At 40.7% G+C, this 120831-nt stretch overlaps 5 protein-coding genes across 7 annotated transcripts; all 5 read right to left on the bottom strand.

The window, feature by feature from the left end:
* Positions 1 to 52822: 52822 nt before the first annotated feature.
* LOC110701685 lies at positions 52823 to 63767 on the bottom strand. 3 transcript variants are annotated; one of them, XM_021879314.1, is made up of 6 exons: positions 63452 to 63767; positions 57135 to 57383; positions 56923 to 57046; positions 54400 to 54696; positions 54108 to 54224; positions 52823 to 53489 (listed from the first exon to the last, which is right to left on the bottom strand). In XM_021879314.1, the coding sequence occupies exons 2-6, from the start codon at positions 57371 to 57373 to the stop codon at positions 53466 to 53468; spliced, it is 801 nt and encodes a 266-aa protein (XP_021735006.1). In that variant the 5' UTR covers positions 57374 to 57383; positions 63452 to 63767; the 3' UTR covers positions 52823 to 53465. The 3 variants fall into 3 exon arrangements, with proteins under 3 accessions (XP_021735006.1, XP_021735008.1, XP_021735007.1); XM_021879315.1 differs by lacking the exon at positions 63452 to 63767 and having other exon boundaries at positions 53168 to 53489; positions 57135 to 57670; XM_021879316.1 differs by lacking the exons at positions 56923 to 57046; positions 57135 to 57383; positions 63452 to 63767 and adding an exon at positions 56411 to 56629.
* On the bottom strand, positions 57491 to 60366 carry LOC110701663. The gene is made up of 6 exons (XM_021879276.1): positions 59850 to 60366; positions 58991 to 59753; positions 58820 to 58892; positions 58412 to 58417; positions 57663 to 58319; positions 57491 to 57523 (listed from the first exon to the last, which is right to left on the bottom strand). Exons 1-6 carry the CDS (start codon positions 60364 to 60366, stop codon positions 57491 to 57493), a joined length of 2049 nt encoding a protein of 682 aa, XP_021734968.1.
* Positions 63768 to 72562: 8795 nt separating the features above from the next.
* LOC110701664 lies at positions 72563 to 73627 on the bottom strand. The gene has a single exon (XM_021879278.1). It carries the CDS (start codon positions 73625 to 73627, stop codon positions 72563 to 72565), a length of 1065 nt encoding a protein of 354 aa, XP_021734970.1.
* Positions 73628 to 85391: 11764 nt separating this feature from the next.
* Positions 85392 to 86201, bottom strand: LOC110701665. The gene has a single exon (XM_021879279.1). It carries the CDS (start codon positions 86199 to 86201, stop codon positions 85392 to 85394), a length of 810 nt encoding a protein of 269 aa, XP_021734971.1.
* Positions 86202 to 91451: 5250 nt separating this feature from the next.
* Positions 91452 to 92660, bottom strand: LOC110701666. Its single transcript, XM_021879280.1, has one exon. The coding sequence runs from the start codon at positions 92658 to 92660 to the stop codon at positions 91452 to 91454; it is 1209 nt and encodes a 402-aa protein (XP_021734972.1).
* Positions 92661 to 120831: the final 28171 nt, after the last annotated feature.

The following is a 120831-nucleotide window of genomic DNA, read 5'->3' on the forward strand; positions in this document are numbered from 1 at the left end:
AAGTGCTTTTAGGACTCGTTATGGTCATTATGAATTAACTGTAATGCCATTTGGGTTATCCAATGCACTTGCTGTTTTTATGGATTTAATGCACCGAATTTTGTTGAGGTTTGGTGAGTCCGACTCACCGCGGAAACAACCCCGACCCGAGGAACCACTCGCAATAATTAAAATCATAAAGCATAAATAAATAATCACAAAGAAAAGATAACGAATCTTACCCTTGAAGCGAGCTTCGCCCAAAAACCGGGGCTCTTACTTGAAAGCTACGAGCACGTCAAGCGCCGCGCCTCCGACGGTATCCACCCAAAAAAGGCGAACACAACTTTAATGTCTACTACCTTGGGGTTAGCAAGGTCTGACCAAAACCCGAGTGTTATATGAGTTTAAGAGTTTTTCCAAAAATTATGGAATGCTCTTTTTAACTCCCACTCAAGCACTTCACTCCAAATGCCAAGGTTGGTATTTGAGGAAAGTATGAGTGGGAATTTCTATCCCATTAATGTGGGATCATGAAATTCCACAAATTAATTTAAAGCTAAATTAAATTAAAATTGCAAACTAATAATAAATCTACAAGTGGCATTACCATGTGAGATGGGTTGGTGAGGACCACATGGAGAGTAGGGGACCATACTTGCTCCCCACTCAATACTCTCCTTGTGCCACATGTCCTCTCCCACTTGCTCCCATATTCCATGCTTCCCCTTAATCCACGGCCCTATGGCCCGAGCCAAGCCACGAGCCAAGCCCGAGCCCAGCCCGCACCTAGCTGCTGCTGTGGCGCGGTGCGGCTGCTGCAATGGCGCGGCGCGGCTGCTGTGCTAGCTGCTGCACACACCACGTGCTTTGGCTGCTAGCTGCTGCAGGCCGTGGCTGCTAGCACGCACCAGCCAGCCATGCTAGGCTCGGCTTGGTGCTTGATAGCCACCTTTGCTAGGACATTTTTGCCCCTAGCATTCGGATGCTTGGGGCACTCCGATGCTAGGGGTATTTTTGGAATATGGTCGATTTATTATTATTTTTTGCGCGTCTCGTCTTTTATTTTTTTGACTCGACTTCCGACAATCGATTTCGACGCTCTAAGCTCGAATTACCGACGTCTAAATATTTAACACTCGGGCGACGAATTAATTTCTTCCGAATTAATTCGTCGAGTTGGTTCGTATATTTTGCTTGGGTGTGACCCGAAGGGTTCAGTTAAGATTAAGCTGTAATATTAATTATATTGATATTACTGATCGGAAGCGGCCTCCACCCAGGCATTCCGATCACTTGACCTTACTGAATATATTAGCTTTCTAATAATTCTGAACCCGCTATCAGAATAATACACTTGTTCGAAGGACACCATTCCTTTCAATCTCCCACTTGTACATGCTTGATTCTCATTGCCTCAATGTGTTTGTTGTGCTTCACTTGAGACAAAGGTTTAGTAGGTGGATCGGCTACATTTTCATCCGTTCCAACTTTGCAAATTCTGATTTCACCTTCTGACTTCCATTCTCGAATCATATGAAATCGCCTCTGGACATGTTTGACCTTCTGATGTTCTCGTGGCTCTCTAGCCTGAGCAATAGCTCCATTGTTGTAACAATAGAGGTCTATTGGACCCTTGATGGAGGGTACAACACCAAGTTCATCAATGAACTTGCGAATCCAAACTGCCTCCTTGGCTGCCTAAGATGCTGCCAAGTACTCGGCTTCAGTTGAAGAATTAGCGGTTGTGCTTTGCTTTGCACTCTTCCAACTAAACGCTCCTCCATTGAGACAGAATATGTATCCGGATTGTGGCTTGGAGTCGTCTCTGTCTGTCTGGAAGCTTGCGTCGGTATATCCCTCAACAACCAATTCATCTTTACCGCCATAGACCAGGAATTTATCCTTGTTCCTTTTCAGGTACTTGAGAATATTCTTGGCCGCAGTCCAATGCGCCTCTCCTGGGTCTGATTGGTATCGGCTCGTAGCACTTAAGGCATACGATACATCTGGCCTAGTACATATCATGGCATACATGATCGATCCAATAAGCGAAGCATACATAATTCGACTAATCCTTTCTCGCTCATCAGGTGTCTTTGGACACTGCTTCTTGCTTAAGGTTATACCATGTGACATGGGTAGGTGCCCTCACTTGGCTCCTTCCATTTGGAAACGAGCCAGTACCTTATCGATGTAAGTACTCTGACTCATTCCAATCATCCTTTTTGATCTATCCCTATAGATCTTGATGCCTAATATGTATTGAGCCTCTCCCAAGTCTTTCATTGAAAAACATTTCCCGAGCCAAGCCTTTACAGACTCTAGCAATGGAATGCTATTTCCAATGAGCAAAATGTCATCGACATATAAGACTAGGAAGGCGATGTCACTCCCACTGACCTTCTTGTAGACACAAGACTCATCTGGATTCTTGATAAAACCAAACTCACTGATGGCTTCATCAAATCGCCGATTCCAACTTCTGCTTGCTTGCTTTAATCCACAAATGGACTTCTTAAGCTTGCATACCTTCTTAGGATTATTCTGGTCGACAAAACCTTCAGGCTGTGTCATATACACAGTTTCTTCCAAAATCCCATTGAGGAAGGAGGTTTTGACGTCCATCTGCCATACTTCATAATTGTAATATGCAGCAATCGCTAGAAGAATTCGAACGGACTTAAGCATAGCAACTGGAGAAAAGGTTTCATCATAATCAACGCCATGAATTTGCTTGTAACCTTTTGCTACCAGCCTTACTTTGTAAATAAATACATTTCCATCTTTATCGGTTTTCATCTTGAAAATCCATTTACATCCGATAGGTGTGTAACCTGCGGGTAAATCAACCAAGTCCCATACTTGATTTTCAAACATGGAGTCCATTTCGTATTTCATGGCCTCTTGCCATTTTGCAGAGTCGGGGCTCGTCATAGCTTGCTTGTAGGTTGCCGGCTCATCTCCATCCACTACTAGGATGTCCAGATCTTCGGTTAATACAACACCGAGATATCTGTTAGGTTGAGATCTTGGCCGAGTCGACCTACGTAGGGTAATGGACTGAGCATTTGCATTGTCGGGTTGACTTTGCATATTTTGACTTTGACCAATGACAACAGCTGCTTGGTAAGCACTTTGATTGTCAACTTTTCCTTGTTGCTCGTCCTCTCGAACTTCGTCGAGTTCGATTTTCCTCCCACTTGTCATTTTGGAGAGATGCTCCTTCTCCAAGAAGACACCATCACGAGCAACAAACACTTTGTTCTCGGATTTGTTGTAGAAGTAATACCCTTTGGTTTCTTTTGGATAACCCACAAAGTAAACCTTGTCAGATTTCGGATGAATTTTGTCAGAAATGAGTTTCTTGACATATGCTTCGCATCCCCAAATCTTGAGAAAAGACAACCTTGGCGGTTTGCTTGTCCATAATTCATATGGAGTCTTTTCCACTGCTTTTGACGGAGCACGATTTAGTGTGAGTGCCGCAGTTAAAAGTGCATGTCCCCAGAAAGAGATTGGAAGTTCACTATGACCCATAGTACATCGGACCATGTCTAACAGGGTTCGATTCCTCCTTTCAGATACTCCATTCCATTGAGGAGTTCCCGGAGGTGTCAACTCTGAAAGTATTCCATGTTCTTTCAGATGGTCATCGAACTCTTGGCTTAAATATTCGCCACCTCGATCCGATCAAAGCGCTTTGATTTTCTTGCCGAGTTGGTTTTCAACTTCTTTCTGAAATTCTTTGAATTTATCAAATGATTCAGATTTGTGCGACATTAGATAGACATAACCATATCTACTAAAGTCGTCCGTGAAGGTTATGAAATACCGATAACCACTCCTTGCGGGTGTACTCATTGGTCCACATACATCGGTGTGTATTAGTCCCAACAAGTCACCGGCCCTTTCTCCTAACTTGGAGAATGGTTGCTTTATCATCTTGCCTAATAAACATTCTTCGCAATTCCCAAAGGATTCTAAATCAAACGAGTCAAGAATACCTTCTTGTAGAAGTTTCTTGATGCGTTTGATGTTAATGTGGCCAAGGCGACAATGCCACAAGTAAGTTTGACTAGACTGTGTAGTCTTAGCTTTCTTTGCAGGATTATTAACGTTATAAATTTCCTTGTCTAGTGATAACACATAAAGACCATTTTCTGAATGTGCCGTACCATATAAAACATTATCGAGATAAAATGAACATGTTTGGTCTTTAACTCGAAATTCAAAACCTTTGGCGTCCAATGTCGAAATTGAAATGATGTTTTTGGTAATATTGGGAACACAACAAACATTGTCAAGTTCCAAAACTAGCCCCGTGGGCAAAGACAAACTAAGAGATCCTATGGAAATAGCACTAATCCTTGATCCATTTCCTACCCGGAGCTCGATCTCTCCCTTCGCTAGCCTCCTAGTGTTCCTTAGTGCCTGTGAATTGGAACAAAGGTGTGAGCCACATCCGGTATCTAATACCCATGAAGCTGAGCTAGTGAAGTTAAAGTCTATAACGTAAATACCTGATGTACAAGCAACGGTTCCGTTCTTCTTATCTTCCTTGAATTTGAGGCAGTCTCTCTTCCAATGTCCCTTCTTCTTGAAATAGAAGCATTCAGAATCAGACTTAGAAGATGCTACCTTTTTCTCCTTGTTGTCTTTGGTAGCTTTCGGCTTAGGCGGAAAGTTCTTCTTCCCTTTCCCCTTGAAGCCCTTCTTCCTTTTGCCTACCCTTTTGAACGGCTTACCCTTCTTAATCATGAGCATATCATGCTTTCCCTCATCCTTGAGCGTCTGCTCAGCTTGCTTCAACATCCCATGAAGCTCGGTGAGGGTTTTCTCCATGCTATGCATGTTGTAGTTCATCTTGAACTGGTCATAGCCTTTGTGAAGGGAATGGAGAATGATGTCAATAGCCATTTCAGTTGAATACCCCGTATCAAGCCTTCCCATGTTCTCAAATAATCCGATCATTTTGAGCACATGTGGGCTGACTGGCTCTCCTTTCTTAAGCTTAGTCTCAAGGATCTGCCTGTGGGTTACAAACCTTTCAGTTCGAGCCTGCTCTTGAAACATATTCTGTAACTCAGAAATGATCTCATAGGCCGATTCCTTCTCAAAGAAGGTTTTCTGAAGTTTAGGAGACATAGTGGTTAGCATTACGCACTTGACATCCTGATCGGCTACTTGCCATCGGTTAAGGGCCGCTTGAGTTACCTCCTCATTGGGAGCGTCGGGCATTTCCTCATCAAGGACATACTCTTTTTGTTCTTGCATAAGAAAGATGCGGAAATTCCTTTGACAATCAAGGAAATTGGTACCACTCAACTTCTCCTTGTCGAGAATTGAGCGTAATGAAAACTGATTGTTTGAGGTTGAAGACATGATTCTACAATTGAAAGAATTTTAATGAAAAACCATTCAAAATTATTTAAATAAGATTGAATTTTATTCATGCAAATTTTTAATACTTATTTAACGTCTTATTCACACGTAAAATTTGTCCCTATTTTGTGAAAATAAGGCGATTTCAAGATCCGAAGAAACAAAGAGTGGTTAAGCATGCTTTGGATTGTCTTAAACACTCAATCTTCTAGGGTAAGCATTGCCTTGCTAATGGCTCTAAGCCACTCTTGGTTAGACAATCGTCGCATCTAATGCATCTTTGACGATGTATCTCTTTTGCCACGGTATGTGAGGACTCCTCACTCATACCGATGAGTTAAACCAAAACCAACGTGCACACCCGGTGTGCCTTATGCCCCTTGGAGAAGTGATGGCACATCGCTTTGGCGTAGCCTACCATCACCATCGTCCGGTTAGTAAGTGTTGTTTTGGAAAGGCAAGTTTGACTTAATATTATTAGGGACCTAGGATTTCTATGTTGGTTGATTTAAGTGAACTTAACTAATCATCGCAACATCAAGAAAACCTAAAACATGCATCTAACGAATAATTCACACACATATATATATAAGCATAAAATATAGAGCGAAATTATAGATGCATATTGGTAACTAGCATGACCCTTTGAAATCTTCATATCTTCAAAAGGTCTTCATTTGCAATTCAAGGCTTTGTCTTCCAAGATACGCCGTCTTCAAGACTTAACCAAACTATGCAAAAACTAGTGTCTACAACTAGGAATAATCTAAATATTAAAGTACAAAAATACTTAACGGTGCGTAGACCGTATTTAGATTTACAAAAATACATAACGGCACGTAGTCCGTATTTCTAGTCGGGTCCCATTAGTTGCCATTTCATAAAACCTGTGAGAGAGAATATATATATTCCATTCATCCATTCACTATTTGTGAATGGCCCATGCAATTTACAAATTTAAAACAAAGTAAAATGCATTTAAACAACACGCGCACTAGTAACTAATCTAGGTGGTTAATCCGATTAACACGCCTAATTAAAACTAGTCAAAGTTGTTTAACCGATTATATAATTTACGTCATTCATAATTGAAGCTCCCACTAAATTCTGCATTTCCTTAATTAATCTAATTAATTAAGCCGGTAGCACCCAAACTTGTCAAAATGAAATTTTGCCAATGCCGCTCAAAACCGAGGCCTAGCCTCCCAAAATTTTAATTAAAATAAACAAAATTAATTAAAATAAGTAAAACGGCAAAATAATTAACATAAAGCCTTACTACGGCTAGTCACCTCACCGCACCAAGCATACGCACATGCCAAAAATCAAACACACGACCCACGACCCACGACACACGGCCACGAGCTGCTGCCACGGCACAGCCGCGCGTGGCTGCTGCAGCCCGCGTGATGCTGCCGCGCGTGTGGCTGCAAGCAAGGTGGTGCTGCCACCTTGGCAGCCAGGTATGGGCTGCTATGCAGCCCGGCTCTCCAAGGTGATGCATTGCCTCGTTTTGCGTTCCACGGCCTCGGGATTTGATCCCTTTTCGCGAGACAACAATAATTAATTCTAAATTAATTTTAGAACTAATTTAGAGAGCAAAATAAAATTTTAAACAAGTCTAACTTAATAAAATTTTCAAAGTGCAAATAACCAAAATAATTCCAAGAACCATTCTTAATTAAATTGGTTTAGCTTGGTGCAACATAAAATTGAGGCAATTTCTCACTTTCAATTTAATCAATTTAAATTAAACTTGAGAATTTGACAAAGTAAAGGGAAGTTGGAAAAATATGAACTTTAATGTTCAAATGAAAATTCCAACATCTAAATTTTGTGAATCCTTGAAAATTATATCTTCCAACATGAAGATAACCAAATTTCTATCACAAAAATCGAAACTTTATGTTTCCAATCAACTCAAACTGATTAAAACAACAAAGTTTAACACAAAATAACATAGAATTTAGTGGTTTTTAAAGTTTCAATCACTTATCACAAATAAAGATTGAATCTTTAACACTTAGGAAGCCCCAAAAATAAAACTTTCACACTAAAAAGCAATTAGTTTGCAATTATGTGAAAATAAATCAACCTTTAAGCATCAAATACTACCAAGTAAGTGTGCTTTAAGGGGACATAAAAATGCAGAAAATAATGCAAATAATCAACCATATAAACAACAATTTATGCCATTAATTTCAAGGTTAGAAAAGACTTAAAATTTTTCGTCAAAAACAAAAAACCCCTCAAAAAAGGCATTTCTGGTCAGAATTTGGCTAAAATCACAATCCCCTTCGGAACAAAAACCTTTTCAGAACACGTTTTCCACCAAAAATTCACTAGTCTTGGGCGAAAATCTAGGTTCTGGGCCAAACTCGACATTAAAAACAGGATTAAAATAAATAAAACCAAGCTACTAATCTAATTAGCAACTTAAACCAGAAAATTAACCCAAAATAAACCTTGAAAAACATGATTATAAAAATAAACGAGCGAGGCTCCGATACCGCTGTTGGGGTTTGGTGAGTACGACTCTCCGCGGAAACAACCCTGACCCGAGGAACCACTCGCAATAATTAAAATCATAAAGCATAAATAAATAATCACAAAGAAAAGATAACGAATCTTACCCTTGAAGTGAGCTTCGCCCAAAAACCGGGGCTCTTACTTGAAAGCTACAAGCACGTCAAGCGCCGCGCCTCCGACGGTATCCACCCACAAAAGGCGAACACAACTTTAAGGTCCGCTACCTTGGGGTTAGCAAGGTCCGACCAAAACCCGAGTGTTATATGAGTTTAAGAGTTTTCCCAAAAATTATGGAATGCTCTTTTTAACTCCCACACAAGCACTTCACTCCAAATGCCAAGGTTGGTATTTATAGAGGAAAGTATGAGTGGGAATTTCTATCCCATCAATGTGGGATCATGAAATTCCACAAATTAATTTAAAGCTAAATTAAATTAAAATTGCAAACTAATATTAAATCTACAAGTGGCATTACCATGTGAGATGGGTCGGTGAGGACCACATGGAGAGTAGGGGACCATACTTGCTCCCCACTCAATACTCTCCTTGTGCCACATGTCCTCTCCCACTTGCTCCCATATTCCATGCTTCCCCTTAATCCACGGCCCTATGGCCCGAGCCAAGCCACGAGCCAAGCCCGAGCTCGGCCCGAGCCCAGCCCGCACCCAGCTGCTGTTGTGGCGCGGCGCGGCTGCTGTGCTAGCGTGCCTAGCCGCGGCAGCTAGCTGCTGCACGCACCACGTGTTGCGGCTGCTAGCTGCTGCTGGCCGTGGCTGCTAGCACGGTGCGCTAGCACGCACCAGCCAGCCATGCTAGGCTCGGCTTGGTGCTTGCTAGCCACCTTTTATAGGACATTTTTGCCCCTAGCATTCTGATGCTCGGGGCACTCCGATGCTAGGGGTATTTAGGGAATATGGTCGATTAATTATTATTTTTTGCGTGTCTCGTCTTTTATTATTTTGACTCGACTTCTGACGATCGATTTTGACGCTCTAAGCTCGAATTACCGACGTCTAAATATTTAACACTCGGGCGACGAATTAATTTCTTCCGAATTAATTCGTCGAGTTGGTTCGTATATTTTGCTTGGGTGTGACCCGAAGGGTTCAGTCAAGATTAAGCTGTAATATTAATTATATTGATATTACTGATCGGAAGCGGCCTCCACCCAGGCATTCCGATCACTTGACCTTACTGAATATATTAGCTTTCTAATAATTCTGAACCTGCTATCAGAATAATACACTTGTTCGAAGGACACCATTCCTTTCAAATTTTTAGGCCATACTTTGACAAGTTTGTAGTGGTGTTTATCGATGATATTTTGGTGTACTCGAAGGATCGAGATGAGCATGAGGACCATTTGAGGGAGGTATTGGCAACCCTAAGAGAGCATCAATTATATGCCAAACTCTCAAAGTGTGAGTTTTGGTTGGAAGAGGTAGCTTTCCTAGGTCATGTGATTTCTAAGGAAGGAGTATCGGTGGACCCAGCAAAGGTAAAGGCTGTAAGTGAATGGCCGACCCCAAGGAGTGTGTCAGATGTTCGGAGTTTTCTTGGGTTAGCAGGTTACTATAGAAGATTTGTTAAGTATTTCTCGAGAATTGCAAGGCCTATGACGAGCTTAATGAGGAAAGAATGTAAGTATGAGTGGACTCCGGAGTGTGAGAAGGCTTTTCAGACATTAAAAGATAAGTTGACTACGACACCTGTGTTAGCCCTGCCTTATGGAAGTGAGCAATATGATGTGTATAGTGATGCATCAAAGTTCGGGTTAGGTTGCGTGCTGATGCAAAATCGAAAGTTGATTGCTTATGCCTCGAGACAGTTGAAGCCTTATGAGGTGAATTACCCGACCCATGACTTAAATTTAGCCGCAATTGATTTGTATTGAAGATTTGGTGACACTACTTGTACGGAGTGACATGTAGGATTTTTACCGATCACAAGAGTTTGAAGTACATATTCACTCAAAAGGAGTTGAACATGAGACAACGAAGATGGTTGGAGTTGATTAAGGATTACGACTTGGAGATTCAGTATCATGAAGGGAAAGCGAATGTTGTAGCTGATGCATTAAGTAGGAAGTCAAGTCATGCAGTTAACGCGATGATCCTACTAGATCAATTATGTGTGGAGTTCCAAAAGATGAATTTGGAGGTATTGGAACAAGGAGAGGTAAAGGAAATTTTGGGTGCCTTGTTGACCAAACCGTCGATTTATGATGAGATTCGAGAAAGACAGCCTGGGGACGAGAAGTTGAACAAGATTAAAGAAAAGGAAGGGCATGTGTTGGACTTTTTAATAGCCGATGATGGAAGCATGGGGTTTAATGGGAGATGGTGTGTTCCACATAATCGAGGTGATTTGAAGCAAAGGTTGATGGAGGAAGCTCACAGTTCTCCTTGTTCAACGCATCCCAGAGGGGATAAGTTGTATAAGGACATGAAAAAGACATTCTGGTGGCCGAATATGAAAAAGGAAGTGGCAGAATTTGTGGCTAAATGTTTGACTTGTCAAAAGGTCAAAATCGAGCATAAAAGACCCCAAGGAACAGTTCAATCCTTGGAGGTTCCTAGTTGGAAGTGGGATTCGATCTCTATGGATTTCGTAGGAGCTTTGCCAAAAACTCGAGCAGGAAATGATACGATTTGGGTCATAGTGGATCGACTAACGAAGTGTGCAACATTCATACCCATGAGGAGTACATGGTGGATGGATCAATTGGGAAGAGCGTATGTGAAATTTGTGGTGAAATACCATGGTTTGCCGAAGGACATCATCTCGAATAGAGACTCAAGGTTCTTATCCAACTTCCGGCAGAGTTTACAAAAGGCTATGAGGACTACGTTTTTGATGAGCACTGCATTTCACCCCACAACCGATGGTCAAACAGAGAGAACAATACAGACATTAGAGGACATGTTGAGATCATGTGTTATGGAGTACCCGGGTTCATGGGAAGATCATTTGGACTTAATAGAGTTTTCCTACAACAACAGTTATCATGCAAGCATTGGGATGGCGCCATTCGAGGCTTTGTATGGGCGGAAGTGTAGAAGCCCGATATGTTGGAACGACATAAGCGAGACTGTTACACTTGGGCCAGAAATGATCGAAGAAAAGGTGAAACAAGTAAAGATGATTCAGGAGAAAATAAAAGCCGCACAAGATCGTCAAAAGAGCTATGCAGATTTAAAGAGGAGGGATGAGGAATATGAAGTAGGTGAGAAAGTTTTATTGAAAATATCTCCGATGAAGGGAGTTATGAGGTTCGGGAAAAGAGGAAAATTAAGCCCGAAGTACATTGGACCATATGAGATCATCCAAAAGGTGGGAAAAGTAGCATACAAGTTGGATTTGCCTAACGAGCTAGAGAGAGTTCACAATGTGTTCCATGTGAGCCAAATTAGGAAGTACATACCAGATGTTTCCCATGTTTTACAGCCTGAGACCATCGAGATGGATGAAAACTTGACTTATGAGGAAAGACATGTGAAGATTTTGGATAGTAAAGTGAGAAGCACTAGAAACAAGGATGTTAAGATAGTTAAGGTTTTATGGTCAAACCATAAAACCGAGGAAGCTACTTGGGAAGCCAAAGCAGATATGAGAAAAAGATATCCAGAGTTGTTTTCTGAGGTCAGTAGTCGAGTTACGGGGCGTAACTCCTTTTAAGGGGGGTAGAATGCGATAGAGTTTTGCACTTTTGCCTTGGTTAGTTTTGAGTCATTTTGAGTTGTTATGTGTTGTACCTGAGTCATAGTTGAGTTATTCTGAGTCATTATAAGTTGTGCATGAGTCAATTTGTACTAACTTGGATTATTTAACCAACTCTTTACTCAAGTTTTGAGGTCGAAACTTCTTTTAAGGGGGGTAGACTGTAATACCCTGTATTTTAAAAGCCGTTTACTAATTATTAAATATGGATTTTTCCGAAATATTTTATTATACAAAATACCTATTTAAGTCCATATATGATTTTACAAAGATATAATTTTATTACGCTTTATAATTATATGAGTCAACTCAAAGTTGTCGAAATTTCAACCTCCAATATTTTGCTTCCGAGTCAAACTAGCAAGTACTAAATTATTCCTCCTTCGGTAGCATTTATTGGGTCAGCAGCATTTATTGGGCCAGCTGCATTTATTAGGCCAACAACATTTATCAGGTTGGCTGCATTAATTGGGTTGGCAGTATTTATGAAATCGGTTGGAATAGTGCCTGAGTTGGAGCTATATATACCCATGGATGGAGGCCATTGTAACCATACCATCTCCTCCTCCCTTCCATTTCCTCCTCCCTTCTGTTTTGGGTGTTTTTTCCCTAGGGAGAGCTACGACTCAAAGACTGGTCGGTGAGCTCCTGTACCTGAAAAATAACGGAGACTCCCGGTGGTTGGAGTTCCGCCTCCGACGATCAAGTTAGAACGTGTAGGAGTGAGTAAAAAGTGCGGAAATAAAGGTGAGATCTTTCTCGGATTCTAAGAAAGGATATTTCTCTGATGTCAGAGAATATCAGTAAATGTGCAATCAATTTTCTCTGTCCCACAAATGGGGAAATCTCCCTATTTATAGGGTCATTCTGGGTAAAGGTGCCCTAATCTAGGTCATTTGCCCTAGATTTGGTGGGATGCCCGTCCTTCTAACGGCTCTTTAGGAATTGGCCCTTAAAATCCGTCATTCCTCTTGGTGACAGTGGATTCCATGTGTCACTTTGCAAGTGGCTCGATTTAGGCCATTAATGGGTGGGCACGTGTCCCATCCCTATTGGACCACGTGGCGAGGTAATTTTACCCAAAACATTTGCCCCTCACAATTGTGACGTGGCAAGCCAAGTGGCATCTGTGACATGTGTCACTCATGCAGCGGTAGAACAAAAATTATTGTTACTCTCTTAGAGGATTTACCAGGATGCCCCTGAAGTTACCCCTCTATAAATAGAAACTATGCCCTCTCCTTTTCGCTCATTTACGAAAAAGGTCTTTGAGATAATTTGAGAGAATTTTTGACTTTTCTCCGAGAACAAACTTTCCGTCTGCCGCTTGCTGCCTTCCGCCTGACCCAGTCGGCTTTTTCAACTTCAACGCTACCTCTTTCAAGTAACCGCCTACTCTTTTTTTTTTTTTTTTTTTTTTTTTTTTTTTTTTTTTAATTTCCTTTCAGTTTGTATGTGTTTGTTACCTTTCGTTTTTGAAAATGGTATCACAAACACATACAGCACGACCTAGGGCAGCTGTCAGCCGGTCACCTGGGACGGCTTAATCTAGAACAAACACATCTCTTGCTAACGAATCCGTCTGTGTCTATGCAGGACACTATGGCTAGAACAAAAAGGACAACCCAGCCGCCTAGTGATGAAGAGGACGAGGGCCCTATCAGGGTGCCCGGAAGCGAGGTTACCTATTACCCATCCGGGGCCCCGATGACGCCGACTGACTCAATTCTGAGTAATTCAGAAAATGCTTCCAGCGAAGAGGCATCCGGCTCTGTAGAGGATTCGTCCCAATAAGATGTTAACTCAGGCGACCTCTAAAGTGAGGGAGAGCCGCTTGTGAATGCTGAAGAAAGCTTTGGGGAATAGGACGACTCTACAGAGCGAGGCTAGGAAGAAACCTCCTCCTCTCTTTAAGAAAAATTTACTCCTTACTTTACCCATATATCCGCGTCTACCCAGGACTCATGGGAAAAACTTGGATGACTTTCGCGACACCTATGTCATGGGTGCTGGTTATAAGTTTAACGTTCCGGCTCTTGACGATTCAGTCGTCTGGCCTCTTGACCAAAGCTATGGGGATAGATGCTTTGGGTGCTGTGCGGCCACCATACAGGCGGGCCTTAGGTTTCTGCTGGATCCGGTTATTGAACAGATCCTTGATGGGTACTGCCTGGGAATATGGCAGTTAGCACCCAATTCTTAGGTTAACATCTTAAGATTCGTAGCCGCCTGTAGGATACAAAATGTTGAGCCTAGCTTTGAGGCCTTCACCCATATGCATTACCCTAGCAAAGCTCCTGCATCAGCCGGCTCCGGATGGTTCACTTTGTCATGTAACAAGGGTTACATGATGACTTTGGGGAAAGAAAAAAAATGGAAGGATTGGAGAAATAAGTTTTACATCATCTCCTCCCCTGATACCATCCGAAATCGGAAGTATAATTCATGGAACCAAAATCCCTATCTCCTTGGTCAAAAAGCTATTCTCGTGCCTGTGTCTGATGAAGGCTGGGACCAAATTTTGACGCCTGGTCTTTTTAAAGTTGATGTCCAAACAATTAAGGAGGGAACCGAGAAAGAGATTGTCCCTAAAAGCTATAGTCCAGAGTTCAATTGGCTAGCTGATCCCTTCTCTTTGGCCGCATGTGGCCTTAGCACTGAGAAAGGAAGAGGTGGGCAGCCGCCTGAATCTTTGCATGATAGACATTTATTTTCATCATTTCTCTTTTTTTTTTTAAAAAATATTTCATTCGGCCTTTTTGCAGAAGAAGCCATGTCTCAGCTTGATCCAAGCAAGAAACTAGGAGGCGGCACCTCTGCTTACCGCCAAATAATGAAACACAAGAACCAAGTCTTTAAGAGAGAACAAATTGAGCATGTAAGTTTTTCTTCATCCGTCCTCTAGTCATTGGTTTTTTTTTAAACTTCTTATTTCGAAGTAATATTATATTTTTTTTCAAGAAGGATCGGTGAAGCCGCCTGTGCTTTCAACACTTGGGACCAGGCCACCAAAACAGACGGCGGATGAGGGCCCGACTCCTACTAAAAGGAGAAAAACGATTGCTCACAAACCGTCGGCCAGCCAATCTGATCCCACCCCTCCATAGGCGGAAAGTTTCCTGTTATGATGGCTGCCCTAAAAGAGGCGGAGGAGTCCAAGGCAAGGGCCGAAACCCCAACTAGGGCCACTAACTCTCTAGGCGGCCATGTTAGCAGGCGGAGGGACAAGAATTCTCAGGATCTGGTCGTTATCCCAGGTACCTCCGACTTTAATCCCGTACCCTACCCTTGTAGGGTTAAGTCTTGCAGTCATTCATCAACTCAGTTTGAGACCAGTCGGTCCTTTGGCCGGATCTATGCCAACCTTTTACCAAGTATTGATTGTGCAGATGCTCCCAAGGCGCTAGATGTGAAACAGATTGCCAAGGACATGCTTGCCGCCGTCTCTTCTAAACAGCGCGACTCTATTAAAGGAGTCGGCTCCCTCAACTTTGATGTTATCCTTGCCAATTTGGCTGAGGTAGCTTTTTAAGTAATTTATGACTTTTTCCTTTTCCGACTGCATGCTAACCATTCTCTTTCTGTCGGATGCAGGCCATGCTACGAGTTAATGGTCTTAAAAAGCCATTCGTCGACAAGCAGAAAGAGGTAAGAGCCGCCAACTTAAGGGCTGCTTCCAATCTGGACAAAGCCATGTTTGATGTAAATAATACTGAGTTGTTGACTCAAGATATCCTATACTCATAGGCGACTGCTAATTTGTAAGTGAAGAAAGATTTGGAGGCGGCCTAGAAGAGGGTGACTGAGCTTAAGGCAGAGATGAAAAAGGCTAAAGAGAAGGTTGAAGAGCTTCAAGATGTTGGCAAAGCTACGGATAGTCTCAAACGCCACAATGAAAAACTTCGCAACAAGCTTGCCAACCAAGAAAAGCAGCTCGTCTCCAAATGGTCCGCCAGGGTAGAAGAAGAGAAAAAGCTGCTCATTGAGGAGAATGAGGCCGACTGCGTCACTCAAATGAAGATGGCGTGGAAGGCTCTGTCTCCCAATGATGACTACTCCATTTGGGAGTATCGTTATGAGCAAGCTACAGATGAGCTGGATGCTGAGGCGGAGCCGGGAGCTGATGGCGGCGAGGGGGTCCAGCATGAGGACTAGGTTAAGGAGGCTGAAGGAGATCATCCGACCAATGAAAAAGTGGCGGATGAAAATGAAGTCGAGTCCTCTCCTAAAGGTGTTTAATTTAAGCGTTGTTTCTGCGGCCGGATGGCCCTTTCAAATACATTTCCGGCATGCATGCCGTGTATCTCTTGTTTCTTTAGCGACTGAGGGGTCGGGTTAACCAACAATTTCTCTCTTTTCACCGGTTGTATAGCTGGATAACAATGAAAAATTTTAATTTTGCTGGCCAAGGGGTCAGCTTTTATGATGAATCATCTGGCCAATAGGTCGGTTTTTAATGTTTTTGTTTGGTTTCTAACACTTGTGTTTTAGTTTTTGTATGTTTTAATTTGAATAGGATCCAAATGGTATACGGATTTAAATTGGTATACCGGATGGTTTTTTGCCCCTGGACGGATGTGCGCTTGGGTCTTTAAGTTTGGTTGATTGGCTTGAAAATGTGTGATGCCGGATGGGGGTATGACTGATTTTCAAGTCAATCAATCACTAAGGTGATTGCCCCAAGCCAAGCGTGCAGTCGGCCACTCGAGCATCCGGACTTCATTACAGGTGGTCACTAGACTTTTCTGCATGAGTTACATGTTGAGGTGGAAGCGGTTGTCCGCCTGGTATTCTTTTATCACATAAGCAGGCGGTTCCATGAGCCTTGTGTAATCACCTCACCTCGAGTGAGTTTCAGCCTACTTAGGCTAATTTTCAAATTAGCTGACTATGTAGGTGGCCATAATATAATTATACTTAATGTCCGTACGTCCCTGATGGGAGGACTTGTATAATCTCGCGAGGTAATCTAAGCTATAACTCCAGTTGGCAGCCGACTGATGTGTCTATCATCCGGCCACCGCATTCTTGTTCATTCTTTAGATTACCATGGTTAGGTAGCTATGAGTTGACAAAATAGGTCGTTCGATTGTCGCCGTCGCCTGTATGTTGTAGAGAAAACGATAGATAGCCCTCTGCAGCGATAACACCCGGAGGGGCATCGCCGGACGCCATATTTCACATTGGAGCAGGCGAATTTATAAAATGGGTAACCATCCGACCATTGGCCTTGTGTCTAATTTTTCGGAAGACGGTTGTATATCCACTAAACCTTTAAATGTTAGCTTATTATCCGGCCATTGGCCTCACATTCGATAATTCTGAAATTTTTTAGTTAAATAAAAAATGGTCCATCTATTAAAATAGGCAGCTCACAAAGTAAGCTGTATGTGTGCATAGGAACAAACAAAATAATTTGAAAACAAGAAGCAGCTTTTCATTGATAGGATTTCTATTTACAAATATTTACAACACTTAGAAGTAGTACTTTTTAAGATTGTTTACATTCCAAGTTCTAGGTAGCCGCCTGCCGTCTGGGGTCTCCAGGCGGTAAGTGTCATTTCTTAATTCTTCATAGATCCGGTAAGGGCCTTCCCAATTAGGGGTCAGCTTTCCCAGCTCATTCGCCCTACCGGATGCCTCCATTTTGCGTAACACAAAGTCCCCAACTTTTAAAGGGCGCTTGTGCACTTTCTTGTTGTAGGCACGAGTCATTCTCAGACGGTAAATCTCATGACGTAGGGTGGCATTGCCCCTGCGTTATGGGAGTGAGTCCAATGCTAGGCGCATGGCCTCCTAGTTTGCCTCTTCATCATAAAGCATGACTCGGAGAGTCGGCTCGTAATGCTCGATGGGCAAGACAGCTTCAGCACCGTATACCATGAGAAATGGGGTTTCTCCTGTTGCCCCCTTGGAAGTGGTCCGGGTGGCCCATAGGACATGAATCAATTCTTCAGCCCATAATCCTCCGGCTCTTTCAATTTTCTTTTTAATGTCGTTTGAGATGAGTTTGTTGAAGGCTTCCACCTGGTCGTTTGCTTGGGGTCGGCCGATTGAGGCAAAATAACTTGAGATCCCTTGATCTCCCAACCAAGTGTTGAGTTGAGGCGTCTCAAATTGAGGTCCATTATCAAGTACCATAGACATAGGTACCCCAAACCGGGTGATAATGTTCTTCCAGATGAAGGAGATGACATCTTTTGTTTTGATGCCTTTGACCGCCTCTACTTCCACCCACTTGGTGAAATAATCCACAGCCACCAAGATATAGCGCTTTCCGCCTGGTGCAGGTGTATACGGACCTAAAATGTCCATGCCGCACTTAGCAAACAGGACTGGGCTGTGGATTGTCGTCAGGTCAGTGGCCGGACGATGGATTAGCTTGCCAAATCTTTGACACTTGTCACATTTTTTGACCATTTCCATTGCGTCCGACTCCAAGGTAGGCCAGAAATAATGTCGCCTTGCTCTGACAGCTAGGGATTTGCCTCCTGAATGAGAAGCGCAGTATCCCGCATGCAAATCTTCGAGAACCTCCTTCCCTTTTTTTCGGGATAATACACTTCAATAAGGGCTTCAAAAATCCCGCCTTGAAGAGTTCTCCTTCTCTGATCTCGAAGTTTGCCGCACACTTTTTCAGCACGGCCGCCACCTGAGGTGAATTAGAGAGTGAGTCGTCCGTTAAGTAAACCCGGATGGGATCCATCCAAGAAGAGTTTCGGTCTAGAACACCAATGGGCTCATCATCAGTTATGCTTCGTTTTTCCATAATTTCCCAGAAGACGGACCGAGGTGCATCACAAGAGGCAGAAGATGCCAACTTTGACAGAGCATCCGCCTGGTTATTTTTGGACCGGGGCACTTGAGTTAAATGGAACTCCTCAAGTGTCCCTGCTTCAGCCTTAACAGCCTCCACATAATTGATCTTAACTGGATGGGTGGCTTCAAACTCACCGTGGTATTGGCAAACGACCAACTGAGAGTCTGTGTAGGCATCAATTTTAGTTGCCCCTACCGCCTTACACATGCGGATACCAGCGAGCAGGGCTTCATATCCTGCCTCATTGTTTGAGGCATGAAACTTGAAGCGTAGTGCATACTCATATTTTCCCCTTCCGGGGATTCACAGATTATGCCTGCACCACAGCCATTCATAGTAGAGCTTCCGTGTACATGCAGTCTCCAAACCTGATCATGGTTATCCGGAGCAACCGGCCTTGTCATTTTGACAAGGAAGTCGGCGAATGCCTGACCCTTCACTGCCCTTCTTGGTTCATAGGAGATTTCAAGGCTTTTTATTTCAATAGCCCTTTTAAGCATTCTACCGGATGAGTCCAGGGTTGTCATTGGCCTCTTAAGAGGTAAGTCACTATAGACCACCACCGGATGAGCCAAGAAGTATGGTTTCAACTTCTTGACAGCCATGTAAAGGGCAAGGCCAAAACTTTCAACCATGGGGTACCGGAGCTCAGCATTTCGCAACACATGGCTTATGAAATAGACCGGGAGCTAGATGTTATCCCTTTCAGCAAGGAGGACGACACTGAGGGCATGATCTGAGACAGCTAAATACGTGAAGAGCGTCTCCTTAGGCAAAGGACTAACAAGCCTTGGCAAGGAGTGTAAATGTTCTTTCAATTTCTGAAAGGCCGCCTCAACATCACTTCCCCATTCAAACCGAGTCTTTTTCTTGATTGTTTGGAAGAAGTATAAACATTTATCACCTGACCGACCGAGAAATCTTCCCAATGCCGCCAGGCAACTAGTGAGCTTCTGAACTTCCTTGACAGTGCAGGGTGACTTCATGTCAATGACCGCCTGTATTTTTTCGGGGTTAGCCTCTATCCCCCTTTGATCAATCAGGAATCCGAGAAACTTCCCAGACTCAACACCAAAAACACATTTTTTGGGATTTAACATCACTTTGTACCGCTTTAGTGTGGTGAACATTTCTCGGAGATCAGCAAGGTGATCCGCCTAGAGTTTGGATTTGACTATCATATCATCTATGTACGCCTCTACATTCCTTCCAATCTGATTAATAAAAACTATATTGATCATTCGTTGGAAAGTAGCAGGCGCATTTTTCAACCCAAACAACATCACAATATAGCAGAATAACCCCTGATCAGTGACGAAGGCCGTCTTCTCTTGATCTTTTTTCTAGAGGGGTATCTGATGGAAGCTAGAAAAGGCATCCATAAAGCTCATCATGGCATGATCGGCTGTAGAGTCGACAAGGCTGTCGATCTTTGGAAGCGGATAACTGTCTTTCGGGCATGCCTTATTAAGATCTGTGTAATCAACACACATACGCCAGGTTCCATTCGGCTTCTTTACAAGCACGACGTTCGCCACCCATTCAAGGAAGTTACATGGACGAATGAACCTAGCGTCCAACAACTTTTTAACTTCGGCAGCTGCCGCCTGACTTCTTTCCTCACCGTGATTTCTCTTCTTTTGCCGGACCGGCTTCTTTTTTGGATCCACAGCGAGTTTGTGGACAACGAGATCCGGGCTGATGCCTGGCATCTCTTCCACTTCAACGACAAAAATGTCTTTGAATTCTTTCAGCAGGTGGTGCAAGCTTGCACCTAACCTTTCAAGAGCAACCGTCCCCACCTTAACAGTTCGCTCTGGACAACTGTTATCAAGAGGAATATCAATGTGCTTTCCAGCCGGCTGGGGACGTAGATCATCCAACCGTTCCCCGGTCAGTGATTGCTATTTATTCTCCGTCTTCACCCCAACGAGCTTTTCTATTTTTCTTTTCTTTGCAGCTGCCGGAGGGGGTTAATCTGGATCCTTGACGTCGTCAAGGTCTATTGACTCCTTCAAATGACCGGCTCCTGAAGCAGTTGGCTTGACATCCGAGAGATACCACTCCCTGCCTGTCTTTTGGTCCCCAATTAGGGAGCCAACAATGCCATCATCCTTCTCATACACTAGTAGAAAAATGCTCATTTGCGTCACCTTATTTGCGTCACTCGTAGAAACAAATGACGCAAATAATATATTTTAGCTTCACTATAAGTAATTTGCGTCGCACATTAACTACAAAACGAAGCAAAAGTCTGATATATTTCAGCTTACTCATATTTACGTCGCTTTCATAAATAAAAACGACGCAAAAGATAATGTTATTTGCGTCGCTCATTTATTAACAGGTGACGCAAACAGCTTTGTGAGTAAATTGCGTCACTTCTTTCTTTATTGAGTGACGCAAATGACTATTACAATTACAATCCACTCAACTCTTCCTCACATTCAATATAAAACACTCTTGCTGCCTAGCCTAGCAGCTTCAACTTCAAAACCCTAGCAGCTTCAACTGAAAATTCCCCTAAAATTCAACATCAAAACCTCAAGAAATTCGTCTAAATAGCCGAATCTCCAGCGCTGCCTTGTTGTCGTTCGTACTGCAAAACCCTAGCGAATTCAACAGCAAAACCCTGATAAATTCGACCCCAAACCAACAAATTTGACCCCAAAATCAATAAATTTAACCAGTAATTGAAAACCCCAAAATTTCCAAGCCAAAACCCCCCATTTTCAAGCAAATCCGAGGCAAAACACCCTATTTTTGAGCAAAAATCGACCAAAACCCCCACGAAATTCGAACTATTAAAACCGCTGATAGTCGAGATGAAATACTCTATATCGAGGCTAGCAAGGGATTGCTGTTTGTTGGTGTTGCTGTTGATGGTTAGCAGGGGAAGCAGTGGAGATGGTTGACAGTAATAAGAGGTGAGAAATTATCGTTTTAGGTAATAAGAAGTGCGAAATGATTTCATTTTGATTGATTTAAACTATTTTATTAAATTATCGTTTTATGCTATTGATTTATATGATGTTTTTAATTTTACTGTAATTAGAGTTGCGAAATGATTTTAATTTTATAAGGAATTTAACTTAGTAGATGATGTGGGGTCAAAATTTAATTTCATGAGTGTGTATTGATTTTGGCGTGAAATAAAAAAAATTAATTTGGTGTTATAGTTGAATTTTTGTTTAGTTTGTTATATGTTGATTGCAATTTTGTCAAATTATTGATTTAGTGTAATAATAGATTCTTAATACAAAATTAGTAGATTTTCCATTATAAAAATAAAGTATTTGTTTCTATATCAGATTACTTCTAGAGTATTGCTTAATTATATTGACTTTTTCTTGTTTGATCGAGTGTTTGTATCTAGATATAAAGTTAGATTAGTGAATTACTTGGTGCAGGTATGCAGCAGGTGCTTGTGGTTGATGGTGAGTGCGGTGGTCTGGCCTAGTGTAGTGGGCAATTTTTTGCAGATAGCTATTTTGTTGTTTAGTTGTTTGTGAATTGCAGGGGATAATGTCAAGGTTTCTCTCTCTTATATTTAGATTAACTCTAATCTTATTGTTATTCAGTGAATTTTCTGGTTTAGTTGTTCTATAATTTGAGGTAATAATTAATTTCTTACTTGATTTTTCTCATATTAAAGGTAATTTAACATAACAATTGAAGTTTTTAAAAAAAAATTACAATTAAAGCGGCATAATCTAGTTCTTCATTACCGAATAAGAATTTTAAGAGAAGTAGTCAAAATAATGACACAATGTTATTCCTTTGTTTTGTGTATGATATTGTTTACCTCAAATTGAAATGATGATGTTAATTACTACTTACTGATAAAGTGATTATGAGTTGATGGAATTCTGTTTTTGCATTTCGTATTTTAAGAGAATAATAGCACTGCAATTTTCATTTTGTTTTGTGTACGAGAAGACAAGTACAATGAACATGTTTAAGCTAGACATATAAACTTTGGTAAAACAGGACTAAACTTATTAGGGCCGTGATTAATAGCAATTGTAGCTTAAATTGGTCCATAGTTTTTGTGTATGTTATTAATCAAATAATGAAATAATCACCCAACCTTCCAGCAGTATATTAACTCTGTAGAGTTCTAGCTGAAATCTAATCTTTAGTAGTCCTCATCACCAAGTGTTTGAATCGAAGGTATCATGATCTTACTCTGGAGTCAATGAATGATGCTAACATTGTAAAGAATGCAAAATTCGAATAATACGTTACTAAAAATCTCGGATTAGTTACTGTAATAGTTGCAATTGCAGAATTTACAGGAAGAATTATTGAAGAAGATTGATTTTGATTTAATATATGTATGATCCTTAAATCATGGATATAAATTTATCAAAACTGAATATAATGGCCTGTTTTTCTCTTTAAAGTTGTGAATTAAGTTCTAATCCGAGATGTTTTTCTCTTTAAAATGTGGTGAGAATGATATGATTAGTATTCTTATTTTTCATGCTTAGGTTTTATCTTGTTTGAAATGAGTTGAATGAGTCTATTGACTTTGTGGCTATGATGCGAGCGTGTAGTGTCATCAAAAATTGGGAAGAAGTGAGATGTGGCTACTATGTCGTGTACTATATGTTTGAAACAGTTCAACATCACCGTAGTAATGAGGATCTTGTTAGTATGTGTTCTCAGATCTTTCACTACTAATTCATCAATTTATTTTAAATTGGCTACACTCTTGAATTGATTAGTTTTTGTTTTTGTGTTGTGTAAACAAGATTTTTGAAGAACAATACCTTATAATGGGGAGGAGATAAATGAGGTTTGAGATATTTAGTCAAACTATTTCATGATCAACGTTGAAATTTAGATTTAAACTTAGCTAAATCCATTTGTTTGTTAGAATTTTTTTTGTTTTAGTTCTTAGGCTTGAAATGAATGTATTTGGGGTACCAACATTTAGGGTTGGTCTTTGTTCTTGTGTTGGTTGATGATATCAATAATTTTGAGTTGTAAAATTTTGAGACTCTGCTGAAATTTACATTTGCATTCAATAATATTGCATTTTAATTTCAATTATTAGCGTTAGCATATTACTTTATACCACTAGCAAGGAAAACAAGTACTACAAACATATACAAGGCAATTATTATAATTTAAAAAAAAAAATTCACCTCATTTGCGTCACTCATTAAACAAACAAGTCACGCAAATACAACAATTTTGTATTGTCTACTCAGTCATTTGCGTCACTCCTATATAAACAAGTGACACAAATAACAAATAAGAAGTTTATCAGAAGAGTCATCTGCGTCGCTCTTAATAAAGGAGTGACGCAAATAATAAAAAAGAATATCAGAAGAGTTATTTGCGTCGCTCCTTTATAAAGAAGTGACGCAAATAAGAGTCATTTGCGTCGCTCTTTTATAAAGGAGTGACGCAAATAACAAAAAACAAGTTTATTAGAAGAGTTATTTGCGTCGCTCCTTTATAAAGGAGCGACGCAAATGACTCTTATTTGCGTCGCGCCTAGGAGCGACGCAAATGACTCTTATTTGCGTCGCGCCTAGGAGCGACGCAAATGACTTTTAAGTCATTTGCGTCGCGAGCAGTTGCGTCGCTCATAGAAGCGACGCAAATACACTATAAATGAGCGACGCAAATAAGCCTTTTTCTACTAGTGATACTTCAGAAGCATGAGGGCTGGGATGATGACGGCCTTGCACTCTTTAAGAGTGGGTCGACCAAGAATGATGTTGTAGGCGGTTAACTCTTTAACCACCAAAAAACGGACGACCATATGTCGCCCTTGTCCCTTTTCTCCCAGCCGGATGGGTATATCAATTTGTCCGACTGGCTGCATAACTCCCCCTCCAAAGCCAATTAACGGATGGGAGACGTTGCGCAAACCATCCCGCTTGTAATTAAGCCGAGATAGACACTTGTAGCTTATAAGATCAGAGGAGCTACTCGTGTCAATGAGGATCCGGCCAATCAGCTGGTTGGCGACCTTGCATTCGATGAAAACTAGGTCATCATGAGGTTGGCGAACTTTGCCCCGATCCTTTTCAGTGATGAGGACATCTAGGAATGTTCCAGTGGAGGAAGCCTGTCCATCATCAACCGAATGGATCATCCTTTTCAGGTGATCCTTGGCGCCACGAATGGTTGGGCCACCACTTGCGAATCCACCTTCTATGGTGTAGACCGGATCCTTGTCGGTATCCGAGCTACTAGTGGGTTGGACAGTTTTGGACGACTGTCCGGGATTCGTTTTAGAAGTCACTTTGGACTTCAGGACATAGGACTTCAACAAGCCCTTATCCTCCAGACGGTCCAACGTCCGCTTAAGACTATATCAGTCGTTGGTGTCATGGCCCACCTCCTGATGGAATGACAAAATTTATTTTTATTCCGCGACTAGACGGAACTTTTCATAGGATTCGGCTTCTCGATGGTTAGCCAATCCTTCACCTCTGAATAGATGGTGTAACAGTCTTTATTGAATTTATACCGCAAAATATACGGTTTGAACTCTTTGTCTTTTTGGACGGCTGATCAGCTTCCTCAACTGCCCTAACTTTTTTGTTTTTGCTCACTTCAGCTTTTTGAGCCGGCTGAGTAAACCGACTCTCTTTTTGTTTGTCGAACTTCTTAGAGTCCGACTGATGGTTGGACGAGCAGAGGTCAGTAGCCTGAATGAAGCTTTCCGCCTCTATCAACGCCTCTTGAAGGGTAAAAACCCTCTTTCGGACAAGGTCGAACTTAAAGGTCGACCCATCCTTCAGACCCTTAAAGAAGTCTGTATATGCTACCTATCAAACAACCCCTGGATTTGAATTCTTATTATTATTATTATTATTATTATTATTATTATTATTATTATTATTATTATTATTATTATTATTATTATTATTATTATTATTATTATTATTATTATTATTATTATTATTATTATTATTATTATTATTATTATTATTATTATTATTATTATTATTATTATTATTATTATTATTATTATTATTATTATTATTATTATTATTATTATTATTATTATTATTATTATTATTATTATTATTATTATTGTATAGGATAGCTCCCGCTGAACTATCGCCCAGCCCCAGGGTGCACATTCACCGCCGAATAAGCAACTAAAGGAGGGCTCATCAGCCCGGCAGAGTCAGCCCGCAGAGCTGACCAGGCTAAACTCTCCACGAAGGAGATAATACGCCTATAAATAGAGGGTAAAGTACAATAGAAAAGAGGTTAGACACTCAAGTTATTACACTTTCTACATCTCTCTAAGTACACTTTCTCTCTCTAAACACTCTCTAACTTAAGCTTCGGAGGGGGGGTTCCTCGAGCCACCCCCGATTGCAGTTTACGTGTGCTGCCTTGTGTAGGTTGTTGACGGGACCCAGCTCACCTGGAACAATTGGCGCTAGAAGGTGGGGATAGGATCATCTAACCTGAGGTTCACCAACTGGGCTAGGGACTAGTTAACTAAGCACCATGGCCGGAGAAGAAACTGTACAAACACCCACGTCCAAAACTAATGAGACCAGCCAAACACCACAAAAAACACCCCCAGTAACCAGCGATCCAAAAGGATCCACTAGAAACCCTAAATCGACCATCTCATAGAAATCAAACCCCATCGGATCGACATCAGCCACTGCTAAAGCAGCGGCGAAACCAGTAGATCCAGTAGGATCCAGCTCTATATTCAAGCACGGAATGTCGTTAACAGGCGTGAATAATGAGCTTATTGTTTCAGCACCTATAACCCAGAAACCGCAACCCGTAAATATGCAAGCCATTCTGTAGAACCTCTCTAAGTGCAGCAAGGAGCAGCTGGCTGCAATGACAGCGGTCCTTACCAATATGGGTAAGGGTGCAAGCCCATCACCGACAACGGCTGCTGCGGAGCCCGCAGCGAAAAAGCTTGAAGTTTCAACTCTCACCCCCGAGCAGAAAGAGCTCATTCAGCTGAGGAAAAAGGTATTGGAGCTGGAAGCTCACAACCTGAATCGAGAATGGAGCGTGGAGGAAATAACCCCCGCTCAAATCATCCCAGAGAAGCGGGTCCCTCGCAGTAGGTCACCGGCCGCAGAGCGAGGACCCAGCCCGGAGAGAGACAAACGAGCATGAATCCAGGTTGTTCCAGATGATTCCCCATTTTGCCGGGAGATTCTAGAAGAACCCATGGAGAAGGTGAAGATGTCGAGCTGCAAGTACAATGGAACCACAACACCGAATAGCTACATATCAGCTTTCGAGAATCATATGGTACTCTACACCATGACAGACTCTGTCTGGTTTAAGGTTTTCCCACCAACTCTGGAGGGGCTAGCAGCGGAATGGTACGACGCCATCCCCAAATGTTCTATATACTCGTACAACCAGCTGAAGAGAATGTTTATGGAGCATTTCATAACCTTGGTGGACAAAACCAAGATGACAATTGAGCTGATGTCCCTAGTTCAGGGAAAGGATGAGCCCTTGAGGGAGTTCATCACCAGATTCAACAAGGAGGCAACAACCATTCCAAATATGAGCCAGGAGGTAGCGCTGTAAGAAATGCAGAGTGGCCTACTGCCAGGGTCACCATTCAGAGCATATATGGGGCGTAAGAGCCTCAAAACGCTCGCTGAAGGGCTGGGTAAAGCGCATGAGTTCATCAAAGTAGACGAGTCTGAAAGAGCAATGCTGGGAAGGAAAGCAACAGGTGACTCATTTAAGCGGGCAGAGGTCACCCGGGCAGAGAACACACCCAGGGTGGAATAGCCAAGCAGGGCTGAGCAAAACCGCAGAGAAGCGGACATGGCAGTGGGACTGAGAAGGTCCGATCCAAGGAGAGGGCCAAGGCTGGGAAGTTTGATCAGTATACCCCACTAACCCATTCCAGATCTCACATATTCAGCGTAAATAAGGGTAATGATAAGTGGCAGAGGCCTCCAAGGATGGTAAACAGGAGTCGCGATACTAGTAAGTAGTGTGACTTTCACATGGACTATGGCCACACCACTGAAGAATGCACGCACTTGAAGGACAACATAGAGGACTTAGTCAGGAGAGGATACTTGAATCAATTTAAGCAACGCGATGACCTTCCCAGAAGAAGGGAGAAGGATAGAGCGGGCCGAGCTGACCGCAGAGGAGGTCATAGAGGCCCAGCTGGAGACAAGGATAGAGATGGCAAGCCAGAGGGCAGGGTGTACGTGATCAGCGGGGGTCCAGTACATGGGGTGACAGTTAATAGAGCGCGGGCTGACCTGCGGGCAATGATACATCAAATAAACGACAATGATAAGCGTAGATGGCCACCTCTTCCCCCACAGCCACGAGCCACGTTTGACGAGTATGACCAGAAGGGCATAATTTACCCTCATGATGACCCGCTGGTGGTGACAATGAGAATTTCAAACTGGGAGGTGGATAGAATACTGATACACGGAGGCAGCTCAGCCAGCATAATATACATCAGTGCGTTCAATGAGCTGAAGTTGGACAGAAAAGACCTGAAGAGAGTAAACTATGAGGTCACCGGGTTTAGTGGCTCGGGGCTTACCCCAGAAGGCATAATCGAACTCTCAGTCCAGGTAGGAGAGAGGTCAAGAAGGCGTGATGTCCGAGCAGAATTTCTCGTGATAAACTCCCCTTCACCCTACAATGTAATCATGGGAAGGCCGCTCATCCACAAGATAGGCGGGGTGGTATCCACTTACCACCTGGCCATGGCTTACACAACTAATGAGGGTCGATCAGCAAAGCTCAGGGGAAGCCAGAAGACAGCCCAACAATGTTACATAACTGCCTTAAAGCAGCCTGCCAAAACCAGACAGCAGTTTGGTTCCGAGAGAAGGCTCCCTGAGCAGCCTGAGAGGAAGTCAAGGAAAAGGAAGCGTGAAGAGTATCACAGGGAAAAAGATAAACAGAAGTTAGCAATGGAAAACTTCGAGCCTGCAAAAGAAGAAATGGCCAGACCACTTCCCAGCGAGGAGCATGTCACAGTCGAGCTCACAGAAGGTGACCCCTCGAGGACGGTGAAAATTGGGAAAGACATTGATCCAGGAGTAGGGGTGCACCTCATAAAGCTGCTGAGAAAGAATAAAGACATTTTTGCATTTTTCGCAGATGAGATGCCCGAAATTGACCCGACAGCCATGGTGCATAGGCTGAATGTGAAGGAGGATATTAGGCCAGTCAGGCAGAAAAGCGAAGCTTCTCCACGGAGAAAAACCAGGCAATCTAGGAAGAAGTGGAAAAACTCTTGGAAGCAGGATTTATTGAACCCTGTGACTATCCAGAATGGTTAGCCAACGTGGTCACGGTGAAGAAGGCAAATGGCCAATGGAGAATGTGTGTTGATTTCACGGATCTTAATAAGGCCTGCCCGAAGGACTGTTACCCACTGCCACGGATAGATCAACTGGTAGACTCAACTAGCGGGTGATCGCGGGTTGAAGTAGGTCGTTGGGACTACTAACCCTAACCAAATTAGAAATTTATAATACTTAAACTTACACTAAACTAGTTAGTGGCAAGTAAAGGGTCGAACCCAAAAGGACTAAGTGTATCAATTTGTGCTAACTAAACTAGTAGGAAAGCTTGTGAGATAGAGAGAGGTTCAACTAAACACAACTAAGAACAAAAAACTAAAACTAGGGAAAGTGGAATCTAATTACATCAATACATTCAATAACATCATACAATTAGATGAAAATGACCTTGATTAGGAACAATCAACACATTTAACTCACTCTCGCACAATTAAGCATGTTAATTATCCTACTAAACTAATTCACTCTCGTGCAACTAGCCTAGCAAAGGTATGGAAGAAATTAAAGCTCTCAACCAACTCACTCTCGCACAATCGATTGAAAGCACAATTAAGAACATAAAATCGATTAGCTAGAAAGATTCTAATCCATTAAAGCATCACCCATACACAATAATCAAGAAACAATTTCATACTAATCACAATCAATTATTCAATTCATTAATATAACCTTCATCCAATTCCCTAGAACAAGACCTAAGCTAACATAATGAAGAAAGACATAGAAAACAAGGTAAAATAAGAATAAAAACAAGATTAAATAAACAAACTAATTAATCTACTCAAATCAAAAAACAAAAAGCAAAAAAACTAAGAATTAAGCAAAGAAATAAAGATGAGAGAAAGTTAGAAAATGCTCATTGAATAGATGAGAAGAAGTTCCACAAAGTTGCTTCTTCAACCTCTCAAAAACTCCTTGGAAATCCAAGCTTTCTCTCTCTACACTACTCCTAAACTAACCCTAAGAGAGAGAAAAATAAAGGCTAAACTAATATGATCTATCTAAAATAAAATGTTGATTGATAAGTTAAGTGAGAAAATAACCCTGTGATACTCTTATAATACAAGTTAAACTTAAAATAAAATAAAAAAAAGGAACTAAAAAGAAATAAAACTAAATAAAACAAATAAAAAAAACTAAACTAAAAAACCAATAAAAACAAAACTTACAATAAAAGAAAATGAAAAGGAAAAAAGAAATCCCAAAACCCCACTAAAATTCCCACCCAAACCACGAAACATCAGACTACCCATTTCCCCTTCACTTTCGAATTCGGCTGCTCCAATTTAAACACCATCAGCCATCATCCCAAACAACCATCGTCGCCGTTCATCATCATCATCATCATCTAGCATCCAAAATCGTGGTCGTCTGATCTTCATTAAAATCACGTGAAAAGCTCGTGATTGACCAACAATTGCGCGCCCGCACTGAATCGCACAACAAGTCGCGCAAACCTACTACCTCAACTCGATTTTGGACTCCAATTGTGTGCGCCTTCTGACAGGGCTGTGTGATATGTCTATTTTATATAGTGTTTTACCCCCGTCCCTTGGTCATAATTAGTAGTGTTTTTGTCCCTTTAGGGCCACTTTTATTACTAATATGTGTTTTCTAGTGTTTTCGTAGTTTTGGTTAAGTTTTGCAGGGAATTGCACCTTTGGAGCATTTTCCCAGGATTTTTATGAAGCGACTACGAGCATTCGAGGAACACGACCACTTTTGGAGCCCAAGGCTGGCTAGAGCCATCGAGCTGGTGATTAAGGGCTCGGTTATTTTGATCACGAGTCATTTGGACCATGTATTTGAGACCCGAGAGGAAATATGGATTGGACCGAGAAATCTAGCCCAATCGAAGTCCAAGCCTTGAAGACGAAGACCGGGCCCGATCGGGCAAGCATACGCTTGATCGGGCGGTTGCGCGCATGAAGGCTATCAAGGAACGGCGCGCCCGATCGGGTGAGCGTAGGCTCGATCGGGCGCGGCACTTTAGACCGGCATAGAAAAAAAGGCGGGCCCGATCGGGCGCCCCTTCGCCCGATCGGGCGCGTGTTTTTCCTAGTGTCTGATTTAGTTTAGTTAATTCTTGTTTTAGGAGAAGTATATATACGTTTTGTACGGATTATTTACTTACCTTCTTTCTCTTAGACTTTCTCTCTCTACTTAGTATTTTTCTCTCTCTTAAATTCTCTCTAACTCTTGTTCTTAATTCCTTCATTAATTCCAGATTTAGTTTGGTACAATTTCTTCCCTTTTTAATTTCAGCTATTTTAATTATTTTCTTGTTTATGTTTTTAATTATTTATTTGATTGGATTAATTATGATGATTAGTGAGTAGTTTAATTCTAGGGTTTATGGGGATCCATAATTAAATGAAGGGATAGTTTGTTAATATTGATTATTGATATTGCATGATAATTTCTTATTGAATTGTTTTAATTCTTTGCAATTAGATTATGAATCGAGTAGATGTAATTTGATTGTGAATGTTTAGCAATATTGAATTGATGAATCGAGCAGATGTTGATTTAATATTAAAGGCTATTTTTAATAGGAACTTAGGTCAAATAAATTGCGAGAGCCTGTTAGATCTATGTTGGTTAATATATTGCGAGAGCCTGTTAATCATATTATCTATGCATTGTTAATTATTAATTACTTCGTTCTATCCTGGAATATTAATTATTGGTGAACCTGTGACCCTAGGTTTCCTTATTATTGATTCTTTTCTCCCTAAACTCACTCTTCGTAGTATAGAGTTCACATTTAAAATATTGGTTACTTAGATAATTTAGATTATATTAATTAATTAGAATTAAAAAGACATGTTTCCCTGTGGAGTTCGACCCTACTTCCCTATCTATCTCAGTTAGTAATTTATGTAATTACTTTTTATTAGGGGATACGACTTTACCCTGTCAAAATTTGGCGCCGTTGCCGGGGAAACAATTTTATTTTTATTTTCTGATTATATTTTTGTAGTCTAGATTATCCCCCTTTTGCCTCAGAGAACATTAGTTCTTTGAGGCAAATCTCATATTTGTCTCTAGTTCTTTGTTTATGCCCAAGTGTTCTAGATCAGGTGACATCCCTTTTGATCCTGCCTTCAGATTCAGAATCAGAGATGACGGCCCAGAAGAAACTCAGTGATTATTCATAACCGAAGCTCACAGACTTCCCGCACCTTACTCCTACTCCGGCTCTAGATGGAGTTCAATTTGAGATCAAGCCCCAATTTATCACTATGATAGAGAGGAAGCAGTTCAACGGAGCTAAGGGTGAAGATCCTAATCTTCACATCGCAGATTTCTGCCAATATTGTAACACCATTAGAAAAGCCGGTGTTACGCAGGACCAAATCAGGGAGATTCTTTTCCCTTTTTCTTTATGTGGTAAAGCAAAATTATGGTTTAATGGTTTGAATAGAATTGCACTTGGTATTACTGACTGGGAAACTCTTGCTTTGAATTTCTATAATAAATATTATCCTGCAGAGAGAACAACAGTGCTAAGAAGTGCTATTCAGAACTTCGCTCAAGAGGCCGACGAAACATTATATGAGGCTTGGGAGAGGTTCAAGGATCTGCAGAGAGAGTGCCCCCACCACAATCTAGCACAATGGCAATTGATCCAAGCATTCTATAATGGACTTGGAAATTCTTCTAGATCAGTACTAGATTCGGCAGCTAGTGGGAGGTTTATGAATTTAAATGTGGATGACGTAAGATAGGTTATCGAAGACATGGCAATACACAATTCCCAATATGGGAATCCGAGGGGGTTTGCAAATAAGGGAAAACATAATGTCGATTCCGTATCCTTTTTGCAAGCTCAATTAACATCTATTTGCCAAAACTTAGATAATCTTACTACTGCTCCTAACTCTGTGGCTAATGTTTCTGCTGTTGCTAACCATGAAGCTTTTTGTGAAAATTGTGGAATTGTAGGTCATTGGGAGCAAGATTGTAGGAGCTCTATAGAACAAGTTAATGCCTTCCAAACCTATAGGAAAAATAACCCCTATTCTAATTCCTACAATGCCGGTTATAAAAACCATCCTTATCTTTCATACCGGAGTACCAATGTACAAAACCCTCCACCTCCACAACAACCACAACAGCAACCCCCACCACAGCAAAAATATTATCATCCTAATGCCGGCCAGAAAAGCCAAGCATCGCCCTCTTCATCTTCCGACCCTGCCATGACAGAAATTAGAGCGATGCTAGCTAATATGAAAAAGCACATGGGGAGTAGGGATGCGCAAATTGATTCTATCCTAGCCCATAATAAAATCATGGACAATCAAATTGCACAACTTTCGTCTACCCTACAATCCCGTCAGCAGGGAGCTCTACCATCACAACCTATCCATCCTACAGATCATGCTAATGCAATCACTCTAAGGAGTGGTTCACATTATGATGGACCTCTTATGCCAAAGGAAGATGGACCAGTTCCTGATCTAGATTCTTCTATACCAAATGGTAATCCTGCTAGCCCTGTAGGGCTACAAAAAGATACTAACCCTACTAATGTTCCTGTGCAGGGTAAATTGCAGGATAAGGGAGGAGTTGTGCAGAGCCCAGTTATCAAGCTTCCATTCCCTAATAGACAACTGAAGAGTAAGCTTGATAAACAATTCGGTAAGCTTTTAGAGGTTGTGAAAAAACCTGCAGGTAACAGTTCCTTTCACTGATTTAATCACTCAAGTACCTGCTTATGCAAAATTCATGAAAGACATTCTGACTAGGAAAAGGGCCTTTAATGAAGTAGAAACTGTAGTTTTCACAGAGGAGTGTAGCGCTTATTTGCAAAATAAATCACCTCCTAAATTAAAGGATCCCGGTAGTTTTTCTATCCCTTGTCACATTGGGAACATTTTTATTGATAAAGCTTTATGTGATCTGGGTGCTAGTGTCAGTGTCATGCCATCATCTATATGTGCTAAATTAAATATGGGGGAATTAAAAATTACTAATATAACTTTGCAAATGGCAGATCGTTCGGTAAAATATCCCTTAGGTATTTTAGAGGACGTACCTGTCAGAGTTGGTAAAGTTTTTATTCCTGTTGATTTTGTTGTTTTAGATATGGCAAAGGACACACAAATACCCATTATATTAGGTAGGCCTTTCCTCCACACTGCAGGAGCTATTATTGATGTGAAAAATGGTAAACTGACCCTTTCTGTAGGTGACGATAATGTTACCTTCAATTTAGGGAAGGTTTTGAAAGGGCCTATGTTAGAGGAAAATTGTTGTTATATTAATACAATTGATATAATGGACGATATTTGTGTTGATAGCTTGCCACATGTTCTTGCGAAGGATCCCTTGGAGGAAGTTCTCTGCGGGAATTTATCTAGCGAAAATACAAGCATTTGGGGTAATGAGGTACAAAGTATTGAAAAAGCTCTTTCCTTAGAAGAGTTAAGCCCCAAGGAGACAATGAAGGCAGTAAATTTAGTTCAGTAATCAAAACCTGCAGAGGTCAAGAAACCTGAGCTAAAACCTCTCCCTTCTCATTTAAAATATGTTTTTCTAGATGAGCAGGAACTACACCCCGTGATCATCAGTACTGCACTCACTGACCTACAATCTTCCCAACTTCTAAGGGTCCTCAAAACCCATAAGAAGGCTATAGGGTACAGTATTGATGATCTCAAGGGTACTAGCCTTGATTTTTGCATGCACAGGATTCATCTAGAGGAAAATTACAAGGGCTGCATTCAACCCCAACAAAGATTAAATCCAAACATGCAGGAAGTAGTTAAGAAAGAGGTGATGAAATTACTTGATGCAGGTATCATCTATCCTATTTCTGACTCACGGTAGGTAAGTCCTGTGCAGGTAGTACCGAAGAAGGGTGGGATGACTGTGATAACTAATGATAAAAATGAATTAATTCCCACTAGAATTGTAACAGGGTGGCGTATGTGCATAGACTATCGTAGATTAAATATCGCCACTAAAAAGGATCACTTCCCTCTCCCCTTTATTGATCAAATTATTGAGAGGTTAGCCAATCACAAATTCTTTTGCTATCTGGACGGGTATTCGGGATTTTTCCAAATCTCGATCCACCCTGAAGATCAGGAAAAGACCACCTTTACATGCCTTTATGGCACTTTTGCATATCGTAGAATGCCCTTTGGTTTATGTAATGCACCTGCTACCTTTCAACGTTGCATGATGAGCATTTTTTCTGATTTCATAGAGTCTATTATGGAGGTCTTTATGGATGATTTTAGCTTATATGGTTCTTCCTTTGGTTCATGCTTACTTAATCTCGCTAAAATTTTGAAAAGATGTGAAGAGTGCAACTTAGTACTTAATTGGGAGAAATGTCACTTCATGGTGACAGAGGGAGTAGTCCTTGGTCATATTATATCTGATAAGGGCATACAAGTAGACAAAGCTAAGATATCAGTGATTGAGCAATTACCTCCCCCAGTCAATGTTAAGGGAGTTAGAAGCTTCTTGGGTCATGCAGGGTTTTATCGCCGCTTTATCAAAGATTTTTCTAAAATTGCTAAACCACCGACACAACTTTTGCTCAAGGATGCCCCATTTATTTTTACTGACGAGTGTCTTGAGGCTTTTCACAGGATTAAGCAGGCTTTGATATTGACACCCATCATATGTGCTCCCGATTGGAACCTCCCTTTCGAGATCTTGTGTGACGCAAGTGACTTTGCACTAGGATCCGTGCTCGGACAGAGGAAGGATAAGGTTTTGAATGCTATTTATTATGCTAGCAAAACCTTAGATGAAGCCCAAGTCAACTATGCCACCACAGAAAAGGAGTTTCTTGCTGTTATTTCTGCTTTAGAAAAATTTAGATATCTAGTTGGTTCTAAAGTTATTGTTTTTACTGATCATGCAGCATTGAAATACTTGATAGCCAAAGCGGAATCAAAGCCAAGGCTACTCCGTTGGGTTCTCTTGCTCCAAGATTTTAACATTGAAATAAAAGATAAAAAGGGAGCAAAGAACGTAGTGGCATACCACTTGTCACGTATCAGGTATGATGAGGGTAAGGATTCTTTACCTATAGATGATTCTTTCCCTGATGACAACCTGTATGCAGTTGTAGAGCATCACCCTTGGTACGCCGATTTTGCTAATTATTTAGTGGGTGGTACTCTACCTCCTGACTTGTCCTACCAACAGAAAAATAAATTCCTTTATGATGTTAAACATTATTTTTGGGATGACCCTTTTTTGTTTCGTGAGTGTGCAGATGGATTACTTCGCATATGTGTTCCCGAATGGGAGGTTCACGACATCCTTACCAGTTGTCATACTTCACCCTATGGTGGACATCATGGCCCCAATAAAACGGTGGCTAAGATTAATGAGTCAGGCTTCTTTTGGCCTACTATGTTTAAAGATGCTAACACTTTTGTGCAGGCTTGTGACTCTTGACAGAGGACTGGCAACATTTCGCGGAGGCATTAGATGCCCCAAACTAGGATTCTCGAAGTTGAAATATTCGATGTTTGGGGTATCGATTATATGGGGTCGTTCCCATCTTCCAATGGGAATTGTTACATACTTGTAGCTGTCGATTATGTGTCCAAGTGGGTTGAAGCCATAGCTTCACCAACAAATGACTCCAAGGTAGTCATTAAGCTCTTCAAGAAGATCATATTTCCCAAGTTTGGTGTTCCACGAGCTATTATTAGTGATGGGGGTACCCACTTCCATGAAAGACAATTGGATAACCTCCTCAAGAAGTATGGCGTATATCACAGAACAGGGCTTAGTTACCACCCTCAAACTAGTGGTCAAGTTGAGGTCTCTAATAGGGAAATCAAGGCGATCCTAGAAAAAGTAATAGCCAAGTAAAGATTGGAGCATGAAGCTTGATGACATACTTTGGGCATCTCGAACAACATTTAAGACACCGATCGGTACTTCACCTTATAGATTGGTCTATGGCAAGGCATGTCATCTTCCCGTAGAATTGGAGTACAAAGCTTTTTGGGCGATCAAAGAGCTTAATATGGATTCTAAGGCCGCGGGTAAGAAGAGACTCCTCCAACTCAATGAGTTGGATGAGTTTAGATTGTCGGCATATGATAGTGCGCAGATCTACAAGGAGAAGACCAAGAAGTGGCACGACAAGAGGATCTTACCAAGAGAGTTTGCTCCGGGCGATAAGGTTCTTCTCTTTAATTCTAGATTGAAGATTTTCCCAGGAAAGTTGAAGTCTAGATGGTCCGGTCCCTTCACTGTCACAAAGGTGAACAAATTTGGTTCGGTAGAGCTGGTGAATGACAAAGGTGAAGAATTCAAGGTGAATGGCCAAAGGTTGAAACTGTATCATGAAGGTGCTACCATGAGAGATGTGCAGGAGACTCTCCTAACTCCACTTCCAACATGAGTTTCAAGGTGGTGAGAAGGTCGTGCGGGACCTAGATAAACCAGCGCTTTGCGGGAGGCAACCCGTATTTCATGCTTTCTAGGCTAGTTTTCCTTTTCCTTAATTTTTCTTATTTTATTTTTATTTTTTATTTTTACTTTTATTTTTTTTGAGTGGCGAGGAGAGTGATATTTCACCAGTTTTAAGTGTTGTTGTACAGGTATGCATTTGACAGGTATAAAGATTAGAAAAAATTTGAAGAAGAAACGAAATCGGGGAATAAGGCTCTCTCGGGCCCGATCGGGCGAGGCTCGCCCGATTGGGCGCGCAAGCTACCTAGAATTTAGCAGAAATTTCGCCCGACCGGGCGACGTCGCCCGATCGGGCGCGCAAGCGAGCTAAAAATCGAGGCTAAATTCGCCCGACTGGGCGAAACAGCCCGATCGGGCGCGCAAGCGCAGTTGGATTCAGGGGCTATTTCCGCCCGATCGGGCAATTTTTTTGGAAAGTCGAGTAAAAGAAAAAGAAATGTCGGACGAGAAAAAGGGCAAAAATTTGTTCGCGTTCGCGCCCGATCGGGTGCGCCTTCAGGCCGACCCCCCTTTTATTTTCTTTTCTCTCTAAAACCTCCATTTTCAAACCTTAAACTTACACTTCAATCCAAGATCTCTTCCAATTCTTCCATTCAAAATCAAATTTTTTTTACATATTCCATCTCCCCTCACTTTCCTCTACACCCTATACTAATTTTCCCCAATTTTCTCTCAACTTTTCCCAAACCCTAAGAGAGAGAAACTTCCAATTTTCTACTATTTTTCAAAGATAATGGCCTCCAAGCGTTCAAGAAATCAAAGGGGTGAGAGTTCTACTGCACCACAACCAACAATCAACCCGGACCTTCAAATTCCGGGATGGGAGGAGGTTGTAATCACCTCGGAGGAGCAACGGGTTCGGATGATCAACCTCATCGATCGTCAGGTAATTTCTACCCGTTTCATTCATCATCCTACTTTAGCTAGGCTAGGTCTTGATAAATACGTAGAAAAATTGTTTAAGGGCATAGGCATAAGTGGTTTGTTTCAAATGTGCCATGATACTTATGAATATTTAACATTGGAATTTATATCAATTTTTAATGTTATCAAAATGAATGCACTTATCACTCATGTCCAATTTCGATTGTTAAACAACAATGTGAGACTAACTTTAAAAGAATTTGGTAAGTTGTTTGACTTGAAATCGGAGAAGCATATTGAACCCTCTCAAGATCACACCGCCGTGGTCTATAAGAGGTTAACAGGGGAGGATTTGGTGAACCTCCAACATGCCAAAGGGATGTGGATTCAACATCCCGTCCCCAAACTTTGGCAAAGATTTGTCGGCCTCACCATTTTTGGGAGGCATGAATCGGAAAATGTTCGGAGGGATGAATTGGAACTATTGGCTTCCTATTTAATTCCTAACGCTGAAAAATTAAACATACCCCATAGGATAGCCAATCATTTCCAAAGGGCGGCCAACGCAGCCGAGGCTAATAGGTCTAGAGCACCTATTTACTTTGGGGGGTTAGTGACCCATATAGCTAGGAAACACTTAGGTTGGAACCCCGATGGCCATAGGAAAGTTGTGGGATCGAACTTAATGGACCTACCCTATTTAGGGATCTTGAATTGGGTACAACCGGTGGGGAGTGATACTTGGTGGATTTTCCACCGACAATCGGGTAGGAGGGACCAAGCCTTTACCTTACCCAACCCCGCCTTGACCAAATTTGAGAGGTGGAAGCCCTCCTACACTTTCAAGTTAGATGGTCAAGGTGAGGTTCAACCACCTCATCCCTCACCACAACCTCACCAATTCCCCATTCACCACTCACCCCACTACCAACCACCCCCACCTTTCACCTATGGCATGCCAACTTCCTCGGTCGATTACAATGTCGACCCAAATGCCCCATATGACTTTTCGGCTTTTAGGAGCCAACTAGACCGCATTGAGACGGGGCAAGGGAGGGTAGAGGGCATGATGCAAAACCTAGACTCTAGGTTAAGCACCCTAGATGGGAGGGTTGGTCTTATTGAGAGGAACCTTGGGAGGGGCCTTTACCCAATGTATGATGATTATGCCCGTCGGGGGGCTATTCCTCCCGATTCCCTTACTCCCGATTGGTTCCTATACCCCCAAGGAGGGTATTCTCACCCCGGTGCTTATAGTACTTATGTGGACTACTCTTCGGTCCACGGATATGGGGGTATGGGTGGGAATGTAGACCCTAACTACTATGCCGGTGGTTCGGGGTATGGTGGTGGTGGCTCTAACCATGGAGGAGCCGGCTCTAGCCACGGTGGAGGGTACTCTAGGATAGATGAGGATGAAGAGTAGGCTACTCTCTCAAGTCAATGAGGGCATTGCTTGATTTGGCTTGGGGGGGTGTTCTTTCACTTGGAAATTCTCTTCCTTTTCTCTCTTTATTTGCTTTCTAGTATAGTTTTTATTTTCTTTCCTAGTGTAGTTTTTTATTGCTTTCTTATATTTGAAAAATACAAAAAAATTGATAAAAATAAAAAAATTCAAAAATACGTTCCAATGAATTGTAAATCATACTTCACTGTGCCCCATAATTGAGAAAATTGTTTTAATTCTTGGTATTTGATGATGAATATTGTGGATTTGTTGGTCATGATTTGAAGTCTAATTGTTTGGATTCCTAAACTTGCGTCAATTTTTCCCAACTACTTGTGAATATAGTGCTTGACTAGTTGATTTGGTTAGGAAATGTTTGATAGTTCCATAATTCCTGGTACGTCAATGAATTTGAGTATTGATTTGCAACTATGAGTAGTGTTTCATGATTTTTTATTATGCACATGAGGAGGACGAAGGCATTCATTCTTGTAGGTAGCCTTCAGAGTATTTAGATACATTTATTCCCTTCTTGTCACCCATGTTGTTGCTTGTGCCCTTTTATTGTTTATAGCCACATTACAAGCCTTAATTGCCCCATTGGTTACTAGTCCCAAGCTTGGCTTGGGGGAGCTATTAGTGAGTGAGGTGAGGGAGTTTGTAGTGTGCACTTTATTTGCACAATTTGGGTGGGTTTTGAGAAGTAGTTTGTTTTGATCATATTTTTGTTTTTATGAGGTTGAAAGTTGTAAATATTTGAGAAAAATAAAAGTGTGAGAAAAAAAGGAGGTACAAAAAAAAAGTGAGAAATTTGAAAAAAAGAAAGTGAACTTTTAAGAAAAAAAAAGGAAAAAAATGCTTGATGTTCAAATGTTCTAAGTGAAGGTTAATCAAAATAAAGAAAAAAAAGGTTGAGTTTCAATGTAAATATTTCAAGTTATGAGCTCAAAGTTTGTTATTCACTCTTGTTCTACATTATCATATTTTTATGAGTGAAATTGTGAGTGTTGGGATTGTTTTATTGTTTGGATTATATTTGGTGGATTGTTGATTGGAGTTAGTTATGTTGGAGATGTGTATGATCATTATTTTTTATCATGGATTTATTAAGATTTGGCTCCCTTAATGCATAGCTTTTCTCTCTCATAATCCCAAATTTATCCTACCTTTACCCTAGCCTTACATTACAAGTTTAAAAGACCTTCCGACCTTGTGCATAGAAGTTATGTAAATGTGAAAGTGTTGTTTTTCAATGCAAGTTATGACTTGACATATTTCGAGTCGACTGGTAGGATGAACGTTCAATGTTTGTATACACACGAGAGTGTGAGTTGGGAGGGCATTGTTCACATTAAAGGGGTTGGGTGGAGAGCGATCGAGTACATTCTTTACTCTCCACATAAATCAGAGTCGAGTGTGTGAGCACTAGTCTTGAATTCTATATGCTCTAGTGGTTTGCTCTACTTGACAATTGTTGGGGAGGAAGGGTGATTAGATGAATAAGATTGATTGACGTTAAAGCATGTTTGTTTAATTTTACCTTAAATCGTTGGCTTTTGATTTGTTGATTGGGGTGAAGTATGTTTTATATGTTCATTGATGAGCTCTTTGCTTAGGGACAAGCAAAATTTTGGCTTGGGGGAGTTTGATATGTCTATTTTATATAGTGTTTTACCCCCGTCCCTTGGTCATAATTAGTAGTTTTTTTGGCCCTTTAGGGCCACTTTTATTACTAATATGTGTTTTCGTAGTTTTGGTTAAGTTTTGCAGGGAATTGCACCTTTAGAGCATTTTCCCGGGATTTTTATGAAGCGACTACGAGCATTGGAGGAACACGACCACTTTTGGAGCCCAAGGCTGGCTAGAGCCATCGAGCCGGTGATTAAGGGCTCGGTTATTTGGATCACGAGGCAATTGGACCATGTATTCGAGACCCGAGAGGAAATATGGATTGGGCCAAGAAATCTAGCCCAATCGAAGTCCAAGCCTTGAAGACGAAGACCGGGCCCGATCGGGCAAGCATACGCCCGATCGGGAGGTTGCGCGCATGAAGGCTATCAAGGAAAGGCGTGCCCGATCGGGTGAGCGTAGGCTCGATCGGGCGCGGCACTTTAGACTGGGCATAGAAAAAAAGGCGGGCCCGATCGGGCGCCCCTTCGCCCGATCGGGCGCTTGTTTTTCCTAGTGTCTAATTTAGTTTAGTTAATTATTGTTTTAGGAGAAGTATATATACGTTTTGTACGGATTATTTACTTATTTTCTTTCTCTTAGACTTTCTCTCTCTACTTAGTATTTTTCTCTCTCTTAAATTCTCTCTAACTCTTGTTCTTAATTCCTTCATTAATTCCAGATTTAGTTTGGTACAATTTCTTCCCTTTTTAATTTCAGCTATTTTAATTATTTTCTTGTTTATGTTTTTAATTATTTATTTGATTGGATTAATTATGATGATTAGTGAGTAGTTTAATTCTAGGGTTTATGGGGATCCATAATTAATATGAAGGGATAGTTTGTTAATATTGATTATTGATATTGCATGATAATTTCTTATTGAATTGTTTTAATTCTTTGCAATTAGATTATGAATCGAGCAGATGTAATTTGATTGTGAATGTTTAGAAATATTGAATTGATGAATCGAGCAGATGTTGATTTAATATTAAAGGCTATTTTTAATAGGAACTTAGGTCTAATAAATTGCGAGAGCCTGTTAGATATATGTTGGTTAATAAATTGCGAGAGCCTGTTAATCATTTTATCTATGCATTGTTAATTATTAATTACTTCGTTCTATCCCGGAATATTAATTATTGGTGAACCTGTGACTCTAGGTTTCCTTATTATTGATTCTTTTCTCCCTAAACTCACTCTTCGTAGTATAGAATTCACATTTAAAATATTGGTTACTTAGATAATTTAGATTATATTAATTAATTAGAATTAAAAAGACTTGTTTCCCTGTGGAGTTCGACCCTACTTCCCTATCTACCTCAGTTAGTGATTTAGGTAATTACTTTTGATTAGGGGATACGACTTTACCCTGTCACTGTGCGCCCGCGTTTGAGGCTTGAGATGGTGAGTTTGGGTGTTGTGAGTTGCGCGGCTATTAGGTGAGTAATTTGGTGGTGATTCGGATGGTTGTTGTTGATTGGAGGTGGTAATTGTTGTTGCGGGTTGTGGTGGGCTGATAGGTGGTGTTGGTGGTTTAGTTGGTGTTGCGAGGGTCGAATTAAAGGTGGTACTTTCTGGCGGTTTTGGTGGCAAAATGGGAGGTGTGGCTTGGTTGTGCTGCTGCTGGCAGCATGATGGTGATTGCTATTGGTGTTGGTGTTGTTGGGCTGATTTGGTTGGTGGCAATTGTTGCTTTGGTGGCTGACGGTGGTTGATTGTGACGGTGGCCGTGTTGTGCTGATATTGGTGGGAGTGCGTGGCAGGTGGTTGGAGGTGCGGAGATTAGTGGCGGCTGGTAGAAACAGGGGAGTTGCGTGGTGGTTGGAGGTGTTGGGGTGTGCGTGAGGAAGCAGGGGAAGGTGATTGGAGGTGGTGTGTTTGTTGTTGTTGTAGTTGGTGAATTGGGGGAAAGCAGTGGTGGAGCTGGTGGTTTGGGTGGCTGAAGGTGGTGGTGTGCGGCTGTTGCTTGAGGGAAAAGGGGTTGCTGGGTGTTGGTGTATTGGAGGTGAGGTGCTGGTTGTTGTAGTTGTGGTGGCTGTTGATGGTGAGTGTGAATTGGAGGTGGTTTGGTGGTGATTAATGGCGGTTTTGGCGGTTGGTTGGTTAGGGGCAGCAGCTTGGGAATGATGTTTGGCTTGAATTCGAGACTCCATTTATGACTCAAAACTTGAGACACGTATATTGAACCTCGAACCTTGGACCTCCGAGCACAATCCTACACAAACCAAGAAAACCGAGAGAAAAAGGGACAAAAACTAAAATAAAATAAAACAAGATAAATAAAGTAAAATAAAATGCTAAAACTAAGGAAATAATAAAATTAAATGAAATAAAATAAAACGAACTAGAAACTAAAAGAAAATAAATAAAATGAGAGAAGCGGAAAATTATTAACTAAAACTACAAAGATAAACTAAAAACTTATAAAAACTACTAAAATACTGAAAATAAAGATAACAGACGAGAATAAGCAAATAAAAGAAATAAAGAACAAAATGGGCTAAATTATTGTAAAATAAGCCGGAAAGCGACTCAATAAACACCCTAAAAGTGACATAAAAGTCACTTATCAGCGGGCACGCCCTGCTAAGCTTCATGGACGCCTTCTCAGGGTACCATCAGATCAGCCTGCACGAGCAAGACAGGCAGAAAACTGCATTCATTACCGAAAGGGGAGTGTATAATTACATAGCTATGCCCTTCGGGCTGAAGAACGCTGGAGCAACTTTCCAGAAGGCAATGGATAGAGTGTTCCTTCACCAGAAGGGAAGAAATGTGGAAGTATACGTTGACGACTCAATTGTTATGAGTGTCACGCAAGCTGGACATATCATGGATCTGGAGGAAATATTTGCCACCCTAAACAAGTATAAAATCAAGCTCAACCCGAAGAAATGTGTCTTTGGAGTGAGCTCGGGAAAGTTCTTGGGTTTTCTGATCAGCGAGAGAGGAATAAATGCCAACCCAGAAAAAGTCGAACCAGTCCTCAGTCTACCCGAGCCTAAGAGCATCAAAGATATCATGCGGTTGACAGGCAGAATGGTCGCACTGACAAGATTCATCAGCAAGTCAACAGACAAAGCCTTGCCATTCTATCAGCTATTGAAAGGAAATAGAGAATTCAAGTGGGGGACTAAGGAGAAAGAAGCCTTTGAGGTTATTAAGGAGCATCTGACTAAGCTCCCAACAATGATCAGCCCGGAGCTGAGGGAAAAACTACAGTTGTACATCTCAGCGTCAATACAGACAATCGCAGCCGTTCTGCTGGTAGAAAGACAGAAGCAACAAAGGCCGATATATTTCGTGAGCCACGTGCTGACCGAGGCAGAGCAAAGATACCCCCTGGTAGAGAAGCTAGCCTTCGCAGTGGTCACAGCAGCGAGAAAGCTAAAACAATATTTTGATGTGCATATAATAGAGGTCCTCACAAACCACCCGCTAGAGAAAGCATTACAAAAGATGGATGCATCGGGTAGACTCTTAAAGTGGGCAATCGAGCTTTCTGAGTATGAATTCGAGGTCAAGCCTAGAGCAGCCATCAAGGCACAAGCTTTAGGATACTTTAAAGTGGAAGCCTCCTATGAGGAGAAAGAGGATGACATTGGGGTCTGGAAGGTGGAAGTGGATGGATCTTCAGCCCAAACGGGGAGTGGGGCAGGAGTCATAATGACGTCTCCAGAAGGAAACGTATTTGAGTATGCCATCAAGTTCAAGTTCAAAGCGTCTAATAATGAAGCAGAGTACGAGGCGACGCTGGCAGGCCTGCGTATGAGCTTCGCAGTCGGAGCCCGCAAAGTACACCTGCAAACTGATTCTCAGCTCGTTGCCAGCCAACTTCAGGGGGCGTATGAGATAAGGGAAGCCACTATGATGAAATATGTAACCAAAGTGAAAGAGCTGGCAGCCCAGCTAGTCCATTTCCAGATAGACTTGGTCCCCAGAGCAGGAAACTCTTAGGCTGACGCCTTATCTAAGTTAGCCAGCTCCACCTTACAAAGCCTCACAAGAACAGTGATGGTCGAAGTGTTAGAGGAAAGCAGCATTGCTGAAAAGGAGCAGGTAAACTGTGTTGGGAGTCAGAGAGCCTGGTTCTCAGACATCTTGGCGTACAAACTTCATGGCTCGCTGCCCGTTGATGAAGTACAGGCTAAAAAGGTGAAGAAAGACGCAAATTGGTATGTAGTGATGAATGGAGAGCTCAACAAGAAAGGCTTCTCAAAGCCACTACTGAGGTGTATTCCAGAATGGGAGCAGGAAGGAATTATGGAAGAAGCCCACTCCGAAATATGTGCCAACCATATTGGCGGGAAAGCATTGGGAGTAGAGGTCCTTAGAAGAGGGGCATATTAGCCAACTCTCGCGCAAGACGCACTAGCATATGTTAAAAAATGCGACAAGTGTCAAAAATATTCACCAGTCATAAATCAGCCAGCAAACGATCTGACTCCAATCCTCAGCCCGATCCCGTTTGCTCAGTGGGGAATGGAAATATTGGGACCTTTCACCACTGGGTCAGCGGGCAGGAAGTATCTCATTGTGGCAATAGATTACTTCACAAAGTGGATAGAAGCTGAGCCCAGCAAGTACATAAAGGCAACCCAGGCCAGAACATTTATATGGAAGAGCATCATCACTAGATTCGGGGTGCCACAGTGCATAGTCTTTAATCATGGGTGCCAATTTAACTGTGACACCATAAAGGACTACCTAGGGGATATGGGCACCAACTATGCAAGTGCCTCAGTCTGCCACCCGCAGAGCAATGGCCAAGCAGAAGCAGCAAACAAGCTGATCCTGATAGCCCTACAGAAGAAGGTGGAGGAGTACAAGGGCCTGTGGGTAGACTTAGTCCCAGAGGTCTTGTGGGCAAAAAGGACCACTGATAAGAAGTCAAACGGTAAAAGCCCTTTCACCCTGGCCTACGGGGTTGACGCAGTTGTCCCTGTGGAAGTGCAAATCCCCAGCCTGAGGATACAACACTATGAGCTGCAAGGAAATGAAAAGCGCATGCTGGAAGAGCTAGACTTCCTGCCAGAAGTAAGGCTAAAAGCAGCCCTTAAGCTGGCAGCCAAAAAGAGCAGGATCTCAAAAGCTTTCAACAAAAGGGTCAAGCACAGGGAGCTCCTGCGAGGAGACTTAGTCCTCAGGAGGACAGCAGCAGTTGGAAGAGGAAATCAGCATGGAAAGCTGTCAGCAAACTGGGAAGGCCCTTTCATCATCCACGAGCAGGTTGGACAAGGCGCGTTCCTCCTTGCAGATCAAGAAGGTCAGGTCTTAAGAAAAAGTTTCAATGCCGATGTGTTAAAGAAATATTTTGTTTAAATAGCCTGAAACATAGCCGTTTCGAGTCGAAAAACCTTTATTCAGTCCATGTTATGTTAACTAAGGCATTTGAGCCATTTTTATTCAATGAAATACAAGCCTTTGCGTGAGGAGTATGTCGCATAAATTTGTTTAATATAGTATGCCCAAGCATCATATACTAACATGCAGAAATCAAACAATAATAATAATAAAGTGTTAGAGGCAAGAAGCACTCTAGCGCAAAACGACAAAGTGAAAGCATCCCTCTTTAAAACCTCACTTCACCTGCAAAAAGCAAAACAGGGCACCACCTCGGGGATGCATGAGGGGAAGCCTGACACGTTCAGCTTGAGCAGGGGAAAAGAGAGGAAAAGAAGAGGATGAGCTACATGGGCAACACTAAGGTTCTCTTAGTCCCATACAGCCCATCTCTTCGAGGGGGAGAGGAAAGGAGAAGACAGTCAAGCAGTAAGCCCTTACAAAAAAAAGTAAGCAGGCAGTAAACAAGCTGAATGACATAAATAAGTTGTAGCATAAACAAGCTGAATGACATAAATAAGTCGTGGCATAAACAAGCTGAAAGACATAAATAAGTCGCAGCATAAACAAGCTGAACGACATAAACAAGTCGCAGCATAGATAAGCTGAACGACACAAATAAGTCACAGCAAAGCAAGCTGATGACACAGACGAAATAAGCAAAAAGCTAATCGACACAAACAAGTCTCAGCAAGGATAAGTCAAATAACGCTCAATCAAATATGTCAACCAGCACGCAGATGAAGCCTTTGGTCAAAGCCAAGCGAAGTACACAACGCGCAAACACTTGAAGCAGATAAAGCAGGAAGGACAAAATGTAACAAAGTCCCTGCTGAAGCACAACAGAGCGCAAAAGAAACAGAAAAGCGCTAGGCAACTAAATTAAAAAGACATGAAGGCCCAACCTACGAGGCCCCACCAAACGTAATAAAGAGCAAGCATGCAAACAATGAAGTAAACAACAAGAAAAGCAGCAAGAGGAGATCATAAGGAACATACATTATAAGGCTGAACCCCTACACACCAAGGCAAAGTAAACATTCAGCATGTCAGTCACAGAACAAATAAAGCTGAGCCCTCATCCACCAGGACAAGGAAACACTCAGCGGGTAAAGTTAAAAGATCACAAATTTAAGTTAAGCTGGACAGACCCAGCAACGAAAGTATTCTGAAAATACACAGAGAAACATAATATTTGGTAGCTATACACCCCAAAGATAGTAACAAAAACTACCTAGTTACAATAGATCTGGGTGAGGGAAACTCAAAGGAACCACTAGAGTAGGAGGGTAACAGCCGCCATGGCCTTTATTGATCATAAGTCAGAGACTCCACTCCAATAGTTGCAGCAACGTCAGGGCAGAGAGGCACCTCCAAGTTCAGCACGACCTTGTTGGGGATCTTGCAGCCAGCAGCGCAAGGGTGATCAGCGGGAAGATCGAACAAACTAGCCTCACCTACAGCTTCAACCTTAGCCCAGAAGGCATTAAAGCGAGCCTGCTGCTCTTTACCCTCACCATACAAGCTGCTAACGCATCGAGCCGCAGCTTCCCATCCTCCCTCATGGCGATCAGCCAGGAGCTTAGCAAAAACAGGAGAGAGCGCAAAAGACTTGAGAGCCTCTCTCCTAGCAGCCTCCAGCGCGACAGCATGCGCAGCCTGTAAATCAGCCACCTCCGCCTCTAACGTCTTCACCCTGGCCTAAGAAGTCCCCAACTGCTCCTCGCAGTCCTTCAGCTTGGTCTAAGTGAGCTGAAATTCTCCCAATTAGAGCTGCAAGGCCTCCGCCTTCTCCCTCAGCGGAGTCACCTCATTGGCCATAGCATCCCTCTCAGCTTGAGCCTGCTTAACCTCCAGAGTCTTCTGGGAAAGAGTTATACCGTGGTTATGATATTCCTTCTCCACTAACAGCAAGGCATTGGACAAATCCCCCACAAACATAACAAGCTGCAAGAAAAGCAGAAAAGAAGAGTCAGCCAAAGTGGGAGTTAACAAAAGAAGTTAACTATAACAAAAAATAAAAAATAAAGTATATTAATAAGTAAAACAAGACATCAACAACAAAACAAGCAGAGAAAAGCTGAAATAAGAAAAAGAAAAGCCAAAAGCAGAGACCAACCTTCTGCAAATCATGGCAAGCAGTAGTTGCTGGACGGCTGACTGAACTGCGCGTAGAATTCGCAGGGAGACGAACCCCCTGAGTCAGGCGGTATCCTAGAGTACCACCCTTCTGAGGGTTGTCTACAAATAAAGACTCATCAGCCCTCACATTCATCAAAGGCCGAAAGGGAGCGTTCTCAGCTCCAGAAGGACAGAGTATTGGGCGAAGATGAATGTCAATAGGGACCTCAGCAAACTCAATGGCCCCAGAAGGGCGAAAAGTCCCTCCAGCAGAGAGTGAGGACGCAGAAAGAGGATTCTCAAAGGCATCACCCAAGAACTGATGAACGCAGCGGTTAAGCTCACTAGAGTTCTGAGTGTCTCCCCCACCAACGTTCCCACCTGGAAGTCCAGTGTTGGCAGACGTGGTAGCAAGAGGGTCTGGGCTAGGAGAAGTGCGAGCCTTTTTCGCCTCTGGCTAATCCCTAGCAGGGGCAGAAGACATAGGATCGTCCTCCAGGTCAATCACTGGACGATCCTACTGGAGAGAGCCCGCAGCTCGGGAGAGCCCATCCCGGGTAGCGCTTCGGAGCCGCCCCCTCAGCCCGTAGGGACGTGACGGAATCCTTAGAAGCTCCATGACAGATTCATCAGGGAGCTGAAAATCAGTAGCTGCAACAGAACGAACTGCAGTGCCCTTCACAACAACAACATTATCAGTAGTAGTAGGAAAGAGCAAAACATGCTCAGCCGAGGAAACGGGTTTTTCACCCGCAGCAGTGGTCTCAATCCCCTTAGAGGAAAACTGGAGAACACTATCAGCAAAATCATCAGCAGTAGCCTTTGGTTCTTCAGAAGCTTGTTCACGTGGCCTTTTGGCAGCAGAAGTTTGAGGTGCCACCCGGCCGGAAGCCGCGACAGACTGCTTCTCAAGGGAAGCAGTAGGCACCACTAACGCTGCAGAATCTGAAGCCTCCTTTCGAGGAGCACGACGAGTATCACGCCTACTCCCAATAGTAGAAGACGAAGGCTCAGGCTCAGCGCGGCTAGACCCAGCACGCTCGCCAGTAGCCACGGTTGCAACAACAACGCCTACTTCCATACGCACCTTGCCCTTCAGGGAACCCGCAAACACCTCCAGCGTATCAAAGAGCTGAGGAGGGTTCTCAGGAGTGGCAGTCAAAGGGTCCTTCCAATTATCGGCCAGCCCGAGCATGCGTTTGTCCAACTTGTCATAGCCTAAAAATACAAAATGACAAAAAGTCAAATAAGGCAGACATACAGAAAACAAAAAAAAAGGAAGAAGGCAGAAAGAGCTTACCACACTCATGTGTACGGCACAAACGCATGGCAGAAAGTTGCTCATTACACACGATGTAAATAGAGTTGGGCCGCCAGACCTTGGGAAACTTGGAGTCACCTGTCCCCACTCCCTGTAGAGCCTCAAAAGCTTCTGTCTCACGAGCAGGTTTAGAGGGAGAAACTGTGACCCCTGCCATGTTGGTGCGAATCTCTCTGAAGTTGCGCGGAGCAGCAAAATTGGAAGGCACTCTCACCCAGAAGAACTTGCTAGTCCAGTCCCTAAAACGCCCAAGTTTTGGGTAGGACAAGACTCTTCTCTCTTTGGGAGCGACATAGTACCACCCTAATTCAGTCCCAGAGGCTAATCTTTTCAGGCTCATGAGAGACTTGAACAAATGCAAGGACTCAGGGTACCTTCAAAAACTCAAAAACCACAGTAGACAAATCAGGGTATGAAGGGAGGCAGGGTGCACCAGAGAAATGCAGATGTTAAAAGCAAGTAGCATCTTCTCTAAGGTAGGGTCCAAGGGGAACCTCAAGCCCAAGTCTAGCTGCGAGGCAAACACAACAATATGACCTGCAGGAGGGGCTGATAACTTCACACTGTTAGCATGCAGAACCAGCTCGTAGCCCTCCCCAAAACCGTAAAACTTATGCCCAACAGCAGTCAGGTCCAGTCTCTCAGCGTCCTTACGCCAACTGGAATCTAGCACACAGTTCTTAGGCCCATAACACTTGTCATCAAGGAAGAATTCAGTCTTGCCCTTCTCTACGGGCTCAACAACATAAGTGGGCTGACAGTCGAAGTATGAGCGGTCACCAGGAGACTCAGCCATTCTACTTGATTGAACTGTTGGGGAAGGAGAAGGTGATGGAGTCCTAGTATTCCCATCGCGCACTACATAATGATCAAACCGATGCATGTCAGCCATGTCATCAAGCCAAGCAAAACTGTTTAAAGGCTGAACATGGGGAATGGGGCTAACAAGAGACACATTAGGGGGATTGGCCTTAATAGCATCAACCAACATTTTATGGCGCATTGCGCGCAACCTCAGGCGATTAAGATGGGATAAGGGAACCCCATCCAGCGTAAGCACTCGCTCACAGTAAGGATCAAAGAAATCAGGATGGGGTATAGGCTGGAAAGGGCGAAATGCACTACCCTCAGCGGGACGACTACTGCCTGACCTAGACGCAGCGGCAGGAGTCGCAGCAGTACCCATCCCGCTCGCAGCGGGGGGAAGGTCAGGAGGTATAACAGTTTGTAAAGGAGTAGGAGAAATAGAAGAAGTGTGCGCAGAACGCTCACCTTAAAAAGAAGATCGGGAAAAGGAGGAGTCCGATCCTGTGGCCATTTGAGGCTCACTCATATTCTGACTATCAGAGGCGTCAGACATTATGAAATCTACAAAGGAATACAGGCCCACAAAGGAAGGAAAAAGCAATGGGGCACGAGAAAATCAAAGAATCAGTTTAGAAACAATGAAGGAATAAGTAGAAAAAAGCCAAGAATGCAAATACAACAACAAGAGAGAAGAAATGGGAATAGCGACAATTGGGAAGAATCAAAAGGCACAATCTTGCGAAGAAAAAGTAAAAAGAAGCCAAATTGGGAAAATACAAACAACAAAAGGTACAAAGTAAGTACCTTTAAGGAAAAAAGTTGCAGAAGCAACAGAGTACAACAACAATGGCGGAGATAAAAGCCCAAGCAAGACAAAAGTCCGAATCTGCAATTAAGAAGAACAAAGGAGGAAAAAAGTTAACAAAAGAGCAAGAGTTAAAGGAGAAAAAGCAAGTAAAGCGAAAGTCAAGACAAAAATAAAGACGAAGAAGCAAGAACTTACGACAACAATGGAGGATCAGAGACACTTGACAGAGGAAGAGCAAAGAGCGAAAATTTCAAAATGCCAAAGTAACGAAGAGGGAAGATGAAAAAATTAGAGGCGTAAAAGAAATAAGTGAAAGAGGGGGACAGTGAAATTAATATGGAGTAAATGGGCAGTTAGACACAAGGCAAAGCCAAACTGCCATGTCACTTCAGTAAAATCAAATTGACAGCCCGGATTGCCAACACGTGTCCCACTCATGCAAATGCGATCTCGCTCAAAAAAAATAATAAATAAAAAAATTTTGAGAAGGGAGCACTTCAGCGGGAGTGATCGAAAATCCTCTCTACAAGCTCGTCATTTCTCAGACTTCGGCGGGAGTGATCGAAAATCCTCTCTACAAGCTCGTCATTTCCACTACAAGAAAAAGGGTAATTAGCGACGGCCAATGTAGTCGCAAATCCATCGCAAAAATGGATTTGCGACGGATTTGCGACTACTTTGGTTCGTTGCCAAAGACCTCGTCGCAAATCCATTTTTGCGACTAATTTTTGGACAGTCGCAAATTTAGCGACGGATTCGCAACGCCTTTGCAACTACCATTTAGCGACTAACTTTCAAATTTTAGCAACTAAATTATTGTCCGTCGTAAAATATTTGCGACGGATTAGCAACTACTTAGACCAATGTTTTAGGACTACTTTTGCGACGGATTAGTGACTACAAGACCAAACTTTTGCGACTACGAGACTAAACTTTTGCGACTACAGAGACTAGTTTAATTGCGACGGATTTGCGACTATTGAGACTAATGTGTTTTGCGACGGATTAGCAACTACATACGAGGCCAAATTTTTGCGACTATAAAACTAATTATTTGTGAAAGATTAGCGACTACTGAGATTAATGATTTTGCAACTAACCAATTAGTCTCTAAACCAAATTTGCAGTCGCTAAATATTTGCGACTAACTATCAATATTTGAGACCATAATCAAGCGACAACCAATATTAATCACAAAGAAAAAAAGGTACCCACGCATAAATTCAAATAACCAAAATGTTAATTTTATTCAAATATCCAAAATATCAATCAATTTTGTATCAATGTATTAAAAAACAATATTTAACTTATAAGACTAATTGTTCCAAAAGTCACCTCCCATATAAAAAAAAAAGCTACTTCAAACAAGAATTAATGACAATGTAAAAGACCAGTTGTTCATAAAATTACCACCAAGAAAACAAAAATCACTTAGTTGTATCACGAGAGCGGGTGACTGCAGGCGTAGGAGGCTTATAAGGACGGTAAACTTGTTTTACAAGTGATGTCATTTCCTGCAATGTTTTTTGCATAGCTAATTTTTCCTTCTTCCATGTAGCTTTTTCAATCTCATGATTTTCGACGAATTCCTTAGCACATTTTAAGCTCTCTGCCGCTATTTTTTGGCTTTCTTCTACCTTGTTATGGTTTTCTTCCGCCATCTTCTTTAGTTCTTCAAATTGAGAACTTAATTGAGAAATCATGGAAGGAGTGGAAGATGATGCAGTAGATTGAGAAGTAGGATCACTCTTGTAATACATTTGTGAAGCACTCCCTAAACCGTAGACTTTTCCTTTCTTTTGCCCACCTACAACCTCCAAGTAGACTTTTTCGGGGTTTATCTCAATTCCTTTGTTCTTATATTCCTAAAGTTTTTCCATATATTCTCCCTGCATTAAGATATGTATTAGTAACTATGATCTCAAATGTTAAAACTTTAATAAACTAAATACATTTTAAAAAAAAAACAACTATAATAAAAATACAAGCAATGACTCGGGACATCGTCCGGGATAAAAACTTGTTTGGACTTCTAAAACACAATTTAATTTAATTGCTTTAGAGCAGCTAATAGATATTACCCATCAATGATGCAAGAACATGAATACAAGTACAGTCAGAGTTGCCTCTTAATAGAAGTTCCAGATTACAAAGGTACAACTATTGGGAACAGAGGATCATGGGTATTTTTATTATAGTTGTTTTTTTTTTAAATAAAAAAGGTAACACTTACAACAAAATAATTTATGTAAGCAGTTATTAGTAAAAAATTCGGCTGAGTCTCCTTTGTAAATTGAAGAATCCCCTCCTATAGGGTATGGCTTCAAAATAAACCTGTCTCAATTCACATTGTGCCATACCACATTAATCATATGATTAATGCCGGCAAATCATTCTCATCCTCCAACTCAATCACACAAACAAATAAACAATCTATAATATCTCCAAACATTAACTACCACATTTTTTTTTTGTAATCTTAGCAAAATATAGAAGTATACTCATACCATGACTTTTTGAGACTTGTCACCCATCAATTCAACTTCATCATTGCCCACACAAACAGAATGAGTGCTCTCATATACTTCAGCAGCAGTTGGTAAAATTCCATCCTTTTTCTTTGCCTTGTATTAGAAGAAGTTGTTAGCACTAAAAAAAATACAACAAAAAATAGGGGACATAGACTACAAAGCAATTTTAATAAAGACTAGTTATTGTCATATCTTAGTGGCTAAAAATTTTCTACTTGCTTCAATCTTATATAAAATCACAAGTTAGCTGCTAAAATCATACACTTACCATTTTTTTAACTACTTGAGGAGTAGATACGCTACCTTGGCGATGGCCAGGGTCAAACTTCTCTAATGTTTGGCCAGATAACCGATTATCTCTTGCTTGGTTAGAACGTTTCAGAAAATCAGGATGCTTACGCTTATTTATGAATTCAGCTCGAACAGTGTCAGTCATGAAACTAACTTCCTTATGGAGAGGCATTTTGTAAACTTGGTTCAATGTGCCCCTAAGTCGGTCCCTAGCTTTTTTGTCAAATTCTCTCCTAGCCTTAGCATCGAACTCAGTTCTCCAAGTATATGTACGCTGCACATAATTAACATGTAAAGCTTATAATTTTAACTCAAAATAGCATATTATACATATATAATTTTATTTCTAATTTATAAACAAGATTTTGATGGGAAAGTTTAAGCTTATGGAGAGTTTAAGATTTTGATACAAAAACAATCTATAACAAAAGAAGACACTTCTACATATATAAACAAGCAGCAAAGAGCCAGCATACAACTTCCTGTATCCAGTAAGCTACAACATCTTTATATAGACTCATGCATGCCATACATGCTCATTAGTAACAACGTAGATGTAGTTAGGCACCTGAATTATTTATGTTCCCTTGGAAAGGAAACTGGAAAAAAACTGTAAAATACTGATTAGAAAACCACTTGATGGGAAACAAATATAGTGCCCATCATACCATAACAATACAAACTAAAACGGGAAGATAAACTTTTGAAATTGATCAAACTAATTTCTAAGTTGTGAGGGCAAAGCAGCTTGCAAAAGCATTGTTCTTAGGATTTCTATCTAACTTCTAAGAGAATCTGGTTCAACAGCATAAGCAACCTCATTATACAAGAGTTTCAAATCATTACCTCAAGCTACCAGTAAACCCTTAGCTAGCAGTAACAAACATGGGGTTTTAATGTGAGCAACAAGAAAATTACAGCAAATATTAGCTCATGATGGTTGCATTGGTGTAAGAAAAGCAGGGTGCAGAAGGGGACCGTTAACTAAAGCTTATCCAATGCAACTAATTAACAAAACCTAGAAATCAACGCCGTGAAGACAGCATTGTCATCAAACCTGGTTGCAACTTAACTGTAAGTTACCCTTAAGAAACTAAATCCCAGGATTTAAAACGGTTGTATTTTTTCCTTTTCTACGGTACACTAAAATGGCTATGCTTCTCAGACTTCTAGCCTAGTTTCCAAACACACAGGTTTCAAGCTGCCTAGTCTTCTGCACAAGTTCTGGCATATTTTACAAGCATACATGCAGAAAAAACTGAACTCACCTGAAGCTACATCAAATTAATATTAGTATGAAAATGAAAATTTGAAGCGTTTGCTTGCATGACAATTAGTTTGAAACAAAAGCCAGAAGAAAGTAACTAGGAAAAGGTTTCTCTTTGGCTAAAACATATTTTGTTGAGTTACCCACTACTCGATCTATTCTTTCTCACCTGTTTTCACAATTTATCATAAACTTAGAATAGGAAGACGAATGAGCCATCCAGATCATTCACTATGACTCCAAACTGAACTACAACCAAGAAGAAAAATATTCTTCAGAATTTTATGTCAAATTCACAACACTGCACTCATAAATAGCTAGAAAAACTAGAGTACGTAATGCTGCTTATTCACTGCAAATAAATAAGTAACCTAATCAAGACATAAAATTGAAGCATTCTCCTCATATAACAGATTAAATCAGCAACAACCCATATTACATTCAGAGCAAAACAATGAACACTTCTTATACAGTCAGAAAATTCAAAACACTTCTAGTGTATAGGCAACCCCCGCTTGCCCTACATCAATTTCAGAAAATCAAGCGAACCCTAGAACACAACCACCAGAGTTTTCAAACAGTTAGCAATGATGCAGCAAATAGGAGCAAGAAAGACAGATTTTTCAGCAAGATCCTACAACGAAATTCGAAAGAGCGTGCCCTACCATAAAATTTAGAGGTTACACATTTGGATTGGTACTTAAAATTTCTTAAAACAAACCTGGCATGGCTGTTGGAATACACGAATGTTGTCTCTGGTGGGGTTAGAAGTGTTGCTGCTGTGGATTGTGGCTGTTGGAGGTGCCCTGCTGCTGGCACTGTGCGCATCAACGCTGATGCAGCGGTGTTGGAAGGGTGGGTTGTGAGCTTGGGGGCTGTGATTAGGGACTTTGATGGCAGCATTATGGCTGTGATGGTTGGTCATGTGAGTGCTCAGGTCCGTGTGGCTATGGCAGAGGCTTTCGCAGCACGAATGGGGGTGGTTTTGGCTACTGAGTTACGGTGTCATAGGGTGTAATATTCATAGCATGTGAAAGACACCTATCAAGATTGAGTCATCTCTAGCCTTAAATCAAATTTCTCTATTTTTTCTAGACCCCATAATAAATATAACTATAAACAATATATACATAACAAAGATATCATAACCACCTCTTTGCAAATTCCAACTCCAAGGGTAATATAACTAACACTATAAAAATATTTATGATGACAATTAAATTCTAAACATACCTTAAACTCAGTGAACCAAAGATCCCTAACCATAAGTGGCACCTCAGTAAAATTCATGTATGGGTGGTTGTAGTGTGCTTTCCAAGACTTTGTGACATTTCCACTAACGGTATGGTCATCAAACCTGATGCAAGAAAGATTAAGCACAAGCATAAATAATGATAATAAGCTACTAATACAACAAATATAATACATAGATAAATATAACTGACCATAGCCCATCTGGTGAGAGCTCAATCTTTCCTTGTTCCACTCCATTCAAATTTTGTGGTGCCACATCATTCTCAACAACAACATCAGCATTAGAATTTACTTGTACTTGTCCATTAGAAGGTGGTGGTGTCAGTCGTGTGACCACAAGATTTTCTTGGTCAACCGATTGATTATTGGCTCGGACACCGCCTTGATTACCTCCCCGGCCAAATTTTGAATTTTTCATGAAGGATTTCATTTCCAAAGAACTAGAAAGATCAGAAGCACAATAACTAATTTATACATAATAACCCATAATAAAAAAAAATTAAAAAAGTAAGCTTACAAATATGATCAACAAATTTTAAAACATTTATCATATATCAAACAAATAAGATAAACACATTGTCTATCAAACAAATAAGCCCATAACAAAGAAAACACATTGAAAACTACAAGCTTAGAAATTATTCTTCTTCTTCATCCACATCATCATCATCATCATCATCCTCGTCATCGCTGTCAGTATATCCTAACTCTCCATCAACCTCTTTTTCAGATTCAGATATAGTATCATCCCATTCATCTTCTTCATGTTGTTCTTCCTCTTCACCACCTGAGTCGTCCTCCTCCATTTCATCCATATCCTCGTACATAACACCATCATCATCATCCGACGAACAAAGGGTTGGGGTCTCAACAATGTCTACTTGGAAAATTGACTCATCGAATGGGGCATCCACACTTGACCTAGCTTTAGTCTTAAAAACAGCCCACCATTGACTCTTATCTTTCTTTAAGCTTGGATAAGAGGTAAAATACACTTGATAAACCTGATGTGCTAGAAAAAAAGGATCATATGCAGGGTATTTCTTAGAGTGGTTTACATCAACTAATCTATATTGCTCATGAATATTCATACCATTCACTGAATCCATCCAATTACATTTAAACAAGACGGTTTTGAAGACATTTATGGTCCCCAAGTAGACCAGCTCAATGACTTCTTCTAAAATGCCGAAGTAATCAATTTCCTCCTCACTTATTACACCCACACCATAATTCATAGTTGCCTTGTGCTTTCCATAATAAAAAATGTGAAACTTAAAGCCATTGATGTCAAATTGCCTCCATGTTTTGACTTGTCTAGACGAACCCATGGCAAGTGCTCGAATCACTTCATCAGTCTCACTAGATTCGATAACCTAATTTCAAATTCAAGCCATTAATTAATAAAATATATAACCTTAGTCATATTTAGCGAATGATATATCGAAACTTGATTGTAAAAACTTACAAAATCCTGAAACCATTTGGAAAATTCATGTGAAAACTTGCTCCAAATATCATGTAGGTCAATACCAGATATTTTTACATCATCGACTCTTCAAACTTCCTATAAACCTTAAAACGTTAATTATCTAGCAAATTGCATAAAATAACTACCAATTATAGAAATTTGTACCTTTCATATCCTCCTAACACCCCACAATTGGAAAGAACATAGTGGTGTGCATGCTTGACTTCTTTCGAATCTAAAAACCTTGTTTGGACACCTTTGCCACGACCTTTGCTAAATTGGAATAATTCTGGTATAGTTGAATCTAGATCATCATCATCAACAACATTGCGTCCTAGATCTCTAGATTTCGTATCAACATTGAGGTTGAAAGTAATAAGAACAAAAGTTAGAAATCTCTTCTACAAGATAAGCCTTGCAAATCGAGCCTTCCACTCGTGCCTTATTACCAATTTTCTTCTTCAGATGATTAAGAAATCTACAAAATAACTTAAATTGACTCATTCACATGTAAAATTATAAATCATATAGAAGAAACTTGAAAACAATGGAGTGGATTAGGAAAATGTATATTACCTCTCAAATGGATACATCCATCTGTATTGCACAGGACCACCCACTTTTACTTCATGTGGCAAATGAACGGGTAAATGCTCCATTGAATTGAAAAATGCAGGTGGGAATATTTTCTCCAACTTGCATAAGATTTCTGGAATGTTTTTTTCTAAACGAGTCACATCATCAACTTTAATAGTGTAAGAGCATAGATCGCGAAAAACTTGGTTGATTTCAGTGACTGCTTTCCAAACATTATTAGGAAGAAGTTCTCTCATTGCAACGGGCAACAACCTTTCCATGAACACATGACAATCATGGCTTTTCATTCCATGTATCTTACAGGCTTGCAAATCCACACATCTACCAAAATCAGAAGCATATCCATCTGGAAACTTAAGATCTTTTATCCATTCACACAACACTCTACGTTGTGCTTTATCAAGAGTGTATGGTGCTTTTGGGAAGATCAAGCTCCCATCATCAGATTCAATAGGCTCTAAGCTCCTCCGCTTACAATATCGTTGAACATCTAGGCGAGCCTTATCTGTATCAACTGCGGTATCTTTCACATTCATTATTGTATGGATGAGTTGATCAAAAAAATTCTTTTCAATGTGCATAACATCTAAATTATGTCGAATCAACAAATCTTTCCAATAAGGAAGCTCCCAAAAGATGCTTTGCTTATGCCACCCTGTCTTAACCTTTTTTGATTTTGTCGAATGGATTTTTGGATCAATGGACTTTGGAATCTCCTTAACCTGCTCCCATAGTTGATGGCCTGTCAATATTGGAAGAGGCAATCGAGTTTCTGCTCTTTATTTGAAAAAAGCAGTGCGGTTTTTTCTATAAGGATGTGTAGGTGGGAGAAATTGACAGTGACTATCAAACCATGATACTTTAGAGCCGTTATCTAGCCAAAAAAATCTATGCTTGTCCATGCAGTATGGACAAGCCATCTTTCCCGATGTAGTCCAACCAGATAACATCCCAAACGCAGCTCGTAACTTGAAATTTTGCTTTGTGGATACATCATATGTCATTGTACCTACATCCCATAAAGATTTCAGTTCGTCAATCAAGGGTTGCATGTACACATCCAAGTTCCCTTTTGGGTTTTTAGGACCCGGAATGAGCAAGGATAAAAACATAAACGGATTCTTCATACATAACCATGGAGGCAAGTTATATGGGGTAACAATTACTGGCCAACAAGAATATTGCCTAACAAATTTTCCATGTGCTGAGAAACCATCTGTGCATAGACCCAATCTAACAAAACGGGGCTCACTTGCAAAATCCTTGTATGTGTTATCAAGATGTTTCCATGCTTCACTATCACTTGGATGGGCGAGTGTTCCACTAACCCTAGGATTTTGTGAATGCCACTGCATTTCCTGTGCAAGGTCTTTAGTCGCACAGAGCCTTTGCAACCTTGGCGCGATCGGGAAGTAGAATAACACTTTAGCCGGCACACATTTTCCACGAGAAGTCTTCTTATAACGCTCCCCCCCTCATTTCGAACACTTTTCAAGGTGAGCTTTATCCTTCCAAAATAACATGCATCCTTTAGGCCATGCATGTATCTTCTCATGAGGAAGTTCAAGGCCCTTTACCACCTTTTTAGTGTCATAGTACGTCTTGGACATTGAATTCTCATCAGGAATTACTTCACTAATGAGCGATGAAATACTATCGACATATCTATGGGGCAAGTTGTATTCACACTTCAAGCTCGTAATCCTTGAAGCCATCTCTAAAACAGATAATCAACTTCCTTCATACAATGGTTTTTGTGCGGCCGCTAACATCTCAAAAACCTTCTTAACTTGAGGATTAGGTTCTTCTTCAACATTTTGAATATCTTCATGCATTGGATCACCATCAACTTGACCAAATGCATCAATAATCATGTCAACATACGGATCCGATGGCTCATCAAATGCTTTTAAAGAATAAAAATCCTCTCCATGACAAACCCATTCATAGTAGTCATTAAGAAATCCTTTTTTATACAAATGCTCTCTAACACTTTCGACATCTAAAAAAGGAACATTATTACACTTTGAACAAGGGCATCTAATCTTTGAAGATTCTTGAAAATCACGGTGTTGTTTAGCAAACTCAATAAACCCTCGCACGCCAATTGTGAACTCTTTTTTTAGTAGTCGACCTTCTAATCTCTCATACATCCATTTTCGATTCAATTTCTCCATGATCCTAACTGCTAAACGACATTGTTAATCATACACACATATTCATTGGGTGGGACAACATAAATATAGAGAAACCAAAAAAAGAAACTTAATAGGAACAAAAAAAAAAGAAACTTAATTCATCAGTGTATGATATCCACGATTTGCATATGCTTATAGTGAAACAAGCAGAACAAAACTATGATAGGTACAACTCAATATATTTTACCAACTCAGGGAACAAAATTTCAGAACAGCGGAAACTACATACATCAAAATATGAAGCAGCATAAATATGAGAATAGGATATCTAGTGTTAAGGAAAAATATTAGAAAAATAATCTAAAAATATTATATAAGGTTTTAAGTCACTTTTTGTCAAGTGGTACAGCTGGAAAATCTGAAAAACATGGTATGCTAGTAAGGAGATGACAGTGTCTTTTCTAATTACATTTTTGAGTTTCAACATGTTTCTATACAGGTCTACTCTTTTAAATAAAAATCATGAGAAATATATATATTTCTATAACTATTATACTACGTACTTACACCTCATTTTTTGTTGATCTCTCTCTCTCACTCTAAAAAAAAAAATCTGCAATGGAGAATTTGGTAACATGGGCACGCTAAAATCACTTGATATGATAAATTATTATCTGAGAAACACATATTTAAACTGATGCCCCGTCTATTTTGCTGATGATATAATTTGACTATGTGAAGCACTACAATCAAAGGTGGACATTTCATTTTCAATCTCACACTCAAATATATGGTGTAGGACCATTAATTATGAGTAAATTCAAGTCAGATTCATATACAATTACATAGAAAACTAAAGCAAAGGACCATGAACACAAATTACAAATTGTATGATTTATAGCCTTGCATACAAAGATTTTCAGCATGACTTATCACTTATTAGTCACACACAACAGATTTAGCAATGAAATACCCACCATAATTCGTAGACCAATTACAAAGTTTCATCCAACAAATTCATATTTACAAAAGAATTAGCAGCAGAGCCAATATTCAGATTGTTAAGGGTTTGGTTATTGTTGACAAAAGTCAAAATATATTCCCAAATTCCCAAATAAAATTGGGAAAATTGCAGAAAAACTGTTTCTATTTCACTTTATTTTATTCCTAATTTATTTATTTTGTTATTTATTTGATTTTATTTACTTGTATAGTTTTATTTAATTTTTATTAGTTTAGTGTTATTTCTCTTTTTCTATTTCACTTTATTTTATTCCTAATTTATTTATTTCATTTTTATTTGTCTTGATTTCTCCTCGATTTTGTGTTTAGGGTCCCGGGTTTCATGTCAAGTGAGTTTGGAGATCGGGGACGAGTGAAAGTGTGTGCAATTCTTTACTTTGATGGCTGCTGCCCACCTCTTATCCATCACCCCACCTTCTTAACCTCCACCACACCAATTCCCCTGCTCCCTCTTGCACACAGCAGCCCACCAAAACCTTGCTGCAACTACCAACCACATCAGCCCACCAAAACCAATGAACATCCCCTGCTCCCTCTCCTTCACTCACGCATCAAGCCATCAACCACCACGCATTCCAGCCTTACCACCAACAACACCACACACACCAGCACTAACCACCGCCAAAACCGCCAGCATCTCCTAAAACTAATTAGCCACGCACTTCTTAGCCCACCAATTTCATCCATCATCCACCAGAGCAACCCCAACTGCTACAGCAACAGCAGCCGCACCACCACAGCCCAAACCATCCACGAAATCACACCTCAATTCTACCACCATCACCCAATTGCAGCCGCACCACCACCTTCACACGCAGCCGCAACAACAACCCAATTATCCCCTGCTCCAATTCACCTCGCAACAGCCCCTGCTCACCCTCACCAACACCAGCAGCCACCCAAACCAAACTAAAATCACCACAGCAGCCCCTCACCAACACCACCGTCAACAACCAGCAACAATTAAGCAATTCGGCCCCTCAATTAAGCAAAATTTACTCACAATTTGCATAATCATTAACCAAATTTCACGAAATAAGGTTAGTCCAATTGCGCAAAAAACCAGCCACACATGATTCAATTATTCGTTACCAAGAAAAACTATAGTAGCTCGATTGAAATTTCAGAAAAGGATCCAAATAAGCCTTAATTAAGCACACATAATTGAACCCAATCTCGACAAAACGGAATTCTACCACCACGATTTCACTAATCAAAAGCATGAGTAAAAACCTAATATATCAAAAGCAAAATTAAGCTTATGAATTAGAAAACAAACCTTAAATTGATGATCAGTGGAGAACGTAAATTGCACTACAATAGAGATTCAGCGCACGAAAATAGCTATAAATTTGATATTTTTTTATGAAGAGCAGTAAAGAGAAGAGTATGTAAAGAGAAATAGGGATAAACTGCACTACAATAAGGAGTTATAGTTCTTTTTTTTTTTTTTGGCGGCAACAACTTTATTATACTAAGGGTTTTCTTTAATTCTTTCTTAATAAATTAAAAAAAAAATAAATAAAGTAGCGACAACCATGTTAGTTGCAATAGTAGTGCAATTTTTAGAAAAAAAATGATTGTAAAATTATTAACACTGGCAACTACAATTTAGTCGCAAATTATTATAAGAGTGTCGTAAATTAGCGACTGCATAGCAACTATTATAAAATCGGTTGCAATTTTTTGCGACTACTTGTCTATTTCAGTTGCAAAAATACTTTTAGCGACTGATTATTATGGTAGTCGCAAAAATCAGTCGCTAATTAGTGACCGCATAGCAACTACTGCAAAATCGGTTGCAAAATTTGCAACTACTCGTCTTTTTTAGTCGCAAAAATATTTTTTGCGACTAATTATTATGGTAGTCGCAAAAATCAGTTGCTAATTTCCCTTTTTCTTGTAGTGTTCTCAGACTTCAGCGGGAGTGATCAAAAATCCTCTCTACAAGCTCGTCATTTCTCATACTTCAGGTGGAGTGATCGAAAATCCTCTCTGCAAGCTCATCATTTCTCAGACTTCAGCGGGAGTGATCGAAAATCCTCTCTGCAAGCTCGTCATTTCTCAGACTTTAGCGGGAGTGATCGAAATTTCTCTCTGCGAGCTCGTCACTTCTTAAGTCTGGAACCACAGTCACCATACAAGCAATAGGGCAACGGACTCAGCAATAGCGATGCCTGACCTCCCAAGTCTCTAGGGCGCCTCAACACCTTAGAGACTTGAGGGGCTAGGAAAGTGCAGGTTATTTCAGTCAGACGACCCGTTGAGTCAAGGTCGATAAGGCTACACGCTCAGAACAACTAGCATGAAAGAACCTCACGCCATCTCTTGAGGGGCTAGTTGTAGGGGATAGGTCCTGCTGAGCTATTCCTTCCAGCTGGGCTCAGTTGAGAAGAACATTCTTACAGGCAAAGAGTCGGCATGAGTGACCTCATACCACCTCTTGAGGGGCTAGTTGTATAGGATAGCTCCCGCTGAACTATCGCCCAGCCCCCAGGGTGCACACTCACTGCCGAATAAGCAACTAAATGAGGGCTCATCAGCCCGGCAAATTCAGCCCGTAGGGCTGACCAGGCTAAACTCTCCACGAAGGAGATAATACGCCTATAAATAGAGGGTAAAGTACAACGGAAAAGATGTTAGAAACTCAAGTTATTACACTTTTTATATCTCTCTAAGTACACTTTCTCTCTCTAAACACTCTCTAACTTAAGCTTCGGAGGGGGGTTCCTCGAGCCACCCCGAGGGCAGTTTACGTGTGCCACCGTGTGTAGGTTATTGACGGGACCCAGCTCACCCAGCAGAACCCTTGGATCCATACCTGGAACAATTATTATTACTATTACTATTACTATTACTATTACTATTACTATTACTATTATTATTATTATTATTATTATTACTACTACTACTACTACTACTACTACTACTACTACTACTACTACTACTACTACTACTACTACTACTACTACTACTACTGTTGTTATAATTATTGTTGTTGTTATCGTAATTGTTGATGTTGAAGTTTGCTATTATTATTACTACTAGCTACAACAAATACTTGCACAAATTACTACTACAGTACTACTACTACTATTCACACATATAAGTACTACTTACTTGCTTACGTATAGTACTACTACTTCCTATTATTATTATTCTTATTATTATTATGGATTATTAAAGATAGTTTTATAAATACAAGTGCTGATTTTATAAAAAGGTTATGATAATAAATTGTTCATGCACAACTAGTCAAAGTCGATATTCTAAGTCCTTGTATCTATGGGTTGAAAAGTATTTGATTAGGATTATTTGTTTGTTATAGGAGCAATTTTGGGTTCGAAATTAGGAGCTCTGTAATTGTGTTCAAAGATCAAGGTACGTACACGTGGCTAGATCTTTTAAAGTGACTTTTATATGCAACGTGATTTACATGTTAAATGATTTTGAACCATGTTTAAATGTTTTTGAAATATATTTTGGTGAAACATGTTTTAAGTGTTTGATCTCACATGTTTAAATATTTCATACGGTTGATTATAAACTTGTACTGATATTCAAGATGTTTTAAAAAGGAAGTTTTATCTAACCTTAGCAAAAGTGAGGTGTACTTTAGTGGTTTGCTTGAATCTAAAAAAGATAACTTAAAGCTATTCTTGGGATGAGTAGGGGTAATCTTCCTTTCAAGTATCTTGGTGTTCCCCTGTCTTCTAAGAAGTTGACTATTGCTCAGTGTAGACCCTTGATTGAGAAAGTTACTGCTAGGATTGATAACTGGTCTTCTAGACATCTTTCTTATGTTGGAAGGTTACAACTCATTAAAAGTGTCCTTTTTGGCATTCAAGCTTATTGGACTCAAATCTTTATTCTTCCCAAAAAGGTGCTTAGGGAAATTGAGTCTAGATTTAGGGTGTTTCTTTAGACTGGTAAAAATGCTTATTCTAAGAAAGCTCCTGTTTCTTGGAATCATATGACCCTTCCTAAAGTTTGTGGTGGTTGGAATATCACTTTGCTGAGTGATTGGAACAAAGATGCTATCTGTAAGATTTTATGGGATTTAGCTCATAAATCTGATAATTTATGGGTTAAATGGGTCCATACATACTATTTCAGCAACAAGAATCTTTGGTCTGCTACTATTCCTAATAAGTGCACTTGGGTTTTAAAGAAAATTTGTGCAAGGAAGTTATTGACAGCATTGGTGGTTGGCCTGCAGTTACTCATAATGGAAAAATGAGTATCTCTGGAGTATACTCTAAAATAAGACCTCAGGCTGATAAAGTGAGCTGGAAGAGGCTTGTCTGCAATAATCAAGCTTCTCCTAAGAGTATATTCATAACTTGGATGGCTTTGAAGAATACAATGGTGACTAAGGATAGGCTTATTCAATGACATATTAACTGTGATCCTTTGTGTTTCTTTTTCCAGAACTGTGATGAAAGTGTTGCTCATTTATTCTTCTCATGCTCCTATTCTAGAGAAATTTGGCAGAAAATCCTTGATTTGCTGAAAATTCAGAAGACAGTTCAATGCTTTGAACTTGAACAACAATGGGTTGCAAGGTTTTGCAGGAAAGCTGTCAGGAAGTGTAAGCTTTATTTAATGTTCTTTCCTGAAACTGTTCATAGTATTTGGCTTCAGAGGAGCAGTTTGATGTTCAATGGTAGCTGTCAGCCTGTTGATTTGGTCTTCAGAGAGATTGTTTATAGAGTTGCAGTTAGGTGTTCTGAGTTTCACAGGAAACTCCTGTACTTTTGATGTTCTGGTTCTGGATCTTATGTCTTGTAAGCTCAGGACTATTTGTTTTTGTTTGTTGTTGTTCTTGTCTTGTCTGTTCCTTGCTTCTAGATACCTTCCTAGAAGGTGGCTGGAAGTTTGAGTCCAGTTCTGGTCCTTGGTTCTGTCTGGCACCCTTCCTAGAAGGTGGCTTGATAGTTTCTTAGATCTTTGTTGTTTGTTTGGCCATTTTGGGTCTTGTGGTGTTTGTTGTTGGTTATAGCTTAGCTTGCTGTAAGTTGTAACTTTTTCTCTTTGGTAATAAAATTCTTTATTTACTAAAAAAAAGGGAAGTTTTATTGTTTAAATTATCCCGAGTATGGGATATTGGAAGGTTTATTTATCAGGATTTACCCCTTGGATCTTTGGATTTTTAACTCCCACTATGCGGAGTAAGTTGAAGACTATGGACTTTGTATGGCCTAGTCTTTCCCCTTGATAGCACTATGTAAAGGAGTTACTAGCTTGGGGGGTGTGCACACTGAGATGGGAAAATGATTTATGAAAACATGGACTGATCCATCCTATTCGGAATTATCTTTGGAAAGCTGGTTATTTCAGAAATTGGTTCTTTGACAAGTTTTTATACATGAATTTCTATTCAGGAATGGTTTGGATAAATTCTGATTTATTAAAGTTAAATCTCTTCGAAAGCATGTTTAATTAATTAAATTGATTTTACATGTCTAGCATTTGTATGTACTTAGCATTTTGGCTAATACGTATTTGTTTTGTTTTGTCTTGGCCATACTTATCATTTTGATAGGTAGATAGGTGATGATGATCGGACAACGTGAACTATATGCTGCATTGGGAATGATGGGCGGTGATCACCTAGTTTAATTTAGTAAACATAGTATCAGTAGTTACTTTTGTAGTCACTTTTAAAGTGTATCAAACTATTATTATTACTATTAATATTAATGAAAGACAAGTATTATTTTCCGTTGCAAAACTCTGTTAAGCCTTGCGTAATCACGTGGCGGTAATACTCCTAAGTTACTCCCTAAAGTTGGATTATTATTGTTAATATTAGAGAGTAATTTAGGGGTGTTACATTGCTGTTGTGACAACCTTCCAAAATCTATGGAACTCCATCTTGCTGTTTTGGTGTTCACTCGTCTCTGAACAATAGAGCTTTTTTTGGATATGTCCACGAGTCTGTGAACAAAGAGCTTCTTTTTCTTGAATCATAGTGACAACCTTCCCAATCATAGCAAGCTGTTCCAGGTATGGATCTAAGGGTTCTGCTGGGTAAGCTGGGTCCCGTCAACAACCTACACAGGTAGCACACTTAAACTGCCCTCGAGGGTGGCTCGAGGAACCCCCTTCGAAGCTTACGTTAGAGAGTGTTTAGAGAGAGAAAGTGTACTTAGAGAGATATGGAAAGTGTAATAACTTAAGTGTATGACCTCTTTTCCGCTGTACTTTACCCTCTTTTTATAGGCGTACTATCTCCTTCGTGGAGAGCTTAGCCTGGTCAGCCCTACGGGCTGACTCTGCCGTGCTGACTCCTTTAGTCGCTTATTCAGCGGTGAGTGCGCACCCTGGGGGCTGGGCGATAATTCAGCGGGAGCTATCCTATACAGTTGCCGAAGACCGCCTCATCACAAACCGCCCTTCTCAAATCTCAGTGACAACCTCCACAATCTTAGCGAATGTTGTCGAAGACCGCCCATCTCGTGCTATCTTCTCACATCTTGGTGACAACCTCCACAATCTTAGCGAATATCGTCGAAGACCGCCCATCTCGTGCTATCTTCTCAAATCTCGGTGACAACCTCCACAATCTTAGCGAATGTCGTCGAATACCGCCTCATCACGAACCGCTCTTCTCGCATCTTGGTGACAACCTCCACGGGCTCTCTCCAGCAGGATCGTCCAGTGATTGACCTAGAGGACAATCATGTGTCTTCTACCCCTACTAGGGATGAGCCAGAGGCGAAAAAGGTCGCACTTCTCTTGGCCCAGACCCTCTTGCTTCCACATCTGCTAACACTGGATTTCCAGATAGGAACGTTGGTGGGGGAGACACTCAGAATTCCAGTGAGCTTAACTGCTGCGTTCATCAGTTCTTGGGTGATGCCTTTGAGAATCCTCTTTCTGCGTCCTCACTCTCTGCAGGAGGGACTTTTCGCCCTACAGGGGCCATTGAGTTTGCTGAGGTCCCTATTGACATTCATCTTCGCCCAATACTCTGTCCTTCTGGAGCTGAGAACGCTCCCTTTCGGCCTTTGATGAATGTGAGGGTTGATGAGTCTTTATTTGTAGACGACCCTTAGAAGGGTGGTACTCTAGGATACCGCCTTACTCAGGGGGTTCGTCTCCCTGCGGATTCTGCGCGCAGCTCAGTCAGCCTTTCAGCAGCTACTGCTTGCCATGATTTGCAGAAGGTTAGTCTCTGCTTTTGGCTTTTATTTTTCTCGTTTCAGCTTTTCTCAGCTTGTTTTGTTGCTGCTGTCTTGTTTTACCTATTATTATGCTTTATTTTTATTATTATTTATTTTATATTGTTAACTTCTTTTGTTAACACCCACTTTGGCTGACTCTTCTTTTCTGCTTTTCTTGCAGCTTGTTATGTCTGTGGGGGATTTGTCCAATGCCTTGTTGTCAATGGAGAAGGAATATCAGAACCAGGGTATAACTCTTTCCTAGAAGACTCTGGAGTTCCAGCAGGCTCAAGCTGAGAGGGATGCTATGGCCAATGAGGTGACTCAGCTGAGGGAGAAGGCGGATGCCTTGCAGCTCCAATTGGAGAATTTCAGCTCACTCAGACCAAGCTGAAGGACTACAAGGAGCAGTTGGGGACTTCTCAAGCCAGGGTGAAGACGTTAAAGGCGGAGGTGGCAGATTTACAGGCTGCGCATGCTGTTGCGCTGGAGGCTGCTAGGAGAGAGGCTCTCAAGTCTTTTGCGCTCTCTCCTGCTTTCGCTTCTGGCTGACCGCCCTGATGGAGGATGGGAAGTTGCGGCTCGATGCGTTAGCAGCTTGTATGGTGAGGGTGAAGAGCAGCAGGCTCGCTTTAATGCCTTCTGGGCTAAGGTTGAAGCTGCCGGTGAGGCTGGTTTATTCGATCTTCCCGCTGATCACCCTTGCGCTTCTGGCTGCAAGATCCCCAACCATGCCGTGCTGAACTTGGAGGTGTCTCTCTGCCCTGACGTTGCTGCAACTATTGGAGTGGAGTCTCTGACTGATGATCAATAAAGGTTATGGCGGTTGTCACCCTCCTACTCCAGTGGTTTCTCTAAGTTTCCCTCACCCAGATCTGTTGTAACTAGGTAATTTTTGTTACTATCTTTGGGGTGTATAGCTGCCAAAGATTATGTTTCTCTGTGTATTTTTAGAATACTTTTTCTTTCGTTGTTGGGTCTGTCCAGCTTAACTTGAATTTGTGATCTTCTAACTTTACCCGTTGAGTGTTTCCTTGTCCTGGTGGATGAGGGCTCAGCTTTATTTGTTCTGTGACTAACCTGCTGAATGTTTACTCTGCCTTGGTGGGCAGGGGTTCAGCCTTATAATGTATGCTCCTTATGATCTCCTCTTGCTGCTTTTCTTGTTGTTTCTTTCATTGTCTGCATGTTTGCTCTTTATTACATTTGGTGGGGCCTCGTAGGTTGGGCCTTCCTGTCTTTTTAATTTAGCTGCCTAGCGCTTTTCTATTTCTTTTGCGCTTTGCTATGCTTCAGCAAGGACTTTGTTACATTTTGTCCTTCCTGCTTTTTCTGCTTCAAGTGTTTGCGCGTTGTGTACTTCACTTGGCTTTGACCAAAGGCTTCGTCTGCGTGCTGGTTGACATATTTGATTGAGCGTTATTCGACTTATCCTTGCTGAAACTTGTTTGTGTCGATCAGCTTTTTGCTTATTTCGTCTGTGTCATCATCTTGCTTTGCTGTGACTTATTTGTGTCATTCTCTTATTTATGCTGCGACTTATTTATGTCGTTCAGCTTGTTTATGTTGTGACTTATTTATGTCATTCAGCTTATTTATGATGCGACTTATTTATGTCATTCAGCTTGTTTATGCTGCGACTTATTTATGCCATTCAGCTTGTTTACTGCCTGCTTACTTCTTTTTGTAAGGGCTTACTGCTTGACTGTCTTCTCCTTTCCTCTCCCCCCCCCCCTCGAAGAGATGGGCTGAATGGGACTAAGAGAACCTTAGTGTTGCCCATGTAGGTCATCTTCTTCTTCTCCTCTCTTCTCTCCTGCTCAAGCTAAACGTGTCAGGCTCCCCTTAGGCGTCCCCGAGGTGGTGCCCTGTTTTGCTTTTTGCAGGTGAAGTGAGGTTTTAATGAGGGATGCTTTCACTTTGTCATTTTGCGCTAGAGTGCTTCTTGCCTCTAACACTTTATTATTATTCTTTTTTGATTTCTGCATGTTAGTATATGATGCTTGGGCATACTATATTAAACAAATTTATACAACATACTCCTCACGCAGAGGCTTGTATTTCATTGAACAAAAATGGCTCAAATGCCTTAATTAACATATCATGGGCTGAATAAAGATTTATCGACTTGAAACAGCTATGTTTTCGGCTATTTAAACAAAATATTTCTTTAACACATCAGCATTGAAACTGTTTCTTAAGACCTGACCTTCTTGATCTTTAAGGAGGAACGCGCCTGGTCCAACCTGCTCGTGGATGATGAAAGGGCCTTCCCAGTTTGCTGACAGCTTTCCATGCTGATTTCCTCTTCCAACTACTGATGTCCTCCTGAGGACTAAGTCTCCTGGCATGAGCTCCTTGTGCTTGACCCTTTTGTTGAAAGCTTTTGAGATCCTGCTCTTTTGGGCTGCCAGCTTAAGGGCTGCTTTTAGCCTTACTTTTGGCAGGAAGTCTAGCTCTTCCAGCATGCGCTTTTCATTTCCTTGATGCTCATAGTGTTGTATCCTCAAGCTGGGAATTTGCACTTCCACAGGAACAACTGCATCAACCCCGTAGGCCAGGGTGAAAGAGCTTTTACCGGTTGACTCCTTCTTAGTGGTCCTATTTGCCCACAAGACCTCTGGGACTAAATCTGCCCACAGGCCCTTGTACTCCTCCAGCTTCTTCTGTAGGGCTGTCAGGATCAGCTTGCTTGCTGCCTCTGCTTGGCCATTGCTTTGTGGGTGGCAGACTGAGGCACTTGCATACTTGGTGCCCATAACCCCCAAGTAGTCCTTTATGGTGTCACAATCAAATTGGCACCCATGATCAAAGACTATGCACCGTGGCACCTCGAATCTAGTGATGATGCTCTTCGATATCAATGTTCTGACCTGGGTTGCCTTTATGTACTTGGTGGGCTCGGCTTCTATCCACTTTGTAAAGTAATCTACTGCCACAATGAGATACTTCCTGCCCGCTGACCTAGTGGTGAAAGGTCCCAATATGTCCATTCCCCACTGAGCGAACGGGATCGGGCTGAGGATTGGAGTCAGATCGTTTGCTGGCTGATTTATGACTGGTGAATATTTTTGACACTTGTCGCATTTTTTGACATATGCTAGTGCGTCTTGCGTGAGAGTTGGCCAATATGCCCCTCTTCTGAGGACATCTACTCCCAATGCTTTCCCGCCGATATGGTTGGCACATATTCCGGAGTGGGCTTCTTCCATAATGCCCTCCTACTCCCATTCTAGAATACACCTCAGCAGCGGCTTTGAGAAGCCTTTCTTGTTGAGCTCTCCATTCACCACTACATACCAATTTATGTCTTTCTTCACCTTTTTAGCCTGTGCTTCATCATCGGGCAGCGAGCCATGAAGTTTGTACGCCAAGATGTCTGAGAACCAGGCTCTTTGAATCCTGACGCAGTTTACCTGCTCCTTTTCAGCGATGCTGCTCTCCTCTAACACTTTGACCATCACTGTTCTTGTGAGGCTTTGTAAGGTGGAGCTGGCTAACTTAGATAAGGCGTCAGCCTGAGAGTTTCCTGCTCTGGGGACCAAGTCTATCTGGAAATGGACTAGCTGGGCTGCCAGCTCTTTCACTTTGGTTACATATTTCATCATAGTGGCTTCCCTTATCTCATACGCCCCCTGAAGTTGGCTGGCAACGAGCTGAGAATCAGTTTGCAGGTGTACTTTGCGGGCTCCGACTGCGAAGCTCATACGCAGGCCTGCCAGCGTCGCCTCGTACTCTGCTTCATTATTAGACGCTTTGAACTTGAACTTGATGGCATACTCAAATACGTTTCCTTCTGGAGACGTCATTATGACTCCTGCCCCACTCCCCGTTTGGGCTGAGGATCCATCCACTTCCACCTTCCAGACCCCAACGTCATCCTCTTTCTCCTCATAGGAGGCTTCCACTATGAAGTCTGCTAAAGCTTGTGCCTTGATGGCTGCTCTAGGCTTGACCTCGAATTCATACTCAGAAAGCTCGTCTTCCCACTTTAAGAGTCTACCCGATGCATCCATCTTTTGTAATGCTTTCTCCAGCGGGTGGTTTGTGAGGACCTCTATTATATGCGTGTCAAAGTATGGTTTTAGCTTTCTTGCTGTTGTGACCACTGTGAAGGCTGGCTTCTCTACCAGGGGGTATCTTTGCTCTGCCTCGGTCAGCACGTGGCTCACGAAATATATCGACCTTTGTTTCTTCTGTCTTTCTACCAGCAAAACGGCTGCATTTGTCTGTATTGACGCTGAGATGTACAACTGCAGTTTTTCCGTCAGCTCCGGGCTGATCATTGTTGGGAGTTTAGTCAGATGCTCCTTAATACCCTCAAAGGCTTCTTTCTCCTTAGTCCCCCACTTGAATTCTCTGTTCCCTTTCAAGCTGATAGAATGGCAAGGCTTTGTCTACTGACTTGCTGATGAATCTGGTCAGTGTGGCCATTCTGCCTGTCAACCGCATGATATCTTTGATGCTCTTAGGCTCGAGCAGATTGAAGACTGCTTCGACCTTTTTTGGGTTGGCATTTATTCCTTTCTCGCTGATCAGAAAACCCAAAAACTTTCCGGAGCTCACTCCGAAGACACATTTTTTCGGGTTGAGCTTGATTCTATACTTGTTCAGGGTGGCAAATGTTTCCTCCAGATCCATGATATGTCCAGCCTGCATGACGCTCTTAACAATTGAGTCGTCAACGTATGCTTCCACATTTCTTCCTTTCTGGTGAAGGAATACTCTATCCTTTGCCTTTTGAAAAGTTGCTCCAGCGTTCTTCAGCCCGAAGGGCATAGCTATCTAATTATACACTCCTCCTTCGGTAATGAATGCAGTTTTCTGCCTGTCTGGCTCGTGCAGGCTGATCTGATGGTACCCTGAGAAGGCGTCCATAAAGCTTAGCAGGGCGTGCTCGCTGGTTGAGTCTACCAGTTGATCTATCCGTGGCAGTGGGTAACAGTCCTTCGGGCAGGCTTTATTAAGATCTGTGAAATCAACACACATTCTCCATTGGCCATTTGCCTTTTCACCATGACCACGTTGGCTAACCATTCTGGATAGTCACAGGGTTCAATAAATCCTGCTTCCAAGAGTTTTTCCACCTCTTCCAGGATTGCCTGGTTTTTCTCCGTGGAGAAGGTTCGCTTTTTCTGCCTGACTAGCCTAATATCCTCCTTCACATTCAGCTTATGCACCATGACTGCTGGGTCAATTCCGGGCATCTCATCTGCGAAAAATGCAAAAATGTCTTTATTCTTTCTCAGCAGCTCTATGAGGTGCACCCCTACTCCTGGATCAATGTCTTTTCCAATCTTCACCGTCCTCGAGGGATCACCTTCTGTGAACTCGACTGTGACATGCTCCCCGCTGGGAAGTGGTCTGGCCATTTCTTCTTTTGCAGGCTGGAAGTTTTCCATTGCCAACTTATGTTTATCTTTTTCCCTGTGATACTCTTCACGCTTCCTTTTCCTTGACTTCCTCTCAGGTTGCTCAGGGAGCCTTCTCTCGGAACCGGACTGTTGTCTGGTTTTGGCAGGCTTCTTTAAGGTGGTTATGTAACATTGTTGGGCTGTCTTCTGGCTTCCCCTGAGCTTTGCTGACCAACCCTCATTAGTTATGTACGCCATGGTCAGGTGGTAAGTGGATACCACCCCGCCTATCTTGTGGATGAGCGGTCTTTCCATGATTACATTGTAGGGTGAAGGGGAGTTTATCACGAGAAATTTTGCTCGGACATCACCTCTTTTTGACCTCTCTCCTACCCGGACTGAGAGTTCGATTATGCCTTCTAGGGTAAGCCCCGAGCTGTTAAACCCGGTGACCTCGTAGTTTACTCTCTTCAGGTCTTTCCTGTCTAACTTCAGCTCATTGAACGCACTGATGTATATGATGTTGGCAGAGCTGCCTCCGTCTATCAGTATTCTATCCACCTCCCAGTTTTCAATTCTCATTGTCACCACCAGCGAGTCATCATGAGGGTAAATTATGCCCTTCTGGTGGTATTAACTGTCCCCCCATGTACTGGACCCCCCCTGATCCCGTACACCCTGCCCTTTGGCTTGCCATCTCTATCCTTGTCTCTAGCTGGGCCCCTCTGACCTCCTCTGCGGTCAGCTCGGCCCGCTCTATCCTCCTCCCTTCTTCTGGAGGGTCACCACGCTGCTTAAAATGACTCAGGTATCCTCTCCTGACTAAGTCCTCTATGTTGTCCTTCAAGTGCATGCATTCTTCAGTGGTATGGCTATAGTCCCCGTTGTTAGGGTTTGGTGAGTACGACTCACCGCGGAAACAAACCCCGACCCAAGGAACCACTCGCAATAATTAAAATCATAACGCATAAATAAATAATCACAAAGAAAAGATAACGAATCTTACCCTTGAAGCGAGCTTCGCCCAAAAACCGGGGCTCTTACTTGAAAGCTACGAGCACGTCAAGCGTCGCGCCTTCGACGGTATCCACCCACAAAAGGGCGAACACAACTTTAAGGTCTACTACCTGGGGGTTAGCGAGGTCCGACCAAAACCCGAGTGTTATATGAGTTTAAGAGTTTTTCCAATATTATGGAATGCTTTTTTTAACTCCCACTCAAGCATCATTTCCAATGCCCAAAGTTGGGTATTTATAGGGAATGATGGAGTATGAAAATCTCTCCCGTCAATGTGGGACAATGAGATTTTCACATTTTATTTTAAAGCTAAAATTAAATTATTAAGCAAACTAGTAATAAATCAACAAGTGTCAAGCATACATGAGAGAGTAGGTGAGGACCAATTGGAGATGGGGACCAAACTTGCTCCCCACTCTCTCCCTCACCTTGTGCCACATGGCAATTCCACTTACTCCCATATTCCAACCTTCCCCTTATTCACGACCCTATGGCCCGAGCCAAGCCACGAGCCAAGCCCGAGCCCAGCCCGTACCTGGCCCGCACTCAGCCCGCACCTGCTACTGCTATGGCGCGGCTGCTGCTGTGGCGTGGTGCGGCTGCGGCTGCTGCTGTGCCTAGCCGCGACTGGCCGTGGCTGCCAGCACGGTGCGCTGGCTCGTCTTGCCCCTAGCATTCGGATGCTCGGGGCACTCCGATGCTAGGGGTATTTTCGGGAATATTGTTGATTTATTATTATTTTGCGCGTCTCGTCTTTTTTTTATTATTTTTGACTCAACTTCCGACGATCGGTTTTGACACTCCAAGCTCGAATTACCGTCGTCTAAATATTTAACACTCGGGCGACGAATTAATTTCTTCCGAATTAATTCGTCGAGTCGGTTCGTATATTTTGCTTGGGTGTGACTCGAAGGGTTCAGTCAAGATTAAGCTGTAATATTAATTATATTAATATTACTGATCCGAAGCGGCCTCCACCCAGGCATTCCGATCACTTGACCTTACTGAATATATTAGCTTTCTAATATTTCTGAACCCGCTATCAGAATAATACACATGTTCGAAGGACACTATTCCTTTCAATCTCCCACTTGTCCTTCCGGACAAGTGTGCATTTAGTGTATAGCCCTTATCCTATGTCTCTTCATGTCTCTTCATGAACTACAGAGTAAGATTACTAGTCATCTCTGTTACGTCCAGAAGTGTTTCTCGAAATCCGAGTTTGACTAACAATAAGCAGATGATTTCTAAAATCCATCTGAGCACGGCCATGCATTTTTCACAGTCTCGCTCTTCGAGAGGCCTTGTAAATAACAAGACATGTTCCCTATTGTTAGGAGGGGGACATTTCCAGTCTTGTAATGTAGCTTCTCTTACTAAGAGGACTCACCCGCCCAATATCTGTCTTTATAATCCCTAGTTACGGCGGACGTTTGGCGGATTCCAAAGCGGACCAGTACTCAAACAAGAGATCTCCCACTACTCATGGTCAAAGGAAAAGAGTTCCGATAATAATAATGAGAAAATACTTATGACGATTTTTAAATCTCTTAAAGTATCCTCATAGGTCGATCCAGTATGGTTCTAAACCAATACCTGTGCAAATGATTTATATCCTCATAGAACAAGAAACGGTGCTATAAATCATACTACACACTAATCTCTGATGGTCATCAATCGTCCACAAAATATGACCTTGATTAGGGATAATTTTCGATTAAAATATTCAATGTTCACTTAATAGGTGTTTCTTTATCCAAGCCATTGACTTGATACCCTATTTTGAATATTTATTAAAATCGAATGGACTCATTATTTAATTCTAAACCACAATTAAATAGAGACGGAGTGATTTAAATTGCATGAAAAATTTTAATTACTCAAAAACTGAATGGTTCATCATAGTGCTTTACATCAACATTGTTCAAAATTTGATTAAAACACTATAAAATGGAATTCAAAGCCAGTTCATGACATGCTTGATTCCCATTGCCTCAATGTGTTTGTTGTGCTTCACTTGAGACAAAGGTTTAGTAAGTGTATCGGCTACATTGTCATCTGTTCTAACTTTGCAAATTCTGATTTCACCTTCTAACTTCCATTCTCGAATCATGTGAAATTGCCTCTAGACATGTTTGACCTTCTGATGTTCTCGTGGCTCTCTAGCCTGAGCAATAGCTCCATTGTTGTCACAATAAAGGTCTATTGGACCCTTGATGGAGGGTACAACACCAAGTTCATCAATGAACTTGAGAATCCAAACTGCCTCCTTCGCTGCCTCAGATGCTGCCAAGTACTCAGCTTCAGTTGAAGAATCAGCGGTTGTGCTTTGCTTTGCACTCTTCCAACTAAACGCTCCTCCATTGAGACAGAATATGTATCTTGATTGTGACTTAAAGTCGTCTCTGTCTGTCTGGAAGCTTGCGTCGGTATATCCCTCGACAACCAATTCATCTTTACCACCATAAACCAGGAATTTATCCTTGTTCCTTTTCAGGTACTTTAGAATATTCTTGGCCGCAGTCCAATGCGCCTCTCCTGAATCTGATTGGTATCGGCTCGTAGCACTTAAGGCATACGATACATCAAGCATATCACATATCATGGCATACATGATCGATCCAATAAGCGAAGCATATGGAATTCGACTCATCCTTTCTCGCTCATCAGGTGTCTTTGGACACTGCTTCTTGCTTAAGGTTATGCCTTGTGACATGGGTAGGTGCCCTCTCTTGGCTCCTTCCATTTGGAATCGTGCTAGTATCTTATCGATGTAAGTGCTATGACTCATTCCAATCATCCTTTTTGATCTATCCCTATAGATCTTGATGCCTAATATGTACTGAGCCTCTCCCAAGTCTTTCATTGAAAAACATTTCCCGAGCCAAGTCTTTACAGACTCTAGCAATGGAATGCTATTTCCAATGAGCAAAATTTCATCGATATATAAGACTAGGAAGTCGATGTCACTCCCACTGATCTTCTTATAAACACAAGACTCATCTGGATTCTTGATAAAACCAAACTCACTGATGGCTTCATCAAATCGCAGATTCCAACTTCTGCTTGCTTGCTTTAATCCATAAATGGACTTCTTAAGCTTGCATACCTTCTTAGGATTATTCTTGTCGACAAAACCTTCAGGCTGTGTCATATACACAGTTTCTTCCAAAATCCCATTGAGGAAGGCGGTTTTGACGTCCATCTGCCATACTTCATAATTGTAATATGCAGCAATCGCTAGAAGAATTCGAACGGACTTAAGCATAGAAACTGGAGAAAAGGTTTCATCATAATCAACGCCGTGAATTTGCTTGTAACCTTTTGCTACCAGCCTTGCTTTGTAAATAAATACATTTCCATCTTTGTCGGTTTTCATCTTGAAAATCCATTAACATCCGATAGGTGTATAACCTGTGGGTAAATCAACCAAGTCCCATACTTGATTTTCAAACATGGAGTCCATTTCGTATTTCATGGCCTCTTGCCATTTTGCAGAGTCGGGGCTCGTCATAGCTTGCTTGTAGGTTGTCGGCTCATCTCCATCCACTACTAGGATGTCTAGATCTTTGGTTAATACAACACCGAGATATCTGTCATGTTGAGATCTTAGCCGAGTCGACCTACGTAGGGTAATGGACTGAGCATTTGCATTGTCGGGTTGACTTTGCATATTTTGACTTTGACCAATGTCAACAGCTGCTTGGTAAGCACTTTGATTGTCAACTTGTCCTTGTTGCTCGTCCTCTCGAACTTCGTCGAGCTCGATTTTCCTCCCACTTGTCATTTTGGAGAGATTCTTCTTCTCCAAGAAGACACCATCACGAGCAACAAACACTTTGTTCTCGGATATGTTGTAGAAGTAATACCCTTTGGTTTCTTTTGGATAACCCACAAAGTAAACCCTGTCAGATTTCGGATGAAGTTTGTCAGAAATGAGTTTCTTGACATATGCTTCGCATCCCCAAATCTTGAGAAAAGACAACCTTGGCGGTTTGCTTGTCCATAATTCATATGGAGTCTTTTCCACTGCTTTTGACGGAGCACGATTTAGAGTGAGTGCCGCAGTTAAAAGTGCATGTCCCCAGAAAGAGATTGGAAGTTCACTAAGACCCATAGTAGAACGGACCATGTCTAACAAGGTTCGATTCCTCCTTTCAGATACTCCATTCCATTGAGGAGTTCCCGGAGGTGTCAATTCTGAAAGTATTCCATGTTATTTCAGATGGTCATCAAACTCTTGGCTCAAATATTCGCCACCTCGATCCGATCGAAGCGCTTTGATTTTCTTGCCGAGTTGGTTTTCAACTTCTTTCTGAAATTCTTTGAATTTATCAAACGATTCAGATTTGTGCGACATTAGATAGACATAACCATATCTACTAAAGTCGTCCGTGAAGGTTATGAAATACCGATAACCACTCCTTGCGGGTGTACTCATTGGTCCACATACATCGGTGTGTATTTAGTCCCAATAAGTCACTGGCCCTTTCATCTAACTTGGAGAATGGTTGCTTTATCATCTTGCCTAATAAACAACCTTCGCAATTCTCAAAGGATTCTAAATCAAATGAGTCAAGAATACCTTTTTGTAGAAGTTTCTTGATGCGTTTGATGTTAATGTGGCCAAGGCGACAATGCCACAAGTAAGTTTGACTAGACTGTGTAGTCTTAGCTTTCTTTGCAGGATTATTAACATTATAAATTTCCTTTTCTAGTGATAACACATAAAGACCATTTTCTGAATGTGACGTACCATATAAAACATTATCGAGATAAAATGAACATGATTGGTCTTTAACTCGAAATTCAAAACCTTTGGCGTCCAACGCCGAAATTGAAATGATGTTTTTGGTAATGTTGGGAACACAATAAACATTGTCAAGTTCCAAAACTAGCCCCGTGGGCAAAGACAAACTAAGAGATCCTATGGAAATAGCACCAATCCTTGCTCCATTTCCTACCCGGAGCTCGATCTCTCCCTTCGCTAGCTTCCTAGTGTTCCTTAGTGCCTGTGAATTGGAACAAAGGTGTGAGCCACATCCGGTATCTAATACCCATGAAGGCGAGCTAGTGAAGTTAAAGTCTATAACGTAAATACCTGATGTAGAAGCAACGGTTTCGTTCTTCTTATCTTCCTTGAATTTGAGGCAGTCTCTCTTCCAATTTCCCTTCTTCTTGCAATAGAAGCATTCGGAATCAGACTTAGAAGATGCTACCTTTTTCTCCTTGTTGTCTTTGGTAGCTTTCGGCTTAGGCGGAAAGTTCTTCTTCCCTTTCCCCTTGAAGCCCTTCTTCCTTTTGCCTGCCCATTTGAACGGCTTACCCTTCTTAATCATGAGAATATCATGCTTTCCCTCATCCTTGAGCGTCTGCTCAGCTTGTTTCAACATCCCATGAAGCTCGGTGAGGGTTTTCTCCATGCTATGCATGTTGTAGTTCATCTTGAACTGGTCATAGCCTTTGTGAAGGGAATGGAGAATGATGTCAATAGCCATTTCAATTGAATACCCCGCATCATGCCTTCCCATGTTCTCAAATAATCCGATCATTTTGAGCACATGTGGGCTGACTGGCTCTCCTTTCTTGAGCTTAGTCTCAAGGATCTACCTGTGGGTTTTAAACCTTTCAGTTCGAGCCTGCTCTTGAAACATATTCTGTGACTCAGAAATGATCTCATAGGCTGATTCCTTCTCGAAGAAGGTTTTATGAAGTTCAGGAGACATAGTGGCTAGCATTACGCACTTGACATCCCGATCGGCTACTTGCCATCGGTTAAGGGCAGCTTGAGTTACATCCTCATTGGGAGCGTCGGGAATTTCCTCATCAAGGACATACTCTTTCTGTTCTTGCATAAGAACGATGAGCAAATTCCTTTGCCAATCAAGGAAATTGGTACCACTCAACTTCTCCTTGTCGAGAATTGAGCGTAATGAAAACTGATTGTTTGGGGTTGAAGACATGATTCTACAATTGAAATAATTTTAATGAAAAACCATTCAAAAATACTAAAATAAGATTGAATTTTATTCATGCAAATTTTCAATACTTATTTAACGTCTTATTCACACGTAAAAATTGTCCCTATTTTGTGAAAATAAGGCGATTCCAAGATCCGAAGAAACAAAGAGTGGTTAAGCATGTTTTGCCTTGTCTTAAACACTCAATCTTCTTGGGTAAGCATTGCCTTGCTAATGGCTCAAAGCCACTCTTTGTTAGATAATCGTCGCATCTAATGCATCCTTGACGATGTATCTCTTTTGCCACGGTATGTGAGGACTCCTCACCCATACCGATGAGTTAAACCAAAACCAACGTGCAAACCCGGTGTGCCTTATGCCCCTTGGAGAAGTGATGGCACCTCGCTTTGGCGTAGCCCACCATCACTCTCGTTCGGTTAGTAAGTGTTGTTTTGGAAAGGCAAGTTTTACTCAATATTATTAGGGACCTAGGATTTCTATGTTGGTTGATTTAAGTGAACTTAACTAATCATCGCAACATCAAGAAAACCTAAACATGCATCTAACGAATAATTCACACATATATATATAAGCATAAAATATAAAGCGAAATTATAGATGCATATTGGCAACTAGCATGACCCCTTGAGATCTTCATATCTTCAAAAGGTCTTCATTTGCAATTCAAGGCTTTGTCTTCCAAGATACGCCGTCTTCAAGACTTCACCAAACTATGCAAAAACTAGTGTCTACAACTAGGAATAATCTAATTATTAAAGTACAAAAATACTTAACGGTGCGTAGACCGTATTTAGATTTACAAAAATACATAACGGCACGTAGTCCGTATTTTCTATCCTAGTCGGGTCCCACTAGTTGTCATTTCATAAAACCTGTGAGAGAGAATATATATATTCCATTCATCCATTCACTATTTGTGAATGGCCCATGCAATTTACAAATTAAAACAAAATAAAATGCATTTGAACAACGCGCGCACTAGTAACTAATCTAGGTGGTTAATCCGATTAACACGCCCAATTAAAACTAGTCAAAGTTGTTTAACCGATTATATAAATTACGCCATTAATAATTGAAGCTCCCACTAAATTCCGCATTTCCTTAATTAATCTAATTAATTAAGTCGGTAGCACCCAAACTTGTCAAAATGAAAATTTGCCAATGCCGCTCAAAACCGAGGCCTAGCCTCCTAAAATTTTAATTAAAATAAACAAAATTAATTAAAATAAATAAAACGGAAAAATAAGCAACATCAAGCCTACTACGGCTGGCCACCTCACCGCACCAAGCATACACACACGCCAAGACCACGAACACATGGCCCACGGCACACGGCCGCGAGCTGCTGCCACGGCACAGCCGCGCGTGGCTGCTGCAGCCCGCTTGTGCTGCCGCACGTGTGCTGCTGCCTTGCGTGGCTGCTGCCGCGCGTGTAGCCGCAAGTAAGGTGGTGCTGCCACCTTGGCAGCCACATATGGGCTGCTATGCAGCCCGGCTCGCCAAGGTGATGCAATGCCTCGTTTTTGCATGCCACGACCTCGGGATTTGATCCCTTTTCGCGAGACAACAATAATTAATTTTAGAACTAATTTAGAGAGCAAAATAAAATTTTAAACAAGTCTAACTTAATAAAATTTTCAAAGTGCAAATAACAAAAATAATTCCAAGAACCATTCTTAATTAAATTGGTTTAGCTTGGTGCAACATAAAATTGAGGCAATTTCTCACTTTCAATTTAATCAATTTAAATTAAACTTGAGAATTTGACAAAGTAAAGGGATGTTGGAAAAATATGAACTTTAATGTTGAAATGAAAATTCCAACATCTAAATTTTGTGAATCCTTGAAAATTATATCTTCCAACATGAAGATAACCAAATTTATATCACAAAAATCGAAACTTTATGTTTCCAATCAACTCAAAATGATTAAAACATTAAAGTTTAACACAAAATAACATGGAATTTAGTGGTTTTTAAAGTTTCAATCACTTATCACATATAAAGATTAAATCTTTAACACTTAGGAAGCCTTAAAATTAAAACTTTCACACACAAAAAAGCAATTAGTTTGCAATTATGTGAAAATAAATCAACCTTTAAGCATCAAATACTACCAAGTAAGTGTGCTTTAAGGAGACATAAAAATGCAAAAAATAATGCAAATAATCAACCATATAAACAACTATTTATGCCATTAATTTCAAGGTTAGAAAAGACTTAAAAATTTTCGTCAAAAACGAAAAACCCCTCGAAAAAGGCATTTCTGGTCAGAATTTGGCTAAAATCACAGTCCCCGTTAGGATTAAAACCTTTCCAGAACACGTTTTCCACCCAAAATTCACTAGTCTTAGGCGAAAATCTAGGTTCTGGGCCAAAATCGACATTAAAACGGGATTAAAATAAATACAACCGAGCTACTAATCTAATTAGCAACTTAAACCAGAAAATTAAGCCAAAATAAACCCTGAAAAACATGATTATAAAAATAAAAGAGCGGGGCTCCGATACCGCTGTTAGGGTTTGGTGAGTCCGACTCACCGCGGAAACAAACCCCGACCCAAGGAACCACTCGCAATAATTAAATTCATAACGCATAAATAAATAATCACAAAGAAAAGATAACGAATCTTACCCTCGAAGCGAGCTTCGCCCAAAAACTGGGGCTCTTACTTGAAAGCTACGAGCAAGTCAAGCGCCGCGCCTCCGACGGTATCCACCCACAAAAGGGCGAACACAACTTTAAGGTCTACTACCTAGGGGTTAGCGAGGTCCGACCAAAACCCGAGTGCTATATGAGTTTAAGAGTTTTTCCAATATTATGGAATGCTCTTTTTAACTCCCACTCAAGCATCATTTCCAATGCCCAAAGTTGGGTATTTATAGGGAATGATGGAGTATGAAAATCTCTCCCATCAATGTGGGACAATGAGATTTTCACATTTTATTTTAAAGCTAAAATTAAATTATTAAGCAAACTAGTAATAAATCAACAAGTGTCAAGCATACATGAGAGAGTAGGTGAGGACCACTTGGAGATGGGGACCAAACTTACTCCCCACTCTCTCCCTCACCTTGTGCCACATGGCAATTCCACTTACTCCCATATTCCAACCTTCCCCTTATTCACGGCCCTATGGCTCGAGCCAAGCCATGAGCCAAGCCCCAGCCCGGCCCGAGCCCAGCCCGCACCTGCTGCTGCTGTGGCGTGGTGCGGCTGCGGCTGCGGCTGCTGCTGTGCCTAGCCGCGGCTAGCCGTGGCTGCCAGCACGGTGCGCTGGCTTGTCTTGCCCCTAGCATTCGGATGCTCGGGGCACTCCGAAGCTAGGGGTATTTTCGGGAATATTGTTGATTTATTATTATTTTGGGCGTCTCGTCTTTTATCATTTAGACTCGACTTCCGACGATCGGTTTCGACGCTCTAAGCTCGAATTACCGACGTCTAATTATTTAACACTCGGGTGACGAATTAATTTCTTCCGAATTAATTCGTCGAGTTGGTTCGCATATATTTGCTTGGGTGTGACCCGAAGGGTTCAGTCAAGATTAAGCTGTAATATTAATTATATTAATATTACTGATCGGAAGCGGCCTCCACCCAGGCATTCCGATCACTTGACCTTACTGAATATATTAGCTTTCTAATAATTCTGAACCTGCTATCTGAATAATACACTTGTTCGAAGGACACTATTCCTTTCACCCGTGAAAGTCACACCACTTACTCGTATCACGACTCCTGTTTACCATCCTTGGAGGCCTCTGCCACTTATCATCAGCCTTATTTACGCTGAATATGTGTGATCTGGAATGGTTTAGTGGGGTATACTGATCAAACTTCCCAGGCCTTGGCCCTCTCCTTGGATCGGACCTTCTTAGTCCCACTGCCCTGTCCGCTTCTCTGCGATTTTGCTCAGCTCTGCTTGGTTGGTCCATTCCGGGTGTGTTCTCTGCCCGGGTGACCTCTGCCCGCTTAACTGAGTCACCTGTTTCTTTCCTACCCAGCATTGCTCTGTCAGTCTCGTCTGCTTTGATAAACTCATGCGCTTTACCCAGCGCTTCAGCGAGCGTTTTGAGGCTCTTACGCCCCATATATGCTCTGAATGGTGACCCTGGCAGTAGGCCACTCTGCATTGCTAATAGCGCTACTTCTTGGCTCATATTTGGAATGGTTGTTGCCTCCTTGTTGAATCTGGTGATGAACTCCCTCAGAGGCTCATCCTTTCCCTGAACCAGGGACATCATCTCGGTTGTCATCTTGGTTCTGTCCACCAAGTTTATGAAATGCTCCATGAACATTCTCTTCAGCTGGTTGTACGAGTATACTGAACATTTGGGGATGGCGTCGTACCATTCCGCTGCCAGCCCCTCTAAAGTTGGTGGGAAAACCTTACACCAGACTAAGTCCGTCATGGTGTAGAGTACCATATGATTCTCGAAAGCTGATATGTGGCTTTTGGGTGTTGTGGTTCCATTGTACTTGCAGCTCGGCAGCTTCACCTTCTCCATGGGTTCTTCTAGAATCTCCCGGCAAAATGGGGAATCATCTAGAACAACCTGGATTCGCGCTCGTTTGTCTCTCTCTGGGCTGGGTCCTCGCTCTGCGGCCGGTGACCTGTTGCGAGGGACCCGCTTCTCTGGGCTGATTCAAGAGGGGGTTATTTCCTCCATGCTCCATTCCCGATTCAGGTTGCGAGCTTCCAGCTCCAATACCTTTTTTCTTTGCTGAATAAGCTCTTTCTGCTTTGGGGTGAGAGTTGAGACTTCCGGCTTTTCGCTGCGGGCTCCGCAGCTGCTGTTGTCGGTGATGGGCTTACCCCCTTACCCATATTGGTTAGGATTGTTGTCATTGCAGCCAGCTGCTCCTTGCTGCACTTAGAGAGGTTCTGCAAAATGGCTGGCATGTTTACGGGCTGCGGTTTCTGGGTTGCAGGTGCTGAGACAATAAGCTCATTGTTCGCGCCTGTTAACGGCATTCCGTACTTGAAAATAGTGTTGGATCCTATCGGATCTACTAGTTTCGCCGCTGCTTTAGCAGTGGCAGATGTCGATCCGATGGGGTTGGATTTCTACGAGATAGTCGATTTGGTGTTTCCGGTGGATCCTTTTGGATCGCTGGTTACTGGGGGTGTTTTTTGTGGTGTTTGGATGGTCTCATTAGTTTTGGAAGTGGGTGTTTACACAGTTTCTTCTCCGGCCATGGTGGTTAATTAACTATTCCCTAGCTCAGTTGGTGAACCTCAGGTTAGATGATCCAATACCCTCCTTCTAGCGCCAATTGTTCCAGGTATGGATCCAAGGTTCTGCTGGGAAAGCTGGGTCCCGTTAACAACCTACACACAGTAGCACACGTAAACTGCCCTCAGGGGTGGCTCGAGGAACCCCCCTCAGAAGCTTAAGTTAGAGAGAGAAAGTGTACTTAGAGAGATATGGAAAGTGTAATAACTTGAGTGTCTGACCTCTTTTCCGCTGTACTTTACCCTCTATTTATAGGCGTACTATCTCCTTCGTGGAGAGCTTAGCCTGGTCAGCCCTGCGGGCTGACTCTGCCGCGCTGACGAGCCCTCCTTTAGTCGCTTATTCAGCGGTGAGTGCGCACCCTGGGGGCTGGGCGGTAGTTCAGCGGGAGCTATCCTATACAGTTGCCGAAGACCGCCTCATCACAAACCGCCCTTCTCAAATCTCAGTGACAACCTCCACAATCTTAGCGAATGTCGTCGAAGACCGCCCATCTCGTGTTATCTTCTCAAATCTTGGTGACAACCTCCACAATCTTAGCGAATGTCGTTGAAGACCGCCCATCTCGTGCTATCTTCTCAAATCTTGGTGACAACCTCCACAATCTTAGCGAATGTCGTTGAAGACCGCCCATCTCGTGCTATCTTCTCAAATCTCGGTGACAACCTCCACAATCTTAGCGCATGTCTTTGAAGACCGCCTCATCACGAACCGCTCTTCTCGCATCTTGGTGACAACCTCCACAATCTTAGCGAATGCCATCGAAGACCGCCCATCTCGTTCCATCTTCTCAAATCTTGGTGACAACCTCCACAATCTTAACGAATGTCGTTGAAGACCGCCCATTTCGTGTTATCTTCTTTAATCTTGGTTACAACCTCCACAATCTTAGCGAATGCTGTCGAAGACCGCCCATCTCGTGCTATCTTCTCAAATCTTGGTGACAACCTCCACAATCTTAGCGAACGTCGTTGAAAATAACTTTACTTGAAGTCATCCTCAGTTGTTGCGATAAATTCCGAAGAAAACTACCGAAGACCAACGCTTGTCGATCTTTAAAGCTCGCTTGAAATTTGCTTCAGGCGGTGCGTCGGCGCTTCTGTTGCTTGTAAACCAGTATGTCGGTGCTTTGAATTGTGAACCTGTATGTCGGTGCCTCTGCTGTTTATGAACCAGTATGTCGGTGTTTTGAATTGTATGAACCATTATGTTGGTGCCTTTGCTGAGCCAATGCTTAGGCGCTTTAAGCTAAGTAAGACAATTGTTTGTCAGGTCGATCACATATTGCGATTGTAATCAAGCCGACTACTTAATCATGTCAAATTGCTTATAAGGGCTACTGGCGTACCAAGGAACCCGAAATTGCTGTTCCGAGAGGCTTCGAGCTCTGTCGCTGCTGAAATATCTTTGGCGCCGCGATTTTGCTCTGTCGCCAGACGCTGGGATCTAGCACCAGGCGCTGAAATCTATTGCTAGACGCTGGATGCTGTCGTCTGGCGCTGGAGTCAGGTCTTCCCTATTCTGCTTTTTCTGCCGTTGTTGCTCGGTTTCGCTCCGAATTTTGAGCTTGGTCGTTCCCTTTCAACCAAATCCGCTCAAGTATTTTGTAAATTAAAGCTCTTCATCTCTAATTTACCAATCAATGTAACTCCTCTTATCTTGGAGAAATCTCTTGTGTCATATTCGCGGTTTTTTCGAAAAAATTCGGGAATGTCCTCGCTTGCTGGGATGCACCTGCATTTATATCTTTGATCATAGGACTTTGCTTATCTTTCTTTCGGATTGACCTAAGACTTAGTTTTGACTCAACTCATTGACTTGACATGACTCAAGGTATAAACTTGACTCGCTGTGATTGACTCGAGGTCGACTCGACTCGATGTGACTTACGACATGACACATGTGTACATGAATTGTGTGTGCATGTGATCGTGCGAATCCAAAATGCAAAAAAGTAAAAAATTTCTGTCATTTTTGTATAGGGTACAGACTTTCTCCCGAAAAAGAAAGACACGATTAAGAATCGAAGTGAAGTTTTTTTTTTTTGGAAGGTAAGAAAAGTATATTGATAAAAAAAAACTATACAAAATAAAAGTACAATCCTGACAAGCAGGAACCCAAAGCTACACAAGCCTAAGAAAAATATAGGCAAACAACCACCCTGGTTTTAAGTTCAGCCTTACCACCTTCTAGGAAGGGTGTAAGACAGGAACAAAAAACCAAAACCAGGTTAAGGAGATCCCTGGTACCTTCTAGGAAGGGCTCAGGGAAAACCAGACCTGCAGAACAAGAAAACCTACACCCAACACCCCATACAACCAAACTAAACATCAAAAACAGCACAAGTTAAATGCAAGACTTGAGGTGCTGCAACCATTTACAGTCTTCAATCTTCCAGGTGTGATTAATCATCTGCTGACTTCTAGTCACTACTTCTCTCTTTACACCCTTAGAAATCAATCAGGCCTGAGAACAGCCTTATACCAGAGAGCATGATTCCTAGCCATCCAGATATTGTAGACAACTGCAGAGCAGCCAAACTCACTTTCTGCTGAATACAATTTTTACCTCTTTGTTTCCAATTCTTCTAATTATTAAGAGAATACACAAGGGAACTAGGAAGTCCAAGCCAGTGAGCAACATCATCAATAACTTTTACACTATAGCTGCAAACAACGAACAGATGACTACTGGTCTCAGCGTCCTCACCACACAGAAGACGGTCACTAGAATCACATACCCCAAATTGAACCAGTTTGTCTCTAGTTCTGAGTCTATCCAAAGCTGAGAGCCAATTAATAAAGGTATGCTTGGGAATATTGAAGTGATTCCAGACCCAGTCATACCAACTAACTTTTTCCATGGTACCCTAAAGCCACTTGTAACCATCTTTGATTCTGTACTTTTTACTTAACCAATTCTCAGTCTCAAATCCCTCTCTTAGCTCATCTTTAGTCTTGTATAACAATTTCCAGGCCCAACCAGCATCTTTCTTTGGTTTATAATCCCACCAATCCTCATCTTTGATATAGACAGCATGAACCCATCTGACCCATAAAGAGTCAGATTTCTTTGCAATTTTCCAGACATAGCTTCCCAGAGCAGCTTTGTTCCAGTTTCTACATTGCCTAATACCTAAACCACCAAAACTTCTTGGGTCTGCACACCAATCCCGGGAAATTGGGGGAGACTTAGACAGCACAGCATTACCACTCCAAAGAAAAGCTCTACATAGCTGAGTGATTCTATCCACCACTTTCTTAGGTAACAAAACACACTAAGCCCAATATGTATGCAAACTCATGAGAACAGAATTAATAAGGGTAACTCTAGCAGTATAGGATAAGTTTCTGCTACTCCAGCATTGCAATCTCATCAACATTTTATCAATCAGGTTATCATAATCACTCACTTTCAGGTATTTGGCATTCATAGGGATACCAAGATACCTAAAAGGCATGTCACCAAGGACAAACCCAGAATTCATCAAAATACTATCCTGAACCTGTTGTTGAACATTCCCAAAATAAATTGCAGTTTTATCAAGGTTTGCTTGAAGCCCTGATCTTTCCTCAAAGGTTTTTTAAGCTCTAATAAGGAGAGTAACAGACTCAGTGTTACCATAAGAGAAGAGCATCAGATCATCAGCAAAAATCAAATGATTAAGAGCCAAAATGAGCACATCTCTGGTGAAATTTGAATTCTTTCTTCTTACCAATTTTCCTGAGAAGCCTGGTTAGGTACTCCATGACAATGACAAACAAGAGAGGGGACATAGGATCACCCCTGCCTCACACCCTTTCTCCGTTTGAAAAAGCCATAAGAACCACCATTGAGCAACAAAGAGAAAGAAGGAGTGGTCACACACTGCATGATCCAAGAGATGAACTTGGTGGGAAAGTTAAGAGCACTCAGCATCTCATGAATAAATTTCCAATTAACATAATCATAAGCTTTCCTCAGATCAACTTTTATAGTTTTACATCTAGGAGGCTTTTTCTTATTACTATAAGATTTAAGCATATCCTGACAAATCAGAATATTATCCAAGATAGATCTCCTAGACACAAAGGCACCTTGACAGCCATCAATCAGCTCAGGTAACACTTCCTTCAATCTATCACAAATCATTTTAGAGATGATCTTGTAAACCACATTGCAGCAAGCAATTGGTCTAAATTGGTTGATCCTATTAGCATGCTCAACTTTAGGGATCAAAGTAATGGTGGTAGCATTAATTTGCTTAAGGAGCTTACCTAAACTAAAGAAGTCCAGGACAGCTTTAGTGATATCAGGACCAACAATGCTCCAGGTAGCCTTGAAGAATTTGCTGGAAAACCCATTTGGTCCAGGAGCTTTGTCATCTTCAATACTCCATAAAGCTCTCTTAACATCTTGCTCACAAAACTCCCTGCAAATATTGCTGCCCTTGTCTTCAGAAAGCACTTTACCTTCAGAAATCACTCCATGATGGATGTTACCAATCATATGAGTCTTAGTACCCAGAAGACCTTGATAATACTAAAGAAAAGCATCATACACCTGCCCTGGATCTGAAATAACCACCCCCTCATCAGTTACAATAGAGTAAATGTTATTCTGAAGTCTTCTCTTCCTGATCATAGCGTGAAAGAAAGTTGTGTTCATATCACCATCCTTGAGCCAATGAACTTTAGCTTTTTGTTTTAAGAAGTTAAATCTATCAGAGTGAGTTTTAGAAAACTGTATCCTAGCCAATCTTTCTTGACTTATTAATTCTTCATTACCAGGATCACTTTGCAGCTTTATCTGGATATCTTCAAGGTGTTTCTCAGCAATTGCATCATCAACCTCCACACAAGAGAATCTACCCATCTTAGATTCTTTCAAAAACTGCTTCACCTCTTTCAGCTTCCTCACACACTGGAAAATAGGAGTACCAGAGATCATTTTACACCAAACATCCTTAACCCCAGGTAGAAATTCTGGAGATTCCACCCATATATTCACAAACCTAAAAGGTTTCTTAGTATGATTACCAGAATCAAACAGATTAATCACACAAGGGCTATGATCCATTAACCCCTCAGGGAAAAAAGTAACTTCAATATCAGCAAATTTTAGCATCCACTCATTATTAACAATAACCCTGTCAATCTTTGAGCAAACTCTATCCTTGCCTTCCTGCTTATTATTCCAAGTGTAAAACATTCCTCCTGTAGCCCAATCAGTGAGACCAGCACTCCTTAGACAAGATCTAAAAGGCTTAACCTCAACTAAGGACACATTGCTCCCTATTCTGTCCTTCAGATTCAGAACACTGTTAAAGTCACCTTGCAAAATCCAAGGGCCTGTAATCTTATTACTGAGCTCAATAATCTGCTCCCAAAGCTGCACCCTGGCTCCAGCAGTATTCAAACCATATACCTTAGTACAATCAAAGCTCAAACCAGTAGCTTTGTGAGCTACATAAACATGAATTAATTGAACTTCACATCTTACCACAATCACATCAAAAAACTGAGATAACCAAACCACCCAAATTCTACCCCCTTTATGATAGGGATAGTTAGCACATACAGACCAGTCACTTCCAAGTCTATTAAACACATCACCAAACTTCCCAACCTTCACCTTTGTTTCAAGAAGTCCAAATAAACCCACTCCATGGTGTCTAATAAACCATAGGACATCACAGAGCTTGCTAGCTTTATTTAGACCTCTTATATTCCAAAATCCAAGCTTATCCATGGTAAGAGTGAGAACATTCTCCCTCTTCCAGGACACTGAATCTGTTACCACTACTACTAATTAAAATCACACCTGGCTGCACTAACTGAGGTTTTTGACAAGCATCATCAGTCTGCAAATCACCATTCAAGGTACTTGTCCTGCTCCCAGCATTCTGATTCTAAGTATCAGGTTTTTGAATTGGCTTCCATACTCTTTGTGGTTTTTTCTTTTGTTTATTAATCTTTTGATTTTTCTCAGCTTGCAGCCCCTCCATTTTCCTAGCTTGCACTTTATGATTAGGACACTGAGCATCATCATGTCCAATCCCACCACACACCCTACACACCTTAGGCTTCCATTCATATTTCACCTCCCGCTTAACTATGTTACCAAGCTCATCCAGGAACTCAATGAGTTCTGGTAACTCAACATTGAACTTAACCTCCACCATAATCCAGGCATACTCCAGTCTTTCCTTAGTAGCAGTTGCCTTATCAGTCTTAATAGGCTTCCCAATCAGTGAAGCCAGCTTCATTAGAGCCTTTTGTCCCCAATATTTCAGGTTCAAACCAGGTATCCTCACCTAAATAGGGACTAAATCCACAGGTTCATCAGTTAGGTGCATTCCCACCACCCATTTTTTCATTATTACAGGCTTATTATCAAACCATACAGGTCCTGAACCCAATACTCTATCCCTTGCATCAACAGTCTTGAATCGAACAAGGAAAATCCCATTTGCCATTAAAAAAACCTTATCTACACAAAATTTACCCCACATTCTTCTAACAAACCCATTAACAATAGGTAATGGTGGCTTGATTCTAATCACATGGAAAACGATTGCAGAATTCCAAAAATAAATCTCTGGTTGCACATCCTCAAAATTAATTTAAACCTTATCACAACTATCCCTTACAGAGTCATTCCTCCCCTCAGAAAGGTCTACACCCTCATCCCTAGTCCCCTGAAATAAGCTCCCCCTCCAATTCAATCGAGCAACAGAATTAGAGATTAGGGATTGAAAAACAGAGGATTGCAAATCGGGGTTCTCAAAAATTGGGGAAAATGCATTCATATTACACCTAGAGTTCTCAAGCATCAAAATAGGGGTTGGATTATCAAAATTTAATACACTATCACAACAAGCAGCAGTACGAAGCTCATCATCAATGGCGGATGAAGAACGAATTACCTGAAGCCAATTGTTAAACTCCTACTTATGCTCACCATAGTCTTCTACAGTTACCTCCTTCATAGAGCTAGAGTTCTCCATTACCTCATCAAGCTAGCTCTCAACTGAAACGTCCTCAAAAGCAATGCTCTGTTCTTTCCTCTTCGTTTAGTTCCTTGTTTTGGGTCCAGAATTCTGCCTTGCTTTCTGCTTTTTCTTCGATTTAGATCCTGAACTCTTGCTTCCCTTACCCTTCTTCCTCTTTTCCGTTGAAATCGGCCTGAAAATCGAAGTTCAAATTTGTGGGTTTCAATCGGATTTTCAACTTTCTCTCTCTAGTTCATGAGACTTTCTCTCTCTAAGTTTTCACTTTTAACTTTCATTTGATTCAATTAGCTTCAAGTAAGTTTTTTTTTTTGAAGATGCATGTTGAATGAGCTTTGTCAAATGTTGTTTGATACTATCTCTCAATGTGCAAGGATTAATCCACCCTAGGCTATATCAATGATTGACTCAATGATGAAAGTATTTGGGTAACTTAGGCACGGAGGCTAAGCACTTCATAGTTTGTGATGCAATGACAATTATGATTGATGAGTGATGTTGATATGACAAGGCATGCTTCAACGCCGTGTTAAGATTCCATGACAAAGGGTTCCTAAGGGAAGGTATATTTGGTCATGTATCTGTGATGTGTGTGAAAGTGATTCTAAAGTTAGGCCTCAAGGGCTAAGTGTGTGGAAAAAGATATTATTTCTAGAAGAGTCAAATGATGGTGACTCTTAGGTTAGGTAAGCTAATGATGTAGGGATCAAGCCCCCAAGTTTAGCTCTAAGTAGATAGGGATGAGCACTGGAGATCCCTTGATATGATCATGGTGTGTGAATGTGAATATGAATGCATGTTTATTATGGTCGCACCTCGATGAGAGGTTGCCTACGTATCCGTTAGGAATCAGGTCGAACGTAGCTCTAGACGAACCTCACACGAGTGTGCATACCTCAAAAAGGTCTTTTGAAGGGTTGTAACGTGGTTAGGCTAAAGGTTATAGAAGAAGGGGATAAAAGCTCAAGACCCTCGATAAGCCCCCAAGGTGTGCAACTTTGCTATTGAATATTTGTATTTTCATGCTTGAGGTTTTCTACTCTTTTTTAGCTCTTTCTTTTGCTTTAGCATTTATTTCATTTTTATAAGTGTGGCAATCCCGATCATGCGGTCTTCACTCACTTGGCATTCATGTTTCTCAGGCACAGTGCCAAGCACTAGATAAGAAACGCAATCTAAGACGTTTTCATATCAAAGACATTGGAACACTTGACCTTTTTGTACACTTTTATTTATTTTTGCTATTTTATTTATTTTGATATTTTGAAATCACTTAAGCTTTTGAAATTTCATAAGTTACACACCTTCCCATCCCAAGGTTAGGTAGATATGGGTTGAAGAAGAAAGGTTTATCGTTAGACGAGGCTCAAACTGGTTTATCAAAAAAGGATTGTATATTTTAAGGGTGAAAGGTAATATGATGTGGCTACAAGGGGTGCCTCAAATCATTGGTATACCTTGTGCTTAGTTTGACATGGATATTTTTTTTTAATGGAATGTAATGAAATGATCATATGCAAGAAAATAAATGCTCATTTTATTAAAAGGAAAAAGAAAGAATCTACAAAATTAATCTAAGGGGAATAAAAAGGTGCCTATGCTATACTTATTAAGGAAAGGGTAAATAAAAAAGAAATAGAAAAAGAGGTCACGAAATCTTGTCGTTGAAGCTCGCCACTTGTCTTGTGTTGTTTGCTTTATCATTACTCGCTCTTCTTGTTAACTGGAGGCATGGGAAGCTTGTTATTATCAATCAAATGTTGGATAGCCTCATTTAGCTTCCAATAGCTCTCAGTAACATGACCCCTACCTTGATGGTACTTGCAGTGTGCATCTGGATTTCAACTAGGCAATCTCTTTTCAGGTGCGGGATCTTGAATAGGTCCAATGGGAGTAATGAGTCCTTTGGCATGGAGTTGATCGAAGGCAGTATCTGTTGGGGTTTGGTGAGTCCGACTCATCGCGGAAACAAACCCAAAAACAAGACCGCACTCGCAATAAATAAAACCATAAACATAATTAAATTAATCACAAGATTAAGATAAGCTAATTACCTTTGACGCGTGCTTCGCTCCAAAATGAGCTCTTACTTGAAAGCTTCAAGTCCCGCTCACACGGAGACCACCAACGAAGTCCACCCGCACCAACAAAACCGACTAGGTCCAATGTCTTGGGGTTAGCAAGACCCGACCAATAAAACCCGAGTAATTATATTGAGTTCAAAGGTTTTCACTAATTGTGATGCCTTTTTCAACTCTTACTCAAGCATCATTCCCAATGCTCATACTTGGGTATTTATAGGAAATGATGGGAGTATCATTTATTCTCCCATCAATGTGGGATAAAATAAAATTAATAATCAAGCTAGTAATAAATCAACAAGTGGCAAGCTCATGTGTGTGCGGGCTGCTGCTGGCCTTGTGCCTTGGCCAGCGCTGCTAGGCAGCAATCAATGGCCTAGCCATGCTGCTGCTAGCTGTGGCGAGCTGGCGCGCCTAGCGTGCTAGCTGCTGCAGCTTGTTGCGGCATGGCTTGCTAGCCATTGCGCGCACAAGGCTGCGCCTAGCATGCTAGCACGCACTAGGCAGCGCCTAGCCTTGCGATGCTAGCATGGGTGCGCTAGCACGCACCAGCCAGCCTAGGATCGGCGTGGTGCACATGCTAGCCACCATTCTTGGCCATACGGCCTTAGCACTCGGTTTTCTTGGGAATTCCGATGCTAGGGGTATTTTGGTCTTTTGTTGATTTATTACTATATCTCGTCTCGTCTTTCACTATTTTTCGACTCGACTTCCGACGCTCGGTTTCGACGCTCTAAGCTCGAATTTCCGACGTCTAAATATATATTACTCGGTCGACTCATTAATTCCTTCCGAATTAATTCGTCAGTTCGGTTTGTTGAATGCTTGGGTGTGACCCTAAGGGTTCAGTCAAGATTAAGCTGTAATATTAATTATTCATTAATATTACTGATTGGAAGCGGCCTCTACCCAGGCATTCTGATCACTTGACCTCACTAAATATATTAGCTTTCTAATAATTCTAAACCCACAAACGGAATAGTACACTTGTTCGAAGGACACCATTCCTTTCAATCTCCCACTTGTCCTTCCGGACAAGTGCGCATTTTGTGTACAGCCTTTTTCCTATGTCGCTTAATGTCTCTTCATGAACTATAAGGTAAGATTTGTTTTGTCATCCTTATTACGTCCAGAAGTGTTTCTCGATTCCGAGTCCGACTGTCAATAAACAGATGATTTCTAAAATCCATCCGAGCACGGCCATGAATTTTACAGTCTCGCTCTACGAGAGGCCTTGTATACAACAAAGACATCTTCCCTATTTTAGTAGGGGGACATTCCCAGTCTTGTAATGTAGCTCCTCTTACTGAGAGGACCTAGTCGCCCGAGTGTTGCCGTTATAATCCCCTATTACGGCAGACGTTTGACAACATCAAAGCGAACTAGTACTCAAACAAGAGAACTCACAATACTCATGGTCGAGGAAATAGGTTCCGATAGCCATAATGAGAAGTATACTTATGACAAATTTTTAATTTCTTAAAGTATTCTCATAGGTCGATCCAGTATGGTTCTAAACCAATACCTGTGCAAATGATTTATGACAATCATGTCCTTGTAGCACATGAAACGGTGCTATAAATTAGACTACACACTAATCTCAATTGGTCATTAATCGTCTATCGTTTAAATGACCTTGATTAGGGATAATTTTCGATTATAATATTCAATGTTCACTTAATAGTTGTTTCCTTACCAAGACTGGTCTTGATACCCTATTTTGAATATTCTCATAATCGAATGGACTCATTATTTAATCCTAAACCACAATTAAATAGCATAACGGAGTAATAAAATATTGCATGAAATTTTACATTACTCTAAAACATGAATGGTTTTCCTTAGCGTCTTACATTAATTTTTCTCAAAATTAACTAAAACACTAAAAAAGGAAATCAAAGCCAGTCTCCTACATGCTTGATTCTCATTGCCTCAACGTGCTTGTTGTGCTTCACTTGAGGCAAAGGTTTAGTAAGTGGATCGGCTACATTGTCATCCGTTCCAACTTTGCAAATTCTGATTTCACCCTCTGATTTCCATTCTCGAATCATGTGAAATCGCCGCTTGACATGTTTAACCTTCTGATGTTCCCTAGGCTCTCTGGCCTGAGCAATAGCTCCATTGTTGTCACAATAGAGGGCTATTGGACCCTTTATAGAGGGTACAACATCAAGTTCACCAACGAACTTACAAATCCAAACAGCCTCCTTAGCTGCTTCAGCAGCTGCTAAGTATTCGGCTTCAGTTGTAGAATCTGCAGTTGTACTCTACTTTGCGCTCTTCCAACTAAATGCCCCTCCATTTAGACAGAACACATATCCAGATTGCGATTTGAAATCGTCTTTGCCTATCTAGAAGCTTGCGTCGGTATAACCTTCCACAACTAAATCCTCTGCACCACCATACACCAGGAATTTATCCTTGTTCCTTTTCAGGTACTTTAGGATATTTTTGGCCGCAGTCTAATGCGCCTCTCCTGGGTCTGATTGGTAACGGCTCGTAGCACTCTAGGCATACGATACATCTGGCCTAGTACATATCATGGCATACATGATCGATCCAATAAGCGAAGCATATGGAATCTGATTCATTCTTACCCGCTCATCAGGTGTCTGTGGACACTGCTTCTTACTTAGGGTTATGCCATGTGACATTGGCAGGTGACCTCTCTTGGCCTCCTCCATGCCAAATCGAGCAAGTACCTTATCAATATAAGTACTCTGACTCAATCCAATCATCCTTTTCGATCTATCCCTATAGATCTTGATGCCTAGTATGTACTGAGCCTCTCCCAAGTCTTTCATTGAGAAGCACTTTCCAAGCCAGGCCTTTACCGACTCTAACAACGGAATGTTGTTTCCAATGAGCAATATGTCATCGACATATAAGAGTAGGAAGGAGATGTCACTCCCACTGACCTTCTTGTAAACACAAGATTCATCTAGATTCTTGATAAAACCAAACTTACTGATGGCTTCATCGAATCGCAGATTCCAACTTCTGCTTGCTTGCTTTAATCCATAAATGGACTTCTTAATCTTACAAACTTTCCTAGCATTGTTTTGGTCGACAAAACCTTCAGGGTGTGTCATATACACAGTTTCTTCCAAATAACCATTAAGGAAGGCGGTTTTGACGTCCATCTGCCATATTTCATAATTGTAATATGCAGCAATCGCTAGGAGGATCCGAACGAATTTAAGAATTACGACTGGTGAAAAGGTTTCATCGTAATCAATACCATGAACTTGTCTGTAACCTTTTGCCACCAATCTAGCTTTGTAAATGAATACATTTGCATCTTTGTCGGTTTTCAACTTGAAAATCCACTTACATCCGATAGGTGTATAACCTTCGGGTAAGTCAACCAAGTTCCAGACTTGATTTTCAAACATGGAATCCATTTCAGATCTCATGGCCTCTTGCCATTTAGCAGAGTCGGTGCTTGCCATCGCTTGCTTGTAGGTTGCCGGTTCATCTCCATCCATAATCAGGATGACCTGATTCTCGGTTAATACTAAACCAAGATATCTATCAGGTTGAGATCTCGGCCTCTGAGACCTACGTAGGGTAATGGATTGAGCATTTGCATTGTCGGTTCGACTTTGCACATTTTGATCATTTTGACCTGCGTCAACAGATGCTGTTTGAGCACTTTGACTATCATTATGATTTTGTTGCTCATCCTCACGAAATTCGTCGAGTTCGATTTTCCTCCCACTTGTCATTTTGGAAAGGTGCTCCTTCTCCAAAAAGACACCATCGCGAGCAACAAACACTTTGTTCTCCGATTTGTTGTAGAAGTAATACCCTTTGGTTTCTTTTGGGTAGCCCACAAAGTAAAACTTGTCAGATTTGGGATGAAGTTTGTCAGAAATCAATTTCTTGACATATGCTTCGCATCCCCATATCTTTAGAAAAGATAACCTGGGAGGTTTCTTCGTCCATAATTCATATGGAGTCTTTTCTACAGCTTTTGATGGAGCACGGTTCAGTGTTAGTGCCGCGGTTAGAAGTGCGTGTCCCCAGAAAGAAATAGGAAGATCAATAAGACCCATTGTTGATCGTACCATGTCTAACAAGGTCCGATTTCTCCTTTCGGATACTCCGTTCCATTGTGGAGTTCCTGGAGGTGTCAATTCTAAAAGTATACCCTTTTCTTTCAGATGGTCATCGAATTCTTGGCTCAAGTATTCACCACCTCGATCCGATCGAAGGGCTTTGATTTTCTTGCCAAGCTGATTTTCAACTTCACTCTGAAATTCTTTGAACTTTTCAAATGATTCAGATTTATGCGACATGAGGTAGACATAGCCATATCTACTATAGTCGTCTGTGAAAGTGATGAAATATCGATGTCCATTTCTTGTGGTTAAGCTCATTGGTCCACATACATCGGTATGTATAAGACCTAATAAGTCACTTGCCCTTTCTCCCAACTTGGAGAATGGATGTTTAATCATCTTGCCTAATAGACATCCCTCGCAATTCTCAAACGATTCTAAATCAAAAGAGTCAAGAACACCTTCTTGTAGAAGTATCTTGATGCGTTTGATGTTAATGTGGCCAAGACGAAAATGCCACAAGTAAGTCTGATTTGACTCTATGATCTTATCTCTTTTGGTATCATTATAAACATTATAAACTTGTTTGTCTAAAGAAAGCACATAAAGGCCATTTTCAGAATGTGCAATACCATATAAAACATTATCGAGATAAAACGAACATTCTTTGTCCTTTACTCGAAATTCAAAACCTTTGGCGTCCAACGCCGAAATTGAAATAATGTTTTTGGTAATGTTCGGAACATAATAAACATTATCGAGTTCCAAAACTAGCCCGGTGGGCAAAGACAAACTGAGAGTTCCTACGGATACAGCACCAATTCTGGCTCCATTGCCGACCCGGAGTTCAATCTCTCCCTTCTCTAGCCTTCTAGCGTTCCTTAGTCCCTAAGAATTGGAACAAAGGTGTGAGCCACATCCGGTATCTAATACCCATGATGTTAAGCTAGTGAATTTAAAGTCTATAACGAATATACCTGATTCAGAAGCAACGGTTCCGTTCTTCTTATCTTCCTTGAACTTGAGGCAATCTCTCTTCCAATGTCCCTTCTTCTTATAGTAGAAACATTCGATATCAGATTTAGAAGACGCTACCTTCTTATCCTTGGTAGCTTTAGACTTAGGCGGAAAAGTTTTCTTCTTACCTTTCCCCTTAAAGCCTTTCTTCTTATTGCCCAAAAATTTGAACGACTTGCCCTTTTTAATCATGAGCATATCATGCTTCCCCTCATCCTTGAGCGTTTTCTCAGCTTGCTTCAACATACCATGAAGCTCGGTGAGGGTTTTCTCCATGCTGTGCATATTGTAGTTCATCTTGAACTGATCATAGCCTTTGTGCAGCGAGTGGAGAATGATGTCAATTTCCATCTCGGTTGAATACCCCGCATCAAGCCTTCCCATGTTTTCAAACAATCCAATCATTTTGAGTAAATGTGGGCTGACTGGCTCTCCTTTCTTGAGCTTGCTCTCAAGGATCTGCCTGTGGGTTTCAAACCTTTCAGTTCGGGCCTGCTCTTGGAACATATTCTGCAATTCAGAAATGATCTCAAAAGCCATCTCTTTTTCAAAGAAAGTCTTTTGAAGCTCAGGAGACATTGTGGCCAACATGATGCATTTGACATCTCGATTGGCACTTTGCCATCGATTTATGGCAGCTTGAGTCACCTCCTCATTGGGAGCCTCGGGCATTTCCTCATCAAGGACATATTCCTTTTGCTCTTGCATGAGAACAATTCTCAAGTTCCTTTGCCAATCAAGAAAATTTGGCCCACTCAGCTTCTCCTTGTTGAGAATTTAGTGTAACGAGAATTGGTTGTTTGAGTTATTTGAAGACATGATTCTACAATTGAAAGAATTTGAAATGAAAAACCATTAATTATACTTAAATAAGATTGAATTCATGCATTTTAATCAAACTTATTTAAAACGTCTTATTCACACATTAAAGATTGTCCCCATTTTAGGTGAGAATAAATCGATTCCAAGATCCAAAGAAACAAAGAGTGGTTAAGCATGCTTTGGCTTGTCTTAACACTCAATCTCCTAAGGAAAGCAATGCTTTGCTAATGGCTCCAAGCCACTCTTGGTTGAATAAATCGTCGCATCCAATGCTCTCTAAACAATTTATTCACTTTGCCACGACATGTTAGGACTCCATCACACATATCGTTGAGTATAACCAAAACCACCTTGCATACCCGGTATGCCTTACGTTCCTTGGAGAAGTAGTGATGCCTCGCTTTGGCGTAGCCAACCACTACCCTCGTTCGGTTGGTAAGTGTGTTTTGGAATGGCAAGTTTTACTCAATATTTTAGGGACCTAGGGTTTCTATGTTGGTTGATTTAAGTGAACTTAATTATTCATCTCAACATTCGAAATCCTAAACATGCATCTAACATATAATTCATATATATATAAACATAAATATATATCGAAAACATAAATAGAGATGCATTTGGCAACTAGCATGACCCCTTGAGATCTTCAAGTCTTCAAAAGGTCTTCATTTGCAACTTCATGGCTTTGTCTTCTAAGAACCCCGTCTTCAAGACTTGACCAAAATATTACGATTGCTAGTTTCTACGATTAGGACTAATCTAAATATTAAGGTACAAAAATACTCAACGGTTCGCAGACCGTATTTAGATTTAAAAAAATACATCACGGATCACAGTCCGTATTTTCTATCCTAATCGGGCCCCACTAGTTGCCATTTCATAAAACCTGTGAGAGAATTTACATTCCATTCATCCATTCACTATCTGTGAATGGCCCATGCATTTTACAACGATAAACAAGTAACAATGCATAAAACGCGCGAGAACTAGTAACTAATCTAGGTGGTTAATCCAATTAACACACCTAATTAAACTAGTCAAAGTTGTTTTAACCGGTTATGGAAATAACTAAGAGACGCTCCCACTAAATTCCGCATCCAACTTAAATAATCCAATTAATTAAGTCGGTGAACCCAAATATTTGCCAAAATTAATTTTTTGCAAATGTCGCTCAAAATCCGAGGCCTAGACTCAAAAATTTTAATTAAATAAACAAAATAATTAAAATAATTAAAACGACAATTTAAGCAAAATTACGAATTCCAAAATGTCTAAGTGCCTAGCACTAAGACTTGGAGTACAAAAAAATACCCTTATTTACATATTAAGCAACGCTAAAATTAACTTTAAAAGAGCATCGCCTTAATAACCCGGGGTTATTGTGCCAATTATGGGATTTTTGCTTATTCCCATGCGCACCCCCGCAACACCAAGCATGCATGTGGGCTGCTTGTGCTTGCATGCGCCACGCCCAGCCCAGCCAAGCGTAGCAGCACGCACAGCGCGCACAGCATTATGCTGCTGCTTGCTGCTGGCTGGCGCGCTATGCTGCTGGCAGCGAACAACAGCCCACGCCCTTCCTCGCACACACACACGCACAGCACCAAGAACCTAAGAACGAAGCGCCTGGCAGTCACATATGGGTTGCGTGAGCAGCCCAGCTGGCCGAGAGCTAGCTCGGGGCTCTTAGGCCTCGTGTTGTGTGCTAATGCTTCGAAAATTATCGATTTTTGTGTGTGACATTATAAATCAATTCTAAATTATATTTAGAATCAATTTTGAGGAAAAATGAAAAATAACAAGTCCAACTTAAATAATTCATCCAAATGCAATTAACCAAATTTATTTCCAAGAACCATTCTTTAATAAAATTTGTTTAACTTGGTGTAATAAAATAAATTAGGGCAATTCTCACTATTAATTTAATCACTTTAAATTAATCTTGAGATTTTGACAAAATAAAAGGGAGTTGGAAAAATGAACATAAGTTCAATAAAGACTCCAACTTTAATACTTGTGACTTCATGAAAAATTATATCTTCCAATATGAAGATAAACCAATTTCAATCACAAGTTTTAAACTTTATGATTCCAATCAACTAAAAAATGATTAAATCAACAAAGTTTAACCAAAATTCATGGAATTTAGTAACTCAAAGTTTCAATCACTTATCATAAATAAAGATTGAATCTTTAGTACTTGGAAGAAACAAAGAATAACAATTTCACACTTAATGCAATCAATTTGCAATTATGTGAAAAATAAAACCAAACTTTCAAGCACCAATTACTACCAAGTAATCATGCTTAAAGTGGTCAAAAATTGCATATAAATTAAGGAAAGAACCAAATACATAACCACCATAAATATGCAATCAATTTTCAAGGTTAGAATGACTTAAAATTTTTCGTCAAAACAAAAAATCCCTCAAAAAATGCCTTTTCCACCCAAAATTCACTATTTTTGGGTCGAAATCTAGGTTCGAGAGCTGAAGACAGCTCTAATACGAGGTAAAAATTGGAAAAAACGAGTTACTAATCTAATTAGCAACTTAAAACCAGAAAAATTAAGCCATAAAAACACCTTGAAAATATTATGATTTTAAAAATAAATGAGCTAGGCTCCGATACCGCTGTTGGGGTTTGGTGAGTCCGACTCACCGCGGAAACAAACCCAAAAACAAGACCGCACTCGCAATAAATAAAACCATAAACATAATTAAATTAATCACAAGATTAAGATAAGCTAATTACCTTTGACGCGTGCTTCGCTCCAAAATGAGCTCTTACTTGAAAGCTTCAAGTCCCGCTCACACGGAGACCTCCAACGAAGTCCACCCGCACCAACAAAACCGACTAGGTCCAATGTCTTGGGGTTAGAAAGACCCGACCAATAAAACCCGAGTAATTATATTGAGTTCAAAGTTTCACTAATTGTGATGCCTTTTTCAACTCTTACTCAAGCATCATTCCCAATGCCCATACTTGGGTATTTATAGGAAATGATGGGAGTATCATTTACTCTCCCATCAATGTGGGATAGTATGATTTTTCCATTTTATTTTAAATCTAAAATAAAATTAATAATCAAGCTAGTAATAAATCAACAAGTGGCAAGCTCATGTGAGTGGTTAGGTGAGGACCACTTGGAGAAGGGGGGACCAAACTTGCTCCCCACTCCCTCTCCCATAACTGGCCACCTCACTCCACACACACTCAAGGACCACAAGCCACATGGCACCCACCCTTGGGCACCAAGGCAGCCAAGGTGGGCTACCATGTGCTGCTCTCCGTGGCAGCCACGCCTAGCAAGCCCAGCAGGCCCAGCCTTCGCATGCGGGCTGCCAGGTGCTACTGGCCAGCAAGCCCAGCATGCTTGTGCGGGCTGCTGCTGGCCTTGTGCCTTGGCCAGCGCTGCTAGGCAGCAAGAAATGGCCTAGCCATGCTGCTGCTAGCTGTGGCGAGCTGGCGCGCCTAGCGTGCTAGCTGCTGCAGCTTGTTGTGGCATGGCTTGCTAGCCATTGCGCGCACAAGGTTGCACCTAGCATGCTAGCACGCACTAGGCAGCGCTAGCCTTGCGATGCTAGCATGGGTGCGCTAGCACGCACCAGCCAGCCTAGGCTTGGCTTGGTGCACATGCTAGCCACCATGCTTGGCCATATGCCCTTAGCACTCGGTTTGCTTGGGCATTCCGATGCTAGGGGTATTTTGGTCTTTTGTTGATTTATTACTATTTCTCGTCTCGTCTTTCACTATTTTTCGACTCGACTTCCGACGCTCGGTTTCGACGCTCTAAGCTCGAATTTCCGACGTCTAAATAAATATTACTCGGTCGACTCATTAATTCTTTCCGAATTAATTCGTCGGTTCGGTTTGTTGAATGCTTGGGTGTGACCCAAAGGGTCCAGTCAAGATTAAGCTGTAATATTAATTATTCATTAATATTACTGATCGGAAGCGGCCTCCACCTAGGCATTCCGATCATTTGACCTCACTGAATATATTAGCTTTCTAATAATTCTGAACCCACTAACGGAATAGTACACTTGTTTCGAAGGACACCATTCCTTTAAGTATCGTAGCTCATCCCAATGGGAGTGAAGTCTTTCCTTAGTTGCTTCTTAGATCCTTGGTTATCCATGGCTAAATCTTCACTAAGATCAAAGGTACTAACATTGTTACTAGAGTGGGTGTTTTCGGAAGAAGAAGGACTGTGGTTCTTTTTTCCTTTCCAGCCACCGTGGATACTATTGTTAGTAGCTTTATGCTTTGCGAGGTCATCTTCAATCTCGATTACGATGTCATAAACGGCCTTGAAAGTATTTAAGTTGTGTTGATATTTTAAGTCCTTTGAATACTTTTCTTGTATGTTCTTGATAAACATCCTCACAGACTCTTTTTCGGTGGGCACTTCAATCATCTTAGCGGAAGTTTTCCTCCACTTATTGAAGAAAGAAGTAAAGCCTTCATTCTCTTTTTGTCTTAGCACCTCGAGTTGTCTATAATCGGTTTTGACTTGAATATTACACTTATATCTATTAATAAAAGCGTTTATAATAGCATCCCAAGTAGAGGTTTTCTCTTTGTCAAGGGAGAAGAACCATTGTTGCCAAACGGTTTCAAGAGATAAAGAAAACAAGGAATGAAAGACTTTCTTATCAATCCCCTTAATGTTCATTATAGTTTCAAAGGCTCTTAAGTGAAGGTAAGGATTATCTGTTGCCTTTAATTTTGGGATGTCGTTGGCATTGAACTTATGCGGAAGAATTTCCTTGTCCACGAAGACCCCTTGTGAACTAATGCCTTGAAACTTATAATCACTAGATAGCTTGCTCAAGCTTTCTTGCGTAAGGTCCATTTGTTGTTGCTTCACAGGGTCATTGATTTTGAGAGCTAAAGCCTTCAACGCCTCAGTCACGTCAGTTAATTGACTCCTAAGTTCATTAACTTCCTCTTGAGTTGTCATTATCTTTTTAGCTTTCCTCTTTTGACGAATCGGTTTATCAAAAAGTAAGACTTGAATAAAGAAGTTGTCCTTGATTAATCGCCCTTCTCTCCTCGACCAAGTACTGTGGAAAAGGAATTTGGGGATATTCATTGTTACTTATTTGACTCAAACTCTATTCAACATGCAATGGATGGAGGAAGTGAATAAAGATGATGTAGATAGAGGGATATAAAGAATTAGGAATGGAATGTACCCCCAACTCAAATCACAGAAAAAACCGACTCATGCATGAACCTAAGACATGGTCGTGGTGATATATACTCAAAGTGTGCTAAGACTAGTGAGTGTAATGAGTGTAGGTGACATATTAAGACTCGTGTCATTGACAGGGTAAAGTCGTATCCCCTAATCAAAAGTAATTCCTAAATCCTCTAACTAATGTAGATAGGGAAGTAGGGTCGAATCCACAGAGAAACAAGTCTTTCTATTCCTAATTAATTAATATAATCTAGATTATAAAGTAACCAATATATTGTAATCAAAGGAAACTAAACTACGAAGATTAAGAGTAGGGAGAAAACAATGAATAAAAGGATCTAGGGCATAGGTTCACCAATAAATAATATTCCAGGGTAGAATATAATAATCATTCATCAATGCATACATTAATCAGATCATAAAGGGATTTCGCTACGTATTACAATCACACAATTAATTTACCGGTATTAAATCTCATCTTTCGAATCTCGACTTAACCATTTATAAATTAACATGCCTACTGAAACTAGACCTAAACATCAATTCTCATCTGTCGAATCTCGAATCAATATTGTTAAACTCATGTATAAAAGATCTGCGCAAATCTAGTCACAGAGCATTAAATCAATCAATAGGAAATTAATCTAGCATTGACAATTAACAACCATAAATTACCCCTTCATATTATTTATGGATCCCCACAAACCCTAGAAAGGAAACTACTCAGACATAATTAAATATAAAATAAACAAAGCAATTAAAGGAGACATGATGAAAGAAAGAAAATAAATAACTGAGATTAAACCAAGAGTTGTAGAGAGAGAGACAAGAGAGAAAATAATACTAAGAGTTTAATTAAGAGGAGAGAGAAAGAGAGAGAAGTTAGAAAGAGAAAGAGAAAAAGAAAAACTAAAACTAAAACTAATGAAAAGGAAACTAAAACTAATTAATCTAAAGCTACCCCCACCTACGTAACTACTACCTCCTAAAATAAGAGTAGTAAAAACATATAATCCAAGAATCTCACTCCCACTAAAACAAAGATTACACAATTATTATGAAAAGGTATCAATCAGTACGGAGTGTATCTAGGCCCAAATCAAACAGCGGGCCACTTAATGCACAAGCAGCAAAATCTCTCGAACGGGCCCGCGGTCTGGCAGCGTCAGCGAGCTAGGCTTCTTTTGCGAAAATTGGGCCTTGGACTTTAACATTATTGACTTAAGTTCTAGTCCTCAATTAAGCTGGTCCATAATTCTTGTGGGAATTTTGAACTCTTTCATTTAATTGAGCCCTTAATCACCAAATTAAATTCTCTAACTTGGCCTTGGGCTAAAATATCCGGTCATAAAATATGATCCAACTCCAATGTCTTTGTAGTGGTTCAATAACCTCGGGAATTACCATAATTCTACAAATTCCTTTAAAATAATACCAACTCTACAAAAACACTAGAAAACGTATATTAGTAATAAAAATAGCTCCATAGAGCTCAAATAAGCACAAATATGACCGTGGGACGGGGAATAAAAATATATATAAAATAGACTTATCAAACTCCCCTAAGCCAAACCTTTTCTTGTCCCTAAGCAAAGAAATGAATAATTAAATCAATATTTCACCCCCAAAATAATTTAAATCAATAAATACGATTCAAGGTAAATCTGACAAATATGTATTAAAGTCAACCAATCAAATCCATCTAACTACCAATCTTCCCTAACAATTGTAATATAGAGCAAACCACAAGAGCGTATAGAATTCAAAACTAGTGCTTACACACTCAACTCTCATTTATGTGGCGAGTAAAAGATGTACTCGATCTCTCTCTAACCAACCCCTTTAATGTGAACAATGCCCTCCCAACTTACGCTCTCGTGTGTATAAAAAGATGTACACTCAACCTACTAGTCGACTCGAAATATGTCAAATCATAACTTGCATTGATAAACAACACTTTCACATTCATACAACTCTAAGCACAAAGGTCGGAAGGTCTTTAAAGCTTGTAATGTAAGGTTAGGGTAAATGGTAGTATAAATTTGGGAATAAGTGAGAGAAAAGCTATGCTTAAAGGGAGCAAATCCTAATAAAACCCATGATAAAAATAAATAATGATCAACATCTCCAACACAACCAACTCTACAAAAGTTCACCAAACAAACCAACCAATAATAACAATATTTTTCAACACTTACAATAAATCACTCATAAAAAATATAATATTATAAAACTTGAGTGGACTAATAAACTTTGAACTCATTCTTTTTTTAATTTCAAACTTGATATTTTTTTCTTCTTTTGAAGAAACCTTCACATAGAACATTTGAACATTGAAATATATATTTTTTTCTTTTGCTCTTTTTTTTTCTTCATATCTCACATTGGAAATTTGTTCAACTTTTGAATACTTTTTCAATTTTTTTTTTTCAAATCACTTAATCAAAAGAACAATCACTCTTCTTTTATTCCCACATTGTGCAAATCATATTCACACCACAACTCCCTCACCTCACCAACTAATAGCTCCCCCAAGCCAAGCTTGGGACTAGTAACCAATGGGGCTCATATAGTTTTGTAATGTGGCTAAATAAACAATAAAAGGGCACAAGCAACAACATGGGTAACAAGAAGGGAACAAATGTATCTAATATCGTCTGAAGGCTACCTAAGAGAACAAATTCCTTCGTCCTCCTCAATGTGCATATTATTGAGCCATATAAACATTACTAATAGTTGTAAACCAATACTTAAATTCCTTGACATACCATGAACTATAACACATTCCTAACCAAATCAACTAGTCAGGCACTATATTCACAAATAGTTGGAAAAATTGATGCATGTTAAGGTTTCAAGGAAATCAAACATCAAATCATGATCAACTAATCCTCAATATTTATCATCAATAACAAAGAATCAAAACAATTTCAAAAAATTTCAAAAAAAAAAGGGCACATGGAATCATGATTCATAATTCATTGGAATAAAACTAACCTAAGAAATCAATAAAATCTATACTAAGAAAAATAAAAGTTAAAAGAGAAGAGAGAGAGTGAAAGATGTACCATACGAACACGAGAACCTCCCCCCAAGCTAAATCAGACAATGTTCTCATTGTCTTAAAGGGAAGCTAGTAGTCAAGGTGACTACTCCTTATAATTACCATATCAATGTCACCAAATCCTCGAGGATTGCAATGCATCTCTTTGAAACAAAACTGGGCAAGAAAGAAACAAAGTGTTAGTGGGAAAAAGTTCAAATTTGAGTCAGGTGCACTATTCCGATCATATATTTTTATATATAAATGATAATATAGTGATTCTAATTGCATTGGAAACTATACTTAAAGATCTTTCCAACGACAGGTCACATGCAAAAATCGAATAAGAAACGCAAAAGTTATGGCCTGTCGAAGTTGACAAAGTTTGCTGACGCGTATGCGCGCCTGATCGGGCGAGCTCTGCCCGATCGAATACGAGTACAGTTCTAGCGTGAATGAAGCCTTCTCTAGCTCAAAATCTGCACAAAAACAAACTCCTACAAGCATAAGTTACACTCTCCTTATCTCTCTAAAAGAAAAAATAAAATAAAATAAAATAAAACACACACACAAAAATAAGAAAAAACTAAACTAAAAAGCAAATTAAAGTACGGGTTGCATCCCGCAAAGCGCTATTTTATCAAGGTCCCGCTCGACCATACTCCTTTTCTCAATCGGAAGAATTCAACGCCTTGAGTAACTTATCAAACGCTCCTGCAAACATTTCATTAAACACTATATAGGGCTTAATTGCAAGCACATTAATCCCTACAGAGAAAAAGGTTAGGAGCGCAAAAAGAGAACTCAAGGTAGAAGGAAAAATCAAAAGAGAGAGTTGAAAATACACCACAACCTTCTACTTCCTCCGTTAAAAATTTAGAATTAATAGAACGAACATGGAGATAGTCATTGTCTTTATCATCCAATAATAACTTGAAAATTTCACCCTTACGAATAACCTCATCATCATCAAAGGAAATTTCAACCACCGTTTCTAAACTAATGATTTTTCAATCACCGATTCGTCAATCAATGATTTTTCAACCACAAATTCTATAACCGATGGTTCTTCATCCTCAAAAACATTCATATTATTATAGTGTCCATAGACTTTTTCATCAAGAGCCTTCCAATAGCTTTCATTAGCAACTAATCATTTCCGAATATGATCATATGTATATGGAAAGACTCTAAAATCATCCGGAGCACGCACAAAAAACTCACTATAAAGGCATTCAGGATTTTCATGACAAAGACGTTAACAATTACAGTAGTTAGGTGCTGCATAAAAATTATATAATTCTAGTAGTGACGTAAGCATGGATATTTTCAACTCAAAAAAAAAATTTAAAATTTAAAATTTAAAATTAAAAAATTAAAAATAATCTAGACTCTAATAATAATTAGAAATAAAAATAAAACCGTTTACCCGGCAACAGCGCCAAATTTTGACAGGGTAAAGTCGTATCCCCTAATCAAAAGTAATTCCTAAATCCTCTAACTAATGTAGATAGGGAAGTAGGGTCGAATCCACAGATAAACGAGTCTTTCTATTCCTAATTAATTAATATAATCTAGATTATAAAGTAACCAATATATTGTAATCAAAGGAAACTAAACTACGAAGATTAAGAGTAGGGAGAAAACAATGAATAAAAGGATCTAGGGCATAGGTTCACCAATAAATAATATTCCAGGGTAGAATACAATAATCATTCATCAATGCATACATTAATCAGATCATAAAGGGCTTTCGCTACGTATTACAATCACACAATTAATTTACCGGTATTAAATCTCATCTTTCGAATCTCGACTTAACCATTTATAAATTAACATTCCTATTAAAACTAGACCTAAACATCAATTCTCATCTGTCGAATCTCAAATCAATATTGTTAAACTCATGCATAAAAGATCTGCGCAAATCTAGTCACAGAGCATTAATTCAATCAATAGGAAATTAATCTAGCATTGACAATTAACAACCATAAATTACCCCTTCATATTATTTATGGATCCCCACAAACCCTAGAAAGGAAACTACTCAAACATAATTAAATATAAAATAAACAAAGCAATTAAAGGAGACATGATGAAAGAAAGAAAATAAATAACTGAGATTAAACCAAGAGTTGTAGAGAGAGAAACAAGAGAGAAAATAATACTAAGAGTTTAACAAAGAGGAGAGAGAAAGAGAGAGAAGTTAGAAAGAGAAAGAGAAAAAAAAAACTAAAACTAAAAGTAATGAAAAGGAAACTAAAACTAATTAATCTAAAGCTACTCCCACCTACGTAACTACTACCTCCTTAAATAAGAGTAGTAAAAACATATAATCCAAGAATCCCACTCCCACTAAAACAAGGATTACACAATTATTATGAAAAGGCATCAATCAGTACGGAGTGTATCTAGGCCCAAATCAAACAGCAGGCCACTTAATGCGCAAGCAGCAAAATCTCTCGAACGGGCCCGCGTTCTGGCAGCGTCAACGAGCTAGGCTTCTTTTGCGGAAATTGGGCCTTGGACTTTAACATTATTGACTTAAGTTCTAGCCTCGATTAAGCTGGTCCATAATTCTTCCGGGAATTTTTGAACCTCTTTCATTTAACTAAGCCCTTAATCACCGATTAAATTCTCTAACTTGGCCTTGGGCTAAAATATCCGGTCATAAAATACGATCCAACTCCAATGTCTTTGTAGTGGTTCAATAACCTCGGGAATTACCATAATTCTACAAATTCCTACAAAATAATACCAACTCTATAAAAATACTAGAAAACGTATATTAGTAATAAAAATAGCTCCGTAGAGCTCAAATAAGCACAAATATGACTGTGGGACGGGGAATAAAAATATATATAAAATAGACTTATCAGTCATGACCATGTGGCTAGACTATGTGACTAGACTCAAGCAAAGACTAACTTAAGACTTCGTGTATATAAATTAAACTGGACAGGTTGTAGTATTTTAGTCATAACTTTTAATCTGTGACTCTAATTGGGATGAAACCAGCGCCAAATTAAAGCTAACACTCGGGACTACAGATCCACAGGTTTTACGACTCATAGTTCCTTCTACAACTCCAGATATGACCAAAACAATTTGACTCTTGTGCAGTATACGAGAATAAAAATCCGGGTTGACTTAAAGGAACTATAACTGTAGACACCCATTTGTGTCTCCCCAAAACCAAACCCAGTGATGAGTGTCTTTCACGTTGAATCATAATCGAATGAAACGAAAGTGTGTAAAGGTCTAGTGTTGCGGAAAGTTTTATTTCTTTTCTTTTCTCTTCTCCCTGTTTTTGAAAACTTTATTTTTAAGAAAACAGCCAATCCAGTTTGTTTGGTCCATGATATGGGTCCAATAGTGGTGTAGTTGGATGGGGTTTGCAAAGACCTTTCCAACGATATATTATAAGCCCAATTCCGATGAATATTGAGGAATTTATGACCAATTTACTAAACTGGGCCCGGTTTGAGCTTTAAGTACGGCCCAATGATCTAGGGGAGGGCCTAATATGATTTATCATTACTAATGTAAGTAGGAATGGTTTTAGTCTTCTAGAATCTTCTAGAAGGTCTTATCATTCTTAATTCAATTAGGATTCTTTAGAGTTTTAATCAAGATCAAATAGCATTTTCGACTGAAATTATATTATTTCATCTTCCAGTACGGGAAATTTATCAGATTTTCGAAAACGCGTTGAAATCCAAATTGGCGTCCAACCCCAGACTTGGCGCCTGGAATATGGATTGGCGCCAGACGCCAGCCATTGGCGCCTGGCGCTAGCCACTGGTCCTGGCGCCAATGAGCCAGGGCTGGCGCCAAGTTAGTTTTGTGGTCTTCAAACTCTGTTTTGATAAATTATCTTTTTTGGATGATTTTCTCTAAAAATATCGTATCAAAAACTCCGGTTTCATTCATCAACAATCACTTTATCAATTACCAATAATCAACTCTCTTCATTCACAAAATTATTCATCAACTCTCTTCATCTTCATCTTTCATTCATCGATTCTCACTAATATTAATTCTTTAGTATTCTTTTCTTCTTTGCTTTTTCATACAAAATTCCGCATTCACAAGATCTTGAAACACCTAGCCATATTCGAAGTTGCCTTCGCCCTAGACGTGAAAGGTTTTAATTTCTGAGGGTTTGGTCCCAAATCTTTCTTTCAATTATTTAATTTAATTGTTTGTTTATTATTTTTCCTTGAAGTTACTAACGCGTGTATTTTGTAATTAGAAAGAGGTACGAGGCATCCAAGTAAGTACTTTGATGGTTTAATTGATTTTATGATGTAGATATCATGCTTAGACTGTTCTTTTGATGATTCCTAGTATCATGTCTAGGGTATCTTTAATATTAAGTATGATTAAAAGTATGATGCTTCCTATCCTCTTCCTAATATTTATGATTATTAATGATGATGATTATTATTATGTTGCTTGATATGCATATTATTATTGTTATTGCTTGATCACCTTTTATTGCATGTTAAAGGGAATTGGTATTTGCAATCACGCTTAATAAGATAATTTAATAATCTTGTTAGGTTAATTGTGATTATAATTCAAGTGATCGCCAATAATAGTTTATTTGTGCATTAATATTCAACCAACATAGATTAAACAGGTTTAGGATTAATCTATTGATTGTATGTTAGTCAGAAAGCGCACATGAATACGAGCAGAATAAAGTAGAGGCCTATTATTAGGGCAGGTTCAATCTCTTTTAGGTTGGATTTGTACCATCATCCCTGAACCCTTATTTGGTTCATGACCTTATGGAGTTGACAATCTCTTGGATCGTTAAGGGGTGTAACCTTCATCCTATGAACGGTTCACAAGTTCCTTAAAAACTTGTTGGCGACTCTTTTGCTCTATCTTCTTCCCTTTTAGACGCCACCGTACTTTAGTGTATGATCACAGTGGGGTTCAAGCTAGTGGGATTTTAAAGGCTTGAAATTATTCCCTTCAGTTTTTGGCGACTCCACTGGGGAGGATTTCTATTTTAATTCCTGAATTTGTTTCGGCAATGATTTAGAATGAGTGGATGAGACTCGAAAAGTTCTAAGTATTTCATGTGCGTAATTTTGATTAACATTGTGGCATATGCATAAAAAGGTTCTCATTGGAAAGACCATCTTTAATGAGTCAAAAACATAAGTATTTTACGCGTAGGAAATTTGGGAAATGTCTTTCACAACTAGGACTGAAATAACACCGCGCGAAACAGGATGATTTTATTGAGCATAGAAAGCTGCTGAGGCATGTGGGAAGTAGCGTCAGGGGCCAGACCTTGGCGCCAAACTTTTAGCCGTAGCGCCAGACGCCAGTATTGGCGCCAGGCGCTACAGTTAAAATTTGGCGCCAGTCTCTGTTTGCTGGCGCCAATTTCCCCCAATACCGAGCCAGAAATATGCGTTCTAATTTCGACCGGTTTTTTCGTATTGTTTGCTCGATCCTACTTCCTGATCAAATTTTTTCTCACTTTTCTGAAACCCATATGTGTTCTACATATGGACATAACCCTCAGGGAATTCATGCTCTATCTACCCGATTGAACGCTCCTGGCAACAAAGGGTACATCTGAGAGGTTGAATTCACCAAACCATGGAAGTGAGTTTTTTTTCTAAAAACTCGCGGTGTCCTATCCACACGCGTTAACCCTTCACGGTTAGGCTTCTACGCGATGCATCTGGACAATTAACCATGGACCCTATTTGACTAAAACATATCCCGAACTTTAGAGAACTAGAGCCATGGTTAGGTTGCGAACTCATTGCATCATGTTGTGCCTACTTGACTAATTGTGCATTATTTGTTGTGCATATATATTCTATGTTTTTCTTAACCGTTTGTTTGACTTGTGTTAAGACTAAATAAACTGATTAATGACTAAAGGACTTTGTTTAATTAATTAATTAATTAATTTGAGCTAATAAATAAACATAAAATCGAGTCATAGTTCCTTTAAGTCAACCCGGATTTTTATTCCCATATACTGCACAAATGTCAACTTGTTTTGGTCATATCTGGAGCTCTAGAAATAACTACGAGTCGTAAAACCTATGGATCTGTAGCCCCGAGTTTTATCTTTAATTCGGCGTTGGTTTCATCCCAATCAAAGTCGCTGATAAAAAGTTATGACTAAAATACCACAGTCTGCCCAGTTTAATGCATATACATGAAGTCTTAACTTAGTCTTTGCTTGAGTCTAGTCACATAGTCTAGCCACATGGTCATGACACGAGTCTTAAAGTACCATCTACACTCACTAGTCTTAGCACACACTTTGAGCACATGTCACCATGGCCATGTCTTAGGTTCATGCATGAGTCGGTCTTTTCCGTCATTTGAGTTGGGGGGTACATTCTATTCCTAATTCTTCATATCCCTCCATCTAAATCTTTCTTCACATTCTTCCATTTTTCTTCACCTCCTCCATCCATTGCATGTTGAATAAAGTTTGAGTCAAATAATTAACAATAAGTATCCCCAAATTCCTTTTCCACAGTACTTGGTCGAGGAGAGAAGGGCGATTAATCAAGGACAACCTCTTTATTCAAGTCTCTCTTTTTTATAAACCAATTCGTCAAAAGAGGAAGGCTAAGAAGATAATGGCAACTCAAGAAGAAGTCAATGAGCTTAGGAACCAATTGGTTACCACGACTGAAACACTGAAACTACTCACCCTCAAAGTTGATGATCCCGTGAAGCAACAACGGATGGACCTCATGCAAGAAAGCTTGAGCAAGCTAATTAGTGACTACAAATTTCAGGGCATGAGTTCACAAGGGGTCTCGCTGGACAAGGAACTTCTTCTGCATAAGTTCAACGCCACTGACATCCCTAAATTCAAGGCAAGAGATAACCCTTACTTCCATCTAAGAGCTTTTGAAACTATAATGACCATTAAGGGTATCGATAAGAAGGTTTTCCCCTCTCTTTTTTCACTATCTCTTGAAACCGTTTGCCAACAATGGTTCTTCTCCCTTGACAAGGAGAAAACCTCTACCTGGGAATCGATAGCAAACGCTTTCGTTGATAGGTACAAGTGTAATATTCAAGTTGAAACTGATCATAGACAACTTGAGATGCTAAGACAAAAAGAAAATGAAGGCTTTACTTTTTTCTTTAATAAGTGGAGGGAAACTTCCGCTAAGATGATTGAAGTCCCCACCGAAAAGGAATCTGTGAGGATGTTTATCAAGAATCTCCAAGAAAAGTATTCGAAGCACCTAAAATATCAACACAATTTGAATACTTTCAAGGCCGTTTATGACATCGGAATTGAAATCGAAGATGACCTTGCAAAGCAAAAAGCTACTAACAATAGTAACCACGGTGGCTGGAAAGGAAAGAAGAACGACAATCCTTCTTCTTCCGAAAACGCCCACTCTAGTAACAATGTTAGTACCTTTGATCTCAGTGAAGTTTTAGCCATAGATAACCAAGGATCTAAGAAGCAACTAAGGAAAGACTTCACCCCCATTGGGATGAGCTACGATACTGCCTTCGATCGACTCCATGCCAAAGGACTCATTACTCCCATTGGACCTATTCAAGATCCCGTACCTGAAAAGAGATTGCCTAGTTGGAATCCAGACGAACACTGCAAGTATCATCAAGGTAGGGGTCCTACTACTGAGAGCTGTTGGAAGCTAAAGGAGGCCATCCAACATTTGATTGATAATAACAAGCTTCCCATGCCTCCAGTTAACAAGAAGAGCGAGTGACGATAAAACAAACAACACAAGACAAGAGGCGAGCTTCAACGACAAAATTTCATGGCCTCTTTTTTCTATTTCTTTTTCATCTTTTCTTTCCCCAATAAGTCTAGCATAAGCACCTTTTCTTTTCCTTTAGATTAATTTTGTAGATTTTTCCTTTTTCCCTTAATAAAATGAGAATTTAATTCCTTGCATATGATCATTTCATTACATTGCCTTCAAAAAAAAATAAAAAAAAAATTCCATGTCGAGCTAAGCACAAGGTATACCAATGATTTGAGGCACCCCTTGTAGCCACATCATATCTCCTTTCGCCTTTCAATTTACACATCATTTCTTCATAAACCACTTTGAGCCTCGTCTAACGATAGACCTTTCTTTTTTCAACCTACATCTATCTAACCTTGGGATGGGATGGCGTGAAACTTATGCAATTCTAAAGAGAGCTTGGGCAAATTCAAAATAAAGCAATAGCAAAAAATAAGCAATAATAAAAACGAAAACAAGTGTACAAAAGGGCAAGTGTTCCAATGTCTTTGATATGAAAGTATCTTAGATAAGAACACGTCTCAGATTGCGTCTCTTATCGAGTGCTTGGTACCGTGCCTGAGAAACATGAATGCCAAGTAAGTGATAGACCGCATGATCGAGATTGCTCACACTTATAAAAATAAAATAAATGCTAAAGCAAAAAGAGCTAAAAAAGAGTAGAAACTCAAGCATAAAATTAAAAAGATTCAAAAGTAAGGTTGCACACCTTAGGGGCTTATCTAGGGTCTTGAGCCTTTATCCCCTTCTTCTTTAGCCTTTAGCCTAACCACGTTACAACCCTTAAAAGACCTTTTTGAGGTATACACACTTGTGCGAGGTTTGGCTAGAGCTACGTTCAGCCTAATTCCTAACGGATACGTAGGCAACCTCACATCGAGGTGCGGCCGTAATAAACATGCATTCATATTCACATTCACACACTTACACCATGATCATATCAAGGAATCTCCAATTCTCATCCATTTTCACTTAGAGCTAGACTTAGGGGCTTGATCCGTACATCATTAGCTTACCTAGCCTAAGAGTCACCACCATTTGACTCTTTTCAACAATATATTTTTCCACACACTTAGCTCTTGCGGCCTAGATTTAGTGTCACTTTCACACACCGCACAGATACATGACCAAATATACTTCCCTTAGGAACCCTTTGTCATGAAATCTTAACGCTGAAGCATGCTTCGTCAAAACCGCTCATCACTCATTATCATCATTGCATCACAAAGTATGAAGTGCTTAGCCTCCGTGCCTAAGTTACCTAAATACCTTCATCATGGAGTCAACAGTTGAGATAGCCTAGGATGAATTAATCCTTGAACCTTGAGAGATAGCATCAAACAATATTTGACTAAGCTCATTCAACATTCATCTTTAAACTTTTGATTTTCTTTTTCGCGTCTTTCTTTTTCGGGAGAAAGTCGGTACCCTCCACAAAAATCCACAAAAATGACGGAAAATTAATCAAAGTTACTTCATTTTTGCATACAATAATTTTTGCATTTTTGCTTTTTGCATTTTCGAGTCGCACGATCACATTACAATGCACACACGAGTCATGAGTCACACGTGTCATGTTACTTCGAGTCGAGTCAACCTCGAGTCAATCACAGCGAGTCAAGTTTTTGCCTTGAGTCGTGTCAAGTCAATGAGTTGAGTCAAGCAACGTTAAGCCTTAGGTCAACCCTAAGATGATTAAAGAGATTAGCAAAGTTCTATAGTCAACATAAATACAGGTGCAGCAGAACAGGGAAGACCCTATCGCAGCGATCGCAAGAAATAAAACGGAAAATTGAATTTAAAGAAGAATCCGTGCTGGCGCCAGTCCCTAGGAATTGGCGTCACTTTTTGTTCTTGGCGCCAGACGCCAATTCCAGCGCCTGGCGCTAATGCCATATGTTTGGCGCTGATTAATTTTCAGCGAAGCCAAAGCAGCCAGCCACCTGTTGAGGTTGTTCTAGCCTTCTGCGATATATTTTGGGTTCCTTGGTACGCCAGTTAGCCCCTCTAAGAAATTTGACACGATTAAGTAATCGGCTTGATTATGTAAAGTAATCCTGATGAAAAGATCGTCTCACTAAGCTTAAAGCGCCTAAGCATTGGCTCATTAACAAAAAGCACCGACATACTGGTTCATTCGCAAAAGGAAACCAACGTGTAGGTTTAAAGCAACGAAAGCGCCGACGTACAGGCATAGTGGAAGCAAAGTTCGAGCAAGCTTTAATGATCGACAAGTGTTGGTCTTCGGTAATTCTCTTTGGAATATTATCGCAACAATTGAGGATGACTTCAAGTAAAGTTATTTTTGACAGCATTCGCTAAGATTGTGGAGGTTGTCACCCAAGATTTGAGAAGATAGCACGAGATGGGCGGTCTTCGACGGCATTCACTAAGATTGTGGAGGTTGTCACCCGAGATTTGAGAAGATAGCACGAGATGGGCAGTCTTCGACGACTTTTGCTATGATTGGAAAAGTTGTCACTAAGATTCAAGAAAAGGCTCAAGATGTAGCAACATTGATCGACGGCGTTCCCTAGATTGCGGAAGATCGTCAAAACAAACAGCAAGATGGTGTTCCCTAGATTGTGGAGAGTTGTCACAAACAACTGAGGATTGTTTCAAGGGAAGCAATTTTCGATAGTATTCCCTTGGACGTGGAATATTATCAATGCGGATGAGGATTGGTTCAAGAGAAATAATCTTTGGTGGTATTCCCTTGGACGTGGAATATTATCAATGCAGAGGAGGATAGTTTTGAGCGAAGCAATCTTCTAATTGGAAGCAGTTACGGGCGTAGCAGTTTTCAAGCGGGATGACATTCTCTAGCTTTCAGGAGGTCGTCACAACAACAGCAGCAACAACAATCGGTTACTTTTAGAGACGT

Source organism: Chenopodium quinoa, unplaced genomic scaffold, assembly GCF_001683475.1.
Source record: "Chenopodium quinoa cultivar QQ74 unplaced genomic scaffold, ASM168347v1, whole genome shotgun sequence".
Classification (NCBI taxonomy): Eukaryota; Viridiplantae; Streptophyta; class Magnoliopsida; order Caryophyllales; family Amaranthaceae; genus Chenopodium; species Chenopodium quinoa.

Bases quoted from the DNA above. Each gene is read 5' to 3' on its own strand.
- LOC110701685 (XM_021879314.1), bottom strand. From the start codon at position 57,373: ATGAAATCCTTCATGAAAAATTCAAAATTTGGCCGGGGAGGTAATCAA. The intron at 57,047-57,134 runs GTCAGTTATATT...TTCTTGCATCAG, and splicing joins CTCTCACCAGATGGGCTATG to GTTTGATGACCATACCGTTA. The intron at 53,490-54,107 runs GTATGAGTATAC...ATCTTAATGCAG, and splicing joins ACAAGTCTCAAAAAGTCATG to GGAGAATATATGGAAAAACT.
- LOC110701663 (XM_021879276.1), bottom strand. From the start codon at position 60,366: ATGCAGTGGCATTCACAAAATCCTAGGGTTAGTGGAACACTCGCCCAT. The intron at 59,754-59,849 runs GTCAATTTCTCC...CAATATTGACAG, and splicing joins ATCATGGTTTGATAGTCACT to GCCATCAACTATGGGAGCAG. The intron at 57,524-57,662 runs GTTGATGGAGAG...TTTGTTTGATAG, and splicing joins TATCTGAATCTGAAAAAGAG to ACAATGTGTTTATCTTATTT.
- LOC110701664 (XM_021879278.1), bottom strand. From the start codon at position 73,627: ATGATCAGCCCGGAGCTGACGGAAAAACTGCAGTTGTACATCTCAGCG.
- LOC110701665 (XM_021879279.1), bottom strand. From the start codon at position 86,201: ATGGAGAAGGTGAAGCTGCCGAGCTGCAAGTACAATGGAACCACAACA.
- LOC110701666 (XM_021879280.1), bottom strand. From the start codon at position 92,660: ATGGATAAGCTTGGATTTTGGAATATAAGAGGTCTAAATAAAGCTAGC.